The sequence below is a fragment of the Tachyglossus aculeatus genome, chromosome 15 (assembly GCF_015852505.1).
Source record: "Tachyglossus aculeatus isolate mTacAcu1 chromosome 15, mTacAcu1.pri, whole genome shotgun sequence".
In the NCBI taxonomy this organism is placed as follows: Eukaryota; Metazoa; Chordata; class Mammalia; order Monotremata; family Tachyglossidae; genus Tachyglossus; species Tachyglossus aculeatus.
Genome location: NC_052080.1, coordinates 13,862,286 through 14,006,464, shown reverse-complemented (window position 1 = coordinate 14,006,464; position 144,179 = coordinate 13,862,286). Strand labels below are relative to the sequence as shown.

Here is a 144,179-nt window from a genome sequence, read left to right as displayed (position 1 = left end):
TATCATACTCTTCCAATGGCTTAGTGCAGTGCTCCGTGCTCAGTAGGCGTTCAATAAATACCACTGATTTTCTGGGGCCAAATTTCAATTGTGAGTGCAGGTATGGAAAATTTGGGGGATTTTAGGGAAGGAGAGGGCTATAAGGAGTTAAGAAGATAGACAGCGACCACTTTAAGGTGTTCGCAGGTCGCAAGTCTCGAAAGAATCAGCATGGCTTAGAGGATAGAGCCCGGGCCTGGGAATTAGGAAGACCTGGGTTCCAGTCCTGCCTCCGACACATGTTTGCTGTGTGATCTTGGGCCAGTCACTTCGCATCTCTGGGCCTCAGTTACCTCATCTGTAAAATAAGGATTAAGAGTAGGAGCCCCACCTGGGACAGGGACTTTGTCCAACCCGATCAGCTTGTGTCTACCCCAGCGCTTAGAACAGTAGTTGGCACAGAGTAAGTACTTAAGCAGTATTATCATTATTGTTATCGTCAGAATTTGGGATAAGCAAGAACAGGAATCTAGCGACAAATGCTACTTTTTAAAAATGGTATTTGTTAAGCCCTCACTGTATGCCAGGCAATGTAATAAGAGCTGGGAAAGAGCCAAGCTAATCAGGTCAGACAGAGTCCTTGGCCCACACTGGGCTCACAGTTTTAAACCCCATTTTACTGATGAGGTAACTGAGGTATGGAGAAATGAAGTGACTTGCCCAAGGTCACACAGCAGAAAAGCAGCAGAGGAGAGATTAGAACCCATGACCTTATAACTCCTAGGCCTGAGCTCTATCCACTAAACCATGCTGCTTCCCCCAATACCACACTTTTTATGTTATTACATCCCTCCTTTGTTGTTGTTTTTTTCTCTGTTCATTTTTTCCCTGTGTCATCTGGTTCCATTTATTTCATTTAATATGCAGGGATTTACTCTTTGGTCTAACTCTGCCTTTCCCACATAGTAATAAAGCCTTTGGAAATATTACTTCAGTCTCTTTATGGGCGCTGTTCTTTCCCTAGGGTACACCCTCCTCAGTATGTTTTGTTTGTTTTGCTCCAGAACGGGCTTCTTGCATACTTTGGAGAGTTGGAGGTTAACTTTTCGGTTTGAGTTTTTAAATGGATCTTGTTCCATTCTGGGATCAAGGCCTAGTAACTCTCTTGCACTCTCCCACGTGTTCAGTACAGTGTGTGACACAGAGTAAGCGCTGAGTAAATACCACTGATGGGTTGAACTGAAGGCAGTTCATGCAGTGTTTTGTCTGTTGAAACACACTGGACCACCCAGCATTTTTTATTGTATTTTAATGGTATTTGTTAAGTGCTAACTATGTGTCAAGCACTCTTTTAAGTGCTGGGGTAGATACAAGCTAATCAGGCCAGACACAGTCCCTAACCCACGTGGAGCTCACAGTCTAAGTAGGAGGGAGAACAGGTGTTGAATCCCCATTTTACAGTTGAGGGAACTGAGGCCCAAAGAAGTGAAGCGACTTGCCCAAGGTCACTCAGGAGACAAGTGGCGGAGCCGGGATTAGAACCCAGGTCTTGAGAAACAGTTTAGGATGGAGGCAGGCTAGGGAGATTGGACCAGAGGAGCATAAGGATTGGGAAAGTTTACAACGGTTGGTTTCTCTTTTCCAACTGAAGACGTGAGGTTGTTGGGAAGGAGATGGAGGATGGAAGAGAGGGGAAGGGGAATTCCGCTGAATTCCTCTCATGGTTTCGTTAGCCTTACGGAGAAGACTGAGGGAAAACCCTCGGCTCCCGACATCGTTACCGCGAGAGGCCTGACGTTCCTAAGTGGGAGATTGTCAGCCTCATCGGGCCTAAGCAACCAGAAGAGAAAGTGCTTTTTCATACTCCCCCAGAGTCAATTAAAATACAGTAATGCTGACATCTGCAGAATGCGGGATGATCAAAGCCAGCTTCTGACATAAAAACAGTGTGTTTGGAGTGACACAGGTGTAACGGGTCAGGTAATTATGAGGAAACCTATGATGTATGTGTTGCAATTGCTTAGCTTGTTCCCATTATCACGGCCATCAAACGCAACAGCTTTTTCACTTCTCCTGACGGATCTCAAAGCTAGCGACACCCTCACTCTCCTGATACAGTTGGCATCTCGGGAGTTGCTCGAATGAATTTGACAGTGAATAGGTAAGAGTGGTTGCTTCCTCCTTTTTTACATATATATATTTTAAAAATTGCACTGGGACAGTTTATAGCGTTTCTGGCAGTAGTTGAGCTAAGCTGGGGCCCCTATTTATCAGTCAGCTCTGTATCTCTCTCCCCTCTCCTCTGCTCCCGTACACACAGACACACACACACTTTATTGTGGTTTTATCGTTTGCACGGAAATGGCTCGGTTACAAAGCCATCTACATCAGCCTGAACACGTGCATTCATTACGATGATTAAGGAATTCACCCAGTTTTTCGCCTTGATGTGTTTATTAAATTAATGAAGCAAGTTGACAGATGAGCCTGCCTGCTTAGGGTTACAGTTAGGAGAAAGCCACGGGTGCCTTTCAGAGAGCCGCATATTTCCTCTTTGGCTAATATTATAATTGGCTTAATGGATTTTCAGTTTGTATGCCCTGCTTAGCCCCCTTCTCTAAAGCAGACTAATTACGGCTTTCTACATTACATTCTAATAGATTTCAATTTATCTCCTCTAAATTATCACAATAATTACAGTAATAAATTAGGCCTATAGATGCCATTAATCACAACAGTTTGAATCTGGCATCGGAGCTGCTTGTCTCAGATGGGGCTGGGAAAATGTTTATTCAAAAATAAACTTTACCCTCCCAGTTCTTCTGAATTAACAGTGTGGGCGAGTGAGGAGTTTGTGGGTGAGAATGGGGGTGAACTTTTGTGGGTTCTGTGTTTCTATAAATGAGAGTACTAACGGAAGAAGACGGGGAGATCAAAATCCAGGTGAGGGGCAGGGGAATAACTAAAAACAGAGCCTTTTGGGGTTTGTGATTTGTTCTGGAGTGGTTGCTAGCGCCTGAGAAAAATGACGATGATTGATTAATGGTATTTATTGAGCGCCTACTGTATGCAGAACACTGTATTAAGCACATGGGAGGGTACAGTACAACAGAGTTGCTCTACCCATTCCTGCTCACATGGAGCTTCCAGTTCTGATGGAAAGACTTTTACAAAGAATAATGGATCACAAGTCTGAGGTAGTTCTGGTGGCAATTAATTAGTCAATAGTATTTATTGAGCACCGTACTAATAATAATCAATCAATCAATCTTATTTATTGAGCGCTTACTATGTGCAGAGCACTGCTTGGGAAATACAAGTTGTCAACATATAGAGATGGTCCCTACCCAACAGTGGGCTCACAGTCTAGAATAATAATAATTATTATTATTAATAACAATAATGGCATTTGTTAAGTGCTTACTATGTGCAAAGCACTGTTCTAAGCGCTGGGGTGGTTACAAGGTGATCAGGTTGTCCCACAGGGGGCTCACAGTCTTCATCCCCATTTTACAGATGAGGGAACTGAGGCACAGAGAAGTGAAGTGACTTGCCCAAAGTCACCCAGCTGACAGTTGGCGGAGCTGGGATTTGAACCCATGACCTCTGACTCCAAAGCCCGGGCTCTTTCCACTGAGCCACGCTGCTTCTCTAATAAGCAAGAATCGGAAGACACATAGCCCGAGAAAAGCCAGAAAGGACTCAAGCCAGGCCCCGCTGGGATACGAACCCAGGATCTCCTGTTTACTAGACAGGCGCTTTAACCAACTAAGCCACGGAGCCGCCCAGCCCAAGTACTAAGCACTTGGGAGAGTACACTATAACAATAAACACACATTCCCTGCCCACGATGACCTTACAGTCTGGAGGGGGAGACAGATATTAATAGAAATAAATAAATTATGGATATGGACATAAGTGCTGTGGGGCTGGGAGGGGGAATGAATAAAGGGACCAAGTCAAGGCGACACAATCAATCAATCAATCAATCATTTATTGAGCGCTTACTATGTGCAGAGCACTGTACTAAGCGCTTGGGAAGTACAAATCGGCAACCTATAGAGACAGTCCCTACCCAACATTGGGCTCACAGTCTAAAAGGGGGAGACAGAGAAAAAAAAAAAAAAAAAAACCAAACATACAGACACAGAAGGGAGTGGAAGAAAAGGAAAAGGGTATTTAGGGAAGACCTCTTGGAGGAGATGGGCTTTCAATAAGGCTTTGAGCGGGGGGAGACTGTCTATCGTATAAGAAGAAGGAGGAAATTCCAGGCCAGAGGCAGGATGTGGGCAAAAGTCGGCAGTGAGATACACAAGATGGAGGCAGAGTGAGAATATTAGAGGAGCGAAGTGTCCGGGCTGCATTGGAGTAGGAGAGTAGCGAGGAGAGTTAGGATGGGGCAAGGTGGTTGAATGCTTTAAATCCTGTCAGAGATTCATTCCTTCATTAGTATTTACTGAGTACTTGCTGTAGGGAGTGCACTGTACTAAGCGCTTGGGAGAGCACAGTACAACAGTAAACAGAGCCATTCCCTGACACAGCGAGCTTACAGTCTAGGGGAGGTGACCGTCAGTGCCCAGGTTTTGGGAAGAGCGTGACAGCAGAGGGAGAAGCAGTGTGGCCTAGCGGATAGACCGCAGGCCGGGAAGTTAGGAGACCCAGGTTCCAATCCCGGCTCCGCCCCTTGCCTGCTGTGGGGCTCTGGGCAAGTCGCTTTGCTTCTCTGGGCCCCTTTTTCCCGCCTGTCAGATGGGGTTGAAATACTTGTTCTTCCCCTGCCTTAGACTGTGAACCCAGTGTGGGACAGGGACTGCGTCTGATTACGTTTGATTTTGTTCTCTGTCTCCCCCTTTTAGACTGTGAGCCCACTGTTGGGTAGGGACTGTCTCTATATGTTGCCAATTTGTACTTCCCAAGCGCTTAGTACAGTGCTCTGCACATAGTAAGCGCTCAATAAATACGATTGATGATGATGATGATGATGATGTACTGAGCACTTGGGAAGTACAAGTCGGCAGCATATAGAGACGGTCCCTACCCAACAACGGGCTCACAGTCTAGAAGGGGGAGACAGACAACAAAACGAAACATGGAGACAGGTGTCAAAACCATTAGAATAAATAGAATTATAGGTATATGCACATCATTAACACGACCCCCTGAGCGCAAGGAGGCCTTCCCAGATTGAGCCCCCTCCTTCCTCCTCTCCATCCCCCCTGCCTTACCTCCTTCTGTTCCCCACAGCACCTGTATATATGTATATATGTTTGTACATATTTATTACTCTACTTATTTTACGTGTACATATCTATTCTATTTATTTTATTTTGTTAATATGTTTGGTTTTGTTGTCTGTCTCCCCCTCCTAGACTGTGAGCCCACTGTTGGGTAGGGACCATCTCTATATGTTGCCAACTTGTACTTCCCAAGCACTTAGTACAGTGCTCTGCACACAGTAAGCGCTCAATAAATACGATTGATTGATTAACAAAATAGGGTAGTAAATATGTGCAGGTAAAATAGAGTAATAAATCTACAAATATATACAAGTGCTGTGGGGAGGGGAAGGAGGTAGGGTCGGGGGGTGATGGGGAGGAGGAAAGGGAAAAGGGGGCTCAGTCTGGGAAGGCCTCCTGGAGGAGGTGAGCTCTCAGGAGGGCTTTGAAGGGAGGAAGAGATCGGTCAAGACAGACTTTTTCCTAATGGAACCTGGGTCAATCACCCACACAAACCCCCCTCCAATATCCACCCCATCAACCCCGCGCGCCACCCTATTAATGTTCCAAAGGCACGGAACAATCCTCGCCACTCAACGCTCCATTTTTCTTTATCACACCACAGCGTTTCAGGGTGAGAAATTTGAAACTAAATCTCCTTATGGCGCAGACAGGGTGTCCGGTTGTATTCTCTCCCACGCCACAGAGACAAAGGGAACGATCCATTTTTCCTGATAGAAGCCAACAGCTCGTAAGAGGTTTGAGATGAGTGCGAGGATACAATTTGCCTAGAAAATGCCCGAGGACCAAGGCAGCCTCACTTTTCGCGGAACGAGTCTGTCAGCTGGCATCTTGCTGTAATTGCTTCCCATGGCAGGGTCTTCTGTGGCTGAGGGAGCACCTTTCTCGTCAACCCAAGAATCAATTTTTACAGGCGTCGAATGATAATTGTTTGCTAAGGCTGAAAGGGCCGGAGCGGCGATGGGCACTCGTTAATCCGGGATTTCGGGCTGAACGCTCGCCGTGTTCGGAAAAGGAGTTTGGGAGGAGGGAAGGGTGACTTTGTCGAGGAGGAGCCACCGAGATGGATGACAAATTGAGGATCCGGATGCGAGGCCCGGAACCAAAGCATGAGTTGTTTGTTCCTCAGGATGCCCGGGTCAATTTGAATTTCTTTTCCTCCATCAGATAGGACCTCACCTCGGATATTTCTGTTTGTCTTCGATTGTCCGGTTCGTTTTGGTACCCAGATCGTAATATGCTGACGGAGTTGAAGGAAAAGTTGGGTTAGAAAGAGAGAGTAGGGTCAGGGGAAAATCATCAGAGCCGTTAATTTGAACAGAAAGGAATGACAGTTCTAATCCCAGGTGCAAACAGGGTTTTAGCCGGGGGAGAGGGTCATTTCCTAATATGTTCATCTACTATGGATCTGTTGTTCTTCACCCGGAGAAATGATCGGACAGAGAAGCATCGTGGCCTAGTGGCTAGAGCCCAGGCCTGAGAGTCAGAAGGACCTCACGTCTACATTTGCCTCCTCCACTTGTCTGCTGTGTGACCTTGGGTAAGTCACTTTACTTCTCCGGGCTTTAGTTCCCTCATCTGTAAAATGAGGATGAAGACTGCAAGCCCCATGTGGGACAGGGACCGTATCCGACCCGATTAGCTCGTGTCAACTGCAACGCTTAGTATCGTGCCTAGCTGTCCTCTAGACTGTAAGCTCATGTCGGCTGATTCTGTTGTATCGTACTCTCCCAAGGGCTCAGTACGGTGTTCTGACACAATAAGTGCTCAATAAATACCCTTGAATGATTTGATTGATTCATGGCAGTAGCAGTAGTCCTCATGAGTGAGCGACAATTGAGCAGAAAGGTAGAGATTGGAAAGGGGAGCGATTGGAGGCAGAGAGGCCAGTGAGGTGGCTGAGAAATAGCGGTCAGGGAGATGACCTTCTAAACTGTGAGCCCACTGTTGGGTAGGGACTGTCTCTTCATGTTGCCAATTTGTACTTCCCAAGCGCTTAGTACAGTGCTCTGCCCACAGAAAGCGCTCAATAAATATAATTGATTGATGAGAAGCAACACGGCCTAGCAGATAGAACACAGGCCTGGGAGTTAGAAGGACCTGGGTTCTAAAATGCCATCATTATTATCTAATCCCAACTCTGCCACTTGTCCGCCGTGTGACCTTGGGCAAGTTACTTCATTCCTCCGTACCTCAGTTACCTAATCTGTAAAGTGGGGATTAACTGTGTCCAAACTGATGTACTTGTATCTACTCCAGGAAAATGCTTTCAATTCAGGGGCTTGGCTGGATTTTTATAAGGGCCCATTGTTTCATTCCTCCGTACCTCAGTTACCCAATCTGTAAAGTGGGGATTAACTGTGTCCAAACTGGATGTGCTTGTATCTACTCCAGGAAAATGCTTTCAATTCAGGGGCTTGGCTGGATTTTTACAAGGGCCCGTTATTTCATTCCTCCGTACCTCAGTTACCTAATCTGTAAAGTGGGGATTAACTGTGTCCAAACTGGATGTGCTTGTATCTACTCCAGGAAAATCCTTTCAATTCAGGGGCTTGGCTGGATTTTTACAAGGGCCCGTTATTTCATTCCTCCGTACCTCAGTTACCTAATCTGTAAAGTGGGGATTAACTGTGTCCAAACTGGACGTGCTTGTATCTACTCAAGGAAAATGCTTTCAATTCAGGGGCTTGGCTGGATTTTTACAAGGGCCCGTTATTTCATTCCTCCGTACCTCAGTTACCTAATCTGTAAAGTGGGGATTAACTGTGTCCAAACTGGATGTGCTTGTATCTACTCAAGGAAAATGCTTTCAATTCAGGGGCTTGGCTGGATTTTTACAAGGGCCCGTTATTTCATTCCTCCATACCTCAGTTACCCAACCTGTAAAGTGGGGATTAACTGTGTCCGAACTGATGTGCTTGTAACTACTCCAGGAAAATGCTTGGAAAATGCTTTCAATTCAGGGGCTTGGCTGGATTTTTACAAGGGCCCGTTATTTCGTGCTGCTTGCGCGTGCAGTGTGTCACGAGGAAGAGGAGCGCACCCTTCTTGGGGTGATTCAACAAACAGCAAGACAACCTCCTTTAGGATAAGGGGTTCATCCCAGACCACAAAACTCACTCTTGATCTATTTCACGGTTAATAATAATAACTCTAATATTTCTTAAGCTCCTACTATGTGTCAAGCACTGTTCTAAGCACTGAGACAAGTAAATAGGGTTGGACAGAGTCCCTGTCCCAAATGGGACTCAGTTTTAATCCCCATTTTTTTTTTACAGATGAAGTAACTGAGGCTCAGAGAAGTGAAGGGACTTGCCTAAGGTCACACAGCAGACAAGGGGCGGAGTCAGGATTAGAACCCAGGTCCTTCTGACTCCCAGGCCCATTCATTCATTCATTCAATCATATTTATTGAGCACTTACTATGTGCAGAGCACTGTACTAAGCGCTTGGGAAGTACAAGTTGGCAATATATAGAGACAGTCCCTACCCAACAGCAGGCTCACAGTCTAGAAGGGGGAGACAGACAACAAAACAAAACATATTAATAAAATAAATAGAATAAATATGTACAAATAAAATAAATAAATAAGTAGAGTAATAAATACCTACAAACATGCTCTACCCACTAGGCCATGCTGCTCCCAGTTTTTTAATCCATTAAATGGGGATAGAATCTGTGTTCCCTTTCCCCGCCGTAGGACAGGGATAGTGTCTGACTTGATTGACATTTTTTTTCCCCAGCACAGTGCTTAGAGCATAGTAAGTGCTTAGTAAATACCATAATCATTACTATTATAAATCCCCTAATTTGTATTCTGAGCCAGAGAGAGAAGGTCCCTTAAATATTCCAAGGTCTTGGCCTCACTGTTAAACATGAAGGAATTTCCCATCATCCTCAGCTTTCCGAACTTTCTCAGGCCCTGGTTTTTATTTCCCTCTTGGAAACCTGAAACAAATGTAAAAGCACAGGGCTTTCATAGAGGGGAAAAGATCGCTGTTGTTTGTCTTCTTCCTTTCCCTTTCATAGTGAACGCCTCTCTCTTGTGACAGAAACACGGGGCGATTTCGTACCAATTATTTTGGTGACATCTGCACCCAGAACCTTCCCTCGCCTTCCCGGTGGAAACTGGCAAAATAATTAAGGATTTTCTCTCCGCCCCCCATTTGCGTAAGTGGCAGACACATCGTAGGCTGGGCGAAACGTCCATTTTGTTTTAAGGAAGCTTGGGATTTCAGTCCTCTGGGGATATTGACCTGGATCGCCCCTGTCCACGTTTGTTGGAGAATTTATTCTATCCTGGAATAAAGGTCTCTCTTTCTAAATCTGAGCAAAATACCCATTCTAAGGCCCTGCCCAGTGATTAGCAGCTGTCCAGCCGACAGCGATGTCTGATTTGTGCCTTTTGTCCAACACTGAGGCTTCAGTTGACAAAATCTCGGATTCTGTCTGAGGAAAATAGATCAGTGTACCAGAGGAAGATGCGTATTTAATCAAGTTGAAAAACTGTATTTCCCTGTGAACTGACAGAGATAGCAAGAGGAGCAGTAGAATAATAATAATGGCATTTATTAAGCACTTACTTTGTGCAAAGGCACTGTTCTAAGCGCTGGGGAGGTTACAAGGTGATCAGGTTGTCCCACGTGGGGCTCACAGTCTAAATCACCATTTTACAGATGAGGTAACTGAGGCCCAGAGAAGTTAAGTGAGTTCCCCAAAGTCACACAGCTGACAAACTTGAACTTCCCAAGCGCTTAGTACAGTGCTCTGCACACAGTAAGCACTCAATAAATACGATTGATTGATTGACAAGAGGTGGAGCCGGGATTTGAACCCATGACCTCTCACTCCCAAGCCCGGGCTCTTTCCATGATAGAGCCTGGGCCCAGGGGAACAGAGAACCTGGGTTCTAGTTCTGGCTATGCCACTTGTTTGCTGTGGGATCTTGGGCAAGTCTGTTCACTTCTCTGGGCCTCAGTTCCCTCATCTGTAAACTGGGGATGAAGTCTTTGAGCCCCATGTGGGACAGAGACTGTGTCCCACCCAATTAGCTTGTATCTACCTTCCCACTTAATATAGTGCTTGGCACATAGTGAGCGCTTAAAAATACCTCGATTATTATTATTATTGTGATTGTTGCCACCTACCCAGCTTAGTACATGCCTGGCACATAATAAGCGCTTAACCAATATCACAATTATTATTATTACTTACCCCAGTGCTATGCCTGGCACATAGTAAGCTCCTAACAAATACTAGTTAAAAAAAATGGGGAGGTAGGCTGGATCTCGTGAGGAGAAGGGAGACAGATTCAGCTCGTCGTGGGAAGGAAATGTTTCCTTTTATTGTTGTACTCTTCCAAGTGCTTAGTACAGTGCCTGGCACATAGTAAGCGCATAACAAATACCATTTATAAAAAAGTTGAGGGGGTAGACTGGATCCAATGAGGAGAAGGGAAACAGATTCAGCTCGTTTGGGGCAAAGGTTATATGGTCCCGAGCGCTTAGAATCAGTGTGGCTCAGTGGAAAGACTAGACTAGAAAGACTAGACTGTGAGCCCACTGTTGGGTAGGGACCGTCTCTATATGTTGCCAACTTGGACTTCCCAAGCGCTTAGTACAGTGCTCTGCACACAGTAAGCGCTCAATAAATACGATTGATTGAATGAATGAATGAAAGAGCACAGGCTTGGGGCAGTCAGAGGTCGTGGGTTCAAATCCCAGCTCTGCCGCTTGTCATCATCATCATCATCAATCGTATTTATTGAGTGCTTACTGTGTGCACAGCACTGTACTAAGCGCTTGGGAAGTACAAGTTGGCAACATATAGAGACGGTCCCTACCCAACAGTGGGCTCACAGTTTAGTCTTTCTAGTCTAGTCAGCTGTGTGACTTTGGGCAAGTCACTTAACTTCTCTGTACCTCAGCTTCCTCATCTGTAAAATGAGGATTAAGATTGTGAGCCCCTCATGGGATAACCTGATGACCTTGTATCCCCCCCCAGCACTTAGAACAGTGCTTTGCACATAGTAAGCACTTAACAAATACCAAAATTATTATTATTATTATTATTACAGCTCTCTGCACACAGTAAGCACAGTAAGCGCTCCATAAATGCAATTGACTGAGTGGTCAGGGCCGGATCCAGAGGGTCGAATTTCTAGGTCAAGATGTTGGAACTAGGGTGCTTTTGGAGAGATGAAGTGTAATTTCCTGGGAAGGAAGATGGTTTGAATGGATTGAGCCTCTCTGTGTGTTCTGCTGGATTTAATTCCTAAACCCGAGTTGCCGAATTCTGATCCACTACCCTTCTTCTAATCATTGTGTCAACGGCGTGGGACGGTCTTTTCCCTACCCTCCGCATGTCAGCCCTGTTTTCTCTTTCCTTGCACTTCCATGTGTGTGTGTGTGAATGTTTTCTTCTTCCATAATGGAGGGAAAAAATGGCTAGATTAGAAAACTTCAATTAAGCCTTTAAAAAGACCATCTGCTGAAGTCTGGGATTTCGTGTAAACAAAATGCCTGTGTTGGTTACAAACAAATGATCTTATCTATTGTATCGGGTTACAAATTAAAATTAGATTAAGCCACCTTCATGGCACCGCCGCTGAATCTTAAATTTCTTATGGAACCTGAATGTTTGCTGTGAGGATTCATTCAGGCTGATGAGAGACTCATTATTTTTATACCGGCAGTCCACAGTGGGCCTAGCATAATCAAAGCCTGAGGGTACGTATTAATTATCCTTTTGAATAGTGATGAAATTTTAAAAAGATCTCCTTTAGGCTCACATCATCAGCAGATGAAACAAAGCTTTGCACAGCTTGTGAGCAGTAGATCACATGTGTTTTTACATCTGTTCGGGATATTTCAATTTGAGACACAACGAGCCAAGCTCGGGATTAAAGACGGGCAATAAAGAAACTGGAACCAATAGGCTTCTCTGCTGGGGAACGGGGGAAAAAAATGGTTTTCCTCGTTAGGAAATGCACGACTCTGAATTTTTTATCAAGGTGGGATATGGAGACCATGGATGCGACTGGTACTAGCCGCGCCCTATGCGGCGATCGCCTGTAATTTGGGGAAGCAAAATCCAGTTCTGTCGTCTTTCTGAAAATGATATTTGTTAGACACTTAGAACGTGTCCGGCACTGCTGTAAGCGCTGGGGTGGATACGAGTTACTCAGGTTGGAGAGTCTCCGTCCCACCTGGGGCTCCCCATTTTTATCCCCACTTTCCAGATGAGGTAAGGGAGAAGTGAAGCGACTTGCCCAAGGTCACACAGCAGACAAGTGGCGGAGCCGGGATTGATTATAAACCTTGGCTGTGATCTGAAATTCTCCCGGGCTGTGAGGAGGGATTGTTTTCTCGCCTGTCCGCATCAGGATAGAGTTATGATTCCATCCAGGAAACTGGGGCCTTGGGAAGTAACGTGGCCTGGTGGAAATCAATTGTATTTATCGAACTCTTGCACTACGACACGTCTTCCAATTCTGCTGTATTGTACTCTCCCAAGTGCTTAGTAAAGTGTTCTGCATGTAATAAGTGCTCAATAAATACCACTGATCGATTGATTGATCTTAAGGTGTGGAGAGTACTGTACTAAGCGCTTGGGAGAGTACAATATAACAGAGTTGGTAGACATGTTCCCTTCCCACAAGGAGGTAAATACCATGGGTTTGGAAGTCAAGGGACCTGGCTTTGAATCCTGGCTCTGCTACTTGCCTGCTGTGTTACCTTGGGCAAGTTCCTTAACTTCTCTGGGTATCAGCTTCCTCACCTGTAAAATGGGAATAGAATACCTGTTGTCCTTCCCAATTAGACTGTGAACCTCACCTGGGACAGGGACTATGTCTGACCCGATCGTCTTTCCCTTCCCCACAGCACCTGTACATATGCATATATGTTTGTACTTATTTATTACTCTATTTATTTATGTATTTATTTATTTATTTTACCTGTACATATCTATTCTATTTATTTTATTTTGTTAGTATGTTTGGTTTTGTTCTCTGTCTCCCCCTCTTAGACTGTGAGCCCACTGTTGGGTAGGGACTGTCTCTATATGTTGCCAACTTGTACTTCCCAAGTGCTTAGTACAGTGCTCTGCACACAGTAAGCGCTCAATAAATACGATTGATTGTATCTACCTGTTGGCTCGGCATGTATTAAGTGATTAACCAACACCACAGTTATGTTTGTTTTAAATAATATTTGTTAAGCGCTGACTGTGTGCCAAGCATTGTTCTAAGCTCTGGGGTTAGATACAAACGTGGTAGCTTCTCTAGTTTCGGCTTCCTGAACTATAAAATGGAATTAAATGCCTGTTTTATCTCCTTCTTAGATCATGAACCCCCTGTGGGATAGGGGCTGTGTCCAGTCTGGTTGCATTGCACGGTACTTACCCTAGCTATTAGCAGAGTGTTTGCCACATAGTAGATACCACTCTCATCCTTATCAAGGGGTATTGAATCCCCATTTTGCAGATGAGAAAACTGAGACGTTTGCCTTGGAGTGCCCAGCAGGGAGGAGGCAGAACCGAGACTAGAATCCAGATTCTTTTTTTCTGGTCCTATTTACCCTCCACTGGGCCAAACAGATATAATGGGTCAGGGGTCTGAGAACGGGGAAGAGACACAGGAATATAACAGACAAAAAATGGTTTCACTGCAGTGTCTCTGAGACTGTTTCTCAGATGCACACTGCTGAATCCTTCGCTTCCCACCCTTTCTCTTTTTAACAGTTTTTGTTAAACTTTTGCTATATGCCAGACACTGTACTAAGCACTATTCCGCCGGCCCACTTCTCTCATCAAAAGAGATAAACGTATCAGCCCTTTCCCATTGCCTGTGGAGAATTAAATTACAGCTGGAGTGTTTACAAACAGCAATTGGATTCCCGTTCCCTTTTTGCGTTTGTTTTTGAAGTCACCGAAAGACAGTGAAACACACACATAACCAAAAAGGTTTCTAGTTTCATACACGCTTGCCCATTTTTACGTGAGGATATAATCCAAAATGGCTCCTTGGGAGTTGCTTAGTACCAAGCAGGAGCTGTATCTTTTAAAGGGTTTATCAGAACTGCATTTTTGTCAATATTTTAGGCGGAAATGTATTCAGTATGCCAACATAATTCTGCAGCTGGGTAACAGTGAAGCTTTTTTTTTTTTTTAATGGGCAGGATTTCCCTTAGGAGCTGGAATAGAAAAGTCAGGCAGGGTAAAAAGCATCGTCGGGATATTAAAATAAACTCCGGTGAGGAACAGCTCAATTGGCTCATGTGATCCTTCTCACAGAGATGGATAATGATGTGAGCGGGTCGCGTGTGACTCACTAATCACGGTCCAGGTAGGTTCCAGAGCAAGCCAAACTCCTCACCACCATCATAGTCATTGCATGGTTTAGTGGATAGAGCCCAGGCCCGGAAGTCACCAGGTCATGGGTTCGAATTCCAACTCTGCCATTTATCTGCGCCATTTGTCTTGGACAAGTCACTTCACTGCTCTGGGCCTCAGTTACCTCCTCTGTGAATTGGGGATCGAGACTGTGAGCCCCAAGGGGGACGGGGACTGTGTCCAAACTGATTTACTTGTATCCACCCCAGCACTTAGTACAGTGCCTGGTACATAGCAATGCGAAACAAATACCACTATTATTTATTATTATTATTATTATTATTATTATTATTATTATTGGCTGGGGAGAAAGCACCTTGTCACTTCTGTTGAAATGCCTGAAAGCATGGGTTCCTCTTTCACAATCAATCAATCGTATTTATTGAGTGCTTACTGTGTGCAGAGCGCTGTACTAAGTGCTGGGGAGTGTCCAATACAACATAATTAGCAGTCATGAACCCTACCCACAGTGAACTTACAAGTCTCTCCCATCGGCCCCTCTGCTGTCTCCCAATCTTCCAAATCAGCCGTTCTCATTTATTTGTATTTTAATAGTATTTGTTAAGGGCTTATTTTGTGCCAGATACCATAATAAGCGATGGGGTAGAAGGAGTAGATATAAGCTTGTACTCTCTACTGTGCGTTGCACAAATCAAGTGCTCGATAATACACTTGAATGAAAGGATGAATTTTCCAGATAATAATAATAATAATAATGGCATTTATTAAGTGCTTACTATGTGCAAAGCACTGTTCTAAGCCCTGGGGAGGTTACAAGGTGATCAGGTTGTCCCACGGGGGGGCTCACAGTCTTAATCCCCATTTTACAGATGTGGTAACTGAGGCAAAGAGAAGCTAAGTGACTGACCCAAGGTCACCCAGCGGACAAGTTGCAGAATTAGAACCCAGATCCTTCTGAATCCTGGGCCTATTCTAACCATTAGGGCGCATTGCTTCTTATTGAACCCAAAAGTCCCTGAGTGAACATCAGACCAACTGGGAATGAGAACCAGCTGCCTGGATCTTACTATGAGGTCATTAGCACTGAGATATTTTTTAATGGTTTTTTTAATGGTATTCATTAAGCGCTTACCATGTGCCAGACACTGTAGTAAGCACTGGGATCGACGCAGTCCCTGTAATAATAATAACTGTGGTACTATGTGCTAAGAGCTGCCAGGATCTTACCTGTGAAGTCATTTGCACTGAGTTTTTTTAATGTTTTTTTAAAATGGTATCCGTTAAGTGCTTACCATGTGCCAGACACTATATTAAGCCCTGGGATAGACACAGTCACTGTAATAATAATAATGATTGTGGTATTTCATTCATTCAATTGTATTTTTGAGCGCTTACTGTGTGCAGAGCACTGTACTAATCGCTTGGGAAGTACAAATCGGCTACATATAGAGATGGTCCCTACCCAACAACGGGCTCACAGTCTTGAAGGGGTATTTGTTACTATGTGCTAAGCACTGGGGTAGATACAGGATAATCAGGTCCCATATGGGGTTCACAGTCCAAGTAGGAGGAAAGACGGAGATGGAATCCCCATTTTTGCAGATGAGGGAATTGAGGCTCAGAGAAGTAAAGCGACTTCCCCAAGGTCGCACAGCAAGCACTTTGCCGAGCCGGGATTAGAACACAGATCGTGCTTCACGCAAGACGGTGCTCAGTCCATTACACCACATTGCTTCTTCAGTGTGCTTGCCAGTTGATGAAAGACCCGCTGGAATCCTTTCTAGAAGAACCTGAATGTTAACCCTTCTTAACCCAAATCTCACTTAACACAATCAGTTCAGTAAAATAAGAAGGGGCCAACTTTGTAATATATTGGTTAAAAAAAAAATGCTTGAAGACTGACTTCATATGCCACATTTAAGCCTAAAGCAAGTTTTAACGACTGAGATATAAACCCCTAAAAATAGGGTTTTGTAGTGGCAAAGTGCTGACACCATTTTATCCAGAGTGGCACAGCTATAATTAAAAAGACTCGCTGTACTTTGTCTTTGACTAACCTAAATAGCTATCAGGTTAACTTACTACAGAGTTGCTGCATGTTATGCTCTCTGCAGGACATAGGAAGCAATTTTTCCCTCACAACCCGGCGTTAATTAAATTGATTGTTGATTGAAAGCTAATCTACGAATGTTGTTCCGATATTAGTAGAATGGTATTTAGGAACATGACATGACATGACATTGTTAATTTGTTATCTTCACCCCAACTGGTGAGCACAATTTTGCTTTATTTGAACACCGCAAACAAATTACCATGGCCCTAATAGACTCTGTGACATTTTTTTTTTATCAAGTTTCAGTCTAGATCACAGTCTAGAGGTGGAGACAGACTTATATATAGGCTGTGGGGCTGGGAGAGGGGGATGAATAAAGGGAGCAAGTCAGGGCTACGCAGAAGGGAGTGGGAGAAGAGGAAAGTAGGGCATAGTCAGGGATGGCCTGACTATCTCCATCCCCCCCATCTTACCTCCTTCCCTTCCCCACAGCACCTGTCTATATGTATATATGTTTGTACATATTTATTACTCTATTTATTTTACTTGTTCATATCTATTCTATTTATTTTATTTTGTTAGTATGTTTGGTTTTGTTCTCTGTCTCCCCTTTTAGACTGTGAGCCCACTGTTGGGTAGGGACCGTCTCTATATGTTGCCAACTTGTACTTCCCAAGCGCTTAGTACAGTGCTCTGCACACAGTAAGCACTCAATAAATACGATTGATGATGATGATGATGAAGGCCTCTTGGAGGAGGTGGGCCTTCAATATGGCTTTGAAGCGGAGGAGAGTGATCGTCTGTCGGATTTGAGGAGGGAGGGCACTCCAGGCCAGAGGCAGGATGCGGACGAGAGGCGAGATCGCCGTACGGTGAGAAGATTGGTGTAAAAGGAGCAAAGTGTGCGGGCTGGGTTGAAATTCCGGTAGCACTTTCAAAATTGCAGAAATGTGAGTTGGGATTTGCGGGCTGCTTAACAGATCTAAACTGCATCAGTGTAAGCTGAATGCCCTCTGCTGGGAAAACGAACAGCTTATCTGATCCATGACTATCTCCTTCATCTTCACATCCCTTAATCGCTAACACCGGAGCCTCAAGAGGTTTTCCTTTTTTTAAGGTATCTGCTAAGTGCCAGGCACTGTACTGAGCAACGGGGTAATCAGTTTGGACACAGCCCCTGTCTCACATGGGGCTCACCGTCTTCATTTCTCCATTTTCCGGATGAGGGAACCGAGGCCTAGAAAAGTGAAGTGACCAAGGTTTACCCACAGCAGACCTCTTTCTCTTTTTTTCCACTCCCTTCTGCATCAACCTGACTTGCTCCCTTTATTCATCCCCCGCCTTCTCAGCCCCACAGCATTTCAGTCCATATCTATTTATTCATTTCTATTAATGCCTGTCTCCCCCTCTAGACTGTAAGCTCGTTGTGGACAGGGAATGTGTATCTATTTTATTTTTCTATTGTACTCTCCCAAGCACTTAGTACAGTGCTCTGCACATAGTAGATGCTCAATAAATATGATTGAATGACTGACTGGCAGAGCCAGAATTAGAACCATCTTGTGCTTTCCTCGGCCTGTCCCGCCTCTGATTCTCAGCTCCAGGCTAGAGATTGTAGAGTTCTCCAGGCTGCTCCAACAGTAAGTGCTCAATAAATGCATTTGAATGAATGAATAACTGACTGAATAAGACTGGGATAGTTGTTAAAGCGCTTGCCATATGCCAAGCATCAGTAGGTCCAGTATACGTAGGTGAAATCAAAGTCCCTGCCCCACACGGGGAACTCAATCTGAGGCGGGGAGAGAACAGGTATTATAGCCCCATTTTACAGGTGAGGAAACTGAGGCCCAGAAAGGTGAAGTGACTTGTCCAAGGTCGCACAGCGGACAAGAGGCAGAGAACCCAGGTCATGCTGAGTCCTAGGCCCGGGCTCTAAACACTAGACCACGCTGCTTTTCTTTGGCTCTCCAACATAAACCACAAGTCTCCTTTGTCGCTCATTTTATTGGAATTCTAATGAAGACAATACAAATGAACAAGAAGCCACCATTTAGAACTACCAGAGATCATTATCATGTGGGATCAATTTGCTCTACCAAGTCTGGAATCAATTGGGTGGGTTTTCTTTATTTTTTTCCCGAATCATAAAAATAGTCTCATTACTTCTGATCGGGCTTTAATCAATTAATTCCATTTAACTGAATCTGAGTTCCCCGCCTTCAGAGAGTCCGAATTGAAAGCCAAGCATGTAGTTCTTTTCTGACATATCTCCCCTGAGTCAGGTTTTTCATCCAAAGACGTGATGTGGCCGTCCGGAATCCAAGTCATCCGGTTCTGTGGAAAAGCAAGGGTCACTGTCTGGTGAATCCTTGGACTGAGAAATCACAGTACTAGTATTCATCCCAGTCAGTCAGTTGTATTTATTGAGCTCTTACTGTGTGCGGAGCACTGGACTAAGCGCTTGGGAGAGTACAATACAGTAATAAACAGATACATTCCCTGCTCACAACGAGCTTGCAGTCTAGAAGACTCCATGTACGGGCTCATAGGCATACACGCTACTTGACCAACAGTCCTGAATGTCCTTAGTGTGTTCTAATTCAGTAAACATCCATGAAAGTGATCATGTCCCTTCTTTGTGCTATACTAAGTGCCCAGTACAGAACACCAAACCAATTGGTGCTCAATAAATATTACTAGAACTATCCCTTCTCTTCTTTGTCCTCCTCCTCCTTTTCATCAATCAGTTGTATTGACAACTGTATTGACAACAAAAAAGAACCATTTAAAAATTAAAACCGCCAATGTTTTACTCAACCAGGCCTCAAATGAGCACATGTGAAAATCAAGAATTCTGGAATGTTCCATCTTGCTAACTCTGGTGCTGTTATTAATAATGATGGTATTTGTTAAACGCTTCCTATGCACCAGGCACTGTACTAAGCGCTGGGGTGGATATAAGCAAATTGGGTTGGACACAGTCCCTGTCCCACATGGGGCTCCCAGTCTCATCCCCATTTTACGGATGAGAGAATTGAGGCACAGAGAAGTTAAGGTCACACAGCAGACAAGTGGCGGAGCTGGGATTAGAACCCATGACCTTCTGACTCTCAGGCTTGGGCTCTAGCCATTACGCCACACTTCTTCAGTTTTCATCCTACTGTAAAACCCTTTTTTCTTGACTGGCTGTTGCTTTTGTGAGCATGATAAATGAGTCATTTTTTAAACTCCAAGTCTCTGTTAGGATATTACACAGCATACGCTTCTAATATGTGACAAAAAAAAACCCAATGCGCAACAAGTCTCTTCTCGTATCTTGTTACCATCTGTTTGAGGAAAGGCCGAGATGATGAGGTGCTAATATGATTCAGGGAAGGAACCCTAATCCATGAACATTTTTGCGTCTCATTTGGATAATATACTACACTAATCTGACTAGACTTTCATGCGCTACAACCCCTGGACGGCCACCACAACTTCTCTCCCAACATTTGAACGTTTGCAAGTAACTTCCGGAAAAAATCCTCCTAAAAAGATTCTGCTTTTGGCCAAAAAGTTCTGCCTCTTCCTGGCCACCACTTTTCTGGACGAATACGTTCGAGTGGACTCTTTCTGTGCAGAGAACGTGTCTACCAACTCTGTAGTATTGTCCTCTCCCAAGTGCCCAGTACAGTGCTCAATTCCCTCATCTGCAAAATGGGGATTAAGACTGTGAGCCCCATGTGAGACAGGGACCATGTCCGACCTGATTAGCTTGAATCTACCCCAGTGCTCAGTGCAGTACCCGGTACATAGTAAGCGCTTAACGAATGCCATTTAAAATGAAAGAAAATGAGACAGCCATTGCCGTGCTCCTGTTACTCCCAACAGCCAGTAAGAGCACTCAGATCCAGTTTCAGGAGAGATACACAGCTCCAAGATGGGAAGTGGATTTTCCAGTAGAAGCCAAAAAGCAGGGAGGTGGGAATAGAGTGGAATAACCAACAGTGCTTAAAAAATAAAAAATTCTGAAACTTCCTACAAAAATTCGATCTCCAAAACCAGTCCAAAGCAGAGGGTATAACAGGTGTGAAAAGACCATATTTCTATTTGACATGACTTAGAAGCTTATTACAGGCCCCTCGCTTGTACTTAAATCTTCGTTTTAAAGTGCACCAATTTATATTCTAGATTTTATTTTCAACCAAGGTGCGAGAGAACTAGAAACTGGGATACTACTTCGGGTGGCTTTATCAAAAAGATGACAGTCATTTTCCCAATTAATCATGGGAATTAATCAAGTTTCAAGAGGTATTCTGGGAAACACATCTAATCCCATTGTCGACCAATTTAACAGGAAGATTCATGGTAATGTCATACCACGATTACCCCTCTCCTTGTTTTCAAACATCTATCGCTGGATGAATAATCATATTCCCAACCACGGGTATGGAATATTTAGAGAGACATTAGAAGCCCAAGCTGTTTGGCGTCGGATATTGTTTATTTGTGATTGTTTTATGGAGTAACATTCACGTTTCCTGCTTCCACATCTTTCCAGATATTTACCCATCTCATTATGGAGAAAGCAAGATAAATCAAAGGGATAAAACGTTGTCTAACCTGTCAAGAGAAGGATGGAAAATTTCCCACAGTGACTTATCACTGTCGTGTCTCCACCTCGACATGATTTTGTTCTCTTTCAATGAATCGAGCACGTTTATGTCTCTGTAGGCTAGGCTTCTTGAGAGCAGGCAGGGATCACGTCTGCCCACCCTATTGTAGCGTACTTTCCCAAGCGCTTAGTACACTGCTCTGTATCCACTGATTAAACACCTACTGTGTGCAGAGCACTGTACTGTCATTGTCATATTTATTGAGCGCTTAATGTGTGCAGAGCACTGGACTAAGTGCTTGGGAGAAGACAACAATAAGCAGACACATTCCCTGACCACAACGAGCTGACAGTCTGGAGGGGAAGACAGATGTTAATATAGATAAATAAATTACAGAGAAGTGCTTGGAGGAGTACATTAGAGACAGATATAATACCCATCTTCAAGAAATCTATAACTGTCTCTTAATTGCCAGATCAGAACTTTTTGCTTTGGCTCTTTTATTCTCTTAATTGGAATAGATTTTAACTTCATTCTCACCAGCGAGAAGCCATTTGCCATCGAACAACTTAACACACAGCGTGGCCTAGTGGAAAGAGCCCGGGCCTGGAATCAGAGGACGTGGGTTCTAATCCCAGTTCCACCGCATGTCTGCTGTGTGACCTTGGTCCGGTTGCTTCACTTCTCTGGGCCTCAGGTACCTCATCTGGAAAATAATAATAATAATAATGGTATTTGTTAAGCGCTCACTATGTTGCTAGTCACTGAACTAAGCGCTGGGGTAGATACAGCGTAGAGAAGCAGCGTGGCTCAGTGGAAAGAGCCCGGGCTTTGGAGTCAGAAGTCATGGGTTCAAACCCCGGCTCCACCAGTCGTCAGCTGTGTGGCTTTGGGCAAGTCACTTAACTTCTCTGTGCCTGTTACCTCATCTGTAAAATGGGGATTAAGACTGTGAGCCCCCCATGGGGCCACCTCATCACCTTGTAACCTCCCCAGTGCTTAGAACAGTGCTTTGCACATAGGAAGTGCTTAACAAATGCCGTTATTATTATTATTATTATTGTTATTATTATTTGCACATAGTAAGCCCTCAATAAATGCCATCATTATTATTATTATTATTATACCAGATAATGGGGAATGGGGATTAAGACTGTGAGCCCCATGTGGGACAGGGACTACATCCAACCCGACAGTCTCGAATCTACCCCAGCGCTTAGAACAGTGCTTAGCATATAGTAAACACTTAAGATATACCACAATTATTATTATTATTATAATAAGAGGTTATGTCTCCCATATCTCTTGCATTTGAGCTGAATGTTGCTGCCAGACGAGTTTCTAATGCACATCCTTGAAGCCCAGACTCCCCTACTGTTATCAGACGCTGGAAGGGGAGAAATGATTAAGTGAATTCTGCCCCGTCCCATGAGGAAGAGCCTTCTAATAAAAGAGGATTATCTAATTAGAGGGGAAAAAAACTCCAAACAGGATGAAAGTCTACGTCAGAGAAGAGATTTATCTAGATGATCAGGTGTTGAAGAATGCTTTATTTAAAAATGTAGGAAGTTGGCCATTTTTAAAGAACTGTAAATACATGCAACATATATAGAAAATTTACCCTCTGGGGCTATTCTAATGATGGAGCAATCCAGATAATTGAGTTTGGGCGATAATTGAAATACAATATCAGGGGACTGGATTGTAATGTATACAATCTTTATTGGGGATGATAACGTCCACTCGGATTGCTATTTATAGCAAAGCCGGGGCTGTGTAAGAGGGGAATTATAATTGAAAATTTAAAAAGACGTGCCAATTCTCCTTAGGGAATGGAAAGGAAAACACAAGATGGCTTGTTAAAAAAAAAAAAGAGAGAGAGAGAGAGAGAGCAGAGAATGTGTTCAGGTTAATTCTGTCTGGTGTTTAGCATTACTTTGGCTGTTTTGTTTCATTTCAAACATCTCGTGTAGCTTGTTAGCTCTTAACCCCAACCTCTCGGGGAAAATCCACCTCAGAAAATAAGGGTGGTTCCCATTTTATCCTGTTTGGGATCTGAAGAGAGATCAAGAGTAAGTGGTCAGAGAAATGTCATTTTCCCTCTCTTCATTTATTTTAACATCTGCCTCCCCCTCTAGACTATAAGCTCATTGTGGGCAGGGAGCGTGTCTGCTGACTCTGTGTTGCACTCTCCCAAGTGCTTAGGACAGTGCTCTGCACGTATTAAGTGCTGGATAAATACAATTGATTGATTAGCAACCGTGAGCAAGGCACTTACCCAACAATTCTGTTCTATCATACTCCCCGAAGCACTGAATGCAGTGCGCTGAGCACAGTGAGAGCTCAATAAATATCCAAGCCTAATGGATAAAGCACGGGCCCAGAAGTCAGAAGGTCTTGGGTTCCAATTTTGGCTCCGTCACTTCTCTGCTGTGTGACCTTGGACAAGTCGCTTAACTTCTCTGACCTTCAGTTTCCTCATCTGTAATACAGGGATTGAGACTGTGAGCCCTGTTTGGGACAGAAACTGTGTCCAACCCAATTTGATTTTATCCACCCCAACGCTTTGTACAGTGCCTGACACTTAGTAAGCGCTTAACAAATGCCATTATTATTATTACCTGAGAGGTTTATTCAAGACTCTCTACAGGCCTGGGCAACTTGAAGGCATTTGGAATTTAAAAAACATCTCTGTTTTCCAGACGTGCTTTCCCCCCCTCACCCTTAAGTCTCTGTGTATTTTATGGGGAATTTTATCCATCTGTGGGATTTCTCCTTCGTTCAACTAAGCCCATTTTGAAAGAATGTTTCCGCATCCACAGAGTCTTATTCCATAAGTCTTTTTTATTCTAGAAAGTCTCATTTTGAAAACGGAGAGTGGGGATCAATCGCTAAGCCCCAGATGGAATAAGATTGGTTCCCGCTGAGATAGGCGGGCTTCAAATTAGAGAAGGGAGCATGGAGAATTCACTCTCAGTGGATATCATCTATAGTATCGACCAACTGCTTACTATGTGCCGGGCACTGTACTAAGTGCTTGGGAGAGTCCACTACAACAGAGTTGTTGACAAGTTCCTCACCCACAGAGAAAACATAATTGATCAATCAGTGATATTTATTGAGCACTGTGTGCAAAGCACTGTACTAACTGCTTGGGAGAGTACAATAGAGTTAGTAGACTTGATCTTTACCTTAGAGGAGCTTACAGTCTAATGGAGGAAACAGATCCAATCAATCAATAGTATTTCACTTTGGACAGGGAACGTTTCTATCAACTCTGTTATATTGTGCTCTCCCAAGCACCCAATAATAATCATAATAATGGTAATAATAATGACTGTGGTATTTGTTCAGTGCTTACTGTGTGCCAGGCACTTAACTAAGCGCCGGCCTGGATACAGGCAAATCGGGCTGGCCACAGTCCCTTTCCTGAGGTGAAAGAACTAATCCGCCAATCAATCGAAATAAACTCCCCAATCCAATCAGTGATCCTCGACGAATGAGAAATAGCGAACGGAAAACCCAACCAACCTTTTTCAAGTTTCCTCTAAAGGCCGTGGATTTGAGTTCCTGCGAATGCGTGGTTTTTGTTTGGACTTTGATTTCAGTCTCTTTGAACCTCCCCGCGAGGAATTAGCAATTATTCTTTATAAATCTGGCCTTAATCATCATCATCTCCTGACGAGCTCGTCACGAAAATCCCAAATCCATAGTTTCTGTTCCTGAACACCGCGAAAGAGACGCTAGGGAACTTCCGATGGGTTAAATGAGGGAATGATTCCGTGGCAAAGGATGTTGGGGGGAAAAAGGCCTGTTTGTCTTTCCCACCCACCAGGAAAAGAACATTTATTAAGGGCTGATTCTTCCTTAGGTAGTTAGTCAGTCTCTGGACCCAAAGAACCTACTTGCTTGAAGAAAGATAGACGTGGATGAGTTATGTCACCACAGGCTTCAGCTGAACTTAAGCTCTGAGTTCCGTTTGCAGTGGGCACCATTAGACTTCCTTCTCTAACGATGGACACACTGGAGAAGCAGTGTGGCTTAGTGGATAGAGCAAGGGTCTGAGAGCCAGAGGACTCGTGCTCTTTCTAATCCTGGCTCCGCTGCTTGTCTGCTGAGTGACCTTGGTCAAGTCATTTCACTTCTCTATATCTCAGTTCCCTCCACTGTAAAATGGGGATGCAATTTTTATCCTCCCTTCCACTTAGACTGTGAGTGCCCCTTGTGGGACAGGGACTGTGTCTGACCTAATTAATATGTGCTTAGGATGATGATGATGGCATTTATTAAGCGCTTACTGTGTGCAAAGCATTGTTCTAAGCGCTGGGGAGGTTACAAGGTGATCAGGGTGTCCCACGTGGGGCTCATAGTCTTCATCGCCATTTTCCAGATGACTTCTTAATGGAGCTTAGCAATTATTACTATCATTATTATAAGAACAGTTGTCCTGGGCTTTATCGTACGCCTGATCTGGACTGAAACCATGGTGGGAATAATCAGTGAATCACATTAATCAATCAATCACTCAATGAATGATATTGCTGAGCACTTGCTATGAGCACAGCATTGTGCAGACCACTCGGGAAAATGTGATGCAGCAGAGATGGAAGACATGATCCCTGTCCAAAAGGAACTTACGACCTCCAGGCTGATGCTACTTCTAGTTCCTCCTTCCTACCCTCTTCTTTCCCCGACTGGCTGAAAGAGTTCATTTATCCCAAGCGCTTAGTACAGTGCTCTGCACCTAGTAAGCGATCAGTAAACACGATGGATTGATTGATTATCCCTGGCCATGAGCAGGAGATTTCCAACAGATTAAAAGCAGCATGGCCTATTAGAAAGAGCATCAGCCTCAGAGTCAAAGGACCTGGGTTCTAATCCCAGGTCGGCCAACTGCACTACTGTCGCTTGCTGTGTGACATGGGCAAGTCACTTAACTTCTCTGTGCCTGTTACCTCATCTGTAAAAGGGGGATTAAGACTGTGAGCCCCACGTGGGACCAGGACTGGGTCTAACTTGTTTCTATCCCAGGGCTTAGAACAGTGCTTGACACGTAGAAAGCACTTACAAATGCCACCGTGATCATCATCACCTTCCCTGTGCCTCAGTTTCCTCAACTGTAAAATGGGACTTCAGTAGCTCTTCTCCCTCTTACTTAAGACTGTGAGCCCCATGCAGGACAGGGACTGTGTCTGACCTAATTAGTTCGTAACCTACCCCAGGGCTTAGAACAGCATTTGACACGTACTAAGCGTTTAACAAATACCATAAAAAAAAATGAAAGGAGCTTACAGTTTGCCCCTCAACCTTCTCACTGAAGGAAATTACTCAATGACAGTGGTTTCCAGTCTTTCAGTCAGTGCACCAAGCTGGTTTTGTTGCACATTGTAAGCGCTTAATAAATGCCATCATCATTATTATTATTATTTGGGCAGGGAATGTGTCTGTTTACTGTTGTATTGTACTCTCCCAAGCGCTTAATACAGTGCTCTGCACACAGTAAGAGGTCAATAAATACGATTGAATGAATGACAGCGGGGTTAAGACACAGCGGAGTTGTCTGATAGCAGGGATTTGAAAACCCCCCACCAGAGAACAAGGAGATCTAGGCCTTTGCTAGGGAACGAGGTGAGACTGAGAACGGACATCCATCAGCAGCTCAAAAATTTCCTGTTTCCCTTCCCAGGAATCCCTTCTGCTGACTTTTGCATTTTTTCCGAAGAGACAGGGAAGAGGCTTTGTTTATCTATGTAAATTCCAAGCTCCTTCAAACTTCAAGGGGGAACTTTTCAGGAGTGTTTCAAAACCTTTTTTCAGTTGAGCACAACACAGTTAAAGGACAACCCCAAGCACTCCTGAAAAGTTCCCCCCTGAAGTTTGAAGGAGTTTGGAATTTGCTCTATAGGCTCATTTCCCTGAATGTCTTGGAGGCTTGGAGGAAGCAGACTTTAATGTTAGCTTAGGAAAACAGGTGGCGGGTCCTGCTCTGAAAATATTAGTGTTTAAAAGAGTTGAGTCTCAGGAGTATATGAAGGCAATGATTTCTCATAGCATAGGAAAATAACAGGAAGCTCAGTTGTTGACCTGCTCCAGATGAATAATAATAATGAGGAGAAGGAGACAGAGAAGGAGGGAAAAGGAGGAGGAGGAAGAGGTCCTTCTGCCCCTGCTCTGTCCACTAAGCCACGTTGCTTTTTTTATGAAGCATATCCAGAGGGACTGTGGAGGAAATATCTAGACTGTAAGCTCATTGTGGGCAGGAAATGTGTCTCCCAAGTGTTCTGAACACAGTAAGCGCTCATTTAATACCACTGATTAATTGACTGATCTGATGATTATATGGCTGAGACATGATTTATTCATATTAATGTCTGTCTTGCCCTCTAAACTGTAAACTTGTGGGTAGGGAACATGTCTCTGAACTCTATTCTTAACTGTCTCAAGCACTGAGTACAATGCTCTTCAACCAGTGAGCACTCAATAAATGCTATTGATTGATTGATATAGGTATGAGTGTAGGAGAAAATCTCCCAACCAGGAAAATTAAAAACTCAAAGTATTAAACCAAATCAGCTTTCGCTACCTTGCAGTTATTCTGTGATTAACCAAACTCATTTGAGTTCTTATAACGGATCTGATGCAAAATTGATACTAGTAGCAGCATAGCCTAGTGGATACAGCCTGGGTTCTAATCCTGGCTCTGCTACTTGCCTGCTGTGTGACCTTGGGCAAGTCACTCAACTTTTCTGTGCCTTAGTTATCTCATCTGTAAAATGGGGATTAAGACTATGAACCCCATATGGGACAGGGATCGTGTCTAACCTGATTAGCTTGTATCTACCCCAGCGCTTAGTACAGCGCCTGGCACTTTGTAAGCACTTAAAAATACCATAAAAATGAGAATAATCTTCTTTCCACTCAGTCTATCTAGTTCTATATTTGTGGACACTTTGGCTTTGCAAAGAGAACATGAAAGAGAACAGATCTATTTTATTTCCCCAGATTCACAATTACACGTTTCTGCTCATGTGGGAAGTTGTTTGGGAGCCTGAATTAGCTGGAGATATTGCTTTCTACTGATTTCTTTTTTCCTAAGTCCAAAATTTGTAAATCAGAATAGCTTCAGGAAAAACCTTTCTGTTCTCACAGGGCAAACTTGAAACGTTTTTTAAAACCCACTTATTTGAATACTTGTCAGAGGATTCTTCCCTTATGAAACATCCATAGTCTTTCTCTAGTTCCCAAGAATGTAGCACTTCACTTTGTAGCTTGGAATTTCCCCTGGAGTGTCCCCAAGGCACTTTGACCCCAGAAACTCAGAACCCAGAAAACTAAACCCTGTTAAAAAAAGAAGCTTCCTTTCAACTCTTCCTAGAATTAACTGATAATAAGAGTGGTGTTTGTTAAGTGCTTTCAATGAACTTTCAGTGATGATCAGATCGGATCTTTTCTCTGTCCCTCCTGAAGCTCACAGTTTAAGGGAGGAGGAAAATTGATCCATCATTGGTATTGATTGAAGGCTTACTGTGTGCAGAGCACTGTACTAAGTGCTTGGGAGAGTACAATTCAACAGAGCTGGTAGGTACGTTCCCTGTGTACATGTAATTTAATACCTAGAAAACAGGTATTTAATCCCCTTTTTTTACAGTTAGGAAACTAGTTCTCAGTCCCTATCCCGCATGGGGCTCGTGACCTTAATCCCCACTTTACAGATGAAGGAACCGAGGCACAGAGAAGTGACTTGCCCAAGGTTACATAGCAGGGAAGTGGTGGAGTTGGGGTTAGAACCCAGGTCCTCTTCACTTCCAGGCCCAGGCTGTATCTCCTAGGCCATGCTGCTTCTTGAGTTCAGACTCCTGGCAGAAAATTAAATCTGGTGTCCTGTTCTTGGTATCCCACCCTGAATAGTGGGGTGTGGAGGGTGGGAGGGAGAGAGGGAGTTTGGGACCTCCTTATCCCAAGTTAATATTCTCCTCACAGAGCTCTGAACATAACCCCATCCACCAAAAATAGGTTCTTTGATCATACGTTTGAAACTCTGCTCCTTAAGCGCTTTCCACGCAGTTACAAGACTCCCTACATCTTCCTCTCCAGGACTTTTAGATGTCTAAATGCCCTTTCCAAGTCTCTGAGAGGCACTCTCTTTTATTTTCAGTTCTCTGGGCTGGGTTCCTTTTCGGGACAACATCCGGAGCGGTTTCAAAAAAAAGGTTCTCACCACTGCAGTCAAAATTGGAGGGTTTCCTGCTGATAAGGATAATCAAGGACACGGGTCTAATCTGTCTTTTAATTGTGGCTCTGAAGATTTCAAAGAAATAACTTCCAGAGACAGGAGTGAAAAGGATCTTTAGAGCAGAATTCACTTCAGGGATGGAGAAGTGAACCAGAGAGAGGTAGCCTGCTTAATTTCCTAACCTTTCCTAGCAGCAAATTCACAGGGAAACTCTAATGAACAGTGGAAGACACTGACCAATCTCCCTCCAACTTCACTGTGAGCTCCAATATGGGACAAGGACTGTGTCCAGCCTGATTAACTTGTATCTATCCCAGCGCTTAGAATAGTGCTTGGCACATAGCGAGCGCTTAACAAGCACCATAATTACTATTATTTATTTTATTATTACATGTGCTACAACCTAAGCAGTAATCCACATTACTTATCCAATTCTCCTTCTTCCTCCTATGTGTAATTTCAGTTAGTGTCTATCTCCCTTGTAGATGGTTCTAAAGTTCTCTCCGAAGCTCTCGATACAGTATTGCTCAGTTGGCATGCAATACGTAGGTTAGATTGATCGATTCATTTATTGATATCTTTCTGCCACGAAAATGTGATAGGGCAGTCTCTGGAGCAGGATTCAATCAGATTGGTCAGTGGAAATAGCGTTGCCCTGTGCTCAGAATACTCAGTTCCTCAGAATTCGCACCTGATTCATTCATTCAATCGTATTTATTGAGCGCTTACTGTGTGCAGAGCACTGTACTAAGTGCTTGGGAAGTACAAGTTGGCAACATATAGAGACAGTCCCTACCCAACAACGGACTCACAGTCTAGAAGATGCCGCCAGCAAGCCCAGGACTGCACCAGGATCGGCATTTGTTGATTGCTTTTTGTTGTTGTTGTTGTTCCCCATCAAGAAGCAGCATATTCTAGTGGAGAGAACATAGGCCCAAGGAGTCAGAAGGACCTGAGTTCTAATCCTGGCTAATCCTGTTGCCTTCCTTGAACCCAGCCCTGTCTTTCAGCCCAGGACATGAGAAGGAGCTCAGATTGATTCCACCGTATTTTAGAAGCCAGACCTCAACCTCCAAAAAGAAAGCTTCCCTTTCACCGACAGTCTCCGACTTAAAAAAAAAATACGCCAAACAGCCCAGTTTGCCACAGATGAATGTTTTCCGTTTTCACAATCCACTATTTAGCAAATGGTGTTCCTTGGCTTCTCACTTTTGCAGCCAAATCATTAATTATAAACATTTTAGAGCGGTTATTAAGGTTCTTTTCTTTTTTTTTTTTTTGAGCCCCAACCTTTTCCCTTGACTAACAGAACTCCTTCTGTGCAATCCAAGGCTGCCACGGTTATAATTTGGAAGTAGCATTTGCGGATCGAGGCGATGGAGGAGCAGTGTGGCCTAGTAGAATAGGAGGAGGAGGAGAGAGGGAGGAGAAGTAGAAGAAGAGGAGGAGAAAAAGAAGTAGAGGAAGAGGGAGAGAAAAAGAGGAGGAGGAGAAAAAGAAGTAGAGGAAGAGGGAGAGAAAAAGAGAGGAGGAGGAAAAGAAGTAGAAGAGAAGAAGAGAAGGAGGAGGAGAAAAAGAAGTAGGAGAAGAGGAGGAGGAGGAGTAGAAGAAGAGGAAGAGAAGAAGAGGAGGAGAAAAAGAAGTAGAAGAAGAGGAAGAGAAGAAGAGGAGGAGAAGAGGAGGAGAAAAAGAAGTAGAGGAAGAGAAGAAGAGGAGGAGGAGAAAAAGAAGTAGAGGAAGAGAAGAAGAGGAGGAGGAGAAAAAGAAGTAGAAGAAGAGGAAGAGAAGAAGAGGAGGAGGAGAAAAAAAGTAGAGGAAGAGAAGAAGAGCAGGAGGAGAAAAAGAAGTAGAGGAAGAGAAGAAGAGGAGGAGGAGAAAAAGAAGTAGAAGAGGAAGAGAAGAAGAGGAGGAGAAAAAGAAGTAGAAGAGGAGGAGGAGAAAAAGAAGTAGAAGAAGAGGAAGAGGAGAAGAAGGAAGGGAGGAGGAGAAAAAAGTAAAAGAAGAGGAGAAGAAGGAAAGGAGAAGGAGAAAAAGTAGAAGAAGTAAAAAAAGGAGGAGGAAAAAAGTAGAAGAGGAGAAGATGAGGAGAAAAAGAATTAGAATAGGAGGAGAAGAAGTTTGAATGCTTGCTAACTGCTTTGTACTATGCCAAGCACTTTGTACATTTCTCTGTGCAGAGTGCTCAAGAAGTACCATTGTTTGATTGATTGGCCATGGACCCCATCTCCTAATTATCAAATGCTTCTTGTGTCAATGAGATTTGAAATTCCATCTCCCATCTAATATTCTTTTTTTTCCTCTTAATGATTGAGCTTGAGGGAACAGCTGATGTTAACAATGGAAAGTGCTTAAATCCAAGTGTTCAGTGCAGCGTTCTGCACACAGTAAGCACTCAATAAATCCCACTGATTATTTGATTGATTACTTGACCCTCAGAGTCTGTTGTTGGGTAGGCATTGTCTCTATTTGTTCTATTTGCTCTGCGCACAGTAAGCGCTCAATAAATACGATTGAATGAAGGAATGAGTCCTATTTAAAGCCCAACAAGGATGGCGGGATAAATTTATCTTGGAGGGAGATGCCATCTAGTGGTATTTTACTTTTATTGGCTTATTCTGGAATCGATGGAAGAGTTTTGTGAAGCTCCTCCTGTTTCTTTCGATTAATTTAGTCCACTGAGCTGCTCATTTACTCGGTCATGTCTTGTGGACGTCTCCTGATGCTCGATGATACTATACCGTCCCTTTCGTTCCTACCGAATACGCATGTCCTACATTACCCTGTCTCCTAAAAGTGGTTGAAAGTTCTTTTAGTTGTTAGTCCCTTAGTCAATGTTCCCAAACATCAATTACCCAGATCTGCACCCCTAGGTGCTTTAAAAGGATGATGATCACGATCGTGATGATCATAATGATGGCATTTATTAAGCACTTACTATGTGCAAAGCACTGTTCTAAGTGCTGGGGCGGTTACAAGGTGATCAGGTTGTCCCATAGGGGCTCACAGTCTTCATCCCCATTTTACAGATGAGGTAACTGAGGCCCAGAGAAGTGAAGTGACTTGCCCAAAGTCACACAGCTGACAATTGGCAGAGCTGAGATTTGAACCCATGACCCCTGACTCCAAAGCCCGTGCTCTTTCCAGTGACGCAGAATTGTACATGGTTTTAAGTATTTCAGTGGGGTCGGATGGATGATTTTATATTGCCAGCAATCTCTTATCATTGTTATTATTATTATTATTACTGCTGCTATTATAGCTATTTGACTGGACAACTTATTTTTATAGCCCTGAGTCTCTGCCGCATCTTCCTCGGTGGCAACCCGTTCGAGTTCAGGATTCTTATATGTCTCTGTGATGGCATGAAGACATTAGCACCAAAAAAAGACAAAGTATATTTTCAGAATAATGACATTCAAACTTTTTTCCACAGGACAGGATAGCATTTCAAATAATGTTTACTTTACTCATAAGAAATTTACAAACATAAGAAATTGTATATTACTTTCCCAAGAGTTTAGTACAGTGCTCTTCAGACAGTGAGTGCTCAATAAATACAAGGGATTGATTGATTGAGAAATGCTATCACAGGGTCAGGGAAACAGTTGATCCCACCCAGCAGGGTTTCCCACAGTTGCCACAGATGCTGTAGTACCTAAGCAATAATAATAATTATAATGATGATGGCATTTGTTAAGCACTTACTATGTGCAAAGCACTGTTCTAAGCGCTGGGGGGTAATACAAGGTGTCAGCTGTGTGACTTTGGGCAAGTCATTTAACTTCTCTGTAACTCATCTGTAAAATGGGGATTAAGATTGTGAGCCCCCCGTGGGACAACCTGATCACCTTGTAACCTCCCCAGCGCTTAGAACAGTGTTTTGCACATAGTAAGCGCTTAATAAATGCAATTATTATTATTATTATTGTCAAATGGGGATTTGATACCTGTTCTCACTCCTACCTAGAGTATGAGCCCCATGTGGAACAGGGATTGTGCCCAACCCGATTATTTTGTTATCTACCCCAGCCTTAGCACGGTATCATTATCATCATTACTACTATGCTGTGGGCTTCTTAATGTCAGGAATCATGAGTTGTAACTTTGCTGTACTCTCGCAGGTGCTTATTAGCTACAGTTCTGCACTCAATTTGTGCTCACTAGATACTACTGATTAACTGATCTTACGCAGGGAGATTAAATAAAGCAACATGAATCTGTACAGCGTAATAGTGAGCAGCATAGGTGGAAACCAAGACCCACAGAAATAGGGTAGGGAGAGAAGAGGCTATCAGGGAAGACGTCCTGGAGAAGATGGGATTTTAGGAGGGCTCTGAAGATGGAAAAACTGCAGGTCTGGAGGATGTGGAGGGGTCCGAGGTGGGAGAGAGAGCAAGAGGTCAGAGGAGAGATAGATGAGATTGAGGGGCGGTGTGAAGGTTGGCATTGGCGTTATAATAATAATAATAATAATAATAATAATAATAATAATGGCATTTATTAATCGCTTACTATGTGTAAAGCACTGTTCTAAGCGCTAGTAGTAGCAGCAAGGTGAGGTGGAAGGGTGCCAGGTGACAGAGGGCTTTGAAGCCGTTGGTGAGGAGTTTCTGTTTGTAGTGGAGGTAGATGTGCAACTTCTGAAGGTTCCTGAGGAGTGGGGAGACATGGACTGAACATTTTTTTCGGAATAATGATCTGGGCAGCGGAGTGAAGCACTCTGTCACTTGAAGAGTAACGGCTGTTTGGGATTCATATTTTTAGCACTAAAAAGGCTAAAGAGAAAAGTCATTTCCTCATCCTGAAATCAGAATCATTAGTGATTTAGAGTCGGAAAGAGCGGCTTGTTAGATTTATTCTCCGCTGATTCAAAGTCTTATTGAAGGCACAAGTCCTCCAAGAGGCCTTCCCTGTCTAAGCCCTCCTTTCCTCTTCTTCCACTCCCTTCTGTGACATCCTGACTTGCTCCCTTTATTCATCTCCCGCTCCCAGCCCCAAAGCACTTATGTTCATATCTGTCGTTTATCTATTTCTTTTGGACCCCTCTGGACTGTAAGCTCACTGTGGGCAGAGAATGTGTCTATTACTCTAAATTGTACTCTCTCAAGTGCTTAGTACAGTGCTCTGCACATGGTAAGCGCTCCATAAGCACGACTCAATGAATGAATAAAGTTTATATCCTCAGGCTTCATGGACGAGGTTGAAAAAACACTTTGCCTGTTACAGACTTTCTAAAATCAGATGTTTCCTTTCTCACTGCACTTCATATTGAATATGTATCATTTTGCCAACCCTAGGGAATGCAAAGTCCAATTACATGTAAGTTTTTTGTAATTTAAATCAATTTAATTACTAAGAATAACACGGGGTCACGTGTTTGAAATTTCATGCTGAGTAAACTGTTCAGTTTCTTGCAGGCCCCGTTCTAGGACAGGCTGTTTTTCTTTCAAAGTGAGAACGGTATTTTATCCATCTGTGGAAAATTTGCACGTTGTATTTCTTCTTTCATATGCTGTGAGGCAGCATATTTTGCCTTTCTTCCCAAGGCCAGAGACCCACCTGGTACAGCCGATGCAGCTGATTAGGATTTCTCCAAAGGAATGAGAATTGTAAATGGTGATTTTGGGAAGGCAAGGAGAGAGAGGGAAAGAGAGATGTTTCTAGGGAACCTGGGTCCTGACTTCTAAACGATGCAGAAAGAGTTTCATAGGTCCTCTCTGTCAAGGAGGGGGTGGATTGTGATCCTATGGAAGCTGTTTATTCAGAAGCCAAAGGGTTTTCTTTTCAAAAAGGTATAAAATTCCTAGGCGTCGTCTCCTTGTGGATTATTTTTTTCCATTTTTGTGGAAGATCTCAGATTTCCGTGGGAAGTGTGGTTTTTCAGTAGGGCAAATACCCGAGCAAAGGAAATCATTTCGGAGGCACAACCGGCAATGTGAACTAGTGGAAAGAGCCTGAGTTTTAATTAATCAATCAATCAATAGTATTTACTGAGCACTTACCGTGTGCAGAGCACTGTACCCAGATCAATCAGTCAGTGGTATTTATTGAACGCTTGCTAGGTGTGGAGTACTGTACTAAGCACTTGCCCATAACAAGCTGACAGTTTAGAGGACAAGGTGAGAGAGAGAGACAGCGAGAGAGAGAGTGTGTGTGTGTGTGTGTTTTCAGTCCATACTTCATTCTGCTGCTCAGATCATTTTTCTACAAAAACATTCAGGACATGTCATCCTTCTCCTCAAAAAACTCCAGTGGTTGCCCATCCACCTCTGTATCAAACAAAAACTCCTCACCATTGGCTTTAAAAAAACTATACCACCTTGCCCCCTCCTACCTCGTCTAGCTTCTCTCCTACGATCCATCCCGCACATTTCGCTCCTCTAGCGCTAACCCTCTCACTGGGCCTCCACCTCGCCTGTCTCGCCGCCAGCCCCGGCCCACGCTCTGCCTCTGGCCTGAAACACCCTCCCTCCTCTATTCTGACAGGACTCTCCCGCCCTTCAAAGCCCCTTTTAGACTGTGAGCCCACTATTGGGCAGGGACTGTCTCTATATGTTGCCAACTTGTACTTCCCAAGCGCTTAGTACAGTGCTCTGCACACAGTAAGCGCTCAATAAATACGATTGATTGATTGATTACTGAAGGCGATCTCCTCCAAGAGGCCTTCCCAGACTAAGCCCCACTTTTCTTCATCTCCCACTCCCTCCTGTGTCACCCTGATTTGCTCTCTTTGCTCTTCCCCCTTCTCCCCGCCCCACTGTACTTATGTACATATCCATAACTTTATGCATTTGAATTGTTGTCTGCCTCTATAATAATAATGATGTCATTTATTAAGCACTTACTATGTACAAAGCACTGTTCTAAGCGCTGGGGAGGTTACAAGGTGATCAGGTTGTCCCACGGGGGGGCTCACAGTCTTAATCCCCATTTTACAGATGAGGTAACTGAGGCACAGAGAAGTGAAGTGACTTGCCCAAAGTCACACAGCTGACAATTAGCGGAGCCGGGATAGTGGGCATGGAGTTTCACGATTTATTGTTGTGTATCGTTCATTGTTGCTTTAAAGTACTGAGAATGTCATTCTCTAGATTGTGAGCTCTTCCCTAGACTGTGAGCTTGTTGTGGGCAGGGACTATGTCTGTTTGTTGTTTTCGTGTACTCTCCCAAGTGCTTAAACAGTGATTTGCACACAGCAAGTGTTCAATAAATACGATTGAATGAATGAATGAATTTTTTAGACAGATGGGTTTTTTTTGGTTTTTTTTGGTGGTATTTAAGTCTTTACTATTTGCCAGGAATTGCACCAAATGCTGGGTTGGATACAAGGTAACCAGGTTGGACAGAGTCCCTCTATCACGTGGGTCTCACAGTCTTCATTCCCATTTAACAGATGACATAACTGAAGCCCAGAGAAGTGAAGTGATTGCCCAAGATCACACAGCGGACAAGTGGCCGAGAGAATTAAAATCCAGGTCCTTCTGATTCCCAGACCCATGCTCTATTCACTAGGTCACACTAATAATCATAATAATTGTGATATTTGTTAAGTGCTTACTATGTGCCAGCCAGTGTACCAAGCGCTGGGGTGAATACAAGCAAATTGGGTCTGTCACCAGAGATTCTTGCCCCAACAAAGAAGTATTCCAAGGAAAAACAAGACTCTTATATGTGTTCTGAAAATGGGATCAGAGAAATTAGATGAAGCGAAATGAACAAGGGGAGAAAGGAAATGTCTTACATATGTTGTTGGATTCTTGGAACCCAGAAATCTAAGGAAAACAAGTTCTGAACTCCCCCAGGGAAAGCCCAAAATTCTTATTTTCAGGCCCGAGACCTGCCCTGCGGGGAATCGAGAGGTTTTGCTAGGAGAAAATGACCTTACTCAAGTGCTAAATTTGTGGGGGTTAAGGTGAGGAAATGGGAAAATAACTGCAGGAGACTAAATGAAATAGCCCATTGACCCTGACTCCTTAAATAACCCCCGGGTAAATCACTTCACTCCTCCGAGGCGCAGTTAGTTCCAGCTGTCGAAATGATCTTGCCAAGAATATCGGGATAATGGTGGGGCAAACCTTCAAACTCTTCTGAATGAAAGTTAGAGATGCTTTTAGAAACTATAATGCTATTGGTTTCAAGGTTCCTCCTCTCAAAGGTACAGCTTTAATAAAAATGATGATAATAATAATAATAATGATGGCATTTATTAAGCACTGCAAAGCACTGTTCTAAGCGAGGTTACAAGGTGATCAGGTTGTCCTACGAGGGGCTCACAGTCTTAATCCCCATTTTACAGATGAGGTAACTGAGGCCCAGAGAAGTGAAGTGACTTGCCCAAAGTCACACAGCTGACAATTGACGGAGCCAGGGTTTGAACCCATGACCTCTGACTCCAAAGCCCGGGCTCTTTCCACTGAGCCACACTGCTTCTCTTAATTGTTATTGATAATAGCAACAATAGTTTTTGTTGAGTACTTGCTCTAGGATATGCAGTGTACTAAGCGCTGGGGGTAGATAAAAGGTAATCAGGTTGTTCTCCATCTCCCCCTTCTAGACTGTGAGCCCACTGTTGGGTAGGGACCGTCTCTATGTGTTGCCAACTTGTGCTTCCCAAGCGCTTAGTACAGTGCTCTGCACACAGTAAGCGCTCAATAAATACGATTGATTGATTGATTGACACCCTGCTAAGCCTGCTGCTACAGGTACTAGATCTGCATCTCTGCCCCTGGACTGTCTCTATATGTTGCCAACTTGTACTTCCCAAGCGCTTAGTACAGTGCTCTACAGACAGTAAGCGCTCAATAACTACGATTGATTGATTGATTGATAGTAAGCGCTTAACAAATGCCATCATAATTATGATTATTATTAGGGCAAGAGAAGAGTCTCTAGGGGCAAGAAAAGATTGGAAACCTCCATCTTCCTTTTCTGACGAGTTTCTGGTGAAAGAAGCAGCATGGCCTAATGGAAAGAGCGGGGGCCTGGAAGTCAAAGGACCTGGGTTCTAATCCTCGCTCTGCCCATTGCTTGCTGTGTGACCGTGGGCAAGTCACTTCACTTCTCTTTGCCTCAGTTACCTCATCTGCAAACAGGGGATTAAATCCTCCTCCCTCAAAGTTAGACTGTGAACCCCCCCCATAGAACAGGGACTGTGCCCAATAATAATAATAATAATGGCATTTATTAAGCGCTTACTATGTGCAAAGCACTGTTCTAAGCGCTGGGGAGGTTACAAGGTGATCAGGTTGTCCCACGTGGGGCTCACAGTCTTAATCCCCATTTTCCAGATGAGGTAACTGAGGCCCAGAGAAGTGAAGTGACTTGTCCAAAGTCACACAGCTGACAATTGGCGGAGCTGAGATTTGAACCCTTGACCTCTGACTCCAAAGCCCGGGCTACTTCCACCGAGCCACACTGCTTCTCCAATCTGATCAACTTGTATCTACGCTAGTGCTCAGAACAGTGTTTCACACTTAGGTGCCCAACAAATACCATTTGAATACAAAAATAGTTTCCTCAGTGGGTGAACTCATAAATTAGGCCCGTTCCTTTCCACAAAGCTCCTTGAGGGCAGGGATTTGTGTCTACCAACTGTACTGTCATCTCCAAGTGCTTAGTACAGTACTCTGCACACAAAAATTAGGTATTATAAATGATGGCATTTATTAAGCGCTTACTATGTGCAAAGCACGGTTCTAAAATGTTTATTTATATGAATGTCTGCCCATCCTCTAGACTGTAAGCTTGCAGTGGGCAGGGCACGTGTCTACCAACTCTGTTATATTGTACTCTCCCAAGCGCTTAGTACACTGCTCCCAATAAGCACTCAGTACGTACCATTGACGAACGTGATGATGAATCAGTGCTCAAGAAACATCACTGACGGAAGCAGCATGGCTCAGTGGAAAGAGCACGGGCTTTGGAGTCAGAGGCCGTGGGTTCGAATCCCGGCTCCGCCCATTGTCAGCTGTGTGACTCTGGGCAAGTCACTTCATTTCTCTGTGCCTCAGTTACCTCATCTGTCAAATGGGGATTAAGATTGTGCACCCCACGTGGGGGAACTTGATCACCTTGTATCCCCCCAGTGCTTAGAACAGCGCTTTGCACATAGTAAGCGCTTAACAAATACCGTCACTTCACTTCTCTGTGCCTCAGGTCCCTCATCTGGAAAATGGGGGTGAAGACTGTGAGCCCCTCTTGGGACAACCTGATTACCTTGTATCTACCCCAGCACTTAGAACAGTGCTTTGCACATAGTGAGCGCTTAACAAATACCAACATTATTATTATTATTACAAACCCTGAGTGATGAGTCTCCCACTGATTTTTCCACACTGAGACCAATTTGTTGGAAATTAATTCGTTGGAAATTTGTGTAACTGACCCCAGTGGGATGCGGAGAGAGTCATAAGCATTGTTACCTCAACTAATTCAGCCCCATTCACTTTCTACTGTAGACTGCAAGTGTTTAGCGGTGGTGCAGTGTAGCCTAATGGATACAGCAGGGGATGTAATCTCGTTGTACTCGGGAAATGTGTCTGTTGTACTCTCCTAAGCCCTTAGCACAGTGCTCTGCACACAGTGAGCGCTCAATAAATGTGATTGACCGAGTTGGAGGACCTGGGTTCTAATCCCTGCTCAAGCCTACTGTGTGGGTCACTTCTCTGGGCTTCTCAGTTTCCTCATCTGTTAAATCTATTAATCGATGGGAATTTTTGAGTGCTTACTGTGTGCAGGGCACTGTACTAAGAGCTTGGGAAGGTACAAGAGAAGAGCGTTGGTAGACACGTGCCTTGTCCACAGAGAGTTTACAGCATAGAGGGGGAGACAAATATTAATATAAATGAATAAATGACGATTACGTCCTTAGCTACTAAAATGTAGAATGTGAAAATGTAAACGCAAAATGGAGACTAAATCCTTGTTCGTTCATTTGTTCAATTGTATTCAATCGTCTGTATTGAGCACTTACTATATACAGAGTGCAGCGTGGCTCAGCGGAAAGAGCACGGGCTTTGGAGTCCGAGGTCATGCGTTCAAATCCCGGCTCCGCCCAGTGTCAGCTGTGTGACTTTGGGCAAGTCACTTCACTTCTCTGTGCCTCAGTTCCCTCATCTGTCAAATGGGGATTAAGATTGTGCACCCCACGTGGGAGAACCTGATCAACTTGTATCCCCCCAGCGCTTAGAACAGCACTTTGCACATAGTAAGCGCTTAACAAATACCGTCATTATTATTACTGTACTAAGCACTTGGGAGAGAACAATAAACAGGGACATTTCTTGCCCTCAGTGAGCAAGTCTATAAAGTTATAGTCTATAAAGTTTCCCTAACACTTAGATTATGCCCTCCTCTTGGCTCCAACCTGATGAATTTATAACTTGTACCAACTCTGTTGTATCGTACTCTCCCAAGCGCTTAGTTCAGTGCTTTTTGCAGGACTTTCTGAGTCCCAGGCCCGGGCTCTGTCCACTAAGCCACGCTGCTTCACTAGCCACACATTGAACCAATAATAGTGAAACGATCATTCCCGACTCAAGAAATAAGCCACCAGCTCTTGGCCTCGGTGGAGGGTGAAATAAACTTTGCCCACCTAGGTTTCTGGGTAAAAGAATCAAGCCGAGAACCGAATAAGGACCCTGTGTTAGAGCTGTTTTGATTTCACGACCGAGGGAGACCAGAGAAGTTTGGAACCTTTTCAGAAAGTTGAAGCCGTAATGACCTCCATGGTGAGGGTCTAATTATTAAGATATATCATCTTGTTTCGGTGCTAGCATTTCCTAGTTCTCTTTTCCTCCAAAGCGTAAACATTTCAGGAACAGATCTCGTGAGTGTTTTATTTTAACAACACATAGGGAGAGAGAGAGAGAGTCAGAACCCTGAGAATACAGATGAAGAATGGCCACAGAGAATGGAGACACTCAATAAATGGTTTTTATTAAGCACTTACCATGAGCCAAGAACTGTAGTAAGCATTTGCTTCCCAAGCGCTTAGTACAGTGCTCTGCACACAGTAAGCGCTCAATAAATACGATTGATTGATATGTTTGTATGGATTTATTACTCTATTTATTTATTTTACTTGTACATATCTATTCTATTTATTTTATTTTGTTAATATGTTTGGTTTTGTTGTCTGTCTCCCCCTTCTAGACTGTAAGCCCACTGTTGGGTAGGGACCGTCTCTATGTGTTGCCAATTTGGACTTCCCAAGTGCTTAGTACAGTGCTCTGCACACAGTAAGTGCTTTATTACTCTATTTTATTTGTATATATCTATTCTATTTATTTTATTTTCTTAATATGTTTGGTTTTGTTGTCTGTCTCCCCCTTCTAGACTGTGAGCCCACTTTTGGGTAGGGACCGTCTCTATATGTTGCCAACTTGGACTTCCCAAGCCCTTAGTACAGTACTCTGCACAATAAATACGATTGATTGATTGATTGATTTGTGAGAATACAGTGGAGTTGAAAAACATGATCTTTGCCCACAAGAAGCGTATAATTTTAGAGAATTGCAAGCTTGTGGAATTTCCAGTGGATGAAGGGGGGCAGACCTAAGTTCCACTTCAAGGAATTCATTCATTCATTCAATCGTATTTATTGAGCGCTTACTGTGTGCAGAGCACTGTACTAAGCACTTGGGAAGTACAAGTTGGCAACACGTAGAGACGGTCCCTAGCCAACAGTGGGCTCACAGTCTAGAAATGAGAAGCAGCATGGCCTAGTGTCTAAAGCCCGAGCCTGAGAGTCAGAAGGACCCAGGTTCTAATACCGGCTATGTGATCTTGGGCAAGTCATTTCACTTCCCTGTGGCTCAGGTACCTCATCTGTAAAATGGGCATGAAGATTGGGAGCCCTATGTGGGACAAGGACTGTGTCCGCCCTGTTTATCTTGTATCCACTCTCGTGCGTAGTACAGTGCCTGGCACATAGTAAGCACTTCACAAATGCCATTAGAAAAAAAAAAGGAACGACGGGTAACATCAACTGGAGAAGAGAAACACCCAGCCGCGAAATCCGGCTGTGGCATGGAATCAAGAAGGAAATAGTTTGCTAACGTGTTGTTATAAAATTTAATTATCATTTGTAAGTCTACATGTAAAATGATTTGGGATCTTAGAATGTCAATATGTATATTAAAAGCAAAAACACTTCATTTCACCTTCAGGGACTTTATAAAAAGCGATTTTGACTCGAGTCTTGCCTCCTCCCAAACCATTAAACTCAACACCTCTTAAATCTATGGGTTTTTGGCAGGCGGATTGGTGACCAATATCTACCTTCCAAATGTTCATCTTATGGGATTTTTTTATTTGAAAAAAAAAATTATGTGCACAAGCAGTAAACGGTGACGCTAAACAAAATAACTTGGACATTTTTACGACGTATTTTTCCAAAATAACCAGAGACTGACGTCTGGAAAATTTTCCATTAAGAAACGATTTGTTTTTCTGGGTGTGATTTCAGTTCCCAAATGCATCTGACACCACTAACCTTTCGCGAGGGTCTGTGTGGGGCCTAATCATTTAGACCTACACGAGCGAATTTTCTTTCAGTTATGGAAACGCCTCTTTCCTTGGTGGGAGACTCTGTCAATAGTCTTCCTTGAGTACTTTTTATACTTTTTTATGGGCCTGGTTTTAAGCGGTTTCAAACGCTGACCAGCTATTATACAAAAGGGTGACATGTAAACCGCCATTAGGTGGTGGCCAATAAAAAAAGTCTTAACGCTTCTTACGCCTGTTGCCAAAGTTCTGATGCTACTGCCAAGAGTTTAACTTCTGAGGGGGAGGGCACTGTAATAAACTCAAGGGAGGGCCTCTGTGAACTTGAACAGGAATGTCGTTGCCGATACGGAAATGTCAGGGTACAATGAATTAGGCGTAACAGGAGCACATGAAAGGCTGTTTCTCCTCCCCCAGAACACACACCCATCGTCTGCCTCGTCTGCGGCCCGTTTCCAAAAACAACACCCATTTCATTAATGAAACGCCCAGGTCGGTCCCCCACGATGCAGCGGGGAAAGCCTCGACTCCCGTCTCCGCGGCCGGTCGTGTTATACGGGAAAGTGGATTCAGGCACCGTGGAAAACCCTCTTCACGAGGCAGCCCGCAGAAACAGCGGGGTAGGCCCAAAATCATGACCCCCTTCAAAGATCACTCTCCCCTGTGTGGTCCCCTGAGGACTGGGCTCAGAAATAAAGGCCGAAATGAAGCCATAGAACTCACTGAAGGGGAAGGACAATTTTCTTCCATTTAGACATTTGATGCCTGTCGGCTGAGGAACGTATGCATTTTGTTACACTCTCCTTAGCCCTCGTGTATGAATATGTCCACTCAAGGTATTTATTTTGGCAGTGCCCTGTTCTGGAAAGCCCTCCCTCCTCAAATCCGACAGACGATCACTCTCCCCCCCATTCAAAACCATATTAAAATCACATCTCCTCCAAGAGGCCTTTCCCAACAAAGCCCTTTATTTTCTCCTGTCTGCCCTCCCCTTACCTAGGCACTAGAACCTATACTCTGAAGCCTTCATATTCACCCAACTTCCAGCACCTCAGCACTTCTTTAATCGTATCAGTTAAGTGCTTGCTACGTGGCAGATACTGTACCAAGCACTGGGGTAGATACCAGTTAATCAGGTCGGACACAGTCCAAATCCACATGGGACTCACAATCTGAATCCTCATCTGTTAGGAACTGAGGGATAGAGAAGTTAAGTGACTTGCTCAAGGTCACACAGCCACAGTGAACAATTCATTTGGGTGTTGGAGCCGACAATATATATCTGCAGTTCGTTTATTCCTGTTAATGTCTGTCTCCACCTCTAGATGGTAAGTTTGTTGTGGGCAGGGAATATGTCTGTTTATTGTTCTACTGGATTCTCACAAGCTCTTAGTACAGTGTTCTGCACATAGTAAGCAATAAATAAATATGATTGAATGAATGAGCAGAGGTAATGAACTGCTGAATCTCACTTTCTCTGAAGCAGTTTCACAGTTCCAGAGCAGGCCAGCAGTTCTGTTGGCCTTCTTTTCTTGGTAGTCATTTCCTTTTTTCTCAGGAAAGAAGAGTGGAAAAATCACAAAGCTTATCTTTTGTTCTCGTTTCTTTTTGTTGTTGCTGTTTGTCTAAGGCCATCAAATTCTCCGTAAATCATCTGGAAGAGATTCCCAGAAACAACAGGAACAGAGGTAGGAATCGCGCATTTTGCATGAGTGATTAATCATTTTGTTCAGCGGAGCCAATAAGACTTGACTTCAAAAGCCTTGGGAAGCAGTATGGCTTAGAGCATGGATAGAGCACAGGCCTTGGAGTCAGAAGGATCTGGGTTCTAATCCTGGCTCTGCTATTTGTCCGCTAAGTGACTTCGCACAAGTCACTTTGCTTCTCTGTGCCTCAGTGAAATGGGGTCCTTTTAATCCACACCCACACACTTGAAAGAGTAAATTTGTCTTTGAATAAACAGGAAAGCTATACACTTATAGAAATACTTCAGATTTCAGCCCACGAAAAGACTATCATTCTGAAGTTCTCAGAAAAAACAACACCCCCCCAAAAAAAAATATGGGTTTTATCAAATATATTTGTTGAGCAGTTAGTGCTCTGCCGCATGTCTGCTGTGTGACCTTGGGCAAGTTATTTCACTTCTCTGGGCCTCAGTTACCTTGGAAGACATGTTCCCTGCCCATAAAGAGCTTAAAGAGATGGAGGGCCTCAGTTACCTTGGAAGACACGTTCCCTGCCCATAAAGAGCTTAAAGAGATGGAGGTGGTTGTTAAAATAAATCACGGATGTGTACGTAATAATGACGGTATTTGTTAAGTGCTTACTATGTGTCAAGCACTGTTCTAAGTGCCGGGCTAGATACAGGGTAATCAAATTGGACACATCTCTGTCCCACATGGGGCTGAGCATCTTAATCCCCATTTTACAGATGAGGTAACTGAGGCCCAGAGAAGTTGTGACTTGCCCAAGATCACACAGCAGAAAAGTAGAGGAGTAAGGATTAGAACCCAGGCCCGGGCACTATCCCTTGGGCCAAGCTGCTTCTCTTCATAAGTGTGCTGTGGGGCTGAGGATGGGCAGCTCATGGTAAGCAGGGACTGCATCTGTTTATTGTTGTGTTTTACTCTCCCAAGCACTTAGTACAGTGCTCTGCACACAGTAAGCATTCAATAAATAGGATTGAATGAATGAGGTCCTAGTGTTTAAGTGATGTGAAAGGGATTGGGAGGAGGGGAAGACTTGTGGGATGTGAAGATGAATTTGAAAGTGAGGAAAACAGCGTCTATGAAACAGGAAATTCCAGGCCAGAGGAAGGATGTGAAAGAGGGTCGGCGACAAGAGAGAGATGAGATGGAATTAGGGAGAGTAAATCGCCTAGAGAGGAGGAATTTTTCTGGTAAAATGTAATTAGGAATTGAATGATGGGTGAGAATTCGAGCCGCACCCAGTGACTATTAGGAAATGAGAACTTCCTGGGTAATTCCTGGGAAGAGATTATTCTCCAGAAGCCACCCTGGCCCAGGGCCTCAGCTCAATACTAATGAGGTGGTTACCGCGTTCGGTGGCTCGGTTGGGCTTCCAATCTAGAAAACGTGCCCAAGTTTCAAAATGAAAACCTGAAGAAAAATGAATTTTGGAACTTGCCCAGAGGCAGGAGAAGAAAATGACCCCCCAGATAATGTTTCCTAAACTTTTATTTTTAAGCCTCTGGTGTGACATCTATACTTGGATGTCCTACAGGCACTTTAAAAGTAACATGTTCAAAACAGAACTCCTTATCTTCCCACCCAACTCTGTCTTTCCTCTGACTTTCCCATCACGTAGACAGCATCTCCAACCTCCTTGTCTCACAGGCCTGAAGCCTTGATCTTATCCTCAAGTCATCTCTCTTTTTCAATCTACATATTCAGTCTGTCGCCAAATCCTCTCCATTCTTCCGTCACGACATCACTAAAGTCTGCTCATTCCTCTCCATCCAAACTGCTACCACGTTAATACAATCCCTCATCCTGTCCCACCTTTATTTCTGCATCAGCCTCCTCCTTGACCTCCCATCCTTCTGTCTCTCTCCCTACTCCAGTCCTTACTTCACTCTGCTGCCCGGATCGTTTTTCTTAAAAAAAAAATCCAGTTCATGTTTCCCTGCTCCTCAGGAACTTATTCCCCAACTTATTCTCCCACTCCTCAAGAAATACCCCCCCAAAAACAAAAAAAATCCAGATTTTTCTCCTAGTGGAGAGCCTCATCAGTGTTTTCCGTGTGTTTGCAATAGGCAAAGCTAAAAGTGATTTTCTTCTTTAAACACGAGGAACAAGAAGCTGCGTGGATGACAGTGAACCGGGAGACCTCTTTTGCTTGTTGTGTTTTTTAATTTTTATGTGATTTGTTAAGCGCTATGTGCCTGGCACTGTACTAAGCACTAGGGTAGATACAAGCTTATCAAGTTGCACATAGCCTACGTCCACATGGGGTTCGCAGTTTTAATCCTCATTGTACAGATGAGGGACGTGAGGCACAGAGAAGTGAAGCATCTTGTCCAGGGTCACACAGCAGAGCAATGGTGAAGCCAGGATTAGAACCCAGGTCCTTATGTCTCCTGGCCAGTGCTTTAACAATAATAATTATGGCATTTGTTAAGCATTTACATGTGCTGAGCACTGTCCTAAGCACTGAGATAGATACAAGATGATCAGGTTGGACACATTCCCTGTCCCACAAGAGGTTTACAGTCTAGGTAGGAGGATTTAATCCCTACTTTATAGATGAGCTAACTGAGAACCAGAGAAGTGAGCTGCCCAAGGCAAATGGCAGAAATGGGATTGGAACCTAGGTCATTCATTCATTCATTCAACTGTATTTATTGAGCACTTACTGTGTGCAGAGCACTGTACTAAGCGCTTGGGAAGTACAAGTTGGCAACATATAGAGATGGTTCCTACCCAACAGCGGGCTCACAGTCTATAAGGGGGAGACAGAGAACAAAACAAAACATATCAACAAAATAAAATAATTAGAATAAATATGTACAAATAAAATAAATAAATAGAGTAATAAATACGTACAAACTTATATACATATATACAGGTGCTGTGGAGAGGGGAAGGAGGTAAGGTGGGGGGGATGGCGAGGGGGATGAGGGGAAGAGGAAGGAGGGGTCTAAATCTGGGAAGGCCTCCTGGAGGAGGTGAGCTCTCAGTAGGGCTTTGAAGGGAACCTATCCGTGCTATTTATTGAGTGTTTACCATATACAGACCACTGTACTGAGTGCTGGGGAGAGGGGAAGAACAAATCAGAAGGGTGAGTCAGGAAAGGGGAACCGGGGCTATCAGGTGCAGCCAATGGAAGGATATCTTGGCAGTGTAATGGACGTCGTGAGGCAGTGGCAGAAAGGGACAGGAGAAACCCCTTTTATAATTGCTGTCATTTTGAGGCCAGTCGAAACTCCTAAGATCGTTCTAAACAGCCCACAGAGCTTAGGATCTGACCCAAGTTGCCTCCAAGCGTATTCAGCGCTGGTTCAAACCAGACTCGATGTGATTTGTTTTTTAAATTTGTTTGTTTTTTAAGTAATGAGACAAAGAGGAAGTAATTTCCCATCCTGATGGTTTCTTCAACCCAGGGGACTTGGGGAAAATTAATTCCAGGCTGAAAGGGGAACTTTCGCCTTTCTCTTTTTTTTATGGTCTTTTTTTAAGCCCTTACTATGAGTCAGGCACTGTACTAAACGCTGGGGTAGTTACAAGCTAATCGGGTTGGACACAGTCTGTGCCCCACATGGCGCTCACAGTCTACATTGGAATCCCCATTTTACATATGAGGAACCAAGGACCAGAGAAGTTAAATGACTTGCCCAAGGTTGCACAGCAAGCAAGTGTCCAGTGTCACACAACAGATGAATGGCAGAGCCGGGATTAGAACCCACATCCTCCAACTCCCTTTCCACTAGACCTCGTTGCTTTCTCAGTTCCTCACGCTCCTCTAGCCGTCATGATTTTGCCCACACCTTTCCCATGCAAAACCAAGCGTCTCTGCCTCTGTCACTTCATCTCTCTCCTCCATTTCCCTCTGTCTCTTTCTAGTTTTCTTTCTCTGTTTCTTCAACTCTCTCTCTCTCAGTGATCAGTGTGTGTCAGATTTTCTCTTGCCCTGCCTCTCTCTCTCTCTCTCTCTGTCTCCTCCCAGCTTTTCTCCCATCCAGGTTTTTTTCTCTCTTTTGCTTTGTCTCTCTGCCTCTCTATCTCTGCGTATATCTCTCTCCCTGTCAATCTTCCTGTCTCTCTGTCCCTTTCTGTCTCTCCCACGTTTCTCCACCCCCTTTCTCTGTCTTTCTCACTTTCTCTCTCCACCTCTCTATCTCTGTGTATGTCTCTCTCTCTGACTTTTTCTCTTTCCCAGCTTCTCTGTCTATGTTTCTCTCTTTCTGTCTCTCCATCTCTCTCTGCCTTTCTGTCTTTCTGTCTCTCTCTTCTCCCAGCTTCTCTCCCATGCCCCTCTCTTTCTCCATCTCGGACTTTCTCTCCATGCCTCTGTCTCTGTCTGTCTCTCTCTTCTCCCAGCTTCTCTCCCACGCCCCTCTCTTTCTCCATCTCGGACTTTCTCTCCATGCCTCTGTCTCTCTCTGTCTCTCTCTTCTCCCAGCTTCTCTCCCACACCCCTTTCTTTCTCCGTCTCTGACTTTCTACATCTCTGCCTCTGTTTCTGTCTGTCTGTCTTCTCCCTTCTTCTCCCCCCGCACTCCCTCCCCCAGCATTACCACCTGGGCCCCCATGAATACCTCAGAATTGACTTTAAGTTTGAAGGACTTCATTTTACCAACTGTGAGTAAATAGAAGCTAAATTCTAATTGCCAGCAATAAATAGTGGAATGCCACACTGGAAGGCTGAATGCGTCTATTGACGCCAGCAGTTTTCTGGGATCCTTTCTTCAAAAGCTGCAGTCAGACCCTCGGAGCCGGATAAGGCCCTGCTCCTCCAAAGTAGGTTGGAGAGTGTGCTATGTTAGCCCAGAAAATGACTAGTCATAAAAAAGATATTAATTTCACACTGAAGCTTTTTGCTTCTCGGGAGAGGCTTAAAAGTTAGCTTTAACTTCCTGGTTTTTATTTTTAATCATTATTATTCAAACCTGCTCTAAACTTTAGTCCTAACGACAGCAACAGCAAGCTGGAAAAGTCAGTTAATAATCTCTTCTGATTGTATTAAGTGCCATAAGAACCTGAAGAATTTTACCAGAGTAATAAACAAAGAAATATTTGGAAATGAAATCTGTGGCATGTTGAGTTCATGTGAGACGCAGTTCCTTTCTGACATTCATGCGTTAGATTGAAAATAGAATGTCACCACTTGTTCCCAAAGGATTTGGATTTCTATAGCCTCCCTGGTTAGTTGGGAATAATAATAATGATAATAGTAGTAGTATAATCATTATAATAGCAGTAGTATTGTCAAGCATTTTGGAAAAAGCTCGTTATTTAAATCAAAGTATATCGAAGCATTATTATTACTGTGAGCCCACTGTTAGGTAGGGACCGTCTCTGTTGCCAACTTGTACTTCCCAAGCACTTAGTACAGTGCTGGGCACACAGTAAGTGCTCAATAAATATGATTGAATGAATGAATCATAGTATTCATTATTAATATTGAGAGGAAGAAGAGTAGTATTTGTTAAGCACTCACTGTGCCAAGCACTGAATACACACTGGGATTCCAATCCCAGCTTCACAGCTTGTCTGCCGTGTGACCTTGAGCAAGTCACTTAACTTCTCTGGGCCTCAGTTACCTCTTCTGTAACAAAGTGGGAATTAGGGCTGCGAGCTCCATGTGGGACAGGGACTGTGTCCAACCTGATCTCCTGGTATCTACTGCAGTGCTTAGAACAGTGCTTGGCACATAGTAAGCGCTTAACAAATACCATCATTATTAATATTATAGAAGACAATCAATCAATAATCACTGATCATCTCATCACTAATGAATTAACCTAGGATAACTTTGGAAGAAACTTACCTTTGCATGGATTCTATAAAAAAAAAACTATGATAATCTCCCACCAATGTGTTTTGTTCCCTTTTCCTTCAACTTGGGTGAGTGGAACGTGCAATGTGTCTGTTCATTCCGTTGTACTGTACTCTCCCACAGGCTTAGTACAGTGCTCTGCACCAACTAAGCGCTCAATAAATGCCATTTATGGCTGGATCGGTAATGTTGGCTCAAGAGTAAAGTAGAGCCTTTGTGCATGTAAAATGTCCTTGCTCCTTCCTCAGCCTAGAGTAATAATGGCTGAGTTAAACTCAGCTTCAGACCCAGGGTAGCATCTGAGAGACCCAGGCTTCCCCTTCCAGGGTTGATTGCTACCACAGTTGGGTTTGTAACAGTTATTTCTTTTATTGATTTTGATCTGAGAAATGTTACCCTGAGTGTGGAAAGTGTGGGGCCTCTTTGAAAAAGAGCGCTTCTACTCAGATTAAGGAGATAATATTTATGACTAATAGCCATAATCGAAAACGTCTGCCCGACCTTTCAGCCTTGCTTGAAATTCTGTGCATCCTTTGCGTGGACAGGTAGACTCTGGAGAAATAGAATTGTGGTTTGGGGAGGTATTTTTTGGTAAGCAGAAGAAGAGAGAAGCAGCATAGCCTTTGAGCCAGGGGACCTGGGTTCTAATCCAGCCTCTGCCGCTTGTTCATTCAGTTCATTCAGTCGTATTCATTGAGCGCTTACTGTGTGCAGAGCGCTGTACTAAGCGCTTGGGAAGTACAAGTTGGCAACATATAGAGACGGTCCCTACCCAACAGCGGGCTTGCGTGCTGTGACCTTGAGCAAGTCGCTTAACTTCTCTGTGCCTCAGTTACCTCATCTGTAAAATGGGGACTAAAACTGTGAGCCCCATGTGGGACAACCTGATTACCTTGTATCCCCACAACAAGTGCTTAGAACAGTGCTTGGCACATAGGAAGTGCTTAACAAATGCCATTATTATTATTATTCTCTGGGCCTCAGTTCCCTCATCTGTAAAATGTGGATGAAGACTGTGAGCCCCATGTGGGATGGGGACTGTGTCCAATCTGATTAGCTGGTATTCATTCATTCATTCAATCGTATTTATTGAGCGCTTACTGTGTGCAGAGCACTGTACTAAGTGCTTGGGAAGTACAAGTTGGTATCTACCCCAATGCTTAGAACAGTGCCTGGCACATAGGAAGCACTTAACACATTCCATTAAAAAAAAAATGACATAATGCAGAACAATTTCTAAGAGGACAGCGTATATATCTAAGGGAAGTGCTTTGTCTTGGGGTTGTTTCAGCTTCTTAGAAGTATTTTTGGATTGTTTCTGAGTCACTTGTTCAAGTCCCTACTGTTTGAGGCTGTTATAACCATAATAATAATTAAAAAAATACCTGTTCTCCTGCCTATTTGTACTGTGAGCCCCATGCGGGACAGGAACTTTGTCAAATTGATTAACTTGTATTTACCCAATGCTTAGAACAGTGCTTGACACATAATAAGTCCTTTTCAAAAGGCATAATGGTAATGAATATAATAGTAGTCATTTATTTTAATGTCTGTTTTCTTCACTAGGCTTTGAGCTCCTTGTGGGCAGAGAATATGTCTATCAGTTCTACTGTATTATTCACTCCCAAGGGCTTAGTACAGTGCTTTGCACACAGTAAGCACGCAGTCAATATGATTGAGTGAGTGAATGATGGTAAATTCCTTCAGGAGAAGGATCATGTTAACAAACTCCTCTCCCTACATTCAGGGCCTTGTACACAGATAACTACAACTGGTTTTTCACATGCTTGATTAATGCCAACTTCTTCATTTGCTGGTAATTTGGTGCTTCCTTCATGAAACTTTATTTTTAAGAGTTCCAGAAATTACCACAAACAGAAGTAATGGAAATGAGGAAAAGTAGACAGGCTACAAAGCACACAGTACACAAATCAATCCATTGGCTTATGGTTCTGATGCCAAGTTAGCTGTTTTATTATGGTTATTGTTAATATTATTACCGCCAGTGCTATTAATAATATTTGGTAAACATTTTCTGTACGACAAGCACTGCAGTAGATACAAGAAAATCATAACCTATTGTCAGCTGTGTGACTTTGGGCAAATCACTTAACTTCTCGGGGCCTCACTTTCCTCATCTGTAAAATGGGGATTAAGGCTGTGAGCCCTCCGGGGACAACCGGATCACCTTGTAACCTCCCCAGCACTTAGAATAGTGCCTTGCACATAGTAAGCGCTTAATAAATGCCATTATTATTAATATTACAACCAGCAGTCTCTGTCCCACACGGGGCTCGCGGTGTGAAGGGGAAAGGAGAAGAGGAATCGAATTCCCATTTTACAGATGAGAGAACTGAGGCCCAGAGAAGAGAAGTGACTTGTCCAAGGTCACCCAGCCGGTGGTCAACTTGAGACAAGAATCCGGCCCTCCTGACTTTTAGTTCTGGGCCCATCTGCTAGACGGCACATAAAGACTGATAGGGTTCCCCAGGGGAGGAATCCTGGCCACGTAGCACAAGAGATAAAAGTTCATCCAGTGGGAGTCAATCATTCAGTCATTCATTCGATCGTATTTATTGAGCACCTGTTGGGTACAGAGCACTGTACTGAATGCTTGGGAGAGCACCACACACAACGATTGATAAAGTTCCCTATGGAGAAACCTTGGCCAAACACACCAAGAGATAAGGTTCGTGACGGAGGAATCCTGGCTTTGCAGGACGATCAATAGAGTTCATTGGGGAAGAATGCTGGGGTTTTGGAACCAGGCCCTACTGAGGGATCGAGAAACCATATGATGGACTTGAGCAGGAATTTCAACCTGAGGTGACAGTGAAGCGGACCTCTGTCTCTGGACAAGAGACTGGGCCTTGTGGCTTTTGGAAATCTCCCTGCCGGCATGTCCGGAATATCTCGAATCTCCCCGACTCCATCTTCCCTGATTCCTCTCCCCATTTAGACACGGCTGGATCCCTTTCCAAATCAGCCTGATTTGGGCCGGGGGGTCAGAGCACGACATACATGTTTTCATTGGTAACGAACTTGAGATTTCCAAAAGTAACAGGATCCGTGGCTGGAGGTGGGAAGCAGGAGTCTTTAGGCTGTTCGTCCATGGGTGGCAGCTCCTGAAATCTCGAAACGTCACGAACCGTGTTCTCCCTCCGGCCAGGCCGCGCAGTGAGTTCCTCTTCGATCACACACGCCTCCTCCACGCATTCAGCATTGATGGGGTTCATCAGATCCTCGGTTTCTTTGATCCACTCCTGGTCGAACGAAATAATCAACCAATCGGTCTACCCGTGGTATTTAGTGAGCACTTGCTACTATTACTAATAACAATCACTGTGGCATTTGTTAAGCGCTTACAACGCTTCAGTTTCCTCATCTGTAAAATGGGGATTAAGACTGTGAGAGCCATGTGGGACATGGACTGTGTCCAATCTGATTGGCTTGTGCTTAGTATAGTGCCTGGCTCATAGTAAGCGCTTAAGAAATACCACCATTATTATGATGATGATGATGATTATTACATGCCAGACGGTGTGACAGGAAAATGCACTCCACTTCTTTGTGCCAGCATGGCCTAATGGAAAGAGCACAGACCTATGAGTCAGAGAATGTGGGTTCTAATCTCAGCTCTGCCACTTGTCTGCTGCGTGACCTTGGGCGTGTCACTTAAATCTCTGGGCCTCAGTTTCCTCAGCTGTAAAATGTGGATTGAAACTGTGAGCCCTATGCGGGACAGGGATTGCGTCCAACCAGACTTAACTTGTAACCACCCCAGTGCTATTAGAGTGTCTGGCACATAGTAAGTACTTAATGGTTACCACAGTTATTATTATTATTATTATTATTATCCGATACCATTAAAAAATGGCTTCCTGGAGGAGATATGATTTTAGAAGGGCTTCAAAGATGGAGAGACTGGAAGCTCCCATTTGTAGGGAACTGGCCTACCAACTCTGTTAAATTTTACTCTTCCAAGCGCTTAGTTCAGTGCTCTGCTCCCAGGGAGCGCTCAATAGAGACTACCATTTATGTGATTGATTGGTCAGGTGAGAAGAAGAAGGAAGTTCCTGGCGGGAGGGTGGTCTTGAGCAAGAGAAAGATGAGGAGAGAGATGAGATTGAGGCACAGTAAGTAGGAGAGAATTCAGCGAGTGAAGTGGATTGGATGGGTTTTTGAAGGGAAAAGAGTGTGGGTAAGGAGGTGTGAGGAGAGCTAATTCAGCAGCTAAAAATCCAACAGGGAGGAGTTTTTGATGTGGAGGTGGCAGGACAACCCCTGGAGGGTTTTTTTAATTTGGTTTGTTTGGTTTTTGGTGGTATTTGTTATGAGCTTACTATGTGCCGGGCACTGTACTAAACACTAGGGTAGATACAAGAAAATCAGGTTGGACACAGTCCTTGTCCCACATGGGGCTCACAGTCTTCCTCCCATTCCACGGATGAGGTAACTGAGGCACAGAGAACTGAAGCGACTTGCCCGTGGTAGCACAGCAGACAAGAAGCAGAGGTGGGATTAGAACCCAGGTCCTTCTGAACCCAGGCTGGGCTCTAGCCACTAGACCATGCTTATTGGTCATGGGTCCGAATCCCGGCTCTGCCACTTGTCAGCTGTGTGACTTTGGGCAAGCCACTTAACTTCTCTGTGCCTCATCTGTAAAATGGGGATTAAGACTGTGACCCCCACGTGGGACAACTTGATCACCTTGTATCCCCCCCAGCGCTTTGAACAGTGCTTCTCACATAGTAAGCGCTTAACAAATGCCATCATTATTATTATTATTGTCTGAGTTGAGGTCAGGGTGGAAGAGCTCAATTGAATATTGAGTACTGAGGTATTTGTTATCGAATCCATCTAAAATGATCCAATCCATTATCTAAAATTATCTAATCCATTACCTGAAAGTTGCCTCTGTGATCATCAAACAGGCCGGGGAATATATACTTTGGATCCGGAATGATAGGCACGATTAGCTCCTTAACTCTGCAACAGAGGGAGAAAAATTAAGCCCATAATGAAATTTTCCACTGTGGCTATTCAGCTCCCTTATCCTGAGCGAGTTGTATGGAATTAGCAGGGAGTGAAATGCAAACCTTTATCTGGCTGGTTTCCTCACCTTTAAATGTTTTGGTTTTTTTCATGGTATTTGGTAAGTGCTTACTATACGTCAAGAACTGTTCTCATCGCTGGGGTTGCTACCCATTAATGAGGTTGGACACAGTCTCTGTCCCACTTAGGGATCACAGTCTAAGTAGGAACAAGTATTGAATCCCCATTTTGCAGACGAGGAAATTGAGGCCCAGAGAAGCCAAGCGACTTGCCTGAGGTCACGCAACAGGCAAGTGGCAGAACTGGGATTCGAACCCAGGTCCTCTGTGCTTTATCCACTAGGCCAGATGGGTGAAGAGGGGGTTCGTTTTAAGGTGAGAGGTGGTGTTTTGTTAAGTGCTCACTCTGCCTCGATAGCTGCCGGATAATCCGGTCAAACATGATGTCTCTTTCCCCCATCTGGTTCGATGGCTAAACAGGAAGGAGAGCAGGTACTGAATCCCCATTCTACAGATGAGAAAAGCAGCCTACAGAAATGTTAAAAGTGACTTGTCCAAGGTCACAAGGCAGGCAAGCAGAAAATCTTATCCCGGATCGGCCGCTGGTCTTTTGCATAAATCCAGGCAGGTCACTTAACATCTCTGGGCCTCAATAAGCAGCGTGGCCTAATGGGTAGAGCCCGGGCCTGGATGTCAGAAGGACCTGGGTTCTAGTCCTGGCACCACCACTTGTCTGCTGTGTGACCTTGGGCAAGTCACTTCACTTCTCTGGGCCTCGGTTGCCTCATCTATAAAATGGGGATTAATAATGTTGGCATTTAAATGCTTACTATGTGCAAAGCACTATTCTAAGCGCTTGGGGGGATACAAAGTGATCAGGTTGTCCCACGTGGGGCTCAAAGTCTTAATCCCCATTTCACAGATGAGGCAACTGAGGCTCAGAGAAGTTAAGTGACTTGCCCAAGGTCACACAGCAGACATGTGGGGGAGCCGGAATTCGAACCCCTGACCTCTGACTCCAATGCCCGTGCTCTTTCCACTGAGCCACGCTGCTTCTCTGTGAATCCCACGTGAGATATGAACTGTATCCACTCTGATTACCTTGTATCTACGCCAGCGCCTAGAACAGAGCCTGGCACACAGTTAGTGCTTAACAAACACCATAAAAAGAGTCATTTCATTTCTCTGTGCCTCAGTTACCTCCTCTGTAAAATAGGGATGAAGACTGTGAGCTCCACGTGGGGCATGGACTGTGTCCAACCTGATTATGTTGTCTCTACCCCAGCACTTAGTACAGTAGAGAAGCAGCGTGGCTCAGTGGAAAGAGCACGGGCTTCGGAGTCAGAGGTCATGGGTTCAAATCCCGGCTCCGCCAACTGTCAGCTGTGTGACTTTGGGCAAGTCACTTAACTTCTCTGTGCCTCAGTTCCCTCATCTGTAAAATGAGGGTGAAGACTGTGGGCCCTCTGTGGGACAACCTGATCACCTTGTAACCTCCCCAGCGCTTAGAACAGTGCTTTGCACATAGGAAGTGCTTAATAAATGCCATCATAAAGTACCTGGCACAGAATAAGGTACCATAAAAAAAAGAACTGTGATTAGAACCCCGAACTTCTGATTCCCAGGCCCCTGACTTTTACTCCTAAGCCTTTCAGGTTGGTAGACAGGGGGTTCCCTGTTAGGTGAGAGAAGGTATTTTCCCATTTCAAGACATTCGGTCTGGAGTTTCCTTTCGGGGGCACTCAGTTTGATGATCAAAAAGAACATCCGGCCTCTCTAAATGGCATGTTTTGTGCCACACGCCTTTCTGGCCTTATCAGATGACTTCATTTCCTCCTCACCAAGGGGCACCGAGACCTTGGGTTTGAGCTTGTCAGATATCGAACGCGGCGAAGAACGTAAGAGAACAGAGCGGTAAGTAGAGTAGAGAAGCAGCGAGGCCTAGTGGAAAGAGCCTAAACCCAGTCTCCACCACGTACTGCTGTGTGACCTCAGGCAAGTCACTTTGCTTCTCTGGGCCTCAGTTTCCTCAACTGAAGAATGAGGATTCAGTATGTGTTCTCCCTCCCGCTGAGACGTAGAGCCCCACTGTGGGACAGGGACTGTGTCTGACCAGATTCATCAATCTGAGTCCTAGGTTCAAGGCACTATGGGATAAGAAGACATTAGCTCAGACAGGGAGAGGCCCCCGTTCTTAAGGGGAGGGAGGACAGATGTTCAATCTCTATTTTACAGAGGAAGAAACTGAGGCACAGAGTAGTTAAGTGACGTGTCCGCAGCCACACAACGAGTGAGTGGCGGGATTAGAACTCAGGTCCTCCGACTCTCAAGCCCGGGCTCTTTCCGCCAGGCCACGTGACTCTTAGGTTGCCCTGGTCCAATTCTCCTGGAGTGAGAGAGAAAACGCTTGCCTGTGTGACTTCCACAAAGCCAGAAGCAGGAGGAGGAAGGTTACCATGAGGGTGACCAGCCCGGAAATCAAATAGAGGGTGTTTCTTGCCGGAGGACTGACTGAGCAGGAATCTACAAAGAAACAGGACAATAGTAGCAATAATAATGGGATTTGTCAGTCGATTGGATTTCTTGAGTGCTTACCGTCTATACAGCGCTGTACTAAACGCTTGGGAGATACAGTACAACAACAAACAGACATATTTCCTGTCCACAATGACAATTTAGTTAACACATTCCCTGACCATGGTGAGCGTACAGCCTAGAGCGGGATTTGTTAGGTGCGTACTATATGCCAAGATAATTGAGTTGGATGCAGCCCCTGTCCCACATGGGGCTCAAAGTCTAAGACAGAGGGAGAACAAGTATTTAGTCCCCCTTTTACAGATGAGGAAACTGAGGCCTCGTGAAATAACTTGCCCAAGGTCGGACAAATAATAATAATATTTATGGTATTTGTTAAATTCTTACTATGTGCCAGGCACTGTACTAAGTACATATATACTTGTATAGATGTATATATGTTTGTACATATTTGTTACTCTATTTATTTATTTTACTTGTACATATCTATTCTATTTATTTTATTTTGTTAGTATGTTTGGTTTTGTTCTCTGTCTCCCCCTTTTTTAGACTGTGAGCCCACTGTTGGGTAGGGACTGTCTCTATATGTTGCCAACTTGGACTTCCCAAGCGCTTATTACAGTGCTCTGCACACAGTAAGCGCTCAATAAATACGATTGATGATGATGATGATGATAAGCAATCCATCAGTGGTATTTGTTGAGCACAAACCATGTGCAGAACACTGTACTAAACACTTGGCAGAGGATAATACAACAATCAACAGACACATTTGCTGCCCACAACCAGCTTACTATCCAGAAATGAGCTTTCCAGTCTGGGGCGGGGAGATGGACGTATGTAAATAAATGAGCAAATAAATGGTATAGATATACAAATAAATATATGAATAAATAAATACATGTCAGATATGGACGTAAGTGTTGTGGGAGTGAATAAAGGGGGTAAGGCAGGGCGACGCAGGAGAGGGAGAAGAGGAAAGGAGGGCTTAGTGAGGGAAGACCTCTGAGGAGATAGGTCTTCGATAAGAGTTATTTCCACTCGGCCACACTATTTCTCTCGCCTGCGGAAGGATGTGAAAAGTGCGGCTGGGGAGGGGGCTTATAATAACAATAATAATAATAATAATAATAATTGTGGTATATGCTAAGTGTTTACTATGTGCCAAGCACTATACTAAGCATTGGGGTGATACAAGTAAATTGGGTCCCTTACCCACGTGGGGCTCACAGTCTCATTCCCCATTTTACAGATGAGGGAACTGAGGCCCAGAGAAGTGAAATGACTTGCCCAAGGTCACACAGCAGACACTCCTTCTCCGCCCCAGCCTGCCAATCAACTCACACAAGCACCTGCTGTCTTTACCTACTGACTTTCCATTCCACCACAAGGCCTCAGAGGTCCAGTCGCTAGGATAGGTGTCCGGTCCGTAGCCGAACTCCTGGGCTCTCACTCTGGCTCGGAAGGTGTAGCATTTTCCCAGATCCAGTCCTTGGACTTCAATATCACAGTCTTCCTCCTCTTGGGACTGGAAAAAGATCCCGTGGTTAACACTGCTTTCTGAAATCATCTTTAAAAAAGACAAAACCCGACTGTATTTCTATTGGTATTTATTAGGAGGTTACTATGTTCCAGGCACTGTTCTAAGTGCTGGGGTAGATATTAATATTAATAATAATAATATTGGTATTGGTTAAGCTCTTACTATGTGCCAGACACTGTTCTAAGCTCTGAGGTAATCAGGGAACTGAGATGCAGAGCCCCCTCTTTCCTCTCGCCCTCCCCATCCCCCCTGCCCTACCTCCTTCCCCTCCCCACAGCACCTGTATATATGTTTGTACAGATTTATTACTCTTTTTATTTTACTTGTACATATTTACTAGTCTATTTATTTTGTTAATGTTGCGCATCTAGCTTTACTTTTATTTATTCTGATGACACCGGTCCACATGTTTTGTCTTGTTGCCTGTCTCCCCCTTCTAGACTGTGAGCCCGTTGTTGGGTAGGGACCGTCTCTATATGTTGCCAACTTGTACTGTGTGCTCAGCGCACAGTAAGTGCTCAATAAATACGATTGAATGAATGAATAAATAGGATTGAATGAATGAATGAATGAATGAATGCAGAGAGAGAGTGGTATCTGTGAAGTGCTTACTATGTGCCAGGCACTGTTCTAAGCACTGGGGTCGATTTGAGCTAATCAGGTTGGTCACAGTCCCTGTCCCACATGGGGCTCACGGTCTTAATCTCCATTTTACAGATGAGGGAATTGAGGCCCAGAGAACTGAAACCACTGGCCCAAAATCCCACAGCAGAAAAGTGGCAGAGCTAGGATTAGAACCCAGGCCCTCTGACCCACCTGGGCCTTTGCTCTAGCCACTAGGCAACACTGCTTCAAGCAGGTATTTACCACAGATAGGCCCTGCCGTTGATAGCTCACTAAAATAACAGACACGGAGATGTCATCATCATCAATCGTATTTATTGAGCATTTACTATGTGCAGAGCACTGTACTAAGCAAAGGCCCGGGAGCCAGAGACCCTGCTCCTTGCCAGCTGTGTGACCCTGGGGAAGTCACTTAAAGCATCATGGCTTAGTGGAGAATAATAATAATAATAATGTTGGTATTATGTGCCAATAATAATAATAATAATGGCATTTATTAAGTGCTTACTATGTGCCAAGCACTGTTCTAAGCACTGGGGTAGATACAAGGTCAGCAGAGAAGCAGCATGACTTAAAGAGCACGGGCTTGGGAGTGACAGGACACAGGTTCCAATCCCGGCTCTGCCTCTTGTCTGCTGTGTGACCTCTGTTACCTCATCTGTAAAATGGGGATAAAAAGTGTAGGTGGGACAACCTGATTACCCTGTATCTACCCCAGCACTGAGAACAGTGCTTGGTACATAGTAAGCACTTAATAAATACCATAATTATTATTATTATTATTATTACCTTGGGGCAAGTCACTTCACTTCTCTGGGCCTCAGTTCCCTCATCTGTAAAATAGGGGTTAAGACTGTGAGCCCCACGTCGATGGGGATTGTGTCCAACCTGATGAGCTTGTATCCGATCCAGCACCCAGTAAGCGCTTAACCAATAGCACAATTACAATTATTGCTACTGTTTGGGCGGTAGACGGACCCCGGTGATGTCGATTCCTCACCTGCCATCCGTCATCGAATACGCTTCGGAATTGAATCTCGTACGAGAGGTCACCGAGGTTCAGGTTGGGACATTTTATTCGAACGGTACTTTCCTTCCACGTGAAAGTCAGGTTCTTGGGAGAGTCGGGCTTTACTGAGGAGACAACGCACAACTACCTAAGAGTCAATGGGAACACCGGGTCAGCCCGTGCTGCCTTCTGGCTGGACCTGGGTTCTAATCCCGCCTCAGCCACTTCCATCAATCAATCAATCAATCGCATTTACTGACTGCTTACCCTGTGCAGAGCACTGTTCTAAGTTCTTGGGAGAGAAAACAAGACAATAAAGCAGACACATTCCCTACCCTCAACTTCAATCGATTCATTCAGTCATATTTATTGAGCGCTTACTGTGTGCAGAGTGCTGTACTAAATGCTTTCAAGGTACAAAACTACAATCAGCAGGTACAGTCCCTGCCCAAAATGAGCTTAATAATAATAATAATGGCATTTATTAAGCACTTACTATGTGCAAAGCACTATTCTAAGCGCTGGGGAGGTTACAAGGGGATCAGGTTTTCCCACGGGGGGCTTACAGTCTTAATCCCCGTTTTACAGATGAGGGAACTGAGGGCCAGAGAAGTTAAGTGACTTGCCCAAAGTCACACAGCTGACATTTGGCAGAGCCGGGATTTGAACCCATGACCTCTGACTCCAAAGCCCGGGCTCTTTCCACTGAGCCACGCTTCTTACAGTCTTAGCTCACAGTCTAGAGGACGAGTTTACAATCTAGTGGTCGGGCTTACACTTGTCTGCTGTGTGACCTTGGGCAAGTCACTTTTCTGCACCTCAGTTCCCTCACCTGAAAACTGGGGATTCAGTACCTGTTTTTGTTTTTTTTTCTGGTATTTGTTAAGCGCTTCCTATGTGCCAAGCACTGGGGTAGATAGAAGTTTATCAGATTGGACATAGTCCCTGTCCCAGATGATGATAATAATAATAATAATAATAATGTTGGTATTTGTTAAGCGCTTACTATGTGCCAAGCACTGTTCTAAGTGCTGGGGTAGATAGAAGTTTATCAGATTGGACATAGTCCCTGTCCCAGATAATAATAATAATAATAATAATAATAATAATGTTGGTATTTGTTAAGCGCTTACTATGTGCCAAGCACTGCTCTAAGCGCTGGGGAGGATACAAGGTAATCAAGGTTGTCCCACATGGGGCTCACAGTCTTAATCCCCATTTTACAGATGAGGGAACTGAGGCCCAGAGAAGTGAAGTGACTTCCCCAAAGTCGCACACCTGACTAGTGGCAGAGCCAGGATTAGAATCCATGACCTCTGACTCCCAAACCTGGGCTCTTTCCACTATGGGGCTCACAGTTCGAAAACCTGTTCTCCCTCCTACTTAGACCGTAAGACCAGCGTAGGACCGAATTATCTTGTATCTACCCCAGCGCTTAGTACAATGTTTGATATTATTATTATTATTATTATTTACTCACCTCAGGGCCTGCCCCCGAGACTCCCAACCTCAGATTCAGATTCCAGGCTGGAGAAGAGGGATGCTTTTTTCCAGGGAACCTTGCTTTTTGGATCGGATATGAACGCATATCTCTCTGCTCCTCAAATCCCTCCGAGGGTTACTCATTCATCATCATCATCATCATCAATCGTATTTATTGAGCGCTTACTGTGTGCAGAGCACTGTACTAAGCGCTTGGGAAGTACAAATTGGCAAGTACAAATGCCAAAAGCTTGGGAAGTACAAATTCATCACCACCTGACAGCCTGGCCTAGAGGATAGAGCAGCGTGGCCCAGTGGAAAGAGCCCAGAGCTGGGAGGCAGAGGACCTGGGTTCTAATCCCGGGCCTGCCACTTGTCTGTTGTGAGACCTTGGGTAAGTCACTTCACTTCTCTTTGCCCCAGTTCTCTCATCTGGAAAATGGGGATTTAGAGTATGAGCCCTATGTGGGACAGGGTCTGTATCCAACCTGATTAGCTTGATCTACCCCAGCGCTTAGACCAGTGCTTGACACATAGTAGGAACTTAATAAATCCCATCATCGTCATCATTTCTCCCTCCAAGCCCCCTGCCAATCTTCGCTTCTCATTCAATCATTTACCGAGTGCTTACTGTGTGCAAAACACTTTACTAAGCGCTCGGGAGAGGACAGTAGAACAATAAGCAGACACATTCCCTGCTCTCCCAAAACAGAGAATACTACTCTCTCTATTTTACTTGTACATATTTGCTATTCTATTTATTCTATTTATTTTGTTAATGATGTTCATTTTAGACTGTGAGCCCACTGTTGGGTAGGGACTGTCTCTATGTGTTGCCAACTTGTACTTCCCAAGCGCTTAGTACAGTGCTCTGCACACAGTAAGCGCTCAATAAATACGATTGATTGATTGATTGATTTAGGTTTAATTCTATTTGTTCTGACGACACCTGTCCACATGTTTTGTTTTTGTTGTCTGCCTCCCCCTTCTAGACTGTGAGCCCACTGTTGGGTAGGGACCGTCTCTCGATGTTGCCAACTTGTACTTCCCAAGCGCTTAGTACAGTGCTCTGCACACAGTAAGCGCTCAATAAATACGATTGATTGATTGATTGATTTAGGTTTAATTCTATTTGTTCTGACGACACCTGTCCACATGTTTTGTTTTTGTTGTCTGCCTCCCCCTTCTAGACTGTGAGCCCGCTGTTGGGTAGGGACCGTCTCTCGATGTTGCCAACTTGTACTTCCCAAGCGCTTAGTACAGTGCTCTGCACACAGTAAGCGCTCAATAAATACGATTGAATGAATGAATGAATGAAGTGCTTACTATGGGCAAAGCACTGTTCTAAGCTCTGGGGAGGTTACAAGGTGATCAGGTTGTCCCACGGGGGGCTTACAGTCTTCATCCCCATTTTACATATGAGGGAACTGAGGCACAGAGAAGTTAAGTGACTTGCCCAAAGCCACACAGCTGACAGTTGGCGGAGCTGGGATTTGAACCCATGACCTCTGACTCCAAAGCCCGGGCTCTTTCCACTGAGCCACGCTGCTTGGCAGCAGGGCTCCGTGCATAGAGCCCGGGCCTCGGAGTCGGTTCTAATCCCAGCTCCGCCACTTGTCTGCTGTGTGACCTTAGACCAGTCACTTCACCTCTCTGTGCCTCAGTTCCCTCATCTGTAAAATGGGGATTGAGGTGGGTGAGCCCCACCCATGTCGGACAGGGACTGTGTCCAACCTGTTTTGATTGTAGAAGCGGAGAAGCTAGAGAAGCAGCGGGGCTCAGTAGAAAGAGCGTGGGCTCGGGAATCAGAGGTCATGGGTTCTAATCCCGGCTCTGCCCCTTCTCAGCTGTGTGACTTTGGGCAAGTCACTTCACTTCTCTGGGCCTCAGTTACCTCATCTGGAAAATGGGGATTAAGATTGTGAGCCCTTTGTGGGACAACCTGATTACCTTGTATCTCCCCCAGCGCTTTGAACAGTGCTTGGCACATAGTAAACGCTTAACAAATACCACAATTATTATTATTATTATTATCTAACCCAGCACTTAATAGAGAGTCTGGCACTTAGTAAGCACTTAACAAATACCATATTTTTTTTGAAGAAAGGTATTAAATTGAGCACTTGGAAAAGACGTTAGAGCTCGGGATGGGGATTAAGTGGACGGAAAACAACCGTACCCTGGACACCAGCCCCTGGAAGTTCAAGTAAAGGTCAGAAACACTTCCCTCGCTGACAGATTCATATACCCACTGTCTGAGAGACGGCTTCCAAACCTTCTTAATTTCATCCCATTCCTCTCCCGTGTCAAGGAGAAAACCCTTCCCTCTTCATTTGCTATTTATTTTTTTTTCTCTTTTCCGGTATCGAAGTTGTTCCCCGCTTACCGTAGGCTAATCTCTCCAGTCAGTCTCAGAATTAAGGTGGTTTTCTGATGTGCGAGGAGAGGAGTTTCAGTTACCACTCCTGATTTACATATTCGGTATCATCAAGGCAATCTGACCCTTGAGTCTAATTTTTCAGGATTATTTTTTCAGAGGACGGAAAGCACGCGGTCTTTAGCGATAAACTCCGAATGCCGTTGTCTTTCTCACCTTCTGAATTCACTCAATCCCGTTCATGGAGCGCTCCTTGCTTGTACATTGTGCTAAGAGCTTGGGGGAGTACACTGTAAAGTCACTTTGCTTCTCTGTGCCTCAGTTAGCCTCAGCTGGAAAATGGGGATTTAGACTGTGAGCCCCACATGGGACAGGGAATGTTGTGGCCCACCGAATTACCTCGTATCTATCCCAGCACTTAGGGTAGTGCCTAGCACATAGTAAACGCTTAACAGATACCACAGTTAGTATAATTATTTTCTGTTCCTCGGTTACCTCCTCTGTAAAATGGGGATTACGACTGTGAGCCCCATGTGGGACATGGACTGTGTCCAACCTGATTAATAATAATAGACTGTGAGCCCACTGTTGGGTAGGGACTGTCTCTATATGTTGCCGATTTGTACTTCCCAAGCTCTTAGTACAGTGCTCTGCACATAGTAAGCGCTCAATAAATATGATTGATGATGATGATGATGATAATAATAGCATTTATTAAGTGCTTACTATGTGCAAAGCAATAATAATAATAATGATATCATTTATTAAGCACTTACTACGTGCAAAGCACCGTTCTAAGTGCTAGGGAGGTTACACGGTGATCAGGTTGTCCCACGGGGGGCTCACAGTCTTCATCCCCATTTTACAGATGAGGTAACTGAGGCCCAGAGAAGTGAAGTGACTTGCCCAAAGTCACACAGCTGACAAGTGGCGGAGCCGGGATTTGAACCCATGACCTCTGACTCCAAAGCCCGGGCTCTTTCCTTCTGAGCCTCGCTGATTACCTTATATCTACCCCAGTGCTTAGAACAGTGCCTGGCACTTAGTAAGCGCTTAACAAATACCATAAAAAAAAAATCTTGTGCCTCCTGTGTCATTACGTACTGTATGAGCTGGTCATCAGAGTTTGCTCATAAAGTAACTCGTCTCCACTATGGATGGAAAACTCTAGGGTTTCGTCCGAAGCTTGAAAGAGACATCCGACCTTATAGCCCTGCTCAAACAAATATTCGGGGCATAAATGCCATGTGCTTCCTCCATCCAACCTGTGGAGAAACAAGAGAGGTGGTGGAGGAATAATGTCAATAATAACAATAATAATAATTGTGGTGTTTTTTAAGCGCTTATTATGTGCCAGACACTGTACTAAAGCACTGGGGTACAAGGTAATTGGGTTGGACATAGTCCCTGTCCCACAGTTTTAATCCCCATTTTCCAGAGGAGGGAACTGAGGCCCAAAGAAGTTGAAGTGACTCAGCCAAGGTCACATTCCCTGCCCACAATGAGCTTGTAATCTAGAGAGGGAGACAGACATTGAGAGAAATAAATTAATGACCGATATGGACACTAGTGTCAGTGCTTAGAACAGTGCTTTGCACATAGTAAGCATTTAATAAATGCTATTATTATTATAAGGACAGTGACAGTGGACACTGTGGACAGTGAGCTGTGGAATCATGGCTCGAACTTTTCTTCCCGAGACCCGTGGATAATAATAATAATAATAATAATAATGGCATTTGTTAAGCGCTTCCTATGTGCAGAGCACTATTCTAAGCATTGGGGGGATACAAGGTGATCAAGTTGTCCCACTTGGAGCTCACAGTCTTAATCCCCTTTTTATAGATGAGGTAACTGAGGCTCAGGGAAGTTAAGTGACTTGCTCAAGGTCACACAGCAGACATGTGGCGGAGCAGGGATTCGAACCCATGACCTCTGACTCCAAAGCCCAGGCTCTTTCCACTGAGCCACGCTGCTTCTCAAGTGGATAGCCCAAGTGACCACGAAACTTGCCCTAGCCCCGACGGTAGAGCCAAGCCCCAACAGGAACTCTCTCCCATGATCTCTGTCCTTCACATTGGCCAGTTATGTGGGACCTTGGGAAGTCACTTCACTTCTGTACCTCAGTTCCCTCCTCTGTAAAATGGGGATTAAGACCGTGAGCCCCCATGTGGGGCACCGACTGTATCCAACCCGATTAGCTTGTCTCCACCCCAGCGTTCAGTACAGTGCCTGGCACATAGTAAGCGCTTAGCAATTACCGCAGAGACTGTGTCCAACCCGATTAGCTTGTACCTCCCCCAGCGCTTAGTACAGTGCCTGGCACATAGTAAGTACTTAACAATTACCACAGGGGCTGTGTCCAACCCAATTAGCTTGTACCTCCCCCAGCGCTCAGTACATTTTCTGTAATCCCGTACTTACGTGTATTGGAAGGTTAAATTCTCTCTAGCCAAGTCATCTGTCACAGTCCAATCAATCCGGGTCTTTTCGAAGTTGAAATTGATGATCTGTGTGATGATGATTTTCCCTAGGTAGAAGAACAGACCAAAAAAGCGAACGTAAAAGGTGCCCAATCTTGGTTTGACAATTTCAAAATGGAGAAAGTGGAATGCCTGGGGTTTTAGTCTGGTCGCTCCCCTTTTAAATGAAGCAGAGGAGAATTAGAGATTCCCTTATTTAGCTCCTGAGGTCCATGAAAGACAGGCATTATGTCCAACTACTACCTATGTATTTTCTCTCAGGGCTTAATACAGTGCTGTGCATGCAGTAAGCACTTAATAATACTATTGTACAATAGAGGTGGGATCTTAGTTACATTTCCATGTGGAACCCAGCATGGCTCAGTGGGAAGAGCACCGGCTTTGGAGTCAGAGGTCATGGGTTCAAATCCCGACTCCACCACCAGTCAGCTGTGTGACTTTGGACAAGTCACTTAACTTCTCTGTGCTTCAGTTACCTCATCTGTAAAATGGAGATTAAGACTGTGAGCCCCCCGTAGGACAACCTGATCACCTTGTAACCTCCCCAGCGCTTAGAACAGTGCTTTGAACATAGTAAGTGCTTAATAAATGCCATTATTATTATTATTATTAGTATTACCTTGTACCTCCCCAGCACTTAGAACAGTGCTTGGCACATAGTAAGCGCTTAAATGCCATCGTTATTATTTCAGCGATTAGAACAGTGCTTTGCACATAGTAGGGGCTTAATAAATGCCATCATTATTATTATTATGACCTTCTGCTCTGGTCTCTATGCCATGCTGCTTCAGTAGTATTTGAGTAAATTTAAACTGTGAATTTCCCTTCCACAACAGTCTCGTGCCCTCTCGGTCGCCTGTCAGTCCATAGATATTTAGGTGGCTACGGGAGAAGCCAAAAGGTGGAATTCTCCAGAGCCAGGAACGAGAAGGGAAGAGAACCACCAGAGCCTCTTCTTTCTTCCCTTTCTTTCCCTTCGGTCTCTGACCTTCTGTGACTTCTAATAACAATATTTGGAGTATTCATTAAGCATTTACTAGGTGCTATACGAAGCACTGAGATTGTTACAGGTTAATCAGGTTGTTTGCAGTCCCTGTCCCATGTGGGGCTCACGCTTATATCCCCATTTTACAGATGAGGTAACCAAGACACAGAGAAGACAAGTGACTTGCCCAAAGTCACACAGTTGACAAGTGGCGGAGCCAGGATTAGAACCCATGACCTCTGACTCCCAAGCCCGTGCTCTCTCCACTAAGCCACGCTTCTTCTCAATGCTTTGTGGATCTTAACCAATACCATTAAAAAAATATTATTATTTAGCCTGTCAGCTTTTTAAGCAGCGTGGCTCGAGAAGCAGCGTGGCTCAGTGGAAAGAGCACGGGCTTTGGAGTCAGTGGTCGTGGGTTCAAATCCCGGCTCCGCCACTTGTCAGCTGTGTGACCTTGGACAAGTCACTTAACTTCTCTGGGCCTCAGTTACCTCATCTGTAAAATGGGGGTTGACTGTGAGCACCCCCCCCGTGGGACAACCTGATCACCTTGTATCCCCCCAGTGCTTAGAACAGTGCTTTGCACATAGTAAGTGCTTAATAAATTCCATCATTATTATTATTATTTAGGGAAATAATCTGGTAATTATCTTGTATTGTATTCTCCCAAGTGCTTAGAACAGTGCTCTGTATATAGTGAACACTCAGTAAATGCCAGTGATTGATATTATTATTATTGTAATTATTATCATCCCCATCACTGTCATCACCACCGTCAAAAATGCCATGATTTTACCCACAATTTGGAAGGCGCTATTCAGATTACCCTTGGGTTACCCATTAAATTTTCTCGCAGTATTAGAAGCAATCATCTTGGCTTTAACCATTCTCTCCTCTTCCAAACGTTTCAATCATTCGTTCAGTAATATTTACTGAGCGCTTTCTGTGTGCAGAGCACTGTTCTAAGACTTTGGAGAGACATTGCCACAATAAGCAGACACATTTCCGCCCACAAGGATCTTAGAGTCTGGAGAGGGAGACAGACATGAATGGAAATAAATAAATGATAGCTATGGACTGGGAATGGGGATGAATAAAGGGAACAAGACAGGGAGAGGCAGAAGGGAGTGTGAGAAGAGGAAAGGAGGGCTTAGTCAGGGAAGGCCTTCACTAAGACTTTAAAGGGGGGGAGAGGGATCGTCTGTCATAAATGAAGAGGGAAAGCATTCCAGGTGAGAGACAGGACGTGGGCGAGAGGTCGGCGGCGAGATAGATGACCTTGTAACCTCCCCAGCGCTTAGAACAGTGCTTTGCACATAGTAAGCGCTTAATAAATGTCATCATTATTATTATTATTATAGACGAGACGGAGGGACCGTGAGGAGATCGAAGTGTGCGGGCTGGGATGGAGTAGGAGAGCACCGAGGTGAAGTGGGAGGGGGCGAGAGGATTGAGGATTTTCAAGCCAGTGATGAGGAATTTTTGCTTGATGCGGAGGTGAATGGGCAACTACTGGAGGTTCTTGAGTAAGGGGGAACATGGCCTTGAGCGTCTTTGCAGAAAAACGATCCAGGCAGCAGCGTGAAGTATGGACTGGAGTGGGGAGAGACAGTAGACTGGGAGGTCAGCAAAGATTCATTCATTCAATCGTATTTATTGAGCGCTTACTGTGTGCAGAGCACTGTACTAAGCGCTTGGGAAGTCCAAGTTGGCAACGTATAGAGACGGTCCCTACCCAACAGCAGGCTCACAGTCTAGAAGGGGGAGACAGACAACAAAACATATTAACAAAATAAAATAAATAGAATGAATATGTACAAATAATGCAGTAATCAAATGGCCATTCTGAATACTTCTCACTAGCTGCAGACTGAGCTCTGGGGGCAGAAACAGTATCGCCTAATGGATAGAGGCCGGGCCTGGGCCTCAGAAAGACCTGGGTTCTAATCCCGGCTCCGCCCCTTGGTTGCTGTGTGATCTTGGGCAAGTCACTTCACTTCCCTGGGCCTCGGCCACCTCATCTGTAAAATGGGGGTGAAGACCGTGAGCCCCATGCGGGACAGGGTCTGTGTCCAGCCTGATTTTCTTGTCTCCGCCCCAGCGCTTAGTACAGTGCCGAGCATATAGCGAGGGCTTAATAAATACCATTTTAAAAAAAATGCAAAGTGGATCTCTCCGTCACAGAATTAGTGAGGCTCAAGGAGTTCCAGGCTAGGGGGAGGATGTGGGAAAGGGGTCGGCGGTGATATGGAGGAGATTGGGACGCTGTGAGCAAAGATAGGAGATAGAAGGGGGTGAGTAGACTGAGCGCTTTAAAGCCGAAGGTGAGGAGTTTCTGTTGGATGCGGAGGTGGATGGACAACCACTGGAGTTTCTCGAGGAGAGGAGAGACAGGGACTCAACTCTTTTTCTTAGAAAAATGATCCAGGCAGCAGACCGAAACCTGTACTGGAGTGGGGAATTGAAACACGGTAGGAGGTTAGGGTTCAAAACGGAGAGGCGTGTAGAAAGAAAACCCACACCACACTTCCCTTCAGGGTGGAATTTTGTAATGTTCACTGTAATGGAACATCCTCTCCAGCAAAGATAGGAGTGTGATTCTTTGGAACGGATTTATTTATCCCCCCCCCCAAAAAAAAAACCAACAAAAAAACTCCCCGATATTTTATTTCTCTAGTTGTGATTAAATTGATAAGAAACCACACAGTTTACTGTCAGGTTTTTTCAGTCACCAAGATTACACGCAACCCCCCTGTTCCGTGTTTGTCAGCGTGAATTCACCAGCGTGCAGAAATCGGTGTGATTCAGACCGACTCAAAATTTGACTCCTTCTTCTCCAAACCCTCATGGAATTAATAGTAACTCAAATAACTCTTGAGTTTTCTCCCTTCCCTCCTCCAAACCGAGCAATCAATCAATCAATCGTATTTATTGAGCGCTTACTGTGTGCAGAGCACTGTACTAAGCGCTTGGGAAGTCCAAGTTGGCAACATATAGAGACAGTCCCTACCCTGTGGGCTCACAGTCTAAAAGGGGGAGACAGAGAACAAAACCAAACATACTAACAAAATAAAATAAATAGAATAGATATGTACACGTGGCTCAGTGGAAAGAGCACGGGCTTTAAAGTCAGAGGTCATGGGTTCAAATCCCGGCTCTGCCAATTGTCAGCTGTGTGACTTTGGGCAAGTAACTTTTAACTTCTCTGGGCCTCAGTGACCTCATCTGGAAAATGGGGATTAAGACTGTTGAGCCCTCGGTGGGACAACCTGATCACCTTGCAACCTTCCCAGCGCTTAGAACAGTGCTTTGCACATAGTAAGCGCTTAATAAATGCCATCAATATTATTAGTAGTAGTAGTAGTATGGCCTAGGGGATAGAGCATGGGTTCGAGAGTCAGAAGGACCTGGGTTCTAATCCTGGTTCCTCCACTCATTCAATCGATCGTATTGATTGAGTGCTTGCTGTTTGCAGAGCTCTGTACTAAGCACTTGGGAGAGTACAACATAACACAGACACATTCCCTGCCCACAACGAGCTTTCAGCCACGCGTCTGCTATGACCTTGGCTAAGTCATTTAACTTCTGTGAGCCTCAGTTCCCTCATCTGTAAAATGGGGATTAAGACTGTGAGCCCCACGTAGGACAACCTGATCACCTTGTATCCCCCCAGTGCTTTGCACATAGTAAGCGCTTAACAAATGCCATTATTATTATTATTATTATTATTCCCTGAGCTTCAGTTACCTCATCTGTACAATGGGGATGAAGACTATGAGCCCCATGTGGGGCAAGAACTGTGTCCAAACTGATTACCTTGTACCTACCCAGTGTTTAGTACAGTGCCTGGCACACAGTAAGCATTTAGCAATTAAAATTAAAAAAAAAAAACTGAGGAGACTCAGTTTCCAATCCCGGCTTCTTCACTCATCCCTGCTGTGGGATCTTGGACAAGTCACTTAATTTCTCGGTGCCTCAATTTCCTCATCTGTAAAATGGAGTTAAAGTGTCTGTTTGTGCCTTTTCTTTGTCTGTAAGGTCTGATGAGGTAGGGTGGAGTCCTGATTTGGGCTCTGATTATCCCCTTCGAGACTGTAAACTCCTTGTTGCCAGGGATCATGTCTACCAATTCTGTTGTATTTTACTGTGAGCCCCACATGGGACAACCTGATTGCCTTGTAACCTCCCCAGCGCTTAGAACAGTGCTTTGCACATAGTAAGCGCTTAATAAATGCCATTACTATTATTATTATTATTACTGCCCCAAGTGCTCAGTACATTACTCTCCCCCCTTCTTGACTGTGAGCCTGTTGTTGGGAAGGGACCGTCTCCATATGTTGCCGATTTGTACTTCCCAAACGCTCTGCGCACAGTAAGCGCTCAATAAATACGATTGAATGAATGAATGAATGAACTTTTTAGACTGTGAGCCCACTGTTGGGTAGGGACTGTCTCTATATGTTGCCAACTTGTACTTCCCAAGCGCTTAGTACAGTGCTCTGCACAAAGTAAGCGCTCAATAAATGTGATTGATTGATTGATTGAATGAATGCTCTGCACCCAGTAAACGTTCAGTAAATTCCACTGATTGATTGACTGATTGTGAATTCCTTGTTGTCAGGGAATGTGTCTACCAACTCTGTTGCGTTGTAATAATGATAATAATGATGGTATTTGTTAAGCGCTTACTATGTGTGAAGCACTGTTCTAAGCGCTTGGGGGATACAAGGTGATCAGGTTGTCCCACGTGGGGTTTTCAGTCTTAATCCCCATTTTACAGATGAAGTAACTGAGGCACAGAGAAGTTAAGTGACTTGCCCAAGGTCACACAGCTAAGTGGCGGAGTCGGAATTCGAACCCGTGACCTCTGACTCCCAAGCCCGTGCTCTTTCCACTGAGCCACGCTGCTTCTCTACTCTCCCAACCGCTTAATACAGTGCTCTTCACACAGTAAGCGCTCATTAAATACGGGCCTGGGAGTCGTAAGGACCTGAGTTCTACTCCCAGCCCCGCCCCATGTCTGCTGTGTGAACTTGGGCAAGTCACCTAACTTCTCTGTGCCTCAGTTGCCTCATCTGTAGAATGGGGATTAAGACTGTGAACCCCCCGTGGGACAACCTGATCACCTTGTAACCTCCCCAGCGCTCAGAACAGTGTTTTGCACATAGTAAGAGCCTAATAAATGCCATTATTATTATTATTATTATTATTCTCTGGGACTCCATGACCTCATCTGTAAAATGGGGATTAAGAGTGTTAGCCCTATGTGGGACAGGAATTGTGTCCAACTTGAACGAGTTGTAACTACCCCAGCGTTTAGAACAGTGCTTGGCACATAGTAGCATTATTATTATTATTATAAATATGATTGATTCATTGATTTGATTGTCTCATATATATGTTTGTACGTATTTATTACTCTAATTATTTTACTTGTACATATCTATTCTATTTATTTTATTTTGTTAACATGTTGTGTTTTGTTCTCTGTCTCTCCCTTCCAGACTGTGAGCCCACTGTTGGGTAGGGACCGTCTCTATATGTTGCCAACTGGGACTTCCCAAGCGCTTAGTACAGTGCTCTGCACACAGTAAGTGCTCAATAAATACGATTGATTGATTGATTGATTACCCCAGGATTTAGCCAAGTGCTTAGCACAAAGCTAGGGCTGAACCAGTACTTTAATTACCAGCGAGTGGCACTGCCAAGTGAAAAAGAGATTTATTTAGAGAACCAAGATTGAAAGCCAATGAGGATGTGGGGAAACTGAATTTAGATTCAGGTACAGATAGAGAGAGAAAGAGAGAGTGCTATACTTTATGTTTCAGCGATGACTTGACCAATCAGTCAATCAAAGGTATTTATTGAGCGCTTACTATTTCATCAATCGTATTTATTGAGCGCTTACTGTGTGCAGGGCACTGTACTAAGCGCTTGGGAAGTCCAAGTCGGCAACAGAGAGAGACAGTCCCTACCCAACAACGGGCTGACGGTCTAGAAGGGGGAGACAGACAACAAAATAAAACAAGTAGACAGGTGTCAAAATCGTCAGAATAAATAGAATTAAAGCTATTTGCACATCATTAACAAAATAAATAGAATAGTAAATATGTAGAAGTAAAATAGAGTAATAAATCTATACAAATATATATACAGGTGCTGTGGGGAGGGGAAGGATGGGGAGGAGGAGAGGAAAAAGGGAAGGCCTCCTGGAGGAGGTGAGCTCTCAGTAGGGCGTTGAAGGGAGGAAGAGAGCTAGCTTGGTGGATCATCATCATCATCAATCGTATTTATTGAGCGCTTACTGTGTGCAGCGCACTGTACTAAGCACTTGGGAAGTCCAAGTTGGCAACATATAGAGACAGTCCCTACCCAACAGTGGGCCCACAGTCTAGAAGGGGGAGACAGAGAACAAAACCAAACATATTAACAAAATAAAATAAATAGAATAGATAGGTACAAGTAAAATAAATAAATAAATAAATAAATAAATAAATAAATAAATAAATAAATAAATAAATAAATAAAGTAATAAATATGTACAGTCTTCCAAATATCCTTTTCTGGGTGTCATTGTTGGTGGAGGCACTAGTGGATGGCATATCAGCTTGATTCCCAGTCATCAATCAATCATTGGTATTTTTGAGCACTTACTTGTGCAGAGCACTGTACTAAGCGCTTGGGAGAGAACCCTACAACAGAGTCGGGAGACAGGATCCCTGCCCTTACAGAGATTAAGGCACTTCAAGGTTTCCAAATGATAATAACTGTGGTATCTGGTAAGCGCTTACTATGTGCCAATCACTATACTAAGCGCTCAGGTAGTTCCAAGATCATCAGGATGGACTTAAGCGCTTAGTACAGTGCTCTGCACACAGTAAGCGCTCAATAAATACGATTGATGATGATGATGGACACAGTCCAGGTCCCACCTGTGGCTCACAGCCTAAGTAGGAGGTATTTAATCCCCATTTTACAGATGAGGAAACTGAGGCTCACAGAAGTTAAGCTGTGTGACTTTGGGCAAGTCACTTCACTTCTCTGTGCCTCAGTTCCCTCATCTGTAAAATGGGGATTAAGACTGTGAGCCCCACGTGGGACAACCTGATCACCTTGTAACCTCCCCAGCGCTTAGAACAGTGCTTTGCACATAGTAAGCGCTTAATAAATGCCATTATTATTATTATTATTGTTATTGTTATTATTATTATTAAGTCACACAGCAGGCAAACGGCGGAGCTGGGATGAGAATCAAGATCCTCTGACTCCCAGAGGCCGGTGCTCTTTCCACTAGGCTATTCTGCTTCTCAGGAATACCAATCATTCCGTCGATCAGTGGTATTTATTGAACGCTTACCGAATGCAGAGCACTGTACTAAGCGCTTGGGATAGCAGTAATATTCAAAATGGGATCTCTGAGTTCAACGTTGTATCTTGTATGTACCCCAGTGCTTAGTTCATTCATTCAGTTGTTTTTATTGAGCACATACTGTGTGCAGAGTACTGTACTAAGCGCCTGGCACTTTGGTACTTAACAAGTACCAAAATAAAAACTGAACTTCTCTGCCTCAGTTCCCTCATCTTTAAAATGGGGATAAAGTACATGTTCTCCCACCCTGGTAGACTGTGAACCCCATGAGGGATGGGGCCAGTGTCACATCCTGCTTACATTTTATCTACCATAGGGCTTAGCACATAGTAAGCGCCTAACAAATACCACAATTACTGTCATTATTGTTTGACAATAATTGATCCCGAGAAGCAGTGTTGCTTAATAAAAAGAGCCCAGGCTTGGGAGTCAGAGGGTGGGTTCTAATCCCGGCTCTGCCACTTGTCAGCTGTGTGACTTTGGGCAAGTCACTTAACTTCTCTGTGCCTCAGTTACCTCATCTGTAAAATGGGGATTGAGACTGTGAGCCTCATGTGGGACAATCTGATCACCTTGTATCACCCCAGCACTTAGAACAGTGCTTTGCACATAGTAAGCACTTAAAAATACCATTATTATTATTGTTATTTGCAGAACAAAGTCTGGAAATTTATTTCCCATTTAAAGAGGGAAGAAAATCAGGTGTCAACCCTGATTTCAACTTACTTGAATCGACTTTGCACATAGTAAGCACTTAAAAATACCATTATTATTATTGTTATTTGCAGAACAAAGTCTGGAAATTTATTTCCCCTCTAAAGAGGGAAGAAAATCAGGCGTCAACCCTGATTTCAACTTACTTGAATCAACTTTGCACATAGTAAGCACTTAAAAATACCATTATTATTATTGTTATTTGCCGAACAAAGTCTGGAAATTTATTTCCCATTTAAAGAGAGAAGAAAATCAGGTGTCAACCCTGATTTCAACTTGACTCGACTTTGCACATAGTAAGCACTTAAAAATACCATTATTATTATTGTTATTTGCAGAACAAAGTCTGGAAATTTATTTCCCCTCTAAAGAGGGAAACAAAATCAGGTGTCAACCCTGATTTCAACTTACTTGAATCGACTTTGCACATAGTAAGCACTTAAAAATACCATTATTTTTGTTGTGATTTCCAGAACAAAGTCTGGAAATTTATTTCCCATCTAAAGAGGGAAGAAAATCAGGCATCAGCCCTGATTTCAACTTACTTGAATAGACTTCTCCTGAAATCACCAAGCCTCTGAGCAGTAGGAATGTGAATGGAGTCAGGATAAACCTCTTCATTCTGGAACCAAAAGTGTGTGAATGAACATGAGTGTAAACCTTCATGACTAATACTCACCAGATTATAAAGAGGCCAGAAAGGAAACCAAGGAAATGACATCAGGAAATAAAAAGTAATTTTCATTTTTTTAAAAAAAGAGGAAATCTCTGCATATTGTAGAGCCAGGAATATATTTGCATATGAAAGCTTGAAACTGTCTGAAAAACCAAATCAACAGTGGCAAGATCTGGATTCTGGAATTTGAGCACTTGCCAACTTGTTCTTCCAAAGCGCTTAGTACAGTGCTCCGCACACAATAAGTGCTCAATAAATACGATTGATTGATTGATTGATTAGTCAGAATTTGCTAAAAAGCAGAAGAGCCTCAAGAAAAGAGTCCTGGGCTGAAAGTCAAGAGGTACCTTGAAGTCTAGTAGAGAGACCTCGGGCCTGGGAAGTCCGAGGATCTGGGTTCTAATCTCGTCTCTGCCACTTGCCTGCTGTGTGTCCTTGGACGGGTCTCTTAACTTCTCTGTGCCTCACTTTTCTCATCTGTAATATGGGAATTCCATGCTTTTCTCCCTCCTAGTAGACTGTGAGCCACATGTGTTTTTAGTTGCAGGCACAAAAGTATTCTTACTTGAGAGATCTGTGCGTACTGGAATCTGGTTCTTCACGCCCCTGATGAAGAAGTTCCTGCTGATGACCAGAAAACATCTCTGTTCAGTTTTAAAGTACCAAAAACATTGTGTGAATGTGGGATTGGGTGCACCCTCCTCTTTGAGGAAGAGTGGAAACGTGTAGAGTATTCTGCTTTAAGACTTGAAATGATGGCATGATCACCTTGTATCCCTCCAGCGCTTAGAACAGTGCTTTGCACGTAGTAAGCGTTTAATCAATCAATCAATCAATCGTATTTATTGAGCGCTTACTGTGTGCAGAGCACTGTACTAAGTGCTTGGGAAGTACAAGTTGGCAACATATAGAGACAGTCCCTACCCAACAGCGGGCTCACAGTCTAAAAGGTTTAACAAATACCACCATTATTATTCCTGGAGAAGCAGCGTGGCTCAGTGGAAGGAGCACGGGCTTTGGAGTCAGAGGTCATGGGTTCAAATCCCGACTCCGCCAATTGTCAGCTGTGTGACTTTGGGCAAGTCACTCAACTTCTCTGTGCCTCAGTTCCCTCATCTGTAAAATGGAGATTGACTGTGAGCCCCTCGTGGGACAACCTGATCACCTTGTATCCCCCCCCAGCGCTTAGAACAGTGCTTTGCACATAGTAAACGCTTAACAAATACCGTCATTATTAGAGAAGCAGCGTGGCTCAGTGGAAGGAGCCCGGGCTTTGGAGTCAGAGGTCATGGGTTCAAATTCTGACTCCGCCAATTGTCAGCTGTGTGACTTTGGGCAAGTCACTTAACTCAGTTCCCTCATCTGTAAAATGGGGATTAAGAAAGTGAGCCCCACGTGGGACATCCTGATCACCTTGTATCCCCCCCAGCGCTTAGAACAGTGCTTTGCACATAGCAAGCGCTTAATAAATACTATTATCATTATTATTATTATTATCCCCTCGTGTTTTGTGTGCATGGAATGGGCCACGTTCCGGGAAAGCCAGAGATTGAGATTTGAGATTGAGCATCACCTATATAAATATATCTATATATAAAAAGATTACGTATATGGGTGTGGGGGGAGCAGGAAAGATTGAGGCATTTTTCCTGAAGGTGGGAGGAAATTAACTCCTTCTTTGATAGGGGGGAATTGGCCATACCCCTGTGTCGGTGTGAAAGTGTGTTTAGGATGAGTTATGTGTGAATGAATTGGCCATTGCTGTGAAAACGTGTACCGTTCATTGCGGAGAAATTCCTAGCTGAATTTGGGTAGATCCACAGATTGAGAGTCATTTTATTGGCCTTGGGTTTCTCATTCTTCTCCCTTCTCTCAGCTGTTCATGAAATCATCCAGTTACTTGCAAGAAATTTGCAGTTAAGGCATGGGGGTAGGAAACTTAACCAATTTTGCCTTCAGGGCCAGAGCTGTCAGTACAGAAGATTAAAAGGGAATTCCCTTGAGAGAAGAAACCACCCTCTTGAAACTACAGTGGAGGTAATTGGGTGAGAATTTGCCATTGTTCTCCTGGCCTAGGAATGACTGTTCAGTCAATATTTCTGAAATTCTACTAACTGGTGAAAGAGGTATATACGTAAATCAAATACAAACTGTCATCTTGATATATTTGGTATATGTATATGCATATGTGTCTGGCTGGTATAAATATGATGATTTGAATAAGGAAGCTTGCCTCGACACGGTCACTATGGAATCAACCAAATATGTGGTGAAAAGAAAATGTACAGAAGATATGTTGGTCCTTTGTATAATTTTTGATAAAATGGAATATTATAGTTTGGTGTAAAGGAATACTGTTGGTAAAAGTAGTACCAAGATTGGAAGGGAAACTTGGAATGGTAATTGAATCTGGAGTTTTCCCCTCCTTAAATGGATTTTAAGAAGTTAACTAAATAATAATAATAATAATGGCATTTATTAAGCACTTACTATGTGCAAAGCACTGTTCTAAGCACTGGGGGGGCTTACAAGGTGATCAGGTTGTCCCACAGGGGGCTCACATCTTAATCCCCATTTTACAGATGAGGGAACTGAGGCCCAGAGAAGTGAAGTCCCTTCTAGACTGTGAGCCCACTGTTGGGTAGGGACTGTCTCTATATGTTGCCAACTTGTACTTCCCAAGCGCTTAGTACAGTGCTCTGCACACAGTAAGTGCTCAATAAATATGATTGATTGATTGACTGAAGTGACTTGCCCAAAGTCACACAGCTGTGACAACTGCCGGAGCCGGAATTTGAACCCATGACCTCCGACTCCAAAGCCCGGGCTCTTTTCCACTGAGCCATGCTGCTTCTCTAAACTAAACTAAAATAGGGTTAGGCAGAGAAACTTTGTCAACTATTGATCTTAAGGAGTCTAGTAAGGGGACAGCTTTAATTGCTGAATATTACAAATTGAATGTATCAAAAATGGGGTTTATTTGTTCATTCTTGTTAAATTGGTTCAAATGGTCTTTAATATAAAATTTCCATTATGTTAAGGGTAAACAATGCAAGTTCTGCGCATTGTCTCGGCTTTAGCCTAACTAAGGGGGCTAAAAGCAGATGTGTATTATTTGGTATCATACATATCCCAGCTCTGCCACTTGTCAGCTGTGTGACCTTCAGCAAGCCACTTCATTTCTCTGTGCCTCGGTTACCTCATCTGTAAAATGGGGATTAAGAGTGTGAGCCTCACGTGGGACAACCTGATTACCTTGTGTCTACCCCAGTGCTTAGAACAGTGCTTGGCACATAGTAAGCGCGTAACAAATACCATCATTATTATTATTATTATGTGGGACAGAGATTGCGTCTAACTTGCCTCTCTTGTATCGGCCCTAGCGTTTAGTTCAGTGCTTGGCCCAAAGTGGCACAGAAACCGTTATTATTAAGAGACCTGCGTTCAATTTATGATGTTGATGTTAATTCACTTTTCCGATCCATGGCTTGCCCAAGTTCACAACGAGAATACTCATCCTTAACCATCTCACAAGAATGCTGGGAGGTAGCATCATTCATTCAGTCACATTTATTGAGCGCTTACTGTGTGCAGAGCACTGTACTAAGCACTTGGGAAAGTACAGCATAACAATAAGCAGTGACATTCCCTGCCCACCGCGAGCTCACAGTCTAGAAGAGGAAGAAAGACATCAATAGAAATAAACAAAATTACATAAATATATATAGTATACTTAGTACAGTGCTCTGCATACAGTAAGTGTTCAATAAATACGATTGAATGAATATATATATATATATATATATATATTTATATGTTTCAGTGACCCATCTTTTTAATGGTATTTGTTCAGTGCTTACTATGTGGCCAACACTATTCTAAGTGAGGGTTGGGTACAAATTAATCAGTTTTTTAAAAATGACATTTATTAAGCGCTTACTATGTGCAAAGCACTGTTCTAAGCACTGGGGAGGTTACAAGGTGATCAGGTTGGCCCACAGGGGGTTCACAGTATTAATCCCCATTTTACAGTTGAGTTAACTGAGGCACAGAGAAGTTAAGTGACGCCCAAAGTCACACAGCTGACGGGATTTGAACCCATGACCTCTGACTCCAAAGGCCGGGCTCTTCCCACTGAGCCACGCTGCTTCTCACAGGCCTTTTTTATGGCATTTGTTAAGCGCTCACTACATGTCAAACACTGTTCTAAGCGTGGGGTAGGTGCAAATTAATTAGGTTGGACACAGTTCTTGTCCCGCGTGAGCCTCATAATCTAAATAGGAGGGAGAACAGGGGACTTGAGGCCCAGAGAAGTGAAGCAACTTGCCAGAGGTCACACAGCTGACAAGCGGCAGAGCTGAGATTGGAGCCGAGGTCCTCTGAATCCCAGGCCTGGGATTCTTGGAAATCTTGAAATCTGAAGAGTTCTATCTGAATAGACATCATAATCAATAACTCAGTCAATCAGTGGTATTTATCGAGTGAGTACTATGTGCTGAGCACTGTTCTAAGAGCTGGGGAAAGTACAGTACCACAGAGACAACGTTTCCTAACCACAGAGAGCTGGCGGGGGCTCACAGTCTTAATCCCCATTCAATCAATCGATCAATCAGTCGTATTTATTGAGTGCTTACTGTGTGCAGAGCGCTGTACTAAGCGCTTGGGACGTACAAGTTGGCAACATATAGAGACAGTCCCTACCCAACAGTGGGCTCACAGTCTAGAAGGGGGAGACAGAGAACAAAACCAAACATATTAACAAAATAAAATAGAATAGATATGTACAAGTAAAATAAATAAATAGAGTAATAAGTACATACAAACATATATGCAGGATGAGTTAACTGAGGCACAGAGAAGTTAAGTGACTTGCCCATTTGGAATAGATAATGTTGTTTTTCTGGAAGAATCTTGTCAGGGAGTTTTAATACATTTTTGCTCGGGTGTGACTATTATATGGTTCGGCACTTTTCTCTAGTTTGTTCCATGGTATTTGTTAAGCGCTTACTAGGTGTCAAACACAAGATGATCAATTGGGACACAGTCCCTGTCCCGCACGGGGCTCGCAGCTTAGATAGGAGGGAGAACAGATACTGAATTCCCATTTTGCAGCTGAGGGAACTGAGGCATAAAGAAGTGGAAGTGACAGCCACTGTATTAAACCCTACAAGCTAATCACGTCCATGTCCCACTTGGGGCTCACAGTCTTCATCTCCATTTTACAAATGAAGTACCCGAGGCAACGGAGAAATGAAATGACTTGCCCACGGTCCCACAACAAGCTCTCATGACTTCCCTGTCTTCTGAAAAGGGCAAGGCCAGATTGAAAGGCCAGTAGTCAGTAAATAGTTTCTTTTCACATCCCAAAAGACGGAAGTTAAAAATCATCTCCCCTTCTGGGAATAGTATCTGGCAAAGGTTCACTTATCATCATCAAATTTTAAAAAACACCAAAGCAAGAGTCTCTTAGTCGAAGGAAGACTCAATTTAGGATGGAAGGACAGAGGGATAGAGAATGGAACAAAGAGCAAGAGTTTTCAGGTTCTAACATGGTGTAATAATAATAATAATGGCATTTATTAAGTGCTTACTATGTGCAAAGCACTGTTCTAAGCGCTGGGGAGGTTACAAGGTGATAAGGTTGTCCCACGGGGGCTCACAGTCTTAATCCCCATTTCATCAATCAATCAATCAATCATATTTATGGAGTGCTTACTGTGTGCAGAGCACTGTACTAAGCGCTTGGGAAGTACAAGTTGGCAACATATAGAGACGGTCCCTACCCAACAGTGGGCTCACAGTCTAGAAGGGGGAGACAGAGAACAAAACAAAACATATTAACAAAATAAAATAAATAGAATAGATATGCACAAGTAAAATAAATAGAGTAATAAGTACGTAAAAACATATATACAGGATGAGTTAACTGAGACACAGAGAAGTTAAGTGATTTGCCCAAAGTCGCACAGCTGACAGTTGGCGGAGCCGGGATTTGAACCCATGACCTCTGACTCCGAAGCCCGGGCTCTTTCCACTGAGCCACGCTGCTTCTCTAGCAGTGGCTAGAATCTAGGGCTGGGAGTCAGAAGGACCTGGGTTCTAATTTCGGCTCCGCCTGCTGGGTGACCTTGGGCAAGTAGCTTCACTGCTCTGGACCTTGGTGACCTCCTTTGTAAAATGGGGATTAAGAGTGTGAACTCCTTTTGGGACAATCAATCCCAACCGGTAGCAGAGCTAGGATTGATAATAATAATAATTGTAAAAATGGTACTTGTTAAGCTCTTACCATGTGCCGAGCACTCTTCTAAGCACTGGGATTGATAATAATAATAATTGTAAAAATGGTACTTGTTAAACTCTTACCATGTGCCGAGCACTCTTCTAAGCCCTGGGGTGGATACAAGCTAAACAGGTTGGACCTAGTATCTAGACTGTGAGCCCACTGTTGCCAACTTGTACTTCCCAAGCGCCTAGTACAGTGCTCTGCACACAGTAAGCGCTCAATAAATATGATTGATTGATTGATTGATTCCTCTCCTCCTCCCCATCCCCCCTGCCCTACCTCCTTCCCCTCCCCACAGCACCTGTACATATGTTTGTACAGATTTATTACTCTATTTTACTTGTACATATTTACTCCTCTATTTTATTAATGATGTGCATATAGCTATAATTCTATTTATTCCGACATCTGTCTACATGTTTTGTTTTGTTGTCTGTCTTCCCCGTCTAGACTGTGGGCTCGTTGTTGGGTTGGGATCGTCTTTATATGTTGCCGATTTGCACTTCCCAAGCGCTTAGTCCAGTGCTCTGCACACAGTAAGCACTCAATAAATACGATTGAATGAATGACAGCCTGTGTCCAACCTGATTTGCTTGTATCCACCATAGTGCTTGGCTCATAGTAAGCTCTTAATATTTATTACTCTATTTTATTTGTACATATTTATTCTATTTATTTTATTTTGTTAATATGTTTTGTTTTGTTCTCTGTCTCCCCCTTCTAGACTGTGAGCCCGCTGTTGGGTAGGGACCATCTCTGTTGCCAACTTGTACTTCCCAAGCACTTAGTACAGTGTTCTGCACACAGTAAGCGCTCAATAAATATGATTGAATGAATGAATAAATACGAATGAATGAATGAATAGCTACTCTCTCTCCTGTGAGATCCAAACTCCATGTGATCTGATTGAAATGATCCCAGTACCCAGCACACAATAAAGACTTAATAAATGCTATTATTGGCATTATTATTATTATCATTAGCATTACTATTTTATGATATATGCTAAGCGTCTACTATGTGCCAGAGCACTGAACTAGACACTGAGCTAATCAGGTTGGACACATTCCATAGAGTTAGGGTGACTTTGCCCACAAGGAGCTGACAGTCTAAAGAGGAGACTGTCATGGGAGTCAATCAATGGTATTTACTGAGCGCCCAGAGCATTCATTCATTCATTCATTCAATCGTATTTATTGAGCACTTACTGTGTGCAGAGCACTGTACTAAGCGCTTGGAAAGTACAAGTTGGCAACATATAACTGAGCCCGTGGGAGAGTACGATGGCCCACAAAGAGCACCGTAAGCGATCGATCAATGCGATAGATGGATGGAAGGAATCAGCTCATCAACCCGGTAGATTTTGAGGGGTTGAACTTTGCCTGTTATTTTGTGGGTGTCAATCTCTGAGATAAATCCTCTCAAGGGCCTGTCACCTAGGCAGAAAGTAGACTTTGAAGCCTCCTCCTCCTCCTCTTGAGCTGAATCCTTTTGTACTAAGGATGTGTGGTGGTGTGAGGGAGATTAGCAGAAAGGGGATGCTAAGATAAAGGTTTGCTGAATTGCTAATAAAGGGAAATAAAAAGCTGACAAAAGTAGCAACCTATCATTAACTCTTTGTAGACTGTAAGGCCCCCCTTTAGACTGGAAGCTCTCTGGGTGGGCAGGGAATGTGTCATATAAGTGTCCTGTGCAAGACACTTCAAGACCCTACTGAGAGCTCACCTCCTCCAGGAGGCCTTCCCAGACTGAGCCTCTTCGTTCCTCTCCCCCTCGTCCCCCTCTCCATTCCCCCCCACCTTACCTCCTTCCCTTCCCCACAGCACCTGTATATATGTATATATGTTTGTACAGATTTATTACTCTATTTATTTATTTATTTATTTTACTTGTACATATCTATTCTATTTATTTTATTTTGTTAGTATGTTTGGTTTTGTTCTCTGTCTCCCCCTTTTAGACTGTGAGCCCACTGTTGGGTAGGGACTGTCTCTATATGTTGCCAACTTGTACTTCCCAAGTGCTTAGTACAGTGCTCTGCACACAGTAAGCGCTCAATAAATATGATTGATTGATTGATTGATTGTGCAGTCCTCTCCCAAGCACCTAGTATGGTGCTCTGAACACGGGATGTGCTCAAAAAAATATCATGGATTGATTAATTGTAAACCATGCTTGCAACGGAAGAGTCTCTGCCCACAAGTCTCTTGGGTTTTGGCATTTTAGGAGAAATGAGTGTGGCTAGATCAATCAATCGTATTGATTGATCATAAATTATTAATAATAATCAACATAAATAATTCTATAGATGGAAAATAGGTTTATGTAGAAACAAAAGAAGCAGTGTGGCCTAGTGGAAAGAGCACAGATCTGGGAATCAGAAGGATCCGAATCCACCCCAGCGCTTAGAACAGTGCCCGGCACATAATAGGAGCTTAACAAATCTCCCAGCCCCAAAGCACTTATGTACATCACTGTAATTTTGTTTATTGGTATTGATGTCCGTCTCCCCCGTCCCACTGTGATCTGTTGTGGGCTGTTTATTGTCCTATTGCACTATCCCAAGCACTTAGTACTGTGCCCTGCACACAGTAAGCACACAGTAAGTGCTCAATAAATACGATTGAATGAATAAATACAATTGAATGAATAAACAGAAACCATAATAATAAAAAACAAAACAAAAGAAGGTTGAGAAACATCAGTGAATAAACAGAAACCATAATAATAAAAAAAACCAAAAGAAAGTTGAGAAACATCAGTAACTGTTGTCAAGGCTTTGAAGGGCTTTGAAAGTAGAAGGTGCTGAAAGGCTTTTCCCTATCTACATCTAAGTGAAGCTCAACTAAATAAGCTTAAGGGGCCTTGTGAAGAAGATCTAGATAAGAGCCTGCTCAACTTATTTATTCTTTCGGGTTATATAAGACAGTTTCTGATGTCATGAGTGATAACACATGCTAGCAAGCTATCAGGTCACAGGTTTTCTGTGTTTGAATCAGATGACAACTACCGGGTTAATTTTTTTATTTCTATTAATGTTCATCTCCGCCCTAGACTATAAACTCACTGTGGGCATTGAATGAGACTGTTATATTGTCCTATTGTACCCTCCTAAGCGCTCAGTACAGTACTTTACCCCCAGTAAGCGCTCCATAAATACGATCGACTGACCGTATCATCTCTCTGAAACTGGACTTTCAGAGATGGGATCTATGGCTGAAGCCATGACATTAGCTGAAACCTGGTCTTCATCCCCATTTTACAGACGAGGGAGCCGAGGCCCAGAGACGTGACGTGACTTGCCTAAGGTCACACAGCAGACAAGTGGCAGAGCTGGGTTTAGAACTCAGATCCTGTGCCTCCCAGTCCTGGGCTCTTTCCAGTAGCTCTTTCCCTGTTGTCAGAGACTAAAAATGCCTTCTGACTCCCAATCCCCTTGACATTCAGGCTTTAAAAAAAAAAAGATCATGGGACACTTTTGAAAGCCGAACAGCACTTATGGGAATATCTGTAATTTATTATTTATAATGATAATAATGCTGGTACTTGTTAAGCGCTTACTATGTGTAAAGCACTGTTCTAAGCACTGGGGGGGATACAAGGTGATCAGGTTGTCCCACGTGGGGCTCACAGTTTTAATCCCCATTTTACAGATGAGGAAACTGACGCCCAGAGAAGTTAAGTGACTTGTCCAAAGTCACACAGCTGACAAATGTCAGAGCCGGGATTTGAACCCATGACCTCTGACTCCAAAGCCCGGGCTCTTTCCACTGAGCCACGCTGCTTCTCATCTATATTAATGTCTGTCTCCCCTTCTGGACTGTAAGGTTATTGTGGGCAGGGAAAGTGACTGTTTATTGTTGTTTTCTCCCAAATGCTTAGTAATAATAATAGTAATGCTTGTAGTATTTGTTAGGCGCTTACTTTGTGCCAGGCACTGTACTAAGCACTGGGGTGGATACAAGCAAATCAGATCGGACCCAGCCCCGGCCCCGCATGGGGCTCACAGCCTCAATCCCCATTTTACAGATGAGGGAACTGAGGCCCAGAAAAGTGAAGTGACTTGGCCATGGTTACACAACAGAGAAGTGGCGGATCCGGGAGTAGAACCCACGACTTGCTCTGCACACAGTAAGTGCTCAATAAATACGATTGATGATGATGATGATGACCTTCAGAAACCCATGCCCAGGCTCTATCCATTAGACCACAGTGCTTCTGAGAAGCAGCGTGACTCAGTGGAAAGATCCCGGGCTTTAGAGTCAGAGGTCATGGGTTCGAATCCCCGCTCCGCCACTTGTCAGCTGTGTGACTTTGGGCAAGTCACTTCACTTCTCTGTGCCTTAGTTCCCCCATCTGTAAAATGGGGATGAAGACTGTGAGCCCCCCCCCCCCCACCCCACCGTGGGACAACCTGATCACCTTGTATCTCCCCCAGCGCTCATAGTAAGCGCTTAATAAATGCCATCGTTATTACAGGAGTCTACACATAGTAAACGCTCAATAAACACAATTGACTGGCTGACTGACGTTTGAAATCCTGAGTGATCTTGAAATTACAATTCAAAATCCAGGAATTGAAAAGTAAGTGGCCTTTGTGAGTCATTCCTCCTGATGCTTGCGTTCTTTCCCTGGAAAAACTCAAACCGCTGAGGTTTCTCTCTCAAGATTCGCCCAAGGTGCCAATTTGCAGAAACAGATCTTGTACTCTCAGAGGCACGTGTTAAGGTGACTCGGCCAGCTTTGAAGCTGAATTCTGAAATTTCCTCAAACGCCCCTTTTGAACTTCCCTGTCTCTGAAACAGGGAAGTGGAGAGTCATTCATTTATTCATTCCATCCTATTTATTGAGCGCTTACTGTGCGCAGAGCAGTGTACCGAGCACTTGGAAGAGGACAGTATAATAATAAACAGACACAATCCTTGCCCATAAAGATCTGAGATGTGATAAAGTGAAATGTGTGGCCTGCTGTTCTGTTTTGTCTCCTGTCTCCCCCTTCTAGACTGTGAGCCCGCTGTTGGGTAGGGACCGTCTCTATATCAATCAATCAATCATATTTATTGAGCGCTTACTATGTGCAGAGCACTGTACTAAGCGCTTGGGAAGTACAAATTGGCAACATATAGAGACAGTCCCTACCCGACATTGGGCTCACAGTCTAAAAGTCTCTATATGTTGCCAACTTGTACTTCCCAAGCGCTTAGTACAGTGCTCTGCACACAGTAAGCGCTCAATAAATGCGATTGAATCAATGATATTTCTTTAGGAAACTGGGGGTAAATTGTCAGTCAGTCAATCACACCATATTTTTTGAACACTTACCATGTGCAGAGCACTGAACTAAACACTTGGGAGATTAATTCAATCATATTTATTAAGTGTTTGCTGCATGCAGAGCACTGTATTAAACACTTGGGAGAGCACACTATAATTATAAATAGACACGTTCCCTTCCCACATCGAGCTTATAGACTGGAGTGGGAGATTAAGTATATTCATTCATTCATTCAGTCATATTTATTAAGCGCTTATTGTGTAGACTAAGTCCCATTTAGACAGAGGGGCAGGAAAATAGTTCAGTGGGGACCTCAGAAAAAATGGATCTAGACTGGAAGCTCGTTATGGGCAGGGAATGTGTCTACCAATTCTGGATTGTACTCACCCAATAATCATAATAAAAATGATGGCATTTATTAAGCACTTACTATGTGCAAAGCACCGTTCTAAGCACTGGGGAGATTACAAGGTGATCAGGTTGTCCCACAGGGGGCTCACAGTCTTAATCCCCATTTGACAGATGAGTTAACTGAGGCACAGAGGAGTTGAGTGACATGCCCAAAGTCACACAGCTGACAACTGGCAGAGCCCGGATTTGAACCCATGACCTCTGACTCCAAAGCCCGGGCTCTTTCCGCTGAGCCCCGCTGCTTCTCCAAGCGCTTAGTCCAGTGTTTTGCACACAGTCCATGCTCAAAAAATAACATCGATTGATTAATGCCGAGAAGCAGCGTGGCTCAGTGGAAAGAGCCCGGGCTTGGGAGTCAGAGGTCATGGGTTCTAATCCCGGCTCCCCCACATGTCTGCTGTGTGACCTTGGGCAAGCCACAACTTCTCTGAGCCTCAGTTGCCTCATCTTTAAAATGGGGATAAAGACTGTGAGCCCCATGTGGGACAATGTGATCACCTTGTATCCCCCCCAGCGCTTAGAACAGTGCTTTGCACATAGTAAGCGCTTAACAAATGCCATCATTATTATTATTATTATTATCTACCCAAGCGCTTAGAACAGTGCCTGGCACATAGTAGGCGCTTAGCAAATATTAAAATAAAAGAGCCGTGAGTCAGGTCTTGACAGGACAGATTCTTACTGACATCTAGTGTTTATAACTGTGTTTCTGGCACCCCCTTCTAGACTGTGAGCCCGCTGTTGGGTAGGGACCGTCTCTATATGTTGCCAACTTGGACTTCCCAAGCGCTTAGTACAGTGCTGTGCACACAGTAAGCGCTCAATAAATACGATTGAATGAATGAATGACTATAACACCAAGCTCCAGTCACCATGCATCCATCTCATCCGTCTCGCCTCCTACCCCACGCCCACGTCCTGCCTCTGGCACTGTTGGGTAGCGACCGTCTCTATATGTTGCCAACTTGGACTTCCCAAGCGCTTAGTACAGTGCTCTGCACACAGTAAGCGCTCAATAAATACGATTGAATGAATGAATGAATGAATGCCCTTCCTCCTCAAATCCCACAGACTCTCTCCCCCTTCAAAGCCTCATTGAAGTCCCGTCTCCTCCAAGAGGCCTTCCCTGACTAAGCCCTCCTTTCCTCTTCTCCCACTCCCTTCTGCGTCGCCCTGACTCGCCCCGTTTGCTCGTTCATGAAAACACTGGGGGGATTTCACAAACGCAAAAAACTCTGCCAATATGGTTAACAGAACTTGAATTGGTTCTGAGCACATTCCAAAAAATACAGGAAACACGAGGTTCACTAATTAACATCCGCTCGGCCATTTTTGAGTATTGTTTGCGTGTACACCAAATGCTCTTCATTGTCTAAATAAATTATTAAGGAAATTCACAGATATAGACTGTGAGCCCACTGTTGGGTAGGGACTGTCTCTATACGTTGCCAACTTGTACTTCCAAGCGCTTAGTACAGTGCTCTGCCCACAGTAAGCGCTCAATAAATATGATTGATGATGATAATGATGATATTGCAATAGAGACAGTGCATATCTACTTAATTTTTTTAAAGGGAGAAATAGAACTTCAAAAAACCCCTCAATCAATCGATTGTATTTATTGAGCTCTTACTATATGCAGAGAACTGTGTTAATCAATCAATCAATCATATTTATTGAGCGCTTACTGCGTGCAGAGCAGTGTACTAAGCGCTTGGGAAGTACAAGTTGGCAACATATAGAGACAGTCCCTACCCAACAGTGGGCTCACAGTCTAAAAGGGGGAGACAAGTTAAGTTGAGTACTTGGGAGAGTAAAATACAATACAACCTTAAGTATCCTCTTAGAACAATGCTTTGCACATAGGAAGCGCTTAATAAATGCCATTATTATTATTATTATTATTATTATTATTATCTTCCCCTCTCAGCCCCACACCACACATGCCTAGAGCTGTCATTTATTTATTTCTATTAATGCCTATCTTTCCAGCTCTAGACTGTAAGCTTCTTGTCGGCAGGGAAGGTGTCTACTGCTGCATTGTACTCTCCCAAGCACTGAGCGCAGTAAGTGCTCAATAAGTAGGATGGAATGAATGAAGTTTAAGCTGCAAGGGAGAAGGAACAGCTTTTACCAGGATTTTCCAGTTCAGTCTTCTCACACATCATTATCTATTTAGTTGTGTCATCATCAATCGTATTTATTGAGCGCTTACTATGTGCAGAGCACTGTAGTAAGCGCTTAAGCGCTAAGTGTCTGTCCACCAGAGGAGAAACATGGAAAGTAGTCTGAGGTGTATAATTCTAAACCTTATTGTCCGCAAGGACGGCACAGTAGGGAATAGTCTGGTAAATATTGTCTCGTAGGGGGAAAAGTCAGTGGTTGTGTGGCCAAATAATAATAATAATGATGGCACTTGTCAAGCGCTTAAAGCACCGTTCTAAGCGCTGGGGAGGGGAAACAAGGTAATGAGGTTGTCCCATGTGGGGCTCACAGCCTTAAACCCCATTTTACAGATGAGGTAACTGAGGCTCAGAGAAGTTAAGTGACTTACCCAAGGTCACACAGCAGACATGTGGCGGAGCCGGGATTCGAACCTATGATCTCTGACTCCAAAGCCCGGGCTCTAAAGTGTAAAGCCAGGAGATCCCGGTTCTAATCCTGACTCTGCCAGTGGTGTTACCTTGGGCAAGCGATCCCTACCCCAGCACTTAATACCGTGCTTGCCACAGGGTAAATGCTTAACAAAAGCTATTAGAAGTCGTAGTAATAGAAATAACAAAAATAAACCTTCATGGCCTTCTCGTGGCCCTTCTGGCTGGTGAACTTGAGGTACTCCTCTGTGCCTCAGTTCCCTCATCTGTTAAATGGGGATGAAGACTCTGGGCCCCATATGGGACGGGGATTGTATCCAGCCCAATCACCTTGTATCTACCCCAGCGCTTAGTTTAGTGCCTGGCACATAGTAAGTGCTTAACAAATATAGTGAGTGCTTAACAGCACTTAGAACAGTGCTTTGCACATAGTAAGTGCTTAACAAATGCCAATTATTATTATTATTATTATTATTATTGTTATTATTAACAAATTCCCTTAAAAAGAGTGGTTTTTATTGAGCACTTGCCATGTGGAGATCACTGTACTGAACACTTGGGCGAGTACAATACAAACTCTCTCCCCTAAGCCAAAAAATAAATAATAGGCAGAGGACTCCTTGTATGGGTTCTAATCCCGACTCCGCCACTTGTCCGCTGTGTGACCTTGGGCAAGTCGCTTCACTTCTGAACCTCAGTTACCTCATCTGTAAAATGGGAAATGAAGACTGTGAGCCCCCCGTGGGACAACCTGATCACCTTGTAATCTCTCCAGCGCTTAGAACAGTGCTTTGCACATAGTAAGCGCTTAATAAATACCATCATTATTATCTGTAAAATGGGGGTGAAGACCGTGAGGCCCGCGGGGAACATGGACTGTGTCTAACCTGACTGCTCTGTGTCTTTCCTAGAGCTTAAAACGGTGCCTGGAACATAGTGAGAGCTTGTTATCAAATACTGTAATTATTATTATTATTATCATCGCTCATCCAGAACAATGCTTTTGGGTGTCCAGCAGGGGCCGGCATCTGTCCACTAATGCAGGCTCAGACACTCTTTTATTATTATTAATAATAATAATAATAATAATAATAATGGCATTTATTAAGCACTTACTATTTCCAAAGCACTTTTCTAAGCACTGGATCTTCAGGAGAAATTCCCATCTGCCTCCTCCTTGGCCCTGGGAAAAGGGAGAGAGGGCCTGGGGAGTTTACCCTTTGTGTTATGTTATTTATTGATATTAATGTCTGACTCCCCCTCCAGACTGAAAGCTCATTAATAATAAATGTGGTATTTGTTTAGCACCGTGTGCCATTCATTGTCATATTTATTGAGCGCTTACTGTGTGCAGAGCACTGTACTAAGTGCTTAGTGCTAGTCTGTGAGCCCGTTGTTGGGTAGGGACTGTCTCTATATGTTCATTCATTCATTCATTCAATCATATTTATTGAGCATTTATTGTGTGCAGAGCACTGTACTAAGCACTTGGAGTTAGTTGGCAACATATAGAGACGGTCCCTACCCAACAGCGGGCTCAGAGTCTAGAAGATAATAATGGCATTTATTAAGCGCGTGCAAAGCACTGTTCTAAGCGCTGGGGAGGTTACAAGGTGATCAGGTTGTCCCACGGGGGGCTCACAGTCTTAATCCCCATTTTACAGATGAGGAAACTGAGGCCCAGGGAAGTGAAGTGACTTGCCCAAAGTCACCCAGCTGACAATTGGCAGAGCTGGGATTTGAACCCATGACCTCTCACTCCAAAGCCCGGGCTCTTTCCACTGAGCCACGCTGCTTCTCTTCGAAGGCTTCGAAGGAGGGGGATTTGTTGGGTTTGAGGAGGAAAGGCATTACATCCCCAGTGCCAGAACTTTCTTTTGTCAGGTCAGTGTCCTTGGGCAGGCTAAAAAGCCGCTTCAGTGGCTGCCAGTCAACCTACGCATCAAGCGAAAACTCCTCACCCTGGGCTTCAAGGCTGTCCATCCCCTCGCCCCTTCCTACCTCACCTCCCTTCTCTCCTTCTCCAGCCCAGCCCGCACCCTCCGCTCCTCTGCCACCACTAACCTCCTCACCGGGCCTCGTTCTCGCCCGTCCCACCATCGACCCCCGGCCCACGTCCTCCCCCTGGCCCGGAATTCCCTACCTCCCCACATCCACATCTCTTCCTCCCTTCAAAGCCCTACTGAGCGCTCACCTCCTCCAGGAGGCCTTCCCACACTTAGCCCCCTTTTTCCTCTCCTCCTCCCCATCCCCCCTGCCCTACCTCCTTCCCCTCCCCACAGCACCTGTGTATATAATTTGTACAGATTTATCACTTTATTTATTTTACTTGTACATACTTACCATTTATTTTGTTAATGATGTGCATATAGCTTTTTCTGATGACACCTGTCCACATGTTTTGTTTTGTTGTCTGTCTCCGCCTTCTAGACCATGAGCCGGTTGTTGGGTAGGGACCGTCTCTATATGTTGCCGACTTGTACTTCCCAAGCGCTTAGTACAGTGCTCGGCACACAGAAAGCGCTCAATAAATACGATTGAATGAATGAATGCTTCTCTGTCCCACTGCTCTCTAGACTGTCAGCTCGTTGTGGTCAGGGAATGTGTCTGTGTATTGCTCTGTTGTCCTCTCCCAAGCGCTTAGTACAGTGCTCTGCCCACAGTAAGCAGTTAATAAATACGATTGAATGAACAAACCCTGGCCCTAATGACTCTCCGACTCCCCCTTCCTCTTCTCATTTATCCCTTATTCCTGTCCAACTTGTACTTCCCAAGCGCTTAGTACTGTGCTCTGCACACAGTAAGCGCTCAATACATACGATTGATTGATTGATTGATTGTTCCACCCAAGCTCAGACCAGGGATCTATCGTCTCTGAGCCAATCTGAACATTTCGAGTCAGTTGCCCAGAAGGAGAAGTCCCACCTACTTCCACAGATGACCTAGTGACAGCATCTTAGAATCAATCCACCAATCGGTGCTATCTATTGACCGCTTTCTGTGTGCAGAGCACTGTACTAAGCGCTTGGAAAGTCCAGTTCAGCAACAGAGACAATCCGTACCCAACAACGGGCTCACGGTCTGCGCGCAGTAAGCGCTCAGTAAATACGATTGAATGAATGAATGAACCGAGCACTTGGAAGAGTATAATAGAGCAGAGTTGGTAGACGCGTTCCCTGTCCACCAGAAACTTACAGTCCAAAGGGGGAGACTGACATTAATTGGTCAATGGCATTTATTGAGCGCTTACTGTGTGCTGAACAGTGTATTAAGCGCTTGGGAGAGTCCACTACAACAGTTCCCTGCCCACAAGCCCCGCCAATGGTCAGCTGGGGGACTTTGGGCGAGTCACTTCACTTCTCTGGGCCTCAGTTCCCTCATCTGGAAAATGGGGATGAAGACTGTGAGCCCCACATGGGACGACCTGATTACCTTGGAACCTCCCCAGCGCTTAGAACAGTGCTTTGCACATAGTAAGCGCTTAATAAATGCCATTATTATTATTATTATTACAAGGAGCTTACAGTCTAGAAGGGGAGATGGAAGGAGCAATCCTATGGAAACACAGGCCAGAGTCCAGACAACTTTCCCTCCCCCATCCTCCCCGGCCCAATTGGATTTCCTCATTTGAACCGCCCTTCTAAAAGTCGCTCCAAGAAGTGCACTGTGGGTCAACTTAAAAGCCGGACTCCCTTGGAGAGTTTCTCAGAAGTCACGTCCCCTGACAGAATCCTGGTAGAGAAGTGGAGTCTTTCAAAATAAATTAGGGAGGCTTTCTGGTAAAAGCAGACCTCACAGCCTTCGGGACAAGAGGAAACTCACATCAGCAGTTGTGGAGTAAGAACTTCCGTAGAGCTGGGTTTCTCTTTGCCCATTTCTTCTCCTTGAGGTGTAGCCCCCTACCCCCCCTCTCCTTTACTGGAGTATACCGATCCCGTTTTCCTGCTCTCTTCCAGTGAACGTCCGGCGGATAAATCCTCGCCTTTCCCGGAACACCTGAAAACCAGAGGAAATCTGCCCATGGATTTTCTGGGTATTGAACAACAATAACAGTTCAGATGGGCTCCATTCTAATGCCGTGGCAAACGCAGAAATGGAATCTCCCCTCAGGGAGGGCACAAGGGTTATTACCGGATCCACAGTCCCCCAGTCTGATATGGCTTTTGTTTTTTTTTGACCTTAGATTGAAACAATGAAATCCCAAGAAAAGAATGAGGCCCACTTCCAGGAATTGAGTCACAAGCTATGCCGAACGGATTGAAGCTGTTTGTAGCCTAGTGGAGCGAGACCAGGCTTGGGAGTCAGAAGGACCTGGGTTCTAATCCTGGCTCTGCCACTTGTCGGCTGTGTGACCTTGGGCAAGCTAGAAAAAAGGTTCACTTCTCTGGGCCTCCGTGTCCTCAGTTGCCAAATGGGGATTTGATGCCTGTTCACCTTCCTACTTAGACTGGGAGCCCCATATGGGACAGGGAGTGTGTCTGACCTAAATCACTTGTATCTGCCACAGCATTAGAACAGTGTTTGACACATAGTAAGGGCGTAACAAATACCATTTAAAAAAGGAAAAGACAAAAGCCTGGTTTGTTTAAAAGTTTATGAAGGAGACTGTCCCAACTCACCTTGTCTGCACAAATGACGGGGAGAAGCAGAAAGGATGTGAACGAGCAAATCAACTTAGAGACCAGCGATTGTTTTTTGGGGTTTTTTTAGTGATATTTGTTGAGCAGTTACCTAGGTGTCAGGCACTGTACTAAGCGCTGGGGTAGATACAAGCTAATCAGGTTGGACACATTCCCTGTCCCACGTGGGGCTCACAGTCTTCATCCCCATTTTCCAGATGAGGTAGAACATCCTCTAAATGATCAGCTAGTTATGGGCAGGGAATGTGTCTGCTAGATCTGTTGTAGTGGGCTCTCCCAAGCGCTTAATACAGTGCTCTGCACTTAGTGCTCAATAAGATACCATTCATTCATTCAATCGTATTTATTGAGCGCTTACTGTTCGCAGAGCACTGTACTAAGCGCTTGGGACGTATAAGTCGGCGACCTATAGAGACGGTCCCTACCCAACAACGGGCTCACAGTCTAGAAGGGGGAGACAGACAACAAAACAAAACGTGGAGACAGGTGTCAGAGTCGTCAGAACACATAGAATTAAAGCTAAATGCACATCCTTAACAAAATAAATAGAATAGTAAATATGTACAAGTAAAATAGAGTAATAAATCTGTACAAATATATATACAAGTGCTGCGGGGAGGGGAAGGAAGTAGGGCAGGGGTGGTGGGGAGGAGGAGAGGAGAAAGGGGGCTCAGTCTGGGAAGGCTTCCTGGAGGAGGTGAGCTCTCAGGAGGACTTTGATCGATAGATTGATTGATAAGGTCACTGAGGCTCAATCAAGGGAAGTGATTTTCCCAAGTTCGCACAGCAGACAGGTGTTAGAACCGTGATTAGAACCCAGGTCCTTCTGTCTCCCGGCCCGGGCTCTACCCATTAAGACACGCTGTTTCACTGAGGGGAGGAGCCGAGATTAGAACCCAGCTCCTTCTGGCCCCCAGCCCGGGCTCTATCCACTAGGCCATCCTTCCCCCCTGCCTCATTAGCCACGGCACTTACATACATACCTGTAATTTATTTAGTTTTTTTGACGCCTGTCTCCCCACACCAGACTGTACGCTCATGGTGGGCAGGGAATGTGTCCATTTATTGTTGTATTGTCCTCTCCCAAATGCCTAATACAGTGCTCTGCACATGATAAACACTCAATAAATACAATTGAATGCTAAACTGTAAGCTCCTTGAGGGCAGGGAATAGGTCTTCATTCATTCATTTTCATTCATTTAGACTGTGAGCCCAATGTTGGGTAGGGACTGTCTCTATATGTTGCCAATTTGTACTTCCCAAGCGCTTAGAACAGTGCTCTGCACATAGTAAGCGCTCAATAAATATGATTGATTGATTCATTTGTATTTATTGAGTGCTTACTGTGTGCACAGCACTGTGCTAAGCACCACGTCTGCTGCATTGGAATCTCCCAAGGAATAAGTACAGTGCTCTGCATACAGAAAGAGGTTTATTTCTGTCTGCATTAGAAAACAGTGTGGCCTAAAGGAAAGAGGCACGAACCAGAGAGTCAAAGGACTTGGGTTCTAATCCCGGCTCCGCCACTTCTCTGCTGGGTGAATTTGGGCAAGTCATTTCAATTTCCTGATTCCGTTCCCCCTCTGCGAAATGGGGATTCAATCCCTGTTCTCCCTCCTAGTTAGAATGTGAGCCCTGTGTAGGACTGGGGCTTGTGTTGGATGCTTTGTGAACCAGCTTCTTTCTTACCAAAAACTTGAAAAATATTTTGTTATTCGTCTTGGAGTTTGAGGCAAGGTTCTCTGCAGACCTCCTTAATTTATTCTTTTGCCCTCAACTGTCACTGTTTTCCATTTGGAAGAACTTTCCCGTATTTAACGATGGATTTTCCTTCTGTAGACCTCTTTTTCCTGGCCATTGATTGTTAATAATAATAATAATGGTATTTGTTAAGCAGCGTGGCTCAATGGAAAGAGCCGGGGCTTGGGAGTCAGAGGTCATGGGTTCAGATCCCGGCTCTGCCAATTGTCAGCTGTGTGACCTTGGGCAAGTCACTTAACCTCTCTGAGCCTCAGTTCCCTCATCTGGAAAATGGGGATTAAGACTGTGAGCCCCACGTGGGACAACTTGATCACCTTGTATACCTCACTTAGAAGAGTGCTTTGCACATAGTAAGCGCTTAACAAATGCCATCATTATTATTATTGTATCCCCCCCAGCGCTTAGAACAGTACTTTGCACATAGTAAGCGCTTTACAAATGCCATCATAATAATTATTATTAAGCACTGTTCTAACCTCTGGGGTAGATAGAGGCTAATCAGGTTGGACACAGTCTCTGTCCCACATGGAACCCACAGTCTTAATCCTCATTTTACATATGAGAGAAGTGAAGTGACTTGCCCAAAGTCGCACAGCAAGCAGTTGGCAATGCCAAGATTAATTGAAATTCCTTGTATGTTATTTTGTTCTCCAGGAATGAAACAATAATTTCTTCCAACAACGCAGAGTGGCCTATCCAGACGTACTGTTGGCAGTTTTCTCACCACAAAGGTAAGAGTCACTATGGTATTTGTTAAGCGCTTACTATGCGCCAAGCACTGTCCTAAGCGCTGAGGTAGGAACAAGCTAATCAGATCATCATCAATCGTCATCAATCGTATTTATTGAGCGCCTACTGTGTGCAGAGCACTGTACTAAGCGCTTGGGAAGTACAAGTTGGCAACATCAGACCAGATGAACCAGATCAGACCCGGTTCCTGTCCCACACGGGGCTCACAGAGTGAACGGAAATTGAATTCCCATTTTTCAGATGAGGAAACTGAGGCATGGAGAAATGAAGGGCGTCACCAAAGGTCACGGAGCCGGGATTAAAAGCCAGGTCCGCTGACTCCTAGGCTTGGGCTCTATCCACTGGGCCACACTGCTGCTCCAGCGCGGTTATCTGCTGGCGAGAATCAAAGTCTTTCCATTCGACTCGACTTGCACAAACGGTGGCCCGATTTAAAACCTGATAAATAGATGTTTCCCCATAACTGTGGCCCGTTGGACTGATTTGGCAACGGTTTTATCTTTGACCATTTCTCTGGGCACCGTGTGATAATGAAGGATGTTAATCTTGTTTGTGAAAACGGAGGTACGGTTGTTTTGCCGTATTTTCTTCTCACGTCATTCATTCATTCATTCAATCGTATTTATTGAGCGCTTACTGTGTGCAGAGCACTGGACTAAGCGCTTGGGAAGTACAAGTTGGCAGCATATAGAGACGGTCCCTACCCAACAGTGGGCTCGCAGTCTAGAAGGGGGAGAGTGCTACAAGTTTGTGAGGAATTCTTAGGAATTCTTGTGAGGAATTCTTAGTGCTACAAGTTTGTGAGGAATTCCGTGTTTGAGGCAAGGAGGTCCCTTCTCGCTGGTAGCCACAAAGCTCCTGTTAGTGGCCACAAATGCTCCCTTTCAGCCCCCCTCAGCCGGCCTGGGAGTCAATCAATCAATCAATCAATCGTATGTATTGAGCGCTTACTGTGTGCAGAGCACTGTACTAAGCACTTGGGAAGTACAAGTTGGCAACATATAGAGACGGTCCCTACCCAACAGTGGGCTCACAGTCTAGAAGGGGGAGACAGAGAACAAAACAGAACATATTAACAAAATAAAATAAATAGAATAGATATGGACAAGTAAAATAATAGGAGTCAGAGGACGTGGGTTCAAATGCCGCCGCTCCTCTGCTGTGTGACCTCAGGCAAGTCACTTAACTTTTCCATGCCTCATCCGCAAAATGGGGATTTGATATCTAATAATAGTAATTGCTCAGCTCTTACTAAGTGCCAAGCTCTGAACTAAGCACTGGAGTAGATACAAGTTAAGTCGTATTTATTGAGCGCTTACCGTGCACAGAGCACTGCACTAAGCAGTTGGGAGGGTACGATATAACATTCTAGAGTCTGTAGACACATTCCCCGCCCATGACAGGTTGGACAGAGACCCTGTCAATCAATCAATCAATCGTATTTATTGAGCGCTTACTGTGTGCAGAGCACTGTACTAAGCGCTTGGGAAGTACACGACATGGAGCTCACAGTCTAAGCAGGAGAGAGGATGGGTTTTGAATCCCCATTTGGCAGATGAGGGAACGGAGGCACAGAGAAGTGAAGTAACTTTCCCCAGGTGGCACAGCAGGTGAGTGCCAGAGCTAGGATTAGAACCCAGATCCTGTCGCTCCCAGGCCCAGGCTCTTTCCACTAGACCACACTGCTTCTCAATCCCCGTTCTCCCTCCTGCTTAGACTGTGAGCCCACTGTTGGGTAGGGACTGTCTCTACATGTTGCCAATTTGTACTTCCCAAGCGCTTAGTACAGTGCTCTGCACATAGTAAGCGCTCAATAAATACGATTGATGATGATGTATTAAGCGCTTACTATGTGCAAAGTACACTGTTCTAAGCGCCGGGGTGGTTACAAGGTGATCAGGTTCATCACCATCATCATCAATCGTATTTATTGAGAGCTTACTGTGTGCAGAGCACCGTACTAAGCGCTGGGGAAGTACAAATTGGCAACATATAGAGACAGTCCCTCCCCAACGGTGGGCTCCCTGTCTTAATCCCCATTTTCCAGATGAGGCCCAGAGAAGGGAAGTGACCCGCCCAAAGTCACCCAGCTGACGATCGGCGGAGCCGGGATTTGAACCCGTGACCCCTGACTCCAAAGCCCGGGCTCTTTCCGCTGAGCCACGCCGCTTCTACTGAGCCCGCGCTTGGGAGAGAACAGGAGAATTGGACAAGTTCCCGGCTCGTAATTAGATGAACGGTGTAGAGGGACTGTAGATTTCTATTTTTGAGACGTCGCGTTGATGGCATTCGATTGCGAAAGGAAGGGCTCATCTTGGGCAGCAAAACAGAAGGGAAACCTTTCACAATTTCCTCCGTTCTTAATTTTGGGGCCCCAAGCGAACGTGCCCGCAAAACCCTCTCACTTCTCTCCCAGAGCGTTTGCGCAACGCTTAGGTCAACCCCGCGACCCCCGGGAAAAGGAGGTTCAGTCGTCTGATTTTGCCGGCCGACCAGTGTTCAACTGGTTCGGCCCCTGGCCAGAACTGGGGTCAAGCAAGGGAAGGACCTGGGTTCTAATCCCGGCTCTGCCCCTTGTAATAATCATCATCATCATCATCATCAATCGTATTTATTGAGCGCTTACTATGTGCAGAGCACTGGACTAAGCGCTTGGGAAGTACAAATTGGCAACGTATAGAGACAGTCCCTACCCAACAGTGGGCTCACAGTCTAAAAGGGGGAGACAGAGAACAAAACCAAACATGCTAACAAAATAAAATAAATAGAATAGATATCATCATCATCATCAATCGTATTTATTGAGCGCTTACTATGTGCAGAGCACTGGACTAAGCGCTTGGGAAGTACAAATTGGCAGCATATAGAGACAGTCCCTACCCAACAGTGGGCTCACAGTCTAAAAGGGGGAGACAGAGAACAAAACCAAACATGCTAACAAAATAAAATAAATAGAATAGATATGTATAAATAAATTAAATAAATAAATAAATAGAGTAAAAAAATATGTACAAACATATATACAGGTGCTGTGGGGAAGGGAGGGAGGTAAGATGGGGGGATGGAGAGGGAGAAGAGGGGGAGAGGAAGGAAGGGGAAGAGGAAGGAATATATTATTATTATTATAATAATAATAATGGTATTCTGTTAAGCGCTTGCTATGCACCAGGCACTGTCCTAAGCGCTGGGGAGGTTACAAGCAAATCAAGTTGTCCCACTTGGGGCTCACAGTCCCCATCCCCCTTATCATCATCATCATCATCGTCAATCGTATTTATTAATAATAATAATGATGGCATTGGTTAAGCGCTTACTACGTGCAGAGCGCTGTTCCAAGCGCTGGGGGGGATGCAAGGTGATCAGGTTGTCCCACGTGGGGCTCACAGTCTTCATCCCCATTTTCCAGATGAGGTCACTGAGGCTCAGAGAAGTGAAGTGACTTGCCCACGGTCACACAGCAGACATGCGGCAGAGCTGGGATTCGAACCCATGACCTCTGACTCCAAAGCCCGGGCTCTTTCCACTGAGCCACGCTGCTTCTCTTAATCAAATACCTTTGATTGTTGGATTAATCGATTAATTGATTGATGGATTGTGAGCTCAGTGTGGTCAGGGAAGGTGTCTCTTAACTCTGTTCTATTTTACCCTCCCGGGCACTTAGTACAGTGCTCTGCACACCGTAAGTGCTCAATAAATACCTTTGAGCGATGGATTAATAATAATAATAATGATGGCATTTACTAAGCGCTTACTATGTGCAAAGCACTGTTCTAAGCGCTGGGGGGGGGGATACAAGGTGATCAAGGTGTCCCCCGTGGGGCTCACAGTCTTCATCCCCATTTTACAGATAGGGGAACTGAGGCGCTAAGAATTTAAGTGACTTGCCCAAGGTCACACAGCAGACATGTGGTGGAGTCAGGATTCGAACCCATGACCTCTGACTCCCAAGCCCGGGCTCTTGCCACTGAGCCACGCTGCTTCTCAATTAATGTCTGTCTCCTCTTATAGACTTTCAGCTCCTCGTGGGCAGGGAACGTTGCCAATCCTGTTGTAGTGTACTCTCCCAAGCGCTTAGTACAGTGCTCTGCACACCGTAAGTGCTCAATAAATACCACTGATTGATTATGGAGAACAATGTGGGTAGTACTGGGGAGAGAAGGTCACCTATGACTGCGTGAGTCACTTTTTATCCTTCCACTTCTTCCTCTTTCCTATTCCGACCCCTCCCTGATCTATTATTTCACCTTCCTCTTTCCGATCTCTAATAGAAAAGCAGTGTGGCCTAGTGGATAGTCAATCATTCATTCATTCACTCAGTTGTACTTATTGAGCGCTTCCTGTGTGCAGAGCACTGTACTGAGCGCTTGGGAAGTACAAATCGGCAACATACAGAGACGGTCCCTACCCAACAACGGGCTCACAGTCTAGAAGGGGGAGACAGACAACGCAACAAAACATGTCAAGACCATCAAAATAAATAGAATTACAGCTATTATTGAGCTGGCTCTGCTGCTTGTTTGCTGTGTGACCTTAGGCAAGTCACTTCACTTCCCTGGGCCTCCGTTCCCTCATCTGGGAAATGGGGATTGAAGATTGTGAGCTCCCCGTGGGACAGGGGCTGGGTCCAACATGATTAGCTTTCATAATACTAATAATAATAATAATGATGGCATTTATTAAGCGCTTACTATGTGCAAAGCACTGTTCTAAGCGCTAGGGAGTTTACAACGTGATCAAGTTGTCCCACAGGGGGCTCATAGTCTTAATCCCCATTTTACAGGTGAGGGAACCGAGGCACAGAGAAGTTTCATCTACCCACAGTGTTTAGTACAGTGCCTGGAACGTAGTAAGTCAGATACCATAAAAAATAAATAAATCCCTCATTCTCCGCCCCAGAGATTCCTCGCTTCCCACCCATTTCCACCAGAAATCTGATTCATTCGTTCGTTCAGTCGTATTTACTGAGCTCCTACTGTGTGCATAGCACTGTACTAAGCTCTAGGGAGAGTACAATATGACAACAGATACATTCCTGCCCGCAACGAGCTCACAGTCTAGAGGAAGATCTGATAACTTGACACGGAAGAATTTTGCCATCTACTAATTGTGCTACTTATTTAGGGTTTGCTCTGTGCTAAGCACCGCACTGTGCACTTGGATGGATACAAGATAACCAGGTCGGACTCAGTTTCTGCCCCATCATCATCAATTGTATTTACTGAGCGCTTACTGTGTGCAGAGCACTGTACTAAGCGCTTGGGAAGTACAAGTTGGCAACATATAGAGACAGTCCCTACCCAACAGTGGGCTCACAGTCTAAAAGGGGGAGACAGAGAACAAAACCAAGCATACTAACAAAATAAAATAAATAGAATAGATATGTACAAGTAAAATAAATAAATAAATAGAGTAATAAATCTGTACAAACATATATACATATCTACAGGTGCTGTGGGGAAGGGAAGGAGGTAAAATGGGGGGGATGGAGAGGGGGACGAGGGGGAGAGGAAGGAAGGGGCTCAGTCTGGGAAGGCCTACACGGGGCTCACGGTCTACAGAGGAGGGAGAACGAGAAGCAGCTTGGCCTAGTGGCTCGAACCCGGGCCTTGGAGTTGGAAGGACCTGGGTTCGAATCCTGCATCTGCCACTTGTCTGCTCTGTGACCTCGGCCAAGTCGCTTCCCTTCTCGGGACCACAGTTTCCTCATCTATAAAACGGGGTTAAGAATGTGCGCCCCGTTTGGGACAGGGAAGGTGTCCGACCTGATTATCTTGTATCTATCCCAGCGCTCAGAGCAGTGTCGGGCACATTCAGTCATTCAATCGTATTTATTGAGCGCTTACTGTGTGCAGAGCACTGTACTAAGCGCTTGGGAAGTCCAAGTTGGCAACATATAGAGACGGTCCCTACCCAACAGTGGGCTCACAGTCTAGAAGGGGGAGACAGACAACAAAACAAAACATGTGGACGGGTGTCAAGTCATCAGAACAAACAGAATTAAAGCTAAATGCACATCATTAACACAATAAATATGTACAAGGAAAATAGAGTAATAAGAACAGTGCTTTGCACATAGTAAGCCCTTAATAAATGCCATTATAAAAAAAACTGTACAAATATATATACAGGTGCTGTGGGCAGGGGAAGGAGATAGGGCTTGTACTTCCCAAGCGCTTAGTACAGTGCTCTGCACACAGTAAGTGCTCAATAAATATGATTGAATGAATGAATAGGGCTAGGAGGAGAGGAAAAAGGGGGCTCCATCTGGAATAAGGGGATGAGACGAGTCCCCATTTTACAGATGCGGAAACTGAGGCCGGAAGAGGAGAAGTGACTTGGTCAAGGTTACCAGCAGACAAGTGGCTGAGGCGGGATTAGAACCCAGATCCTCCCGACTCGGGCCACTTCTCGTCTGAGGTGAGCGTGAAGTGAGCTTGGGCGGGGGGGGGGCATCTTAAACATGGAGAAGCCATGGTAGTAAGCGCTCAATAAATACGATTGATGGTGATGATGATGATGATGATGGTGGTCCGTGAACCCCAAACCGACTCTAATCCTGCTCCTCCGGGGCAGCTGGAAGGTCGTGAGGATGCCCAGAGAGTGAAAGGGGAACTTTCTGGGTTATTTTTTATTTCTTCCCTGCTCATGAACCATACCAGAGGTCTTCCTATCCGCCTGCCACGCCCTTCACTCTACTCACGAGCAGAAAAGCCAGAAATCCCTATTCAGACGAGTAATCCATCAATCACTCAGGGTTATTTACTGAGCGCTTCCTGTGTGCCGAGCTCGGTAATAAGCGCGTCTGCTCATGAGGGCCTTCACTCTGCTCCCAAGCAGACGGGCCAGAAATCCCAATTCAGGCGAGTAATCGATCAATCAATCAATCGTATTTATTGAGCGCTTACTGTGTGCAGAGCACTGTACTAAGCGCTTGGGAAGTCCAAGTTGGCAACGTATAGAGACAGTCCCTACCCAACAGTGGGCTCACAGTCTAAAAGGGGAGACAGAGGACAAAACCAAACATACAACAAAATAAAATAAATAGAATAGATATGTACAGGTAAAATAAATAAATAAATAGAGTAATAAATATGTTCAAACATATATACATATATACAGGTGCTGTGGCGATTAATCGATACATCAGAGGTATTTATTGAGCGCTTACTGTGTGCAGAGCACTGCACTAAGCGCGTCTGCTCAGCAGGGCCAACGCCCTTCACTCTGCTCACAAGCAGACGGGCCAGAAATCCTAATTCAGGTGAGTAATCGACTAATTGATACATCAGAGGTATTTATTGAGCGCTTACTGTGTGCAGAGCACTGCACTAAGCGTGTCTGCTCATGAGGGCCAACGCCCTTCATCATCATCATCATCATCAATCGTATTTATTGAGCGCTTACTATGTGCAGAGCACTGTACTAAGCGCTTGGGAAGTACAAATTGGCAACATCTAGAGACAGTCCCTACCCAACAGTGGGCTCACAGTCTAAAAGGGGGAGACAGAGAACAAAACCAAACATACTAACAAAATAAAATAAATAGAATAGAAATGTAAATAAATAAATAAATAAATAAATAGATAGATAGATAGATATGTAAATAAATAGAATAGATATGTTCACTCTGCTCACAAGCAGATGGGCCAGAAATCCCCATTCAGGCGAGTAATCGATTAATCGATACATCAGAGGTATTTATTGAGCGCTTACTGTGTGCAGAGCTCTGCACTAAGCGCGTCTGCTCAGCAGGGCCAACGCCCTTCACTCTGCTCACAAGCAGACGGGCCAGAAATCCCAATTCAGGTGAGTAATTGATTAATCGATACATCAGAGGTATTTATTGAGCGCTTACTGTGTGCAGAGCACTGCACTAAGCGCGTCTGCTCTGCAGGGCCAACGCCCTTCACTCTGCTCACAAGCAGACGGGCCAGAAATCCCAATTCAGGTGAGTAATCGATCCCTCAGTCAATCAATGGTATTTACCGAGTGCTTACTATCTGCAGAGCACTGTATTAAGCACTTGGGAGAGGACTATGTATCAGACACATTCCTTGGCCGCAAGAAATCGTGGCATTTGCTAAACACCGGCACCGGATTGAGCACAAGGGTAGACGGAAGCCAGTCAGGTGGGACACAGTCCCTGTCATCATCAATCGTATTTATTGAGCGCTTACTATGTGCAGAGCACTGTACTAAGCGCTTGGGAAGTACAAACTGGCAACATATAGAGACAGTCCCTACCCAACAGTGGGCTCACAGTCTAAAAGGGGGAGACAGAGAACAAAACCAAACATGCTAACAAAATAAAATAAATAGAATAGATATGTACAAGGAAAATAAATAAATAAATAAATAGAGTAATAAATATGTACAAGCAAATATACATGTCCCGCATGGAGCTCCCATTCTTCATCCCCGTTTTACAGATGAGGCAACTGAGGCATAGAGAAGCGAAGTGACCCGCCCAAGACCTCACAGCAGACAAGTGGTGGAGCTAGGATTAGAACCTAGATCCTTTCTAGACTGTGAGCCCACTGTTGGGTAGGGACCGTCTCTATACGTTGCCAACTTGTCCTTCCTAAGCGCTTAGTACAGTGCTCTGCACACAGTAAGCGCTCAATAAATACGATTGATTGATTGATTGATTGATTTCTACCCAGGCCTGGACGCTATCCACTAGGCCACGCTGCTTCCCGCTTGGCTGTCGTGTCACCTTGGGCACATTCATTCATTCATTCATTCATTCATTCATTCAATCGTATTTATTGAGCGCTTACTGTGTGCAGAGCACTGGACTAAGCGCTTGGGAAGTCCAAGTTGGCAACATATAGAGACGGTCCCTACCCAACAGTGGGCCCACAGTCTAGAATCTATGTTGCCAACTTGTACTTCCCACGCACTTATTACAGTGCTCTGCACACAGTAAGCGCTCAATAAATACGATTGAATGAATGAATGAATGAATAAGTACGATTGAATGAATGAATGAAAATCATTTAACTGAACTTAATCACTTTACCTCTCTGTACTTCCGTTCAAAGCCCTACTGAGAGCTCACCTCCTCCAGCAGGCCTTCCCAGACTGAGCCCCCTTTTTCCTCTTCTCCTCCCCACCCCCCCGCCCTACCTCCTTCCCCTCCCCACAGCACTTGGATATATTTGTACAGATTTATTATTCTATTTATTTTACTTGTACATATTTACCATTTATTTTGTTAATGATGTGCATATAGCTTTATTTCTATTTGTTCTGATGACTTTGACACCCGTCTACATGTTTTGTTTTGTTGTCTGTCTCCCCCTTCTAGACCGTGAGCCCATCGTCGGGTAGGGACCGTCTCTATAGGTTGCCGACTTGTACTTCCCAAGCGCTTAGTACAGTGCTCTGCACACAGTAAGCGCTCAATAAAGACGATTGAATGAATGAATGAATGAATCTGGGGGAAATGGGGAATAAGACTGTGGACCCCACAAGGGAAAGGGACTACTTGTAGAGACATATAGAGACAGTCCCTACCCAACAGTGGGCACACAGTCTAAAAGATCACCTTGTAACCTCCCCAGCGCTTAGAACAGCGCTTTGGCACGTAGTAAGCGCTTAACAAATACCATTAAAGAAGAAAAAATTTGCAACAGAGTTGGTAGACAAATTCCCTGCTCACAGAGAGCCCAGTAGGAATACAGAGGCAGGTAGGGTTCTTAGAGTGGCAAAATCATCCTAAATGTTCCTTTCATCTCTATCCACCACTGGCATAAAGCTCCCCTCAGGGCATATCAATGATGATTTTCAAGCGAGAGCCAGAGGCGTCACCCAAGCTCACCCAGCAGGCACGTGGCGGAGCCGGAATTAGAACCCACTCTGTTTCCCTAAAGCGGATCATCATCATCATCAATCGTATTTATTGAGCACTTACTATGTGCAGAGCACGATTCCTGAAGCTGGAAGCATTCCTGAAAATGGTGGGTCATCTTAGAACTAAACACATATAAAGGCATTTTAAGTCTTTAAATCTACAATACCGCAATACCCAAGTGCATGTAAATGGCTTAAAATGGAGAATTAAAATGGATCTATTTCAGTCATCATCATCATCATCATCAATCGTATTTATTGAGCGCTTACTATGTGCAGAGCACTGTACTAAGCGCTTGGGAAGTACAAATTGGCAACATCTAGGGACAGTCCCTACCCAACAGTGGGCTCACAGTCTAAAAGGGGGAGATGGAGAACAAAACCAAACATACTAACAAAATAAAATAAATAGAATAGATATGGACAGGTAAAATAAATAAATAAATAGAGTAATAAATATGTACAAACATATATACAGGTGCTGTGGGGAAGGGAAGGCGGTAAGATGGGGGAATGGAGAGGGGGACGAGGGGGAGAGGAAGGAAGGGGCTCAGTCTGGGAAGGCCTCCAGTCTTGGAAAACTCTGAGAATCAATCATCAACCATCATCAGTGGTACTTATTGAGTGCCTGATAAATAAAGTAGGACATCTCTCTGCCTCCTGATTCCAGAAGTCCCGACCCATTGGTCCTCCTCTTCAGGAATGTGACGTCTGGATGCTTGGATTCCCGGTGAGATGGCCCGAGCGGTGAAAGTTTGGGCAGGATATGGCAAGGTCCGGTATCCCCCTTCTCCCCCCTCCATCCGGCCCCAAATTCAACCACTCCCCTCCCTGACCACGGTGACTGTCGACTGGAGAGGAAGAAAGCCAGAAGTGGGAGAGTGGGGGAGGAGACAGAAATACCCAGTGACTCATAATTTCCCTTTAAATACCGCCGGTTTTCCGTCCAGGAGAGCTCCGGGCCAGAGGAGAGTCCGAGCCGCCGATCTTGACTGACCGGTGACCGTGGGACGGGCGGCCCGAAGGCAGGGCAGGATGGTCTGGGGTAAGTCGAGGTTTTGGGAGCGGGACCTCAAATAGCCCAGAAAAACTTCCATTTCCGAGGGTTGGCAGCCGGAGAGGCAGCATGGCGTGGTGGTTACAGCACAGGCCTGGAATAATAATAATAATAATAATAATAATAATAATGATGGCATTTGTTAAGCGCTTACTATGTGCAAAGCACTGGGGGGGATGCAAGGTGATCAGGTTGTCCCACGTGGGGCTCACAGTCTTCATCCCCATTTTCCAGATGAGGTAACTGAGGCGCAGAGAAGTTAAGTGACTTGCCCAAGGTCACACAGCAGACACGTGGAGGAGCTGGGATACGAACCCACGACCTCTGACTCCAAAGCCCGGGTTCTTTCCAATGGGCCACGCTGCTTCTCGTGGGTTCTAGTCCTGCCTCGGCCACTTGTCTGTTGTGTGACCTTGGCAAAGTCAGTTTACTGCTCCGGGCCTCAGTTCCCTCATCTGTAAAATGGGGATAGAGAATATGAGCCCCACGTGGGACAGGGACTGTGTCCAACCTGATAAACTTGTATCTATCCCTGGGCCTAACAAATACCATCATTATTATTGTTATTTTTACCTGGGCATTGTCCTGATTTTACGGTTGGGAAGGAAGGTGAGGGAGAGGGAGGGAGGGAGGTCAGGGTGAGGGAGAAAAGCCTGCTTTATGGGAGATTTCAATCTATGGGGAGAGACAGATATTGAAATAATTATAGTATTTGTTAAGCACTCTGTGCCAAGCACTCTCCTAAGCCCAAATTAATCGGGTTGAACACATTCCCTGCCCCACATGAGGCTCACGGTCCAAGCAGGAGGGAAAGCAAGTATTGAATCCCCATTTTACAGATGATAAAACTGAGGCCCAGAGAAGTGAAATGACTCAGCCCATGACCACACCGCAGGCACGTCCTGGAGCTGAGATTAGAACCCAGGTCCTCCGACTCTCAGGCTTGGGCTCTTTCCACTAGGCCAAGCTCCTCCTAATCAATCCATCCATCAATCATATATATCATCATCAATCATATTTATTGAGCGCTTACTGTGTGCAGAGCACTGTACTAAGCGCTTATATATATCTCAATATATATATTGAGAGCTTACTATGTACACTGTACTGAGTGCTTGAGGAAATACAATAGAGTCGGTGGACAAATCCCTGCACCCTGGGAGATTACAATCCACAGTGGGGAGATGGACAATAAAATAAATTACAGGTAGTATAAAGACCGCTACAAAAGTGGTCGTTTGTTCATTCGTTCAATCGTAATTATTAAGCGCTTACTATGTGCGGAACACTGTACTAAGCCCTTGGGGGAGTGCAACAGAACAGAGTTGGTTGATAAGTACCCGCCCACAAGGAGATGATTAATTATTAAAGGATTGTAGACTGTCGGCTCGATATGGGAGGGGAACACATCTGCTGATTCTGTTGTGTTCGACTCTCCCAAGTGCTTAGCGCACATGGTAAGCGCTCAGTAAGTACCCCTGCGAGTAATCACTCACAATGATCAGTGATGGATCAAGTAATCAATGATTCGGAGGTTGAGGAGAAGAAGGAGGCTAGGCCGCAGATCAAGAAAGCTTCTGTTGGATCTAATGCAGGAGTCATTTTGGAGCATATGGAGTCATTTAGACTGTAGGCTCGTTGTGGGCAGGGAATGTGTCTATGTATTGTTCTTAGGTACTATCCCAAGTGCTTAGTACAGTGCTCTGCACACAGTATGTGCTCAATAAATACGACTGAATAAATGAATGAATGAGCAAAGTGTCCTACAGGGAAGAAGGAGGGAGAAGTTCCATTCATTCATTTACTTGTATTTTTTGAGCGCACTGTTTAATAATAATAATAATAATAATAATGGCATTTGTTAAGCGCTTACTATGTGCCAAGCACTGTTCTAAGCGCTGGGAGGATACAAGGTGATCAGGTTGTCCCACGTGGGGCTCACAGTCTTAATCCCCATTTTACAGATCAGGTACTGTACTAAGTGCTTGGGAAGCAGCGTGGCTCAGTGGAAAGAGCTTGGGCTTTGGAGTCAGAGGTCATGGGTTCGAATCCCGGCTCCACCACATTTCTGCTATGTGACCTTGGGCAAGTCATGAGCCCCTTCCTTCCTCTCCCCCTCGTCCCCCTCTCCATCCCCCCATCTTACCTCCTTCCCTTCCCCACAGCACATGTATATATGTTTGTACATATTTATTACTCTATTTATTTACTTATTTATTTATTTTACTTGTACATATCTATTCTATTTATTTTATTTTGTTAATATGTTTGGTTTTGTCTCCCCCTTTTAGACTGAGCCCACTGTTGGGTAGGGACTGTCTCTATATGTTGCCTATTTGTACTTCCCAAGCGCTTAGTACAGTGCTCTGCACACAGTAAGCGCTCAATAAATACGATTGATGATGATGATGATGACGATTTAACTTCTCTGAGCCTCAGTTACCTCACCTGTAAAATGGGGATGAAGGCTGTGAGCCCCCCGTGGGACAACCTGATCACCCTGTAATCTTTCCCAGCGCTTAGAACAGGGCTTTGCACATAGTAAGCGCTTAATAAATGCCATTATTATTATTATTAAGTACAAATCAGCAACATATAGAGACAATCCCTACCCAACAATGGGCTGACAGTCTAGAAGGGGGGAGACAGAGAACAAAACAAAAACAAGTAGACAGGTGACAATACCATCAGAATAAAGGTTTGAAACCTTTCTTTTGTTGGTATTTGTTAATAGCTAACTATGTAACTAGTTAGCACTGGTGTAGATATGAGCTGATCAGGTTGGACACAGTCCCCATCCCACATGAGGCTCACAGTCTTCATCCCCTTTTTCCAGATGGGGAAACTGAGGCCCACAGAAGCGAAAGGACTCGTCCAACATCACCCAGCCAGACACGTGGCGGAGACGGGATGAGAACCCAGGTCCTCTCCCTCCCGGGCCCCGGGGCCACGAGGCCCCGCCGCTTCTCGGTTTCCCGGTTCCTCTCCCGGGGATTCTTAGCTCGAGAATCTGTGGTGTGTCGGTGTAGGGAACAGAAAGCCGGGGAAAGGGGAAAGGAAACCGGGTGAGAGAAAGAGCGAGATCAAATAGGCAAGGAAGAGGCGGGGAGAAGAGGAAAGGGGACCCGAAGAAAACCGCAGAAAGTTCGCCAGGGAAAGCGGAGAGGCTGTCGGCACTGCTTTTCATCTACCTCACCCTCTCCTATTCAATCAATCAATCAATCGTATTTATTGAGCGCTTACTGTGTGCAGAGCACTGTGCTAAGCGCTTGGGAAGTACAAGTTGGCAACATATAGGACCCTATTCCAACCCAGTCCGCACGCTTTGATCCTCTAATGTTAACCGTCTCCCCGTAGCTCCACCTCATCTGTCTCGCCGCCGACCTCTCGTCCTGCCTCTGGCCTGGAATCAATCAATCATATTTATTGAGCGCTTATTGTGTGCAGAGCACTGTGCTAAGCGGTTGGGAAGTACAAGTTGGCAACATATATTCTCCCTCCTCAAATCTGACAGATAATTACACCCTCCCCCTTTCAAAGCCTTACTGAAGGCCCATGTCCTCGAAGAGGCCTTTCCCGACTAAGCCTTCCTTTCCTCTTTTCCCACTTCCCTTCTGTGTCACCTTGACTTGAAGTACAAATTGCCCCCCTCAGCCCCACCGCATTTAGATAAATGTCCATAATTTTATTTCAATTTATTCATAGTAACGAATGATTGACTGATTGATTGAGGGCCCAGGGCCAACTCGGACTGATTAAAGTTCCCCGCCAACCCCGGCGAAGACCAGACCGATTTGTTGACTTGGATATTTCTGAGAAATCAAAGCAGGCAGGTTCACATGCTGAAAACACAGGCCAAGCAACCGATTGATCAATACCAGAAAACCCTTAACTGAGGTTGGCCCATGCTACAAAAACAGCAGAGAACCAAGCCAGCGCACCACAAAAGCACTTCCCTGTTCTCGTTATGAGAAAATTTCCCTTCCTTTCTGTCAGCTAAGAATATTCCCAGCTCCGAAAAGTCCCAAACAGAATCCCTCCCCCTCTAGATTGTCTCATTCCCTGAACTATATAGCTCTTCCAGTAGACTGGAAACATCCGGAGGGCAGGGATCGTGTCCAGTTGACTGTCTTTATTGTTCATTCATTCATTCAATCGTATTTATTGAGCGCTTACTGTGTGCAGAGCCCTGTACTAAGCTCTTGGGAAGTACAAGTTGGCAACATATCATCATCATCATCATCAATCATATTTATTGAGCGCTTACTGTGTGCAGAGCACTGTACTAAGCGCTTGGGAAGTACAAGTTGGCAACATATAGAGATGGTCCCTACCCAACAGCGGGCTCACAGTCTAGAAGGGGGAGACAGACAACAAAAGAAAACATATTAACAAAATAAAATAAATAGAATAAATATGTACAAATAAAATAGAGTAATAAATACGTACAAACATATCGACTTTATTGAGCTCTAACTATTTATTAAGCGCTTGGGAGAGTACAATATAACGATAAGCAGACACATCCTCTGCCCACAACGAGCTTACAGTTTTTATTCATTCATTCAGTCAGTCGTATTTATTGAGCGCTTACTGTGTGCAGAGCACTGTACTAAGCGCTTGGGAAGTACAAGTTGGCAACATATAGAGACGGTCCCTACCCGACAACGGGCTCACAGTCTAGAAGGTTACAGTCTAGCTTGCATCATACCCTCCCAAGCGCTCAGTACAGTGCCAAAGCACCCAGTAAATGCTCACTAAATACCACCGATTGTCTGACTACCCTCCTAGCCTCTTAGGTCACTTTCCTCATCTGTAAAAGGGAAATTAAAGACTTGTTCTCCTTCCCCTTAAGACTGTGAGGTCTGGCAGAGACGGGAATGTGTCTGCTAATTCTATCATGTCGTGCTCTCCCAAGTGCTTAGTAGAGTAAGCGCTCTCTCTCTCTCCGCGTGCCTGCCGTGTTTGACCCTGGTCAGGTCACTTCTCTGCTCTGGGCCTCAGTTGCCTCATCTGTAAAATGGGGATGGAGCCTGCGAGCCCCACGTGGGGCAGACGTCTAGACTGGGAGCTCGTTGCGGGCCGGGGTTGTTGCTGTTTATTGTTGCGTTGTATTTTCCCAAGCGCTCTGCACACAGTAAGAGCTTAATAAATACGATCGAATGAATGATGAATGAATGAATGAATGAAGGACAACCAGATTAACTTGTATCTACTCCAGAGCTTAGTGATAATAATAATAATAATGATGGCATTTATTAAGCGCTTACTATGCGCAAGCACTATTCTAAGTGCTAGTGCTTTGCACATAGTAATAATAAGAATGATGGCATTTATTAAATGCTTACTGTGTGCAAAGCACTGTTCTAAGCACTGGGGAGGTTACAGGGTGATCAGGCTGTCCCACAGGGGGCTCACAGTCTTCATCCCCATTTTACAGATGGGGTAACTGAGGCCCAGAGAAGTGAAGTGCCCAAAGTCCCACAGCTGACAAGTGGCGGAGCCGGGTTAGAGAAGCAGCGTGGCTCAGTGGAAAGAGCCCGGGCTTTGGAGTCAGAGGTCAGGGGTTCGAATCCAGGCTCCGCCAATTGTCAGCTTTGTGACTTTGGGCAAGTCACTTAAATTCTCTGGGCCTCAGTTACCTCATCTGTAAAATGGGGATGAAGACTGTGAGCCCCCGTGGGACAAACTGATCACCTTGTAACCTCCACAGCGCTTAGAACAGTGCTTTGCACATAGTAAGCGCTTAATAAATACCGTCATTATTATTATTATTATTATTATTATTATTATTATTTGAAGAAGCCTCTAAAAAGTGGTTTCCCCCCGGTGGAGACAAGCTGGAACTGCAGCTAATCCTTTCCCACAGGGGTTGGTAAAATAAAGTAAAATAAAATAAAATAATGAAACTAAAACAAGCCGGCAACCTATGGAGACGGTCCCTACCCGACAACGGGCTCACGGTCTAGAAGGGGGTGACAGACAACAGAACAAAATATGGAGACGGGTGTCAAAATCCCCAGAACAAATGGAATTACAGCTCTATGCACATCACTAACAAATCAAATAGAATAGTAAATGTGGACAAGTAAAATAAATGGAGTAATAAATCTGTACTACTACTACAACTACTACTACTACTACTATCAATCAATCAATCATATTTATTGAGCGCTTACTGTGGGTGTGCAGAGCACTGTACTAAGCGCTTGGGAAGTCCAAGTGGGCAACATATAGAGACAGTCCCTACCCAACAGTGGGCTCACAGTCTAGAAGGGGGAGACAGAGAACAAAACAAAACATATTAACAAAATAAAATAGAATAGATATGTACAAGTAAAATAAGTAAATAAATAGAGTAATATATATGTACAAACACAGGAGTAGGAAAACAACCACCCAAAAAAAGTAAGCTCCTTGAGGTTAGGAGTCATGCCTACTGATTCAAGAAATACCCTCCCGAGCGTTTAGTACAATACTAGGCAAAACAGTAGGCACTCAAGAAATACTGCGGACTGATTCACTTTAATATTGAAGCAGTGTTGCCGACTGGAAGGAGCCCGGGCTTTGGAGTATGAAGGACATGGGTTCTAATTCCGACTAAATTACCAACTTGTACTTCCCACTACCACTACTACTACTACTACCACTACTACTACTACTACCACTACTACTACTACTACTACTACTACTACTACTACTACTAATAATAATAATAATAATAATAATAATAAATCTGTGCCGGCTCCGGATGGGATTCCCGAGACGTCGCTTTGGGGGGCTTCCGGGCTGGGAATCCCCTTTCCCCCGGCCCCTCCAGTGGGATCTCAGTGGTCACTGCCAACTGCTGCCCTTTCTGGCCTCCTTGGCAGGTGGTGGGCCGTCTTCCCCGAGAGACTCCATGCCGGGCGGACTCTGCTGGGCCGTGCTGCTCTGGGCCGTGGGAGGACTGACCTCCGCTCAACCGGGTAAGATCGCCCTTCTACTTCCTCCTTCTCCCCTCCGGTTGGCTTCTTCCAGCTCCGCCAACTGTCAGCTGGGTGACTTTGGGCAAGTCACTTCACTTCTCTGGGCCTCAGTTCCCTCATCTGGAAAATGGGGATTAAAACTGTGAGCCCCCCTGTGGGACAGCCTGATCACCTTGTAACCTCCCCAGCGCTTAGAACAGTACTTTGCACATAGTAAGCGCTTAATAAATGCCATTATTATCATTATAATTATTATTCTAGACTGTGAGCCCACTGTTGGGTAGGGACCGTCTCTATACGTTTCCAACTTGTACTTCCCAATAATAATAATAATAATAATGGCATTTGTTAAGCACTTACTATGTGCAAAGCACTGTTCTAAGTGCTGGGGGGATACAAGGTGATCAAGTTGTCCCACGTGGGGCTCACAGTCTTAATCCCCATTTTACAGATTCCCAAGAGCTTAGTACAGTGCTCTGCACACAGTAAGCGCTCAATAAATATGATTGATTGATTGATTGATTGATTCCCTCATGCCCTGTAATAATAGGAATAATGAGAAGAAGAAGAAGAAGAAACAGTAATATTTGCCAAGTGCTTAGAGAAGCAGCGTGGCTCAGTGGAAAGAGCCCGGGCTTTGGAGTCAGAGGTCATGGTTCAAATCCCGGCTCCGCCACTTGTCAGCTGGGTGACTTTGGGCAAGTCACTTCACTTCTCTGGGCCTCAGTTCCCTCATCTGGAAAATGGGGATTAAAACTGTGAGCCCCCCTGTGGGACAGCCTGATCACCTTGTAACCTCCCCAGCACTTAGAACAGTGCTTTGCACATAGTAAGCACTTAATAAACGCCATCATTATTATTATTATTCTAGACTGTGAGCCCACTGTTGGGTAGGGACCGTCTCTGTACGTTGCCAAGTTGTACTTCCCAAGCGCTTAGTACAGTGCTCTGCACACAGTAAGCCCTCAATACATACAATTGATTGACTGATTAAGAGCTCAATAAATAAAGAGCTTGACTGATTCCAAGTTGGTATTTCATCCTCATTTTGCAGACGAGGAAACTGAGACACAGCAATATTAGTGCAGTGCTCTGCACACAGTAAGCACTCAATAAATACAACTGAATGAATGAATTGGCTGCCCAAGGCCTCACAGGAGGCAACTCACAGAGGCAGGATTATTATTAATAACAGTAATAATACTAATAGTGGTATTTGGTAAGTGCTTACTATGTGCCAAGCACTGTTCTAAACGCTGGGGGGGAGACAAGGTGATCAGATGGTTCCCACTTGGGGCTCACAGTCTTAATCCCCATTTTATGGATGAGGTCGCTGAAGCACAGAGACGTTAAGGGACTTGCCCAAGGTCACCCAGCAGACCTTCAAAGCCTTACTGAGCGCTCACCTCCTCCAAGAGGCCTTCCCGGACTGAGCCCCCTTTTTCTTCTCCTCCTCCCCATCCCCCCGGCCCTACCTCCTTCCCTTCCCCACAACACCTGAATATCTGTTTGTACAGATTTATTACTCTATTTATTTTACTTGTCCATATTTACTATTCTATTTATTTTGTTAATGATGTGCATCTAGCTTTAATTCTGTTTGTTCTGATGCCTTGACACCTGTCCACATGTTTGGTTTTGTTGTCTGTCTCCCCCTTCTAGACTGTGAGCCCGTTGTCGGGTAGGGACCCTTTCTATATGTTGCCAACCTGTACTTCTCAAGCGCTCAGTACAGTGCTCTGCACACAGTAAGCGCTCAATAAATAGGATTGAATGAATGAATAAAAGTGGCAGAGGCGGAATTAGAACCCACGTCCTCCGACTCCCAAGCTCTTTCCACTAGACCACCCTGCTTCCCTGCTATCTCCAAAACACCGTACTGAGCTCTCGTTACAGTACAATATTCATTCATTCATTCAATCGTATTTATTGAGCGCTCGCTGTGTGCAGAGCACTGTACTAAACGCTCGGGATGTACAAGTGCAATAGACACGATCCCTCTCCACCGGGAGCTTACAATCTTGGGACGGAGACAGGTGGGACACATCAGATAGTGCAGAACTTCTCTGAGCCTCAGTTACCTCATCTGTAAAATGGGGATTAAGGCTGTGAGCCCCACGTGGGACAACTTGATCACCCTGTGTTCCCCCCCAGCGCTTAGAACAGTGCTCTGCACATAGTAAGCGCTTAACAAATGCCATTATTATTATTATTATTATTAGCGGGTGAGTGAACTGAGGAAAGATCACTAGAGGAAGAGGCATTCGGAAGGGCTTTAAAGAGAATAATAATAATGATGATGGCATTTATTGAGCACTTACTATGTGCAAAGCACTGTTCTAAGCGCTGGGGAGTTTACAAGGTGATCAGGTTGTCCCACGGGGGGCTCACAGTCTTAATCCCCATTTTCCCGATGAGGGAACTGAGGCCCAGAGGAGTGAAGTGACTTGCCCCAAGTCACCCAGCTGACAAGTGGCGGAGCCGGGATTTGAACCCATGACCTCTGACTCCAAAGCCCGGGCTCTTTCCACTGAGCCACGCTGCTTCGGAGAGCCGAGATCCCAGACACGTGGCAGAGCCGGGATCAGGGCCCAATGTCCTCTGACTCCCAAGCCTGGGCTCTTCATTCATTCATTCAATCATTGATTGATTGATTGATTCATTCATTCATTCAATCGTATTTATTGAGCGCTTACTGTGTGCAGAGCACTGTACTAAGCGCTTGGGAAGTCCAAGCTGGCAACATATAGAGACGGTCCCTACCAAACAGCGGGCTCACAGGCTAGAAGACTGTTCTTTCCATTAGATCGCACTGCTTCTGCCTTCATCAGCGCTGATCAATCAATCAATCAATCAATCATATTTATTGAGCGCTTACTGTGTGCAGAGCACTGTACTAAGTGCTTGGGAAGTCCAAGTTGGTAACATATAGAGGCAGTCCCTACCCAACAGTGGGCTCACAGTCTAAAAGGGGGAGACGGAGAACAAAACCAAACATACTAACAAAATAAAATAAATAGAGTAGATATGTACAAGTAAAATAAATAGAGTAATAAATATGAACAAACATATATACAGGTGCTGTGGGGAAGGGAAGGAGGTAAGGTGTGGGGGGGTGGAGAGGGGGATGAGGGGGAGAGGAAGGAAGGGGCCCAGTCTGATTGATCAATCAATCAATCAATCGTACTTATTGAGCGCTTACTGGGTGCAGAGCACTGTACTAAGCGCTTGGGAAGTCCAAGCTGGCAACATATAGAGACAGTCCCTACCCAACAGTGGGCTCACAGTCTAAAAGGGGGAGATGGAGAACAAAACCAAGCATACTAACAAAATAAAATAAATAGAATAGATATGGACAAGCAAAATAAATAAATAGAGTAATACATATGTACAAATATATATCCTTGGCTAACAGATTATACCAACTGTTTTCGTCCGCACTGACTTTTTTCCCTTTCTCTGTCTTCCCAGGCAGGAAAGAAGCCCCCGGAAGCAATGTCAGCTGTTGGGTTTACAACGTCAACTTCATGAACTGCACTTGGAAAGCCTCTGAGGACAAAGAAATTCAGCATTTCCTCTACATACAGCCTTCACAGTGAGTGCCAATGAGAGACCGTCTTTTTTTCCTTTATTTAATGCCATTTGTGAAGCCTGAGGGTCAGAGGACCTGGATTCTAATTCCACCTCTGCCCCGTGCTTGCTGTGTGACATTGGACAAGTCATTTAATAATAATAATGACATTTATTAAGCGCTTACTATGTGCAAAGCACTTTTCTAAGCTCTGGGGTAGATGCAATCAATCAATCAATCGTATTTATTGAGCGCTTACTGTGTGCAGAGCACTGGACTAAGCGCTTGGGAAGTCCAAGTTGGGAGATACAAGGTAATCAAGTTGTCCCACGGGGGGCTCACAGACTTAATCCCCATTTTCCAGAAGAGGGAACTGAGGCCCGGAGAAGTTAAGTGACGTGCCCAAAGTCACCCAGCTGACAGCTGGCGGAGCTAGGATTCGAACCCAAGACCTTCTGATGCCCAGGCTGTAGCCAGTAAGCTACATTATTTCCCTCCGACTTGGTTGGAACCTTTATTGGAGACTTTTGGCTATTTCAGGGCATGTTTGAAGTACACCACCGATTTCCAAGGCCGACACGTTGGATGTCACTTTGATCACATACCCAAAAATCAGGTGACTAGATTCCTCATGTCAAGAGTGAGGAACGAAACGGCAGAACGGACGAATACAACGTTTATAAAATTCATGGACGAATATGGTAATCTTTCCATCGAAGCCTTCGCGCCGCCCGGCCGCCTCCATGCAGTCAGTTCTGTGGGGACGGGGGGGATTGTAGCTGTAATAATGATAATAATAATAATAATAATAGTGCTGGTATTTATTAAGTGCCTCCCCCACGCCTCCATGCAGTCAGTTCTGTTGCGGGGGGGGGATTGCAGCTGTAATAATAATAATAATAATAGTGCTGGTATTTATTAAGCACCTCCCCCACGCCTCCATGCAACCAGCTCTGGGGGGGATTGCAGGCATCATCATCATCATAATAACAGTAATGGTATTTATTAAGCACCTCCCGGCCACCTCCATGCAGCCTGCTCTGGGGGTGGGGTTGCAGGTGTAATAATAATAGCAATAATAATAATGGTGGTATTTATTAAGCACCTCCCCCATGCCTTCATGCAACCAGCTCTGGGGAGGGATTACAGGCATCATCATCATCATAATAACAGTAATGATATTTATTAAGCGCCTCCTGGCTGCCTCCATGCAGCCTGCTCTGGGGTGGGGGTGGGTTACAGGTGTAATAATAATAGTAATAATAATAATGGTGGTATTTATTAAGCGCCTCCCCCACGCCTCCAGGCAACCAGCTCTGGGGGGGATTGCAGGCATCATCATCATCATCATAACAGTAATGGTATTTATTAAGCACCTCCCGGCCACCTCCATGCAGCCTGCTCTGGGTTGGGGTGGGGTTACAGGTGTAATAATAGTAGTAATAATAATAACGATGGTATTTATTAAGCGCCTCCCCCACGCCTCCATGCAACCAGCTCTGGGGGGGATTGCAGGCATCATCATCATCATAATAACAGTAATGGTATTTATGAAGTGCCTCCCGGCCGCCACCATGCAGCGTGCTCTGGGGTTGGGGGGGTTGCAGGTGTGATAATAATAGTAATAATAATAATGATGGTATTTATTAAGCGCCTCCCCCACGCCTCCATGCAACCAGCTCTGGGGGGGATTGCAGGCATCATCATCATCATAATAACAGTAATGGTATTTATTAGGCACCTCCCGGCTGCCTCCATGCAGCCTGCTCTGGGGTTGCGGGGGTTGCAGGTGTAATAATAATAGTAATGATAATAATGATGGTATTTATTAAGCACCTCCCCCACGCCTCCATGCAACCAGCTCTGGGGGGGATTGCAGGCATCATCATCATAATAACAGTAATGGTATTTATTAAGCGCCTCCATGCAGCCAGTTTTGGGGCCGGGGGGAATTGCAGGCCTCATCAGAATAATCTTCTAGACTGTGAGCCCGCTGTTGGGTAGGGACCGCCTCCATATGTTGCCAACTTGGACTTCCCAAGCGCCTAGTACAGTGCTCTGCACACAGTAAGCGCTCAATAAATACCACTGAATGAATGAATGAATTCAAACCGCCCGTCTCTTGCTATTGCTGGTGTTTTCATTTATATCGCTCTCCTGACCGCTTAGGAATACATCATTTCACACCCACGTCTTTCTTTCCCTCAGGCAGCCTCCAACTAGGGATCTCTTGTCCAATTCAGTCAGTCAATCAATCGATTCATGGTATTTATTGAACAGTTCCCGTGTTTGCAGAGCATTATACTAAGCATATATATATAGATATAGATATATATAGATATAGATATATATCTATATATATATAAAGAAGTAAAGTGACTTGCCCAAGTCCCAGAGCAGACAAGTGGCAGAGCTCTAGCCACTCTTCGTAGTAATAATACTAATAATGATGGCATTTGTTAAGCGCTTACTATGTGCAAAGCACTGTTCTAAGCGCTAGGAAGGCTTTTAGACTGTGAGCCCACTGTTGGGTAGGGACTGTCTCTATATGTTGCCAACTTGTACTTCCCAAGCGCTTAGTACAGTGCTCTGCACACAGTAAGCGCTCAATAAATACGATTGATTGATTGACTGATTGAGGGATACAAGGTGATCAGGTTGTCCCACGTGGGGCTCCCGGTCTTCATCCCCATTTGACAGATGAGGGAACTGAGGCTCAGAGAAGTGAAGTGGCTTGCCCAAGGTCACACAGCAGACATGTGGCGGAGCCGGGATTCGAACCCATGACCTCCGACTCCAAAGCCCGGGCCGCTGCTTCTCCAGTAGCTTCTAGTAGCTTCTCACGCTGCTTGTAATAGTGCAACAATTACTACTACTACCAGTAGTAGGGATAGCAGCGTGGCTCAGTGGAAAAGAGCCCGGGCTTTGGAGTCAGAGGTCCTGGGTTCGAATCCCGACTCCACCACATGTCTGCTGTGCGACCTTGGGCAAGTCACTTCACTTCTCTGAGCCTCTGTGACCTCAACTGTAAAAATGGGGATTAAGACTGTGAGCCCCGCGTGGGACAACTTGATCACCTTGTATCCCCCCAGCGCTTAGAGCAGTGCTCTGCACATAGTAAGCGCTTAATAAATGCCATCATTATTATTATTATTACCAGAACAACAACTACTCTCTGTGCCTCAGTTCCCTCGTCTGTAAAATGGGGATGAAGACTGGGAGCCCCACCTGGGATGACCTGATTACCTCGTATCTACCTCAGCGCTGAGTACAGTGCTTGGCACTTAGTAAGCGTCTAACAAATATCGTAATTCCTACTGGATTTCGGTTTGCTTTTCAGAAATTTTCAATCCACCGAGGAATATTACCGTGAACTGCTCGGAATCAAGTTGCCTCATAACCTGGCATGAGCCAGAAAGCCGAAGAGCGCTGCAATCGTATTATTTCAACTATGAAATCAGCATCCAGAAAAAGGTATGAACTCCCTTCCCCAGAGTTACCGCTGACACGTATCCACCGTCCCAGTTGGCTGTCCATAGTAGTAATAATAATTGTGCTATTAGAACAGCGCTTTGCACGTAGTAAGCGCTTAACAAATGCCATTATTATTATTATTATTAATGGTTTCATCAAAAAAAACCCACCAAAAAACAGTAGTAATAATAATTGTGCCATTAGAACAGTGCTTTGCACATAGTAAGCACTTAACAAATGCCATTATTATTATTATTAATGGTTTCATTAAAAAAAACCACCAAAAAATAGTAGTAATAATAATTGTGCTATTAGAACAGCGCTCTGCACATGGTAAGCGCTTAACAAATGCCCTTATTATTATTATTAATGGTTTCATTAAAAAAAACCACCAAAAAATAGTAGTAATAATAATTGTGTTATTAGAACAGTGCTTTGCACATGGTAAGCGCTTAACAAACGTTATTATTATTATTATTAACGGTTTCATAAAAAAAAACCCACCAAAAAATAGTAGTAATAATAATTGTGCCATTAGAACAGTGCTTTGCACCTAGTAAGCACTTAACAAATGCCATTATTATTATTATTATTATTAATGGTTTCATTAAAAAAAGTCACCAACCCACCAAAAATAGCAGTAATAATAATTGTGCTATTAGAACAGTGCTTTGCACGTAGTAAGCGCTTAACAAATGCCATTATTATTATTATTATTATTAATGGTTTCATCAAAAAAAAGCCACCAAAAAATAGTAGTAATAATAATTGTGCCATTAGAACAGTCCTTTGCACATAGTAAGCACTTAACAAATGCCATTATTATTATTATTATTAATGGTTTCATAAAAAAAACCCACCAAAAAACAGTAGTAATAATAATTGTGCCATTAGAACAGTGCTTTGCACATAGTAAGCACTTAACGAATGCCATTATTATTGTTATTATTAATGGTTTCATTAAAAAAAATCACCAACCCACCAAAAATAGTAGTAATACTAATTGTGCTATTGGAACAGTGCTTTGCACGTAGTAAGCGCTTAACAAATGCCATTATTATTATTATTATTATTAATGGTTTCATCAAAAAAACCCCGCCAAAAAACAGTAGTAATAATAATTGTGCCATCAGAACAGTGCTCTGCACATAGTAAGCACTTAACAAATGCCCTTATTATTATTATTAATGGTTTCATTAATAATTTCATTTAATTAAGCGATTAGTACAGTGCTCTGCACATAGTAAGCGCTCAATAAATACGATTGATTGATTTCATTAAAAAAAAACCACCAAAAAATAGTAGTAATAATAATTGTGCTATTAGAACAGTGCTTTGCACATGGTAAGCGCTTAACAAATGCCATTATTATTATTTTTAATGGTTTCATTGAAAAAAACCCACCAAAAAATAGTAGTAATAATAATTATGCCATTAGAACAGGGCTTTGCACGTAGTAAGCGCGTAACAAATGCCATTATTATTATTATTATTATTAATGGTTTCATTAAAAAAATCACCAACCCACCAAAAATAGTAGTAATAATAATTGTGCTATTAGAACAGTGCTTTGCACGTAGTAAGCGCTTAACAAATGCCATTATTATTATTATTAATGGTTTCATCAAAAACCCCACCAAAAAATAGTAGTAATAATAATTGTGCTATTAGAACAGTGCTCTGCACATAGTAAGCGCTCAATAAATACGATTGATGATTAAAAAAAAATCACCAACCCACCAAAACTAGTAGTAATAATAATTGTGCTATTAGAACAGTGCTTTGCACGTAGTAAGCGCTTAACAAATGCCATTATTATTATTATTAATGGTTTCATCAAAAAAAGCCACCAAAAAATAGTAGTAATAATAATTGTGCCATTAGAACAGTGCTTTGCACATAGTAAGCACTTAACAAATGCCATTATTATTATTAATGGTTTCATTAAAAAAAAATCACCAACCCACCAAAAATAGTAGTAATAATAATTGTGCCATTAGAACAGTGCTTTGCACATAGTAAGCACTTAACAAATGCCATTATTATTATTATTATTATTATTAATGGTCTCGTCAAAAAAACCTCACCAAAAAACAGTAGTAATAATAATTGTGCCATTAGAACAGTGCTTTGCACATAGTAAGCACTTAACAAATGTCATTATTATTATTATTATTAATGGTTTCATTAAAAAAAAATCACCAACCCACCAAAAATAGTAGTAATAATAATTGTGCTATTAGAACAGTGCTTTGCACATAGTAAGCGCTTAACAAATGCCATTATTATTATTATTATTATTAATGGTTTCATAAAAAAGCCACCAAAAAATAGTAGTAATAATAATTGTGCTATTAGAACAGTGCTTTGCACATAGTAAGCACTTAACAAATGCCATTATTATTATTATTATTAATGGTTTCATTTAAAAAAAAATCACCAAAAAACAATCCCTCCCTTTCTGGACCTTCTTCTTGCTTTAGTCTATCAGCTCGCTGTGGGCAGGGAATGCACTGTGCTAAGCGCTGGGGAGAGTCCAACACCACAGAGATGGCAGACACATTCCCTTCTAGACTGTGAGCACACTGTTGGGTAGGGACCGTCTCTATATCAATCAATCAATCGTATTTATTGAGCGCTTACTGTGTGCCGAGCACTGTACTAAGCGCTTGGGAAGTACAAGTCGGCAACACGTAGAGACAGTCCCTACCCAACAGCGGGCTCACAGTCTAGGAAATGTTGCCGACTTGGACTTCCCGAGCGCTTAGTCCAGTGCTCTGCACACAGTAGGCGCTCAATAAATACGACTGAATGGCTGAATTCCCTGCCCACAGCGAGCTGATAGACTTTGGGCAAGTCACTTCACTTCTCTGGGCCTCATCTGGAAAATGGGGATTGGGACTGTGAGCCCCCCGTGGGACAACCTGATCACCTTGTATCCTCCCCAGCGCTTAGAACAGTGCTTTGCACATAGTAAGCGCTTAATAAATGCCATTATTATTATTATTATTATTCTCTAGGCCTCAGTTACCTCATCTGTAAAATGGGGATTAAGATTGTGAGCCCCACATGGGATAACCTGATCACCTTGTAACCTCCCCAGCACTTAGAACGGTGCTTTGCACATGGTAAGCACTTAACAAATACCAAAATTATTATTATTATTATGGGGAGGAGGAGAGGAAAAAGGGGGCTCAGTCTGCTTGCCCAAGGGGGAGCCTAATACATAGCACAAACCCCTCATGGATCTCTTCATTCGGGACATTGGGTGAAGAATTGGGGAAATTAGTTGGGCAAAGAGATGAGCCGATGGAGGGGATTCATTAGGTCATCATCAATCGTATTTATTGAGCGCTTACTATGTGCAGAGCACTGTATGCACTATGCACTATGTGCAGGTCAGAATAACAATCAAATGGAGAATGTGTGTAAGATTTTGGAAAATTTACTTGGTTTCCTTGTCTTTCTTAGGTTGGCGATTCCTTCGAAAAAGTGAGTATTCTCTTCATTTTCTACCCCCCGCTCAGAGGTTAAGGCTGGTTAACCCTTCTTCACTGTAAACTCATTGTGGGCAGGGAGTGTGTCTATTTACTGCTGTGCTCTCCCAAGCGCTTAGTACAGTGCCCTGCACATAGTAAGTGCTCAAGAAATGACAGCTGACTGGTTTCACAGGCGTTAATAGAGATAATTAATTCTCACTTCTAGACTGTGAGCCCACCTTCTAGACTGTGAGCCCACCGTTGGGTAGGGACCATCTCTATATGTTGCCAACTTCCCAAGCGCTTAGTACAGTGCTCTGCACACAGTAAGCGCTCAATAAATACGATTGATTGATTGAGTGGGGAGAGACAGGGGAGAATCAGGTCCCAGCTGGGGCTCACATTTATCAGTAGGAGGAACAGCGGGTATCGAATCCCTGTTTTGTAGCTGAGAAGAAATGAAGTGACCGGCCCAAGGTCACACAGCAGGCAGGTGACAGAGCCGGGATTAAAACCCACGTCCTCTGACTCCCAAGCCTGGGTTCCTTCCAGAGGACCTGAGTTCTAGTCCCGCTAGTCACTTTAAGAGAAGCAGCGTGGCTCAGTGGAAAGAGCCCGGGTTTTGGAGTCAGAGGTCATGGGTTCAAATCCCAGCTCTGCCAGTTGTCAGCTGGGTGACTTTGGGCAAGTCGCTTCACTTCTCTGTGCCTCAGTTACCTCATCTGTAAAATGAGGATTAAGACTGTGAGCCCCCCGTGAGACAAACTGATTGCCTTGTAACCTCCCCAGTGCTGAGAACAGTGCTTTGCACATAGTAAGCGCTGAGCCCACTGTTGGGTAGGGACCGTCTCTATATGTTGCCAACTTGTACTTCCCAAGAGCTTAGTCCAGTGCTCTGTACACAGTAAGTGCTCAATAAATACGATTGAATGAATGAATAAATGCCATCATCATTATTATTATTATTGCTACTTCTCTGGGCCTCAGTTTCCTCATCTGTAAAATGGGGATTAAGACTGTGAGCCCCACGTGGGACACAGTCCCACCCGATTAGTTGAACTAAACCCCAGGGCTTAGTTCAATGTGCGGCACATTATAAAATCTTAACAAATACCATGAAAGAAACAAAGCAAAACAAAACAAAAAAAACACGAGCTTATTAAAAGGCCTAAAGCCTGGAGGGCAGGGATTGAATCTCCTAACTCTATCCTACTCTCAGGAGCACTTAGTAGGAGTCAGAGATCATGGGTTCAAATCCCGGCTCCACCACTTATCAGCTGTGTGACTTGGGGCAAGTCACTTAACTCCTCTGGTCCTCAGTTCCCTCATCTGTAAAATGGGGATGAAGACTGTGAGCACCCCACCGTGGGACAACCTGATCACCTCGTTAACCTCCCCAGCGCTTAGAACAGTGCTTTGCACATAGAAAGCACATAATAAATGCTATCATTATTATCATCATCATCATCATCAATCGTATTTATTCAGCGCTTACTATGTGCAGAGCACTGTACTAAAGCGCTTGGGAAGTGCAAATTGGCAACATCTAGAGACAGTCCCTACCCAACAGTGGGCTCACAGTCTAAAAGGGGGAGACGGAGAACAAAACCAAACATACTAACAAAATAAAATAAATAGGATAGATATGTACAAGTAAAATAAATAAATAAATAGAGTAATAAATATGTACAAACATATATACATATATACAGGTGTATATGTATATATACATGTACATATATATGTATATATATGTATATGTATATATACATATACATATATGTATATATTTATATGTATATGTATATATACATATATGTGTATATATGTGTATGTATATATACATATACATATGTATGTATATATATTTATATGTATATATACATTAGTAGTAGTAGTAGTAGTCGTACAGTGCTCTGCATACAAGAGATGCTCCATAAATACTATGAATCGATTGAAAGCATCATGAGAGGCCAATGCAGGCATTTTCCATTGTATTCCAAGGTTGTCACGTTGACTCAATCCAACCATCACACCGATTCCTTCTACACCTACAACAATTATGATCCGCGATCCAAGTACACTCTGCAAGTGCGTGCAGTCTACGATCGGAGTCCCCAGGTTATGGGCCTTTGGAGTGAACCCTTGGAGTTTGGTAAGTTGCCACCTTCGGCGCGCAAAGGCCGAATTATCCTGAACGGGGGCTTGGGTTTTTCTGATCTTCCCGGGATTCTCCTCACCACTGCCCACCACCTCAGTCACGATTGACGTTTTTCTCATTTGTTTATAATGCAAACGAGTCAGTAACACAGTCTGCAGTATTTCCAGGGTCCTCATTTTCTTGCTTCCCGCTCCCTACTTCCTGCTCGTTTGTACATATTTGTTACTCTATTTATTTATTTGTTCATTTATTTATTTATTTATTTGTTCATTATTTATTTATTTATTTATTTATTCATTCACTCATTTATTTATTCATTTATTTAATCATTTATTTATTTATTTATTTATTCATTCATTCATTTATTCATTCATTCATTCATTCATTTACTTATTTATTTATTTAGTTATTTAGTTATTTATTTATTTTGCTTGTACATATCCATCCTATTTATTTTATTTTGTTAGTATGCTTGGTTTGGTTCTCCGTCTCCCCCTTTTAGACGGTGAGCCCACTGTCGGGTAGGGACCGTCTCTATGTGTTGCCAACTTGGACTTCCCAAGCGCTTAGTACAGTGCTCTGCACACAGTCAGCGCTCAATAAATGCGATTGATGATGATGATGATGATGATGATGATGCTCCTTTTCTTTTTTATGGTATTTGCTCAGCGCTTACTATGTGTCAGGCACTGGTCTGCGGTACAGGTTAATCAGCTCGGACACAGTCTCTGTCCCACGTAAATAAATAAATTACAGATATGGATGTGGGGCCGAGGAAGGCAGTACGTACTTAATCAATCCATCCTTCAGTCCTATTTATTGAGCGCTTACCATGAGCGGAGCGCCTGGGAGAGAACAGCAACGTAAGAGACACATAGCTCAAATAGGAGGGAGAACAGGTACCGAATCCACATTTTGTCATCATTATTCTTGCTGTTATCATCATTATTTGTCATGTGTAGTAGCCCCTTACTGTGTGTAAAGCACTGTGCTAAGCACTGGTGTAGATACAAGTTAAGCAGGACAGACACAGTCCTTGTCCCTCCTGGGGCTCACAGTTTAAGCAGGAGGGAGAACCACGCAGAGAAGCAGCGTGGCTCAGTGGAAAGAGCCCGGGTTTGGGAGTCAGAGGTCATGGGTTCAAATCCCACTCCGCCAATTGTCACTTCACTTCTCTGGGCCTCAGTTACCTCATCTGTAAAATGGAGATTAAGACTGTGAGCCCCCCTGTGGGACAACCTGATCACCTTGTAACCTCCCCAGCACTTAGAACAGTGCTTTGCACATAGTAAGGGCTTAATAAATGCCATCATTATTATTATTATTCATTCAATCATATTGATTGAGCACTTACTGTGTGCAGAGCACTGTACTAAGCACTTGGGAAGTACAAGTTGGCAACATATAGAGGCGGTCCCTACCCAACAGCGGGCTCACAGTCTAGACCAGGGTTTATACCAGTGCTCTGCACACAGTAAGCACTCAATAGATATGATGAATTGATTGATTGTCCCACATGGGGCTCACAGTTATTGAATTCTCATTTTCTGAGTATGATTTTGATTATGATATTTGTAGAGCGCTTACTATGTGTCAAGCACCGTTCTAAGCGCTCTGTCGCCCTGTGAATTCCAGCTTTAATGTATGTTGCCAACTTGTACGTCCCAAGCGCTTAGTACAGGGCTCTGCACACAGTAAGCGCTCAATAAATACGATTGAATGAAGGAATGCGTAAGTGCTCAATAAATATGATTGAACGAATGAATGAATGAATGCACACAGTGCTCAATAAATATGATTGAATGAATTCAGAATTGCTCTCTCTGCCTCGTTGGGACGGTGCCGGGAGCACCATCTTTAAGCGTTTCAGGGTGGCATCAGCGGAGTTGGTGAGAGGGCAAGGGGAGACAGAGGGGCTGATCCCCCACCTCCATTTGGAGGGCAACCCCCGACCCCTTCTCCCCAAAACAGTCATCGCGTGACTTGTCGCCCACCAGGGTCCGGAAAGGAGGCCGGGAGCCCGTGGCTGGTCTGGATGCTGGTGGTTTTTGGGAGCCTCGTGTTCGCCCTGGGCATCCTCTGCCTCTGGAAAAGGTAACGGGATTTGGAAAATGTGCTGTTCATTCATTCATTCATTGAATGTTCTCTGTTCTCCGTCTCCCCCTTTTAGACCGTGAGCCCACTGTTGGGTAGGGACTGTCTCTATATGTTGCCAATTTGGACTACCCAAGCGCTTAGTACAGTGCTCTGCACATAGTAAGCGCTCAATAAATACGATTGATGATGATGATGATGATGAATCATACTGAGCGCTGACTGTGTGCAGAGCACTGTACTAAGCACTTGCAAGTCGGCAACATCTAGAGACGGTCCCTACCCAACGACGGGCTCACTGTCTAGAAAGGGGAGACAGACAACAGAACGAAACATGGAGACAGGTGCCAAAATCGTCAGAACAAATAGAATTAAAGCTATATGCATATCGTAAACAAAATGAATAGTAAATAGGTACAAGTAAAATAAATCGAGTAATCAATCTGTACAAATATATATATATATAGGTGCTGTGGGGAGTAAATATGTACAAAATGAATAGTAAATATGTACAAAGTAAAATCAATCGAGTAATAAATCGGTACAAATATATACATGGGTGCTGTGGGGGGTAAATACGTACAAAATGAATAGTAAATATGTACAAGTAAAATAAATCGAGTAATCAATCTGTACAAATATATATAGGTGCTGTGGGGGGTAAATACGTACAAAATCCATATCTATCCTATTTATTTTATTTTGTTAGTATGTTTGGTTTGGTTCTCCGTCTCCCCCTTTTAGACGGTGAGCCCACTGTCGGGTAGGGACTGTCTCTATATGTTGCCAACTTGTACTTCCCAAGCGCTTAGTACAGTGCTCTGCACATAGTAAGTGCTCAATAAATACGATTGATGATATATATATATATATATTTGTACGTATTTATTACTTTATGTATTTATTTTGTTTGTACATATTTATTCTATTTATTTTATTTTGTTAATATGTTCTGTCTTGCTGTCAGTCTCCCCCTTCTAGACTGTGAGCCCACTGTCGGGTAGGGACCGTCTCTAGATGTTGCCAATCTGGACTTCCCAAGCGCTTAGTACAGTGCTCTGCACACAGTAAGTGCTCAATAAATCCGATTGAATGAATGAATGAATGAATTCCCTAACCTCCTGGCCCTTTTCACTGTTTCCAATCTTCTCCCGTCCCAGGCTCATTGTGCTGAAAGGATTGTTTCCTCCGATTCCACAAATAAAGGACAAGATCAGCGACTTTGCCCAGCCCCAGAACAGCCACGTAAGCGCGGGCCCTGATGGATGTGGAGATCAAACTGCGACTCGATGGGATTTATTGAGTGCTTACTGTGGGCAGAGCACTGGACTAAGCGCTTGGGATAGTCTAATTTAACAGAGTTGATAGATAATGTTCCCTAACCGTAAGAGCTTACAGAGTGGAGGGGAAGAAATCATTCAATCAGTGGTATGGTCTGAGCACTTACTGTGTGCAGAGCGCTGTACTTAGCGCTTGAGCCCACTGTTGGGTAGGGACTGTCTCTATATGTTGCCAACTTGTACTTCCCCACAGTGCTCTGCACACAGTAAGCACTCAATAAATATGATTGATGATGATAATTCATTCATTCCATCACATTTATCAATCAATCAATCAATCAATCAATCGTATTTATTGAGTGCTTACTGTGTGCAGAGCACTGTACTAAGAGCTTGGGAAGTCCAAGTTGGCAACAGCACTTACTGTGTGCAGAGCACTGTACTAAGGGCTTGGGAGAATAGTCATTCATTCATTCATTCATCACATTTATCAATCAATCAATCAATCGTACTTATTGAGTGCTTACTGTGTGCAGAGCACTGTACCAAGGGCTTGGGAGAATAGTCATTCATTCATTCATTCCATCACATTTATCAATCAATCAATCAATCGTATTTATTGAGCGCTTACTGGGTGCAGAGCACTGTACTAAGCGCTTGGGAAGTACAAGTTGGCAACAGCACTTACTGTGTGCAGAGCACTGTACTAAGGGCTTGGGTGAATAGTCATTCATTCATTAATTCCATCACATTTATCAATCAATCAATCGTATTTATCGAGCGCTTACTGTGTGCAGAGCACTGTACTAAGCGCTTGGGAAGTCCAAGTTGGCAACAGCACTTACTGTGTGCAGAGCACTGTACTAAGGGCTTGGGAGAATAGTCTTCATTCATTCCATCGCACTTATCAATCAATCAATCAATCGTATTTATCGAGCACTTACTGTGTGCAGAGCACTGTACTAAGCACTTGGGAAGTCCAAGTTGGCAACAGCACTTACTGTGTGCAGAGCACTGTACTAAGGGCTTGGGAGAATAGTCATTCATTCATTCATTCCATCACGTTTATCAATCAATCAATCGTATTTATCGAGCGCTGACTGTGTGCAGAGCACTGTACTAAGCGCTTGGGAAGTACAAGTTGGCAACAGCACTTACTGTGTGCGGAGCACTGTACTAAGTGCTTGGGAGAATAGTCATTCATTCCATCGCATTTATCAATCAATCAATCAATCGTATTTATCGAGCACTTACTGTGTGCAGAGCACTGTATGAAGCGCTTGGGGGAATAGTCATTCATTCCATCGCATTTATCAATCAATCAATCAATCGTATTTATCGAGCACTTACTGTGTGCAGAGCACTGTATGAAGCGCTTGGGAGAATAGTCATTCATTCCATCGCACTTATCAAGCAGTTATAATAATAATAATAATGACATTTATTAAGCGCTTACTATGTGCAGCGCACTGTTCTAAGTGCTGGGGAGGTTACAAGGTGATCAGGTTGTCCCACGGGGGGCTCACCGTCTTCACCCCCATTTTCCAGATGAGGTAAGTGAGGCCCAGAGAAGTTAAGTGACTTGCCCCAAGTCACACAGCTGGTAAGTGGCAGAGCCGGGATTTGAACCCATGACCTCTGACTCTAAAGCCCGGGCTTTTTTCCATTGAGCCACGCTGCTTCTCCCAGAATGGGGTGGAAAAGGTGGAGAAGCAGGGGAGAAGACCCTAAATATGCCCCCATCTACCTCGAAGCAAGGTGGTGTATTGGTTAGACTTTGGACCCAGGAGTCAGAGGTCCTGGGTTCTAATCCCTCCCCCCCGCTGTTTGTCTGCCGCGTGACCTTGGATGAGTTACTTCTCTGGGCCTCAGTTCCCTCATCTGCAAAATGAGGATTCAACAACCAGTTCTCCCTCCTACTTAGACGGGGAACCCCGTGTGGGACCTAATTATCCCGTCCCTTCCCCAGCGCTTAGTACAGTGCTCGGCACAGAGTGAAGCCGTTCCCAAATATCACAATTATTATGATTTTCCCCGCCTCTGCTCCCTGACAGAAAGCACTTGCCAGATAGGTCTTCTCTCTCACAACCTTCTTTGCCAGACCCCGAGGAAGGAAATTATAATAATTGTGGTATTTGTTAAGCGCTTACTATGTGCCAAGCACTGGGGGAGATACAAGGTACACAGTCCCTGTCCCACATGGGGCTCCCAATCTTCTTCTCCATTTTACAGATGCTGTAACTGAGGTTTAGAGCGGCCAAGTGACTTCCCCCAGGTTACACAGCAGATTAGGGGGGATTAGAACCCAGATCCTTCCGACTCCCAGGTTGGGGCTGCATTCACTAGGCGATGCTGCTTCTCTGAAAAGAGAAATATCCCCCGGGGAAAAATCTGTTTATTCATTCGGTCGTATTTATTGAGCGCTTACTGTGTGCACTGTTGTTCTCGTACTCTCCCAAGCGCTTAGCAGCGTGGCTGAGTGGAAAGAGCCCGGGCTTTGGAGTCAAGAGGTCATGGGTTCGAATCCCGGCTCCCCCACATGATGATGATGATGATGGTATTTCTTAAGCGCTTACTATGTGCAAAGCACTGTTCTAAGCGCTGGGGAGATTGCAAGGTGATCAGGTTGTCCCATGGGGGGCTCACAGATTTTAACCCCCATTTTCCAGATGAGGGAACTGAGGCCCGGAGAAGTGAAGTGACTTGCCCAAAGTCACACAGCTGACAAGCGGCGGAGCCGGGATTTGAACCCATGACCTCGGACTCCAAAGCCCAAGCTCTTTCCACTGAGCAACGCTGTTTCTCTACTGCTGCTACTGCTGCTCCCCACATGCCTGCTGTGTGACCTTGGGCAAGTCACTTCTCTGAGCCTCAGTTCCCTCATCTGTAAAACGGGGGACAACCTGACCACCCTGTACCCCCGCCCCAGCGCTTAGAACAGTGCTTTGCACATAGTAAGCGCTTAACAAATGCCATCATTATTAGTAGTAGTAGTAGTAGTAGTTTAATATGTTTGGTTTTGTTCTCTGTCACCCCCTTCTAGCCTGTGAGCCCGCTGTTGGGTAGGGACCGTCTCTATGCGTCGCCAACTTGTACTTCCCAAGCGCTTAGTACAGTGCTCTGCACACAGTAAGCGCTCAATAAATACGATTGATTGATTGATTGATTGATAGTACAGGGCTGTGCGTGTATTAAGTGCTCAATAAGTACAACTGAGGGACGATTGACTGGCCGCCCCCGCCGCCTCAGGCCTCCCTGACGTATCCTCTCTCTTCCTGCCCATCTTCCTTCCTGCAGATCATCTGGGAGGAATTCAAACAGCCGCCGGAACGGTGCGAGATCGAATTGATCCGGTCCGAAGGGGAAAAGGCTTGACGTGGATCCCGGGCCCGGGATTCGGACCACCTGGGTTCTCATCCCGAGTCCGCCCCGCGTCCGCTGTGCGACCCTGGGCCGGTCACTTCACTTCTCCCTGCCTCGGTTCCCTCATCTGCAGAATGGGGATGAAGACTGGGAGCCCCGTGTGGGACAGAGACTAGGTCCAACCTGACCAACTTGTATCTAGCAAAGCGCTTAGTATTCATCATCATCATCGTCATCAATCGTATTTATTGAGCGCTTACTGCGTGCAGAGCGCTGTACTATTCACAAGAACCAGCGCGACGCAGTGAGTCAGAAGGTCGTGGGTTCTAATCCCAGCCCTGCCACTTGATGGCTGTGTGACCCTGGACAAGTCACTTCACTTCTCTGCGCTTCAGTTACCTCGTCTGTTAAATGAGGATTGAGACTGTGAGCCCCATGTGGGGCAGGGATTGGGTCCAACCTGATTTGCTTGCATCCACCCCCGTGCTTAGTACAGTGCTCTGCACATAGTAAGCGCTCAATAAATACGATTGATGATGACACAGACTAGGCGCGTAACAAAAGTCCGTGATTATTATTCATTATTGTTCAGTTCATTCAGTCCTATTTATTGAGCGCTCACTGTGTGCAGAGCACTGTACTAAGCGATTGGGAGTGTACAATACAACAATAATCAGACATATTCCCTGCCCACAGCTAGTTTACAGTCTAGAGACTGTAGTCTAATCTGGTAGTCTAGTCTAGTACGCTGCCTAGCACATAGTAAACGTTTAACAAGTATTATCCCACAAGTATTATTATTATCATTATTATTCTCAATGCTTCATTTACCTCCTCTGTGAGCCCCATGTGGGACAGGGACCGAGTCCAACCTGATTAGCTTGTATCTATCTACCCCAGCACTCAGTACAGTGTCTGGCACGTAGTAAGCGCTTAACAAACAACGCAGTTATCATCATCATCATCATCATCATCATCATCATCATCATCATCAATCGTATTTATTGAGTGCTTACTGTGTGCAGAGCGCTGTACTAAGCGCTTGGGAAGTACAAATTGGCAACATATAGAGACAGTCCCTACCCAACAGTGGGCTCACAGTCTAAAAGAACAACAGCACTTAGAACAATTTTTGGCACTTAACAAATGCCTTCATTGTTATTACCGTGCCTGGCACATAGTAAGAGCTTAACGAATACCATAATTGTTATTATTACAGTGTCTGGCACAGAATAAGCGCTTAACAAATACCATTAAAATGAGGATGAAGACTAGAAGCCCCATGTGCTCACAGAAGTGAAGTGACTTGCCCAGGGTCACACAATAGACAAGTGGCAGAGCTGGGATTAGAACCCACGTCCTTTGAATTCCAGGCCCCGGGCTCTTTCCTTTAGGCCAAGCTACTTCTCTATTTATTTCATTCATTTATTCATTCGGTCGTATTTATTGAGCGCTGACTGCGTGCAGAGCACTGTACGAAGCGCTTGGGAGAGGACAGATTAACAATAAACAGTGACATTCCCTGCCCGCAATCAGCTTACAGTCTTATGAAGTGCCTGTGATGTACGTGACGCCGGACTAAGCCCGGGGAAAAATACACGGGGCGAAATTCGACGCGGGTTCACGGTGTAATTGGGCAAACAGAGGAAGGAGAAACAACCAAAAACAGGAAAACAGCATGAAAAGACAAGCGGGAGGGATGAGCATTAAAATAGGAAGTGATGCTATCAGGAAGCGTCTAATTGGGCTAAGAAGTAACTGAGGCCCAGAGAAGCGAAGCGACTTGCCCAAGGTCACACAGCAGGGGAGCGGCGGGGATGGGATTAGAACCCAGGCCCTTTTGACTCCCACTAGGCCACTCTGCTTAATTAATTAATGAATAATCGCATTTATTAAGCACTTACTATGTGCAAAGCACTGTGCTAAGCTGCTGGGAAGGTTACAGGGTGATCAGGTTGTCCCACGGGGGGGCTCACAGTCATTCATTCATTCAGTCGTATTTATCGAGAGCTTACTGTGTGCAGAGCACTGTACTAAGCGCTTGGGAGATACAAGTTGGCAACATATAGAGACAGTCCCTACCCCACAACAGGCTCACCAAATTAATCCCCATTTTCCAGATGAGGTGGCTGAGGCCCAGAGAATAATAATAATAATAATGATAATAATAATGGCATTTGTTAAGCACTTACTATGTGCAGAGCACTGTTCTAAGCGCTGGGGGGGATACAAGGTGATCAAGTTGTCCCACTTGGAGCTCACAGTCTCATTTTACAGGTGAGGGAGCTGAGGCCCAGAGAAGCGACTTGCCCGAAGTCACACAGCTGACAAGTGGCGGAGCCGGGATTTGAACCCAGGACCTCTGACTCCAAAGCCCGGGCTCTTTCCACTGAGCCACGCTGCTTCTCCAATTTGGGTGAGGCTCAAACCCCCAAAGAAATCCCCTCTAAACCTGAAGCTCCTTATGGGCAGGGAATGTGTCTGTTCTGTTGTTCTAGTGTCCTCTCCCCAGCGCTTAGTACAGTGCTCTGCGCACAGGAAGCGCTCAACAAATACCACTGACTGAATGTGTTTCAGGCTGGTCTGCAGCGGCCCAGCCGCACCCCCTTTCCTCCTTGGGCAGATCACTTCATCTCTCTCTTTCTCAAGCTCCGTCCTTATCAGACGAGCGGCGATGTCGCTTACGGCGAAGCGGAACTGAGAAATGGAAAAGTTTCCCCGAATCTCGCTCCGTTAAGGGCTTTTCGACCGTGAGCCCACTGTTGGGTAGGGACTGTCTCTCTATGTTGCCAACTTGTACTTCCCAAGCGCTTAGTACAGTGCTCTGCACACAGTAAGCGCTCAATAAATACGATTGATGATGATGATGAAGGGCTCTTCTCCTAAATGGGCTTCACAAAGTTCCACCTTCCCTGTCCCTCCTCTTCAACTCCCTCATTGATTCATTTGATCGAATTTTTTGCGTGCTTACCGTGTGCAGAGCACTGTACTGAGCGCTTGGGAGAAGACAGTAGAGTAATGAGCCCAAGCAGCGTGGCTCAGTGGAAAGAGCCCGGGCTTTGGAGTCAGAGGCCATGGGTTAAAATCCTGGCTCCGCCAATTAATCAATCAATCGTATTTATTGAGCGCTTACTGTGTGCAGAGCACTGTACTAAGCGCTTGGGAAGTACAAGTTGGCAACATATAGAGATGGTCCCTACCCAACAGTGGGCTCACAGTCCAGAACAAAACAAAACTTATTAACAAAATAAAATAAATAGAATAAATATGTACAAGTAAAATAAATAGAGTAATAAATACGTGCAAACATATTGTCAGCTGTGTGACTTTGGGCAAGTCACTTAACTTCTCGGGGCCTCAGTGACCTCATCTGTAAAATGGGGATTAAGACTGTGAGCCCCCCGTGGGACAACCTGATCACCTTGTAACCTCTCCAGCGCTTAGAACAGTGCTTTGCACATAGTAAATGCTTAATAAATGCTATCATTATTATTATTATTAATAAACAGACACATTCCCCTCCCACAAGGAACTTACACATCTGTAAATCAATCAATCAATCGTATTTATTGAGCACTTACTGTGTGCAGAGCACTGTACTAAGCGCTTGGGAAGTACAAGTTGGCAACATACAGAGGCGGTCCCTACCCAACAGTGGGCTCACAGTCTAGAAGAAGTCCTATGTATTGAGCGCTTACTGTGTGCAGAGCACTGTATTAAGCGCTTGGGAAGTACAAGTAAAGCAGCGTGGCCTAATGGATAGAGCCCGGGACCGGGAGTCCGAAGGACCTGGGTTCTAATTCCGGCTGCGCCACTCGTCTGCTGTGGGACCTTGGGCGAGTCGCTTCTCTGGGCCTCAGTTACCTCATCACCAAAATGGGGATTGAGAGTGTGAGCCCCACGTGGGACAGGGATTGTGTGTAACCTGACTGACTTGTGTCTACCCCAGCGCTTAGTACAGTGTCTGGCACATAGTAAGTGCTTAAGACATACCATAAAAAGGAGGAGTTGGGCGAAGAGACGCGGATCCACGGTGGTTCCAATTCAATCAGTCCATTGATCAATGGACTGAGAAGCAGCGTGGCTCAGTGGAAAGAGCCCGGGCTTGGGAGTCAGAGGTCCTGGGTTCTAATCCTGGCTCTGTCGCTTTTTTTTTTTAATGGCATTTATTAAGCGCTTACTATGTGCAAAGCACTGTTCTAAGCGCTGTGGAGGTTACAAGGTGATCAGGTTGTCCCATGGGGGGCTAGCAGTCTTAATCCCCATTTGACAGATGAGGTAACTGAGGCACAGAGAGGTGAAGTGACTTGCCCAAAGTCACACAGCTGACAATTGGTGGAGCCGGGATTTGAACCCATGACGTCCGACTCCAAAGCCCGGGCTTTTTCCACTGAGCCACGCCGCTTGTCAGCTGTGTGACCTTGGGCAAGTCACTTCACTTCTCTGGGCCTCGGTTACCTCACCTGAAAATGGGGATGAAGACTGTGAGCCCCATGTGGGACAACCTGATCACCTTGTATCTCCCCCAGAGCTTAGAACAGTGCTTGGCACATAGTAAGCGCTTAACAAATACCAACATTATTATCAGTGGTCTTTAATTCATTCAATCGTATTTATTGAGCGCTTACTGTGTGCAGAGCACTGTACTAAGCACTTGGGAATCAATCAATCAATCAATCGTATTTATTGAGCGCTTACTGTGTGCAGAGCACTGTACTAAGCACTTGGGAAGTACAAGTTGGCAACATATAGAGATTGTCCCTACCCAGCAACGGGCTCACAGTCTAGAAGGACTGTGCTTTAATCAATCAGTCGTATTTATTGGGCGCTTACTGTGTGCAGAGCACTGTACTAAGCGCTTGGGAAGTACAAGTTGGCAACATATAGAGACAGTCCCTACCCAACAGTGGGCTCACAGTCTAGAAGAGTCTAGACTAGAAGTCTAGAAGAGTCTAGAAGACTAAGCACTTTAATGAGTGCTTACTGTGTGCAGAGCACTGTGTTAAGCGTTTGGGCAAATATAAAATAACAGAGTTGGTAGACCCGTTCCCTGCCCACAACAGGCTTACAGTTCTGGAACCCAAGTGTATTTTTGGAAATGCCTTGAAAGTCAGAGGACCTGATTTCTAATCCCATCTCCTCCACTTGTCTGCTGCGTGACCTTGGGTCAGTCACTTCACATCTCTGGGCCTCAGTTCCCACGTCTGCAAAATCATCATCATCATCATCAATCGTATTTATTGAGCGCTTACTATGTGCAGAGCACTGTACTAAGCGCTTGGGAAGTACAAATTGGCAACATATGGAGACAGTCCCTACCCAACAGTGGGCTCACAGTCTAAAAGGGGGAGACAGAGAACAGAACCAAACATGCTAACAAAATAAAATAAATAGGATAGATATGTACAAGTAAAATAAATAAATAAATAGAGTAAAAAAAATGGGGGTGAAGAACGTGAGCCCTTTGTGGGACAGGGACTGTGCCAACGCTTAGTATAGTGCCTGGCACATAGGATGCGTGTAACAAATACCATAAAAAAAAGATTTGTACATCATTTTGCAGTTCCCCGTCAGCAGAATGGGGATTCGATATCTGGTCTCCCTCCTACTTGCCCTGTGAGCCCCAAGTGCGATCAAATTATCTTGTATCTACTGCAGGGCTCAGTACAGTGCCTGGCATGTAGTAAGCGCTGAACAAATGCAAGAATTTTGCTGAAAGATGAGGACGGGGTCACGGGGAAATGATGGATAGGAGTCACTGCTGGTTTTCTTCAGAGGGGCCTAAACTAGGTGTGTCAACTACCTCTCTTTCCCCCACGTCAACATGTCCCCCATCACCCTTTCTGCCTCTGCTCGCCTTGGCTTCATCTTGCTTAAAGCCCCAAATCCAGCCACGTTTTCTACCTGCAGCCATATCTTTCCATCCTGGAAATCAACAACTTTTGTCTGGTTGCCCCTAACCCCCCCTCACGAATCAATCCATCAATCAGTGGCATTTATGGAGCACTCTCTGTGTTTAGACATCTGTACTAAGCGCTTGGGTGAGTCCAATACAGCAGAGTTGGTAAGCACATTCTTTGCTCACAAGCTTACAGTGTGGTGGAGGGACGGATAATATAAATTAATAAAATGGCAGATAAGTGCTGTGGGGCTGGGACAGGGGGATTGAATAAAGGGAACAAGTCAGGGTGATGCTGAAGGGAGTGGGAGAAGAGGAAAGGAGGGCTTAGTCGGGGAAGGCCTCTTGGAGGAGACGGGCCTTTAAAAAGGCTTTGAAAATGGGGAGAGTCATCATCTGTGGGATTTGAGGAGGGAGGGCGTTCCAGGCCAGAGGCGGGATGTGGGCGAGAGATCGGTGGAGAGATAGACGAGATGGAGGTCCAGTGAGAAAGTTGGCATTATAATAATAATTATGATGGCATTTATTAAGCGCTTACTATGTGCAAAGCTCAGTCCGAAGCGCTGGAGCACTGGTGAAGTGTGTGGGCTGCGTTGTACTTCCCAAGCGTTTAGAACAGTGCTCCGCACACAGTAAGCGCTCAATAAATACGATTGAATGATTGAATGAGGCGAGGCGTAGAAGGGAGAAAGGTGATCGAGAGCTTTAAAGCCAACAGCGAGGAGTTTCCATCTGATGAGGAGTTGGTTAATCAATCAATCGTATTTACCGTCGTATCAACCACCGGAGGTGCTTGAGGAGTGGGGAAATGGGGACTGAACGTTTTTGTAGGAAAATGACCCAGGCAGCAGAGTGAAGTATGGACCCGAGTGGGGAGATACAGGAGGTTGGGAGGCTGCTACAGTAATCAAGGCGGGATAGGATAATTGCTCCAATTAAGGCAGCTGCAGTTTGGAGGGAGAGGAAAGGGCGGATTCCGCCTCGGGGCCTAGCTGGGCTTTCATTCAGTCGTATTTATTGAGCGCTTACTCTATACAGGGCATTGCACCAGACGCTCAGGAGGGGTTTAGCGGGGTCTCTCAAAAGCATCCGAGTTTACCAAATGGCTTTATCTCCTCTTGAGCTCCAGTGACTAAGCCAAACCCACAACCACTTCCCATTTTGATTCACACAGGCCACGGTCTGCCTGACTTATCACTCTCTTGGCCCTTTTGGAGGTAAGGACAGAGGTCTGTGTGTTTCTTTGGCGGTACTTGTTAAGGGCTTACTATGTGTCAAACGCTGTTCTAAGCGCTGGGGTATGTACAAGTTAATTTAGTCAGACATTCATTCATTCATTCAATCGTATTTATTGAGCACTTACTGTGTGCAAGGCACTGTACTAAGCACTTGGGAAATCCAAGTTGGACACAAGTCCACCCCACTACACACCTGCCCCGTACTTTTCCACGGCCATCTGGGGCAGGGAATGCGTTTCCCAACTCCGTTATATTGTCCTGGAGTCTTCCCAGCTCTGCACACAGTAAGTGCTCAATAAATACCACAGTTTGATTGATTGATTGACTGGATGCATCAATATTGTGAGCTCGCAGCAGAAAGGACCTAGATCCCCCTAGGGAGGAAGCACAAGAGCTCTGTTATTTTTTCTGAACACTCAAATTGCATTTCACTTCCTTGTCCTGTGCTTTCCAAGCCCCTTGTAAGCTGGTTGTGGGCAGGGAAAGTGTTCTACTGTCTTCTCCCAAGCGCTTAGTACAGTGCTCTGCACACAGTAAGCGCTCAATAAATACGATTGAATGTATGGATGAGTAGTAGAGAAGCAGCGTGGCTCAGTGGAAAGAGCACGGGCTTTGGAGTCAGAGGTCATGGTTTCAAATCCCCGCTCTGCCAATTGTCAGCTGTGTGACTTTGGGCATGTCACTTAACTTCTCTG

General features: G+C 44.4%; 2 protein-coding genes and 1 non-coding gene across 4 annotated transcripts; 1 reads left to right on the top strand and 2 right to left on the bottom strand.

The window, feature by feature from the left end:
• Window positions 1-3,688: 3,688 nt before the first annotated feature.
• TRNAT-AGU lies at window positions 3,689-3,762 on the bottom strand. The gene has a single exon. It is a non-coding gene; the product is annotated as a tRNA-Thr (tRNA).
• Window positions 3,763-53,289: 49,527 nt separating this feature from the next.
• On the bottom strand, window positions 53,290-77,275 carry CRLF2 (cytokine receptor like factor 2). Its single transcript, XM_038757469.1, has 8 exons — window positions 77,200-77,275; window positions 67,525-67,630; window positions 66,205-66,365; window positions 61,233-61,366; window positions 59,431-59,593; window positions 57,942-58,053; window positions 55,381-55,465; window positions 53,290-53,739 (listed from the first exon to the last, which is right to left on the bottom strand). The coding sequence occupies exons 1-8, from the start codon at window positions 77,273-77,275 to the stop codon at window positions 53,482-53,484; spliced, it is 1,095 nt and encodes a 364-aa protein (XP_038613397.1). The 3' UTR covers window positions 53,290-53,481.
• Window positions 77,276-109,795: 32,520 nt separating this feature from the next.
• Window positions 109,796-136,462, top strand: LOC119937762 (granulocyte-macrophage colony-stimulating factor receptor subunit alpha-like). 2 transcript variants are annotated; one of them, XM_038757386.1, is made up of 11 exons: window positions 109,796-109,945; window positions 112,794-112,879; window positions 116,830-116,925; window positions 120,397-120,520; window positions 121,037-121,197; window positions 123,837-123,970; window positions 127,442-127,462; window positions 129,454-129,604; window positions 131,608-131,704; window positions 132,865-132,949; window positions 136,282-136,462. In XM_038757386.1, exons 3-11 carry the CDS (start codon window positions 116,859-116,861, stop codon window positions 136,357-136,359), a joined length of 918 nt encoding a protein of 305 aa, XP_038613314.1. In that variant the 5' UTR covers window positions 109,796-109,945; window positions 112,794-112,879; window positions 116,830-116,858; the 3' UTR covers window positions 136,360-136,462. The 2 variants fall into 2 exon arrangements, with proteins under 2 accessions (XP_038613314.1, XP_038613313.1); XM_038757385.1 differs by lacking the exon at window positions 112,794-112,879.
• Window positions 136,463-144,179: the final 7,717 nt, after the last annotated feature.

Bases quoted from the DNA above. Each gene is read 5' to 3' on its own strand.
- CRLF2 (XM_038757469.1), bottom strand. From the start codon at position 77,275: ATGAAGAGGTTTATCCTGACTCCATTCACATTCCTACTGCTCAGAGGC. The intron at 67,631-77,199 runs GTAAGTTGAAAT...TCTTCTACCTAG, and splicing joins TTCAGGAGAAGTCTATTCAA to GGAAAATCATCATCACACAG. The intron at 66,366-67,524 runs GTAAGTACGGGA...GTTTCTCCACAG, and splicing joins AATTTAACCTTCCAATACAC to GTTGGATGGAGGAAGCACAT.
- LOC119937762 (XM_038757385.1), top strand. The intron at 120,521-121,036 runs GTGAGTGCCAAT...TGGCTATTTCAG, and splicing joins CTCTACATACAGCCTTCACA to GGCATGTTTGAAGTACACCA. The intron at 131,705-132,864 runs GTAACGGGATTT...CTCCCGTCCCAG, and splicing joins ATCCTCTGCCTCTGGAAAAG to GCTCATTGTGCTGAAAGGAT.